The 119,764-nt window shown below is 42.1% G+C and overlaps 20 non-coding genes and 8 pseudogenes across 20 annotated transcripts; 17 read left to right on the top strand and 11 right to left on the bottom strand.

Moving 5' to 3' along the window:
• Positions 1-8,023: 8,023 nt before the first annotated feature.
• LOC136721290 (small nucleolar RNA SNORD66) lies at positions 8,024-8,100 on the bottom strand. The gene has a single exon (XR_010805880.1). It is a non-coding gene; the product is annotated as a small nucleolar RNA SNORD66 (small nucleolar RNA).
• Positions 8,101-45,131: 37,031 nt separating this feature from the next.
• On the top strand, positions 45,132-45,220 carry trnay-gua (transfer RNA tyrosine (anticodon GUA)). Its single transcript is given in 2 exon segments — positions 45,132-45,168; positions 45,185-45,220. It is a non-coding gene; the product is annotated as a tRNA-Tyr (tRNA).
• Positions 45,221-45,455: 235 nt separating this feature from the next.
• Positions 45,456-45,528, top strand: trnak-uuu (transfer RNA lysine (anticodon UUU)). Its single transcript has one exon. It is a non-coding gene; the product is annotated as a tRNA-Lys (tRNA).
• A 3,258-nt stretch (positions 45,529-48,786) lies between these two features.
• Positions 48,787-48,875, top strand: trnay-gua (transfer RNA tyrosine (anticodon GUA)). Its single transcript is given in 2 exon segments — positions 48,787-48,823; positions 48,840-48,875. It is a non-coding gene; the product is annotated as a tRNA-Tyr (tRNA).
• Positions 48,876-49,110: 235 nt separating this feature from the next.
• Positions 49,111-49,183, top strand: trnak-uuu (transfer RNA lysine (anticodon UUU)). Its single transcript has one exon. It is a non-coding gene; the product is annotated as a tRNA-Lys (tRNA).
• A 5,983-nt stretch (positions 49,184-55,166) lies between these two features.
• On the top strand, positions 55,167-55,255 carry trnay-gua (transfer RNA tyrosine (anticodon GUA)). The gene is given in 2 exon segments: positions 55,167-55,203; positions 55,220-55,255. It is a non-coding gene; the product is annotated as a tRNA-Tyr (tRNA).
• Positions 55,256-55,490: 235 nt separating this feature from the next.
• On the top strand, positions 55,491-55,563 carry trnak-uuu (transfer RNA lysine (anticodon UUU)). Its single transcript has one exon. It is a non-coding gene; the product is annotated as a tRNA-Lys (tRNA).
• A 6,267-nt stretch (positions 55,564-61,830) lies between these two features.
• On the top strand, positions 61,831-61,919 carry trnay-gua (transfer RNA tyrosine (anticodon GUA)). The gene is given in 2 exon segments: positions 61,831-61,867; positions 61,884-61,919. It is a non-coding gene; the product is annotated as a tRNA-Tyr (tRNA).
• Positions 61,920-62,154: 235 nt separating this feature from the next.
• On the top strand, positions 62,155-62,227 carry trnak-uuu (transfer RNA lysine (anticodon UUU)). Its single transcript has one exon. It is a non-coding gene; the product is annotated as a tRNA-Lys (tRNA).
• A 3,241-nt stretch (positions 62,228-65,468) lies between these two features.
• trnay-gua (transfer RNA tyrosine (anticodon GUA)) lies at positions 65,469-65,557 on the top strand. The gene is given in 2 exon segments: positions 65,469-65,505; positions 65,522-65,557. It is a non-coding gene; the product is annotated as a tRNA-Tyr (tRNA).
• Positions 65,558-65,783: 226 nt separating this feature from the next.
• On the top strand, positions 65,784-65,856 carry trnak-uuu (transfer RNA lysine (anticodon UUU)). Its single transcript has one exon. It is a non-coding gene; the product is annotated as a tRNA-Lys (tRNA).
• A 5,969-nt stretch (positions 65,857-71,825) lies between these two features.
• On the top strand, positions 71,826-71,914 carry trnay-gua (transfer RNA tyrosine (anticodon GUA)). The gene is given in 2 exon segments: positions 71,826-71,862; positions 71,879-71,914. It is a non-coding gene; the product is annotated as a tRNA-Tyr (tRNA).
• Positions 71,915-72,149: 235 nt separating this feature from the next.
• trnak-uuu (transfer RNA lysine (anticodon UUU)) lies at positions 72,150-72,222 on the top strand. The gene has a single exon. It is a non-coding gene; the product is annotated as a tRNA-Lys (tRNA).
• Positions 72,223-78,489: 6,267 nt separating this feature from the next.
• On the top strand, positions 78,490-78,578 carry trnay-gua (transfer RNA tyrosine (anticodon GUA)). The gene is given in 2 exon segments: positions 78,490-78,526; positions 78,543-78,578. It is a non-coding gene; the product is annotated as a tRNA-Tyr (tRNA).
• Positions 78,579-78,813: 235 nt separating this feature from the next.
• Positions 78,814-78,886, top strand: trnak-uuu (transfer RNA lysine (anticodon UUU)). The gene has a single exon. It is a non-coding gene; the product is annotated as a tRNA-Lys (tRNA).
• A 5,983-nt stretch (positions 78,887-84,869) lies between these two features.
• Positions 84,870-84,958, top strand: trnas-gga (transfer RNA serine (anticodon GGA)). Its single transcript is given in 2 exon segments — positions 84,870-84,906; positions 84,923-84,958. It is a non-coding gene; the product is annotated as a tRNA-Ser (tRNA).
• Positions 84,959-88,510: 3,552 nt separating this feature from the next.
• trnay-gua (transfer RNA tyrosine (anticodon GUA)) lies at positions 88,511-88,599 on the top strand. The gene is given in 2 exon segments: positions 88,511-88,547; positions 88,564-88,599. It is a non-coding gene; the product is annotated as a tRNA-Tyr (tRNA).
• Positions 88,600-88,818: 219 nt separating this feature from the next.
• Positions 88,819-88,891, top strand: trnak-uuu (transfer RNA lysine (anticodon UUU)). Its single transcript has one exon. It is a non-coding gene; the product is annotated as a tRNA-Lys (tRNA).
• Positions 88,892-90,313: 1,422 nt separating this feature from the next.
• LOC136721287 (U6 spliceosomal RNA) lies at positions 90,314-90,420 on the bottom strand. The gene has a single exon (XR_010805877.1). It is a non-coding gene; the product is annotated as a U6 spliceosomal RNA (small nuclear RNA).
• Positions 90,421-91,399: 979 nt separating this feature from the next.
• On the bottom strand, positions 91,400-91,518 carry LOC136721278 (uncharacterized; annotated as a pseudogene).
• Positions 91,519-91,727: 209 nt separating this feature from the next.
• Positions 91,728-91,846, bottom strand: LOC136721292 (uncharacterized; annotated as a pseudogene).
• A 218-nt stretch (positions 91,847-92,064) lies between these two features.
• Positions 92,065-92,183, bottom strand: LOC136721272 (uncharacterized; annotated as a pseudogene).
• A 215-nt stretch (positions 92,184-92,398) lies between these two features.
• LOC136721280 (uncharacterized) lies at positions 92,399-92,517 on the bottom strand (annotated as a pseudogene).
• A 217-nt stretch (positions 92,518-92,734) lies between these two features.
• LOC136721274 (uncharacterized) lies at positions 92,735-92,853 on the bottom strand (annotated as a pseudogene).
• Positions 92,854-93,061: 208 nt separating this feature from the next.
• LOC136721295 (uncharacterized) lies at positions 93,062-93,180 on the bottom strand (annotated as a pseudogene).
• Positions 93,181-93,389: 209 nt separating this feature from the next.
• Positions 93,390-93,508, bottom strand: LOC136721283 (uncharacterized; annotated as a pseudogene).
• Positions 93,509-93,724: 216 nt separating this feature from the next.
• On the bottom strand, positions 93,725-93,843 carry LOC136721276 (uncharacterized; annotated as a pseudogene).
• A 7,546-nt stretch (positions 93,844-101,389) lies between these two features.
• On the bottom strand, positions 101,390-101,504 carry LOC136721286 (U5 spliceosomal RNA). Its single transcript, XR_010805876.1, has one exon. It is a non-coding gene; the product is annotated as a U5 spliceosomal RNA (small nuclear RNA).
• Positions 101,505-119,764: the final 18,260 nt, after the last annotated feature.

Below are 119,764 nucleotides of genomic sequence, written 5' to 3'. Positions count from 1 at the left end.
AGATCCTCCCAAAAATGGTACAAACTGATTCACGTTCCCCTCCACGGAAAACTTTAGCCCAAAATAAGGGACACATTCTGTAACAACATAATGGATGCCCACCCAACCTGTGACAAAACTGAGAAAAAAGAAAAACGCTCAGTCCTCCTGGGGGAGGGACACACAGCCACCCTGGCTGCCCAATATGTCAGCGCCTACCACAGCCTGAGGGACACAGTGACACATGAGCACCGGCTGTAATTATAATGTAAATACTCGTTTGTAATGCATGTCATTGTATTTCAAAAAAGGAATCTGGAAATAGTAAACCTATTTTCTTTATTTGTATGTATTAAAGATCACCTTTTATTACATTTTCTTTTTCTGTACTTCATTACATCTTATTGTGATTCATAATTCTATTATTTATTTTCTGTATGTATGTATGTTTGTATGTATGTATGTATGTATGTATGTATGTATGTATATATGGAAGGAAAGTTAGAAATTCTTTTCTCACACCTGTTTTTCTCTCTTGCATACTCCAGAAAGATAAGGTCAAGCTAGAAGGTCAGGAGGCCATAAGGTAGTTTGATTTCACTTTGTTATTTTAACGATGAGAACCTTGGAGACAATGTCAAACGGTATGACCTACGTGCCTGTTCCCTAAAACCATGTGTAGACCTATGAACTCTGTTCTATAATGATATATGTTCTGCTTAGTTAGCCTTTAAGATAACATAGTAATGACTTTCTAGCATGTATGAATGTATGTATGTATATATAAATATATATATATATACGTATATATATATATATATATATATATATATATATATATATATATATATATGTATATATACATATATACGTATATATATATGTATATATATATATATATATATATATATATATATATATATATATATACCCAAAACAATAAAGGAAAAATATTTGCCTGTTTTGTAGACTTTAGAAAGGCATTTGACTCAATCTGGCACAAAGGACTATTTTATAAACTTCTACAGAGTGGTGTAGGGGGTCAAGTTTATGACATCATTAAATCAATGTTTTCTGAAAACAAATGCAGAGTTCAAATTGGCAACTCAAGAACAGAGTTCTTCACTCAGGGGCGGGGAGTGAGACAGGGCTGCAACATCTACATCAATGAGTTGGCCACAGTGTTGGAGCAGTCTGACGCCCACGGCCTAACTCTCCATGACACAGAGATCAAGTTCCTGCTCTACGCAGACGACCTGGTGCTGCTGTCGCCCACAGAGCAGGGGCTTTAGCAGAACCTGGCGCTACTAGAGCAGTACTGTCAGAAATGGGCCCTGGCAGTCAATCTGGACAAGACCAGAGTTATGGTTTTCCAGAAAAAAGCCCGATCTGTTATATATATATGTATGTGTAGAACCGTATGGGAAATAAGTGGAGAAGTCGTGGAGATAAAGCAAATAGAACTTTAATCGAGCCGCTCGGAAGCTCCACGTCAGAAATAATTCCTTCAGTGAGACTTAATGTTTACAAACATGAGTACAACTTTATAGGAAAATGACGTAACATCTTATGGCCGTTCATCCAATCAGAAGATACATGTCCGGGTCCGTTTTATGATCTGTTCTCCCCTGAAGAGGTGATGGATCCAAAGCAGATGTCCGTCTTTGATGTGCACTAGGAAGATGCGATCCCACGGTCGTCATTTACCTAATGTCAATCGCTCGTTAACAGAAACAATTCCTGCCTATCTGGAGAAACGATTAAGTCATAAACAAATTCTCAGCAGACAGCTGTAGGCTATTTCGGCACTGTGTGATCTTTCATTACTGACAGGAGTTTCTAACAAATCGACCTTGTTGACCCTTTACTTGTCCTGCTAAATCGAATCTGCTCAGTCTGTATACAAAACTACTTCTAATGCTAGTATTAATATAAAACATTATATAATAATCACAACACACTTTCTTCAACTTCCTATACAGAGTCTTCAGTCGCTCAGAGATCTCTCTACCTCCTGCAGTCGGCTGCCATACGAATCGACGGTGCCCTGAAGAGTAGCAATAGACTCTCGCGTCTCAGATTGAAACGATTTAATGGAGCTCTGTATTTTGCTCACCGCTGCGACAAGAAAGGCCAGGTCTCCGCCACTCTCTGGTGAGGGATTGCCACCCCCTGTCAGGCCTGAATCTAACTCGGGTTGAGTTGCCTCTGTCGCTGGCCCCTTCTTGCTCTTTTGTTTAGACATGTTTTTAAAACAATAATACACTTATAATATACTGCAGCTTATTGCTTAAAATAAATAAAAGAAAATAACCTGTTTGCTGGAAAAAAAAATCTAAATATCGCAGGAGCTCTCTTCACACGTCTACACCGAAACCATGCTCAACAGCGCCCCATCTAGTCTAGTAATTTAAACGTCAGGAATGAGAAGTCCCATCTGTCCCATCATTTCTGGCAATGACATTCAGTGCTTCTATGTTTTTATATTTTGCAGGATTGGAACATCACCAAACAAAAATTCCAGCAAAGAGGTTTGGTGATTTGCGGAGGGCAGGTCCGTATCTTGATTCCAGACAGCTGCGATGTGTAAGACTGCTCTCTGTGCTTAAGGCAGATGTGCACAACAGAGCATGTTGGCCACTCTGGGCCTCTGGACGTCTGTGTGAGGTCCTGACTGTCCTGATTCTCTCCTCCTCATCTGCAGGAGCCAGGATCCCTTACTCTGGACATCCTAGTGGGGGACAAGCCAGCCTGAACACCTCCTTAGACATGGGTCAATTCTGTCCTAAAATTACACTCTTCAAGTTGAGTGATACCAGGAAATCCATCCCAGGTGACCTTCGAAGTTACAGTGCTTTTCCTGTGAGGGAAAGCAAAAACTCAGGATGAGTCTCTTTTTTTTAACATGTGTCATGCTGACAGATTCAGAGGAAACAGCTGTCACACAATCCTGGTCCTGGGAGGCTGTCTTGGGTTTCATCCAGTCATTCTCAATCCCCTGGTAAGGGGCAGTGTTGTTTAGTTATGGGTTTTCGGATAGTTACACTAATAGTTAACGATTTTTGATCCTAGTTGTATTTAGTTATAGTTATTGGATTTAAGTTAGTTATCTCGTTCTTTCTTGGTTTCTTAATAATTTTTCCGTCTTCTCGTTTCTGACCACTTTTTTAAACGCGTCTCCTCCTTCAGTTTTTCAAACATCACGATAAACACTTTTTGTACAATATCTGAGAATGTATGCTATTGCTCCAGGTCCAGATCCTCTTGAGGCCCCCAAGGACCCTAACATTTTTTACATCTAATAACTGCTGATAGCTTACTTTTAGCACCATACTTACAATTTAACACTAATAGTAAACCATAGATTATCTTTCTGAATATATATCTATCCTTTGACCCACTGAGAGCCAAGTACTGCATGCTGTTTATGTTAGAACTTGTTTTCAGATGTTGAACATCTCATTTCTCCTTCCAGCATGCATTTAAGAGTAATATGAATGGAACATAGATAGAAAAGTGTGTATGAAGCTTCCAAAAATGCTATCTAGCTTGCTATCGGAGCTAAGGATCATGGGATACTGTAAAAAAAAATTTTTTGACATTTGACAGCCTATAACGCTTTACGGGTGGCAGATATAATGTTTGTCACTATAGAACACATATATGTAACCAGATGGGCTCTTTCCAAGCATGACCTTTGAAGAACCCAGTCTGGATGCATAGATGGTACATTTATTTATTTAACATGCCAGGCCTGAAAGGGGCCCAGCATGGAAGCACTCTACCTCAGCAGAGACTTATTGAACAGCACAAGTGGTCAGCCTTATATACATTGCAGGACATGTGGGTCTGTGGCCGGAGTCTGTCACTGGGGGTTTGCCAGAGTGTTATCTTGAGGTCAGATTTCTGACCCTTGTAATGTTCATGGTAGTCTTCCTTGGTAGAGGTGTGGGATTCAAAGAACAGATGTCTTCCTTTGATATACTAGGAAAGGTCCGATCCCACGGATCTTATTTAACAACTGTCAATCGTTCATTAACAAAAACAGTTCCTGCCTATCTGGAGAAAAGATTAAGTCCACAGACTTTTAACAAACATCTGTGGGCCCTCTCTCTCTGCAGTTTGATCTTTTCTATTATTGACAGGAATGTCTAGAGGGTATGCCCTGAACAACTTACAAAATGGTTGTTGCTACCATAATACATTTACTTTGCTTGTCTGCATATTATTATTAATATAAAACATAATACAGTTTATATAAAATATTAATAACGGCTCTTCAACCTTCAACTTCACCTCCGACCTTTCCTTTCAGGTCAAAGGTGATTTTTTGATTTTTGGCTTACAGCTTTCAAAAGTCATCACAGTCATCATACATGTCATAAAGTGCCAAATATGTTCTTCTGAATAAATGCTTGAACTTTGACCCTTCCTTTAGGCTGATGATTGCTACAGAACTCAGATAGTAACTCATATGAGGTCTGTTCACAAATGTCCTCCACTGTGACCATTGACCTCTACTTAAGATCAAAGTGAGAACTAACTCATAACTCCTTTCATAGTGCACTTAGGCTCATACTTACAATGGAGCACATATAGGAACCCATGTATGTACCTGAAAATGCCCTTTCTGATGACCTTTGACCTTCCTGTCAGCTCAAATTCAAAGTCCTCTCATAAATCCTTCCAGAAAAAAGCTATAAAGCTGCTTTGAAGCTACAATTATTTAAAAGGCATTTAACATGCTGAACTGCTTACATTCATTAGATACTATTTGAATTGGTCTTAAAACATCCTTTTTCTAATTTGTAGCAGTTCCTGTCCCCCTGTACATCTATTGAGCTTCTGCTCACAATTTCTTACCGGTGGCTTCACAAACACAGTTTAGTACTTGTCTCTGACTATCAGATTTTATATGAGGTAGAGAACTCCGAGACTAGTGCTAACCGAGGTCGGTGAAACTGAGTTTACATCTCTGGCCAGTGATCATCACACTATTTCTGCAAGTCCTGTAGTCTGAACTACATATGTAGCCTGCTTGTATCTGAAACGTTGTTGTACTTGAAATAACTCCACATTATAACACATATTTCACTCCCCACGTACTTCTTTGTACCGAGATTATTTTAAACAGGATTGACCCACCAGCAGCTGGTGCTGTGAAGACAGTCCTCCCTCCACACTCTGATCTACAGTGCACCACCATTCAATATAGTATAGATATAGATATCCATTTTCATTTTATTTTGTAGATTAGACAGAGAAGGGAAAGAAATGTAATGATTGTATGTTGATGCTTTCATCTTCGCCAGAGAAGGACTGGTGCTTCTATTTCTAGTGCTTTCACAAAAGGCCCTCTCTTCCTGGCCTGCTCTGCTCAGGCCTGACCGACGCGTGACAGGACACTTTCGCTGGAGTTCACTTCACGTCGGTTGTACATCTTGATCATGAGCTTCTGCTGCACCTTGATCTGCTCACGGTGCACCTCCTGCTCTGCATCCTTGTGGACCTGGTCGATTGTCTTAGGACCCTGGTCACCCCTCCTGGGCACCCAGTTATCCTGAAGAAGAGGAGAAAGAGTCAGTGACCATGGTAGAGAGAGAGAACGAGAGGCAGACAGGGATTGGGGGGCTGGGAAGCTGAAAGCAAGGAAGGTTTCTATTCTCCCAACACTCATGACTTACTCTTCTCAGGTCCAAGACGTCCTGCAGCATGAAGCGGATTCAAGAGGAGGTCTTCCTTTCTTTGATGATCTGCTCCATCTGGCTGAAGTACTGGTCCACTGGTGAAAAGGTCGATTAGAAAACTGAGCAGACAGCAGGTACAAAAGTAACTTTATACCACCAAGTGAAGCAGCATTCCTTCAAGAAGGCGTCTGCAGATGCTCAGAAACACTTATTCAGACCACTGTCAATAGGCCTCATCACGTTGCTGGATGTTTAGCCAGGGCTCAGTCTGGCACGACGGCCGGAACTGCCTTACCTTGGCGGTTTCCAAGTCCAGGTCTTTGCCGATAGTGGAGAGGAGTAGGCACAGGCACTCCAGGGACTCTTCGTGGTTCTTCAACAGCTTGACGATGCAATTGTGCATGGTGGTCTTTATCAGCATCTTCACCTTGAACAGCTCCCCAATGAACCTGATGTTGCCTAGTGAGCGCTGCTGGGCCTTGCACTTGGCCTCCTGCAGCTCGTCACGTAGACGCTGCCACTCCTCACCCTGCGCACACACGGCACTTAATTACATACTATCATAACAGAGGCATGATTCTACAAGCATTTTCAAGCACTGGAAATCAGTTTTTTTTTTTCAGACTTTTTCCAGACATCCAGACTAGCGTACAAACCCTGTTTATATTTAAAATAAATACTTGGGTTGTCAGTCGATTCAAATTACAATAAGTGTTACAGTCTTTAAGTGGTTGTGCCACACAGTTATACTTTAATAAATACTAGTCATTGATAATACAGTAGAACAATGCTGAATGGGAAAGGAGAAAAATATATAAATGAATATTAAATAAAAAACACTAAATCATTATAATTAACACTATACAAGCGCAGGGCTGCTCAGTTTGACTGATTTAATGTTAATTACTCTGGGTTCCTGAATACTCTGTGCAGACCCGTTCTTTACTTTTACTAAATATATGTATCAAATATGCCTAAGAAGCGTTTTAGCTGTCACGATCTCTACCTCACCTACAGTCTACAGTCTTTCATGTGCTTGAAAAACACACGCATTGTATAGCATTACAGGTGTAGTCAGATTGAGTGATTAAACACTTGTTTCTTTAGTTTTGATTGTGCTGTGGACGCCTTCAGAAAACAAAGTGCTTTGATCTTATTTATACCAATCATTTGAATGTTTTATGTTCATATTTAAATGTAAATACTACTTATGCTAGTTTTATTTGATTGTTTGCCTTTCATTATACCACAGCATTTAAAGAGCTATCGGCTGTTGTAGGTGGTTCAAAAACTCTGTGATTCTACTGTTAACCGTATATCACTATTATGACATTTTTGTTTTTTAAATCAGCTCGATTAAATAGAAAAAATGTTGATCGTCAATTCAATTAGTTGATTCATAGACCCGATTAATTGATTAATCGAGGCAGCCCTAAAAATACGTTCAAATGTTCCTACCACCAAGGATGCATCCAGCAACTTCTGCTTCTTCTCCAAGACCTCGTCTCCATCCTCCTCCGTCTCAAACTCCTTCTGGCAGCGGTTCAAAAGCAGAGAGCGGAAAGGCACCGTCTCTCCCGGCTTGTCAACGGCTGGGACTTTGAGCTACAGAAAGGGGAGCAGGAACAACATAAACCCTAAGCAAGATGGTGTGCTAGGCTGGCTTCCAGCTTTAATAGGTATCGGAGTGAAAACTCTTGATATGCGCATCACAAGACAGGCATCTGCTAGTCCATTCAAAACTGAACTCCCACAAATTACAATTCCAGAGCTAAACAAATCTGATCCATGTATTATTATTATTATTATTATTATTATTATTATTATTATTATTATTATTATTATTATTATTATTATTATTTATTTCCTAGCAGATGTCCTTGTCCAATATAAGAGCAATACAAAGTGCAATAATACAGAGCAGTTCAAGTCGTAATACATTTTACAAGTTCAAATTTACACAAATAGCATCTTCACAATCCTCTACCATTCCCTCCCTCCCTCTTTCACTTCACTCTCCCCGTCACCCTCCTTCTCTCACCCTCAGAAGGCACTGGCACATATTGGCGTATGAGGCGGAGAAGTTGGGTTCGGAGACGGCCTTCTCGAAGATGAGCTCCATGACACCCTGGAGTCGCTGCTCCGTGTCGATGGTCAGCTCGTTCACTTGACGCATCCACGGCTGGAACATCTGTGGGGTCAGCTTGTTCAGAATACCACTCACCCTGCGGAAGAGCTCCTGTTGAAGGGGAAAGGGGGGAGGAGGGAAGGAAGGAAAAAGAGTTAGTTCTGCAAACCTCGGCCAAGTCCGTGTTTTTATTTGTTCTGGAGAGGTGGGTGCATGTGAGCGTACTCAGCCCCTCAGTTCATCTTCTCCATCAGTAGAGGTCAGTGGCCCAGACACCAATGCACTACAAATAGATCATCAGTGGGGCTCCAATTTTACCCACAATCCCCTTTACTAGACTAGCAAATTATTATTCCCACCCCCCCAAACATGAACCGTGTCCTCTGCTCCTACATACCTGGGTCTTAATGACCTCGGGGTCATCACCCACTGTGGGAGCCTTCTTAATTGTAGGCAGGTAACACACATACAGTCATCTAAATAACAATCGCAATTAGACAGCAGTTGACAAAAAGTACAAATGAGACAAATGTCCAAGATCAGCATTAAACAGATCCATCAGAACAATGCAGGTAACCATCTCAATCAGAAGGATTTATATATAAAAACATGAAAATAAAACTCTAGGGTCTCCTAGACAAGCAGGGGGCTGCATACCTTAGCCAGGACCACATCGCTAATGCGGAGTTTCTGCAGCCTGTCACAGATGAACTCTAAGTCCAGCAGGAACTGACGCTCATTTTTCTCCTTCTCATCAGGGACATAATTACACCTGCAACATAATTTGAAAGCAACAACATTTCCACAGGAGTCTTGGTTGTGCCGAGGATTACGAAATAATGAAAGCAATACATTTTAGACGTCGGCTCAAAATCCCTACCATTCGGCGTTGAAATGACCCAGGTTTATTTTGTATTTATACCATATCCAGTTCACCATATTCACATCCTCTCATACAGTAATCAATAAACGAGAATAATGGTTCAATTTGTAGCTACACACCTATGCTTAGGAGCAATTCACACGATCTTGTACTGGTGAAGAACATTATTATTCACAATATGTCATTTAAAAAAATGTAGGCTATACATACCCTGCTGCAATGAAAAGAAAAAGATAGATTAATGAAACGGCCTACCTGAATCTTGCGGAGTCTTCAAGACAAAACTTGAAGTTTGCAATCGCTGCCATGCTTTTGAATTCAATACAACCAAAAGGCTCTCGGGAACACTGAAATTACTCAGAGGTAAAATCAATCAACCGTACGACTCCGTCTCCAAACACACTATCAGCTCTAATTAGGCAATATCCACAGAGCAAACAGAATCGAATTCCAGCAACTGTTACGTATGCAACTGACAACAACTGACGTCATACCCAACACATATCAGAACAACATAATACAGTTCAGAAACGAGAGGCCACTCGACCCATCAGCTCGTTTGGTGTCCATTAATAACTAAATGATCCAAGGATCACATCCAGTCTATTTCTGAATGTTCCCAAATTGTGGCTTCAACCACATCGCTGGGGAGTCTGTTCCAGATTGTAATAACTCTCTGTGTGAACAAGTGTCTCCTGTTTTCTGTCTTGAATGGCTTGAAGCCCAATTTCCATTTGTGTCCAAACACACTGAATCGAGTCACTCAATCGGTTCGCATCGCCCCACAAAAGAATCAGTCCCTCAGCCAGGCTCACACTGCGCACTTTTACAACCCGACCCGAGTCTGAGAGGCGGGCAGCGTGGCTTTCCCTGGATGCTGTCTTTTGCTGGTGAAGAGTCGCACTACTGATCATTAAGGATCAACATTTGATCTGCATGGCTTATCACATCAGCGCCAACACAACAAGCAACGAGCAGCACAAGTGTCCCTCAGTCCAAGTCCACAACACACACGAGTGGCCTGTAACTCCCGATCAACAGCAGAGCTAGTAGGCTGGCACCCCCTCCTGTAAAATGAGCGGAACAACCCTATTCATCAATACAAGGCTGTAAGTCTAGAGAGAGGGCCTACCTTACATGTGTTTTCCTCTGGATTTTCAGGAAGCCAAGTCTTTGATGATGTCACCAAAACCCAGGTGGTGCTTTAAGGGCTTCAGAGTGAGCGCTCAGTCTGTCAGCCCCACTGTAGAGGCGCCCTGTTCTGCACAGGCCGGGTTACACACAGAGCGACCTGCACAGCCACGCAACTGGGAAAGTGACATATATGCGCAATGCAATGTCCACCTTCGGGCCACAGATTGCAGCTTCTTTCACGCAGTGACTGAAGCAAGGCGCTTGCAGTTTTGATATATCCCTTGAAATGAGACATTGCGTCTGTGAAATCCTCTTAGATCAGCGCAGTGTTTCCTCTGAAGCAACAGCACAGGATCGGGGTTCTTGAGATGAGAGCTGATGTCCGTCCTGTTTCCAAACTTCGCTATTACTTTCCCCCGCTTTGTCTTTACAGTAATTGAACCCGTGAAAGGCTCTCTGGATTGTCAGTCTGCTTAGTCCCACCTTCAAGCAGAGAAACCAACTCTGATAGGACAGAACTGCGCCGGTAATCCCATGCATTAAATAGGGCCTGATTGTAGCGCCGTCTCCTGGTCAAGGGTGGACAGTGGTCAGCAGGCACCAACACCAGCCTAGGCACCCACACCGGGCCGCAGACCTCTGCAGGGCCCCAGGGTCCAAAGCAGGGGCCCACACTTCCCCACATCACCCCCTCCACACTCTGTGATCTGGTATATCTACCGCACAGTGCACAATTCATTGAATTGCTGGTAAATTAAATACATTGTGAGCATAAGCGACATATATGTGAACCTTTTCTTGTCCCAAGAGTAGCACTGTTATCATTTCCGTTGCACAGAGCACAAGCATTTCCAAATCTTTTTCAAATATTTAACATAACAACATAAGAAAGTTTACAAACGAGAGGAGGTCATTTGCCACATCGTGCTCGTTTGGTGTCCATTAATAACTAAGTGATCCAAGGATCCTATCCAGTCTGATTTTAATTGTTCCCAAATTTTCAGCTTCAACCACATCACTGGGGAGTAGTGTTTCCAGCCCGGGGACCCGTGGTACCGAAAACCCGGGCAACCCGGACGATTTGTCAATCTCACAAGCCCGGGTTTGGCATGGGTATAAAACCGGGGCTGAGAAACAAACCAACAAAAATCATACTTGCGTGCACAGAGCCTCAGTGAGCTCTTGTGTTTTTTCATTCGGTGAGAAGATTGATGTTCATTCCGTAACCTACAATATAATTGAGCACTGTTGCAAAATACGAGGAGTTCAAAAAAAATGTTCTGATCCAAGCTCGGTTTGGTTCTACTTCCTACAAATGCAAAAAGTATGCAAACAACGTATTGCAAACAGCTGGGGGCTCTACAAGGTCACTTCAGTTCATACAAATGATCAATACATAATAACTCTGTGAATGAACTGAGTTCGTGTTTAATTTTAGCTTCACATAAAATACAGACACAAAAATGACATGTATTATTTTACTTATTTAGAATAACATTGATGATATGGCCAGGTTGTAGTTTAATGATTAAAATAAGGGGGAAAACTAAGATCCGAGGAGTTCAAGCATACGTTTGATGTGTCTAACAGTGTGTTTTTTATTTATTTAATTTTGTTTCCATTTTGATTATTTATTCAATTTATATGCCTATGAGATAATCTGGCTTCAATCACAGATGCCCCGGGGACCCAGGGTTTATGAAATTTAAACTCCAAAAACCCTGGCCTGGAATTTTCCCCCGATTTTGGAAACCCTACTGGGGAGTTTGTTCCAGATTGTGACAACTCTATGTGTGAAGAAGTGTCTCCTGTTTTCCGTCTTGAATGCTTTGAAGCCCAATTTCTTTTTGTGTCTCTGCTGATCTGGAAAAGCTCCTCTGGTTTGATGTGGTCGATGCCTTTCATGATTTTGAAGACTTGAATCAAGTCCCCATGTAGTCTCCTCTGTTCCAGGGTGAAAAGGTTCAGTTCCTCAGTCTCTCAGTAGGACATCTCAGTAGGACATCAGCTCTAACTAGTGCATCGTACAGTCTGAACATCACTGCCCTTGATTTAAAAGCAATGGCCCTAACACTGATCCCTGTGGATCTCCACTAACAACCTCACTCCAGATAGAAGCAACTCCTCTAATCGACACCCTCTGTTTCCTCTACATCAACCAGTTCATAATCTACTACTTACATTACCCTGAATGCCTACAGCTTCCAATTTGAGGATCAGTCTTTGGTGTGGAACCTTATCAGAAGCTTTTTGAAAATGTACGTATATCATATCATGTGTTTTCACATGATCTACAGCTGCAGTTGCATGTTCAAAAAACTCTAATACATTTGTAAGACATGATCTGCCTCGTCTAAACCCATGTTGACTATCTCCAAGAATATGGTTTTCATTAAAATGCTCCTCTATTTCTGTCTAATCATTTTTTCCAACATTTTACAAGTAATGCAGGTGAGACTGATTGGTCTGTAATTTCCTGGCTCAGTTTTGTCCCCTTTCTTGTGGATTGGTATGACATTTGCTATCTTCCAGTCAGTTGGCACATCCCCTGTTCTAAGTGTCTTTTGGAATATTTGAGTTAGCGGCCTGTAAATAATTTCCCACATTTCTTTAAGTACTGTTGGAAATATACCATCTGGCCTAGGTGATTTGTTTGTTTTTAATTCTGCTAGTCCCTGTAGTACCTCCACCTCATTTTTCCTGATCTCTCTTAGGGTTTGACTGGACTGGTTATTATCCTGTGGCATGTTATCTGTTTTTTCTTTTGTAAAAACCTCTAAAATACTCATTTAGAACATTTACCATATCTTGTTCATTTTCCAAAATACTTCAATTTTTGCCCTCTATCTGTTTCACTTCATCCTTTATTGACCTCTTGCTGTTGTAGTATTGAAAAAAGCTCTTTGCATTAGTTATAGAGCTATGTTTCTTTCTATTTCCCTCTTTGCTTTCCTGATCCCTTTCTTAAGATCTATTTGCAGTTCAACATATTCTTTGTATTTTGTTTAGTCTCTATCCCTTTTGTATGCGCTATACCACATTTTCTCTCTCTTCAAATTTTTTTGCATACTTCCATTAAACCATTTTGGCCAATGTTTTTTGGTCCTCAATTTGCTAAGTTTTGGTATAAATTTCTCCTGAGCCTCAAGTAGTATATTCTTAAATATACCCATCCATTTTCAACTGAATCTGATCCAGTGTGCTCCAGTCTACCTCTTCCAAGTGTCGCCTCATACCTTCAAGGTAGACCAAAATTGTAGACCATTGCTTTAGACTTGGGCCTTGTTTCTAGAAAGAATGCCTCAAAGATGACCATATTGTGATCACAGTTTGCTATTGATTCTATAACTAATGTCCCACTGACTCTATCAAACATCTCGGTTATTTGAAGGGAAATCTGTCAAGGTCACTGTTAAGGTACAACGCTTCAGTTGAAGCAGCCCTTCGGATCCCAGTGAATCGGGCAGTCAGGTCAGTCAGCATTTCAGCTACAGGGGAGACTTTTCAGCAGGAGACGAGCGCTCGGGAAGAAAAATGCACAGACACAGAAGTAGTCTGTTCGTTTATCTTCAGTTTATTGAAAGTTTCACACAGCCTTTATACAGTCTAACAAACATCTTCAGTGATAGTTACGGGGCAGTCCCGATATGTAGTTACACACCATAATAGTACTGATTTTGCAGTGTTCCCACAAGCAGGTGCACATGTCATGCCTCGTGGGAATGTTATTGTCCGAGGATGTGTGTAACCCATAATATATTTGTGTTTCGGGAAGGGGAAAATGTAGCACATACTGTACGAACAACATGTTTTGTGTCTGCCACAGCTGCTTGGATTACAAGCAGTTCTGCAAGCTATTTCAGCAGTGTGCATAAGACATAGATAATAAGTAAAGTTATGAATAACTCACAGTTCCTAACTAGTAACTTACTGGAAAGTTTCCTATATTTTCTAACAGTTATACAGTGGGTATATACAATACATAGGAGGCAATTTTACCCCAACAGTCACCGTTGACAATTGGAAACAGCTCCTCAGTGGAATATGCCAGTAATGAGGACATAAGTGTACAAACATAAAGAAAGTCCTGCTATTACAAACTGCCAGCAAATGCATGTAATGCATTACTCATCTATTCAAAATACCTAGTTTACTGCATTACTATGATTATTATTATCCAATATAGAAATATATTAACACATTAGTCTCAGTAACGTGCATTTTTCACCTTTAATTTTGTGTAATTTCCAGGAAAATAGTGTTGATACATTTTGAATAGTCAGTGAAACATATCAATTTTCAAAGACTTCATGTCCCTCTTAACAGCCCTAGCAAACAATGCATTTACAGCATATTAATAAATAAAGAATACTTTAAGGGGGATGGTGTAAAACATCCATAGGAACAGCAGAGAAACTGTAAGTTAAACATGAACCTGAGATATTTCCACAATGTTTCTGGGTTCAAAAATAGGATCACCAAATAAATAAGCAAGTAAATCTTAAAGTACAGCTATAGATAATTCATTTTTGTAAGGATATTATACATTATTGACAATGTTTTCTGTATCAGTTGTTAAAACCCCTAAAAAGAGCACATTATAAATGGTCAATGTGATTTATTTCCAGCACACAATCCCCAAAGAAATGACAGGAATTAAGGACTGTGTTGTGGAAATACCATTTTAACTTGTATAAAAGGAAAGCTTTAAAGTTAATCTCTACTTTCTTTGGGTCTCAAATATTTAATTCTTAATTCCCCTAACTGGTCTTGGTTTGTATCGTTGAAATGCAATTTGATCACAGAATTTATCTATTTAACATGTCAAACAGTAGGTGGCAGAGTTTACATTACATTATTTGTCATTTAGCAGACGCTCTTATCCAGGGCGACTTACATTTGTACCCATTTATTATTATTATTATTATTATTAATATTTTTATTTCTTGGCAGACGCCCTTATCCAGGGCGACTTACAACATAACTGCAAAAATACAGTGAAGTACAATCAATCAATCAATCAATCAATCAATTTTTATTTGTATAGCGCCCTTCGCAGGGTAGCCACAGAGTGCTTTACAGACTGGTAAACATACAACAAACGTACAGCAAAATAAAAAACATAAATACAATAAAATCAAATATAGACCTGTAAACATTTTACATGATCTAGAATAAAGTGAGTGAACATTTAAGTAAATAAAGCATTTAGGAACGGAGGAGAGAAAAACAAGAAAACTCCTAAGAATGGCATGTAGGAGAAAATGAATCTCTGGGGGTCCACGGCCTAGGGCCTAGGCCTAATGGTTGCCTCCCCTCCAGGCAGTATACTTATTACAGCAGCAAGGAGATCAGAAAGTTCTTTATCGGTGCTGCTGGCTGTGGTCTTCCCTGTGGAGGAGGCCTCTCGCTGGCCATCGGGGGTGGAGGGTTTGGACCATCAACAGGCTTTGGGTTGCGATGGCTCATCAAACCTTGGGTGTGGATGCCCCGTTGACCCTCCATTGTGAGGTGCTTCTGGGATGGGTTGTGCCTCATCAGACAGGTAGGGAGGTGCCAGTCCCTTTAGTGCTTTACATGTTAATAAGAGCACTTTAAAGTCTATCCTGTAGTGCACGGGCAGCCAGTGAAGAGAAGCCAATACTGGAGTGATGTGTTCATGTTTTTATGTTTTTGTTAGGATTCTTGCAGCAGCATTTTGGACTGAAGTGCACAAATAGCTCTGTTTGTGCTGCCTGACAGAATGGCATTACAGTAGTCCAATCTAGATGTAACAAATGCGTGTATCAATTTCTCAGTGTCCTGTAACGAGAGGAATTGTCTTAGTCTAGCAATGTTTCTAAGCTGGAGGAAGGAAGATCTCGACACATTCTGAATGTGTGATTCAAAAGATAGATTATGATCACAGATGACACCCAGGTTTCATGCCATCCCCTTAGGGGAGAAATTAAAGTTATCATTACTCAGTTTTGTTAGTGAATGATGAACAGTTCGATTTTTGTCTCCTAAAATTATGACTTCTGTTTTGTCAGAATTAAGCATAAGAATTTTTTTTGTCATCCATGTTTTAATCTCAGACAGACAGCAGATTCATTTTTCTAGGTCTATGGTGTTGTTAGGATTTACTGACAGATATAATTGTGTGTCGTCTGCGTAACTGTGAAAGTTAATATTATGTCGTCGAATGATATCACCTAAAGGGAGCATGTACAATGAAAAAAGTACAGGTCCGAGGACTGAGCCCTGTGGGACTCCGTACTTAACCTCAGTTAAATTTGAGTGGTTCTCGTTAATCTGTGCATATTGGAGTCTGTTTGACAGATATGATTTAAACCATGAAAGCACATTGCGAGATAGGCCAATACGGTTTTCTAAGCGGTGTATCAAGATTTTGTGGTCGATTGTGTCAAAAGCCGCACTTAAGTCTAATAAAATAATAACACTGGTGTGCCCTACATTGGAGGACTGAAACACGTCATTCAATACTTTTAACAGGGCCGTTTCTGTACTCAGGCCGGAACGGAAGCCTGATTGAAATTCTTCATAAAGGTGATTATCGGTTAAAAAAGCTTGCAGTTGGTTTGCAACTACTTTCTCTAGAACCTTAGAAAGGAAGGGAAGGTTTGAGATAGGTCGATAGTGTTTAAGTTGGTTAGGGTCGACACTGGGTTTCTTAAGAAGTGGTTTAATTACAGCTATTTTAAATGATTCAGGAACAGATCCTGAGAATAAAGAGACATTGATAATATTGTGTATTCTGTGAATAATTCATGGCAGAGATTGTTTTAGCAGTTTAGTGCGTATAGGGTCTAGTGCGCAGGTTGTTGTTTTCATTTTAGTAATTAAGGAGACCAATTCCTGGTGATTTACTACGTTAAACGAGTCCAAGGTAGGCAGGGGCTGTGAAGGACTGCATGTGTCAGCTATAAAATCTGTGTATGTTTCCTGTTCTATCTGTTTTCTAATGCTGTTAACTTTGCTATTGAAATGATCCACGAAGTCACTACAGGTGAAATTGGGGGGGATGACCTCTGAAGGCTTTACCTTCTGGTTAGTAAGTGTCGCTATTGTATTAAAAAGAAAACGCGGGTTGTTCGTCGAACCACGGTGAGTGTTTTGTTGGTTTTTATTTGTCGTGTCCTTAATGGGGCTACTAAAGCAGTGCTTAGTGTATTGTTGAAATTATTTAATAATTCATCTGCAGATCCTTCTTTTGATAAAGCTAGCATTTGGCAAGAGGATAGTGATTTTATAAATAGCAGTGGGATTTAGGCAGCGAGTTTCTATGTTCCTTTCCGTGTGTCTAATTCTACTCCTCCTACAAGGCAATCAATCATTACAAATTAAATTTAGCTAAAACAGCAATTCAAAATAATACATTTTACAAATTTCAATTTACAATTTACACAAGTACAGTAAGTGACTTCCTACATCCTTGACAGTGAAAGCTAAGTGCTGTCAAGATGTAGGGTCACAGTCAAGGGCTACGGGAAAGGGAGCAAGGAGTAAAACAATCAAGAACGCGAGAAGCATAATAAAACTGTGAAGTGCTATCTAGCAGGGATAGAGGACTAATATTACAAGTGCTGTCGGAAGAGATGCGTCTTGAGTAAGTGCCGGAATGAGGTCAAGGACTCTGCTGTTTTGACTTCGGTGGGCAGGTCGTTCCACCATTTAGGTGCCAGGGATGAGAAGGAGCGGTTCTGGAGGAGGCAGAGTTGGTCTATACAACTGGGTATTTTACTGGAGCAATCTAAGTGAAGTACCTTGCTCAAGGGTACAACAGCACTGCCCCACCTGGGATCTGAACCCAAAACCCACAATATGAGTCCAGAGCCCTAAGCACTACTCCACAGTGTTGCATTAATCACAGACTGTACCAAGGCTCCATGTGATTCTTTATTGCACTTATACTGTTATTATTGTTTATTTGATTTAATTTTAATTATTCACTGATTGAGTCATGTTCTCAAATTGTTTGTTTTCATTGATTGTATTCACTGATTGATTGACTTTTATTGATATTCACTATTATTGAACAGGCAGAAGCTTTGATCCCCGATGCGGCGCACCTGTATCACTGAGCAGCGGCCGCCTTCCCTCACGGCCACTACACCTGTGGACACTCAGCTGGAGATAAAGGCTGCCCTGCCAGAACAAAGGGGCACGGCGGAGCACCAGCAGGGACAGTGACTGCGGGACGGGTTACAGAGGAGAGGATATCGGCTGTGAGGGTGCCAGCCGGTAGGCACTAACTCCTCGCAGGGTCGGAGCGGGTCCCTGCAGATCGGGAGCTGCCTGGAGAAACATTAGCCGCTGGACGCAGTGACTCGACAGCGACAAGAGGATCTAAGGAACTATTACTGGCCAGAGACATTGACTTGGCTTCTACAAGACTGTATTCCTGGACTTGCCTTCTTGGTTCTGCGGTTTCCAGCTTCTCGGCGATAGACGGCACTTTGGGGCTCCGGACCAGCAGCCGGAGGGAGAAGCACATAGCGGACGGGTGAGAGGGACGCACTCAATATCCCTGTGAGCTTGTGATCGCAGCACTTGCCAGTGAGCGAGCGTGTCCTCCTCCTGAGACTGCTCTTTGTCCTGGATTGGGGCTGCTTGTGCGGACGAGCTGCTCGTTTGTGAGGATCTCTAGCCTGGGACGGAACCGGAGGCCGAGCCGGGTTGGGACTGTGTAATTGAGACCATTCTCTCGCCATTCTCCATCGTTTCATACATACGTTTTTTGATTGTGAATATAGGGGGTATTGTCTGGGCTTAGTTTTATTTGGGAATTTAGTATAGTTTATTATATTTTCAGCTTTTGTATAGGTTTCTGTATTTTTATTTTTGCCCAGGTGATTAAAGGCAATTTTAATTGTAAAAAAAACATCGAGGGAACGGTGCCCTGCTAGTTGCCCCTGTTGTATTGTACATGGTGAATTTTATTTAATGGACTAGAATAAGACCTTTCTTATTTACTGGTGGCGTCTGTCCTGGGACCTTACCTGCAGGGGGAAATAAGTGAGTGTAACTCAGTTGGGATGGCATAGCGAGACTTCATGCGACCCAGTCAGAGGTGATTCTAGGGTATGTGGGGGCCCCAGGCAAAATAAATCCTGATGGTGAAGCCAGGGAGAGCATGGTGGGGTTTCCCATTTGCGACACCCCTGGACCCACTGTTCACTGCCACTCGTGACAATTTTCAGGTTTTTCTGAATGCTTAAACACTAACAGTGATTCTTGAAGTACTATCTCTGAAATAATTAACACTTTTAGGCAATGTATTTAACAAGTGAGCAATGGGTTCAATCAAATATGAGCTGTTATACTGTTGCAGGTATAATTGGGATATTTTGAGATGGAAACCGGTAAGTGCTGTAGTCTTACTGGTACAGTAATATGTACTGTACTTTCATAATGAGAAGGATCTCTCACTACAGTTTCTCAGTCGTTTATACACTGTGACCGAAAGCATGCACAGAGTGATCCGAGGTTCAAGCTAACATCCCAGAACCACTTCTGCAGGACTATGCACACCTTCACCTTGCTTCAACTCAATTGGTGAGTCCAGTTCACTCATGTTGCAAAACATTACTCGCAACTCTCAATGTGTTGGCACAATTGTCATTGAGAAAACACCTGTACCTTTTGTGCAATACATGAGTCATCAGACAAAACTCAAAGTGCTAATGTACTACAACACACTTCACGTCTGCAAACCCATCCATCCATTTTCAAAACACACAATTCCTGTGAGGGTCGCGGGGCAGCCAGAGCCGATCCCGGCAGTGATAGGGCACAAGGCAGGAATACAACCAGGACAGGATGCCAGGCCATCGCTGGGCAACATATACACAGCAATTTAACATAACCTAAACTGCATGTCTTTGGACAGTGGGAGGAAACTGCAGAGCCTGGAGAAAACCCACACGGACACGGGGAGAACATGTAAACTCCAAACAGACTAGATCCCATGACCCATGGAGTTGTGAGGTAGCAGCACTAACCACCGCACCACCCTGTGCAAACCCAATTAACCAAATTGTTCACTCAGTTGTCCTCGTTCTCTCAAGTATATAAAAAGGTCACACGAGGACTCATGATTGTACAAGAAAAATGGAGCCACAAAGAGCAGAAAGGGGAAGAGGGAGGGGAAGACACAGAGGACGATGAAGGCGACGGAATATATTGAATGAAATAAGAGCCACACTGGTTGATAGTGTAATCAACCATGGGATGAGTATGCGAAAAGCTGGGCAGTGAGTGCAGCCCAATTTGAGCCTCTTTACTGTGGCTGGAATCATCAGGACATTCAGGACTACGAACCGGTGAGTGGGTATAAATTTACCATGCACAATATTTGGATTTCATATATCAACAAGAGTACTGCAAGTCTGTACATCACATTGTATTGTTTGCATACAGGGCTGAGAAGACCAGCTGCTGGTGGGAGAAACGAGGCTGAAATAGTCAACATGGTGTTGGCAAAAAATGCGATTAGACTCAGAGAAATCCAAACGTGTATAATAGAGGACAATGGGATGTTTCAGAACATAGACCATGTTTCAATATCCACTATTGATCGTTTGCTGAGAAGGCACAGGATGAGCATGAAGCAAATATATCGTGTACCATTTGAGAGGAACTCTGATCGTGTGAAAGAGATGTGCTACTTTTACATGCAAGTGAGTATGAAACTGTTTCCAGTACTATTGTGCACTTGGAAGAGACAGAGGTCCAGGAAGTGCAGTAATGCACCATGTTCTAATCACTGTTCCTACATGGTCAGAGAATACTCAAGCTTGATGCCAGCGATGACCACATTGAGTTCATCTATGTGGACGAGGTAGGATTCAAGAGGCAGTGCTGGGGAAGGAACATCATTGGCCAGCGAGCAGGTCCCTGGCCAAAGGGGTGGAAACATAACCATGTGGGCTGCTATCAGTCATTGCATTTTTATGCTTGTTATATATAAATACATTGATAATTTTTGGGTAGGCAGGATCATCCATGCATCCATCCATTTTCAAAACCACTTAGGGTCGCAGGGAAGCTGGAGCTGATCCTAGCACACATAGGGTGCAAGGCAGGAACACACCCAGGGCAGGATGCCAGGCCAGCACTGGGCAACACACACATACAGGGCAATTTAGTATGGCCAATTAAGCTAACCCACATGTCGTTGGACGGTGGGAGGAAACCCACATGTACCCGGGGAAAACATGCAAACTCCATACAGACAGGCAACCCAAGCTGGGTCTTGAACCTGGGACCCCTAGAGCTGTAAGGCAACACACCACTGTGCCACGCCTGGCCAGGATCAAACATTGTATAATATAAAGTTCTTTACTGTCTGTGTTGATGGATTCTTTTTGTTTTCCTACATGAATCTTCCATTTTGAGGAGAGAGTTTTATTTTTCTAAACACAGTGTATTCTTAATGCTCAGTGTGAGAAACAGATATGATGTATGTGTGTGTGATTCTGACCCAATTCTTTGATTTTGAGGGCTGTGTATATAGTTTTTAGGCCAGAATTTTCCCCTCTGTGTGTTTAGCAGATGTGACTTTTTATTATGGGCATTGTGTTAACAGTTTAGGAGTATTGTGGTATAATAGTGTGTATGCAATTGGGAAAAACTATAAAACCATTCAAATGTTTTTAGAGGACTGCAAGAAAACCAGTATCTGGTCGACTGTTCACCCCAGAGCAGGAGACGCACATTGTAAATATAAAATAACTGCATCACACTCAGAGAACTGCAGGACCACATAATGGCAGATAACACACATTCCACAACATCAACAGAGTGAGTCTCTCTGCACTCTCTCGTCTACTGAAACTTAATAGAATTGGGATGAAGCAGCTATACAGAGTTCCTTTTGAACAAAACTCAGACCGTGTAAAACAACTGAGATATGAATATCTGCACGTAAGATATACTATCCTATCATTGGTACTGGATCTGGAAGTGCATGGTGCTACATCATATTGACTGATCCCTGTCTTTTCATACTGTGCTACATTGTTTTGTCATGGAGCTAGAAGCAGATTCAGTGCATCGTGAGCTAATATATGTGGACGAGGCAGGTTTCAACCTTGCAAAAACAAGCGGCCACGGCAGAAATATCATCGGACACCGTGCAATCATCAACATCCCAGGACAATGTGGTGGCAACGTAACAATGTGTGCGGTCCTTCACCATCATGCAATCCTTGGCCCATACAACACTGCACACATCATCACATTTCTGGACACCCTCCACAAACAGACTAATCCCTAATGACTGGGTGCCAGAACAGCCCAGGTACGTTATCATCTGGGACAATGTTAGTTTCCACCGGGCTGCTGTGGTCCGCAATTGGTTCACAGGTCACCCACTTTTCATCACACTCAATCGCCCCCATAATCTGCGTTCTTGAATCCTATTGAAGAATTCTTCTCTGTATGACGTTGGAAGGTGTATGATCGCCAGCCCCACCAACGCATACCCCTTCTACAGGCAATGGAGGAGGCTTGTGGAGACCTCGATCAGGGGTCATGCCAGGCCTGGATATGGCACTCCAAGTGATACTTTCCATGCTGCCTGGCTCAAGACAACATCGCATGTGATGTGGATGAAGTCTTATGGCCAGACCCACAAAGAAGGTGAGATGTAGACTAATTTTTTCTGTTCTTTTTCCTAGCACAAATGTCTTTTCTTCTACTGCATTTTTGTTGTTTGAGGAGTGTTAGAACATTGAGAGAAAGAAAAAAAAACATTCCCCTTATTTGTATTGATAATGGGTTACAGTGAGGGAAAAAAGTATTTGATTCCCTGCTGATTTTGTACGTTTAAGAGAGTGCTCCCTTTAAGAGAGTGCTCCTAACCTCAGCTCATTACCTGTATTAAAGACACCTGGGAGCCAGAAATCTTGCTGATTGATAGGGGATCAAATACTTATTTCCCTCATTAACATGCAAATCAATTTATAACTTTTTGAAATGCGTTTTTCTGGATTTTTTTGTTGTTATTCTGTCTCTCACTGTTAAAATACACCTACCATTAAAATTATAGACTGATCATTTTTTTGTCAGTGGGCAAACGTACAAAATCAGCAGGGGATCAAATACTTTTTTCCCCTCACTGTATGTTCGGAATACACATTATTAGTATTATTTTTTTTTCTTGGCAGACGCCCTTATCCAGGGCGACTTACAAAATAGAAGCGCAATACAAAGTGCAAGAATACAATTCAGTACAAGGCATCAACCATTACAAATTAAAATTTACATTATACAAGGCAATTCAAAACATAATACATTTTACAACTTCCAATTTACACAAGTAAATACAATAAGTAAAGTCATACATCCTGGAAAGTGAAAGCTAAGTGCTGTCAAGATGTTAGGTCCCAGTCAAGGGCTACGGGAAAGGGAGCAAGGGGGAAATCAATAATACAAGTATTAGTAATACAAGGCAAGAAGCATGGTAAAATGTTGTGAAGTGCTACCTTACAGGAGAGTAAAGGGACTAATATTACAACTAATATATCCTTCCGGCGCTAACTCAAGACATCTTTTCAGACAGTACTTGTAATATTAGTCCCTTTAATCCCCGTTAGATAGCACTTCATAGCATTTTGTCATGCTTCTTGGATTATTGATTGATTTTCCTCCTTGCTCCCTTTCCCGTAACCCTTGACTGTACCTTACATCTTGACAGCACTTAGCTTTACTTTCCAGGATGTATGTCCGCACTTACTGCACTTAACTGTATAAATTGGAAGTTGTAAAATGTATTATATCTTGAATTGCTTTGTTTAATGTAAATTTGAATCTGTAATGTTTGATGCCTTGTATTTAACTGTATTCTTGCACTTTGTATTGCACTTATTTTGTAAGTCGCCCTGGATAAGGGCGTCTGCCAAGAAATAAAAAAAATAATAATAATATTGTGTCGGTATCGGGAGCCAGTGGCGGGAGCGGAGCAGTGGAGTAGTGTGTGCGAGGGAAAGAGATTACCAGGTGAGCCGCAGAGTTCTGGATGAGCTGGAGCAGCGGGTAGTAGTTGCAGGCAGGCCGGCCAGGAGGGAGTTGCAGTAGTCCAGGCGGGAGAGGACCAGTGACTGGACGAGCAGCTGAGTCAAGAAGTTGGTGCGGAAGGGACGGATTCGGCGTATGTTGCTCAGGAAGAATCTGCAGGTGCCTGTCAGTGTGGTGATGTGCTGGGTGTAGGAGAGCGCAGGATCAAGGATGACTCCTAGATTTTTAGCGGAAGAAGCAGGAGAAAGTGTGGTGGATTCCAAGGGGATTGAGATGGGGAGATCAGCAGAAGGTGAGGAAGAGTGGGGGAAAAAGAGGAGATCCGATTTAGAGAGGTTGAGCTTGAGGTGGTGTGACTGCATCCAGGCGGAGATAGCAGACAAACAGGAAGAGATGCGAGAAGGGATGAGAGGGTAAGAAGAGGGAAAAGACAGGAAGATCTGGGCATCATCTGCATAGAAGTGGTAGGAGAAACCATGGGATGCGATGAGGGGGCCCAGGGAGCGAGTGTAGAGAGAGAACAGGAGCGGGCCCAGGATGGAGCCTTGGGGTACGTCTATGAGGAGAGGTTGGGGGGTGGATGAGGAACCTTGCCATGTCACTTGGTAGGTCCAGTCGTTGAGGTAGGAGGAGATCCAGGTGAGAGCAGTTCCAGAGATACCGAGGTCAGCAAGGTAGGAGAGGAGGATGGAGTGATCGACAGTGTCAAATGCTGCAGAGAGATCAAGGAGGATGAGGACTGAGGAGAGGGAGGCCGCCCGAGCACACCGGGGGGAGTCAGTGACTGCCAGGAGAGCCGTCTCGGTGGTGATTCTGAGTCTGAGATGTCCAGGGGTGTCACGAAGAGTTGCGAAGGGGAACAGCCTCTAGACAAGATGAGGTCTAACTGGCAACCTGCACTGTGAGTGGGTGGAGACGAAGAGAGAAGTTAAAGGAGTAAAAGAGAGGAAGAAATCCGGCAGAGTGGGAGGGTTTGGAGAGGATGGTAGGTGAGGACAGCGAGGGGAGGGAGGAGAGAAGAAAGTCGAGTTCATCCAGGAAGGTGGTGAGTGGACCAGGAGGACAGTAGAGAACTAGAAGAAAGAGGTGAGAGGGAATTCAAAGCTGTTGGAGGCGATAGAGGAGAGAGAAGGGGGTGGCACAGAGAAGAGCAGAGAAGGGGAGATCAGGAGCCCTATTCCCCCCCCACCCAGTAAGACAGGGGGAGTGGGACAGGACAAACACAGAGGATAAGGCAGCAGGGGTGGATGAGTTCTCCGGGGAAATCCATGTCTCAGTGAGAGCAAGGAAATCCAGAGAGTGGTGGGAGGCGAAGGCGGAGATGAAGTCGGCCTTGTTGGAAGCATACTTTACACATTTGGATGCCTGTGTGTATGTGTGTTTACTACATGTATGAATAAACTTTATTGCAAACTGCTATGCCCTGTACATGAAAAAGCAAAAGCCACAAGTGTTTTTCATTTATACTATCATTCATGCTTAGTTGGCGCTTTGTGTGCCTATTCAAATAATGGTTTGTGTGTACTGTATTGCATACGCAACCTATCGTTATCTTTCAAGTCGGAAGCACTGCCCAAGGGGGAGGGGTTGCTGTATAACAAAGCTGTCGCAGGGGCAGAGGCAGCGAGCTGATAAGGGAGCCTGCCACGAGGTGCACCGCAAGTGTGCCTAGGCAACACAACTCCAGACAGTTACCTCAGGGATCCCGTAGGGCCGCACCTGAGCCGTCCAGGAGCGAGGACCATAGTCACGCTCTACCGGGAGCTGTCTGCTATCAGCATATACAAAGCGGGGCTACAGAGGTTAACTCTTATGCCCTCCACTTACAAGAACAAGGCCGGCTGCTCTACTAGTGCAGCTAGGAGCGAGGCCGTAATCTACTTGCACAATGTCTGGTGTAGGCAATCAAGCACTTGTGCGGCCTCCGTGCAATATCATGGCAGTGGACCCCTGATCCAATAGGAGCGGGTCACAGACCCAATGAGAAAAATACAATATAATACATAGCTGGCTAATCAGCAGAGTAGCCGAGCTGAACAATATACAATATAAACATATCGCATGACAGGAAGACCTTCATGGATTTTACTGCCGCTGCTAGCACTCCTGCTGTGGAGGAAAAAGCCCTGTGGACAAACAACCAACACAGCAAGCAGTCGGAATATATATAGAACTATATAAATACGACTATTATTTTTTAAAGGGTCTTCTTGTGAACGAAACTGAAACCGAAAGGGGCAGAATTGGGATTAGCTATCAATAATAACTAAACACACACCAGACAGAGACTATGTGTAGTGAAAAACGGTGGTGAACAACACTATGAAGTGAGCCAGCTAGCCAGATGAAATACGCAGTTTGAATGTTTATTACAAACACAGAGAGCTTACATTCCTGAGTCCAGCGAAGAGGCAAAAGAGGATGAACCTCCGCTGACGTCACATTTTATAGAACAGGAAGTGGGAAGGGACCTGTTCTGAGTGACGCGCGCAGGTGCCAATGCCAGCTTTGATAGAGTGATGTTTCGATCGGGTTCCTACGGAAGTGCGCAGAAACCCCTCCCCCTTGGGCAGTGCTTCCGACTTGAAAGATAACATAATGATATGATTATCTGTAACCCACTTTACTCTTATATCTGACAATTGAGATTCACACAGAAATGTTTTTACTTTGATTAACTTTAGTCAATCTCTCAATGAAGCTAAATAAAATGTATTGTGTTTGTTGAACGAAAGTTGTTGATTGATTTTGAAGTCGTGAAAAATGTTTTATAGTCTGTAATTAGTAAGCAAACTTCGGAGGTTTCAGGAGAAGCATGCAATCTGCCTTAATGTTTCTAAATAGCCCTATTGTAAATATAAACCAAAGATATTAAATGTTGTAATTTCCAAAACAGGGCAGTTGCCATAATATCAGGTACTGTCAAATGTTCTCTAGCCGAAAACTGTTTTTTTCAGTTTGTTACGCCATGGCGTCCAACTCGTAACACCTTTTTTCACTATGTCACCATAGAGACATTTCAAGCCAGGCAGTTTATTAGGTTTACAAATAATAATAAATAATCTAGCTGCTGTTTGACGTCTCCCATGTCAGCTTCTCCTTGTACTGCTTCGAGACAGGACAGAAGATTGCTTTAGTTTCTATGTCGCCACAGTTTCAATGAAGGCACTGTTCCTCGGAAGATGTCACAGAAAATATACAGTATCCTCTTGGACTGGGGCTGGTATTGCGAGACCATGACCGTGCAGGCCCCACACCCCCATCTCCACAGCCATACTTCGTCCCAGTCAGCCTCACTGCGGAGAATAAAGGAGTCAAGGAAAAACATCCTTGGCAAGAATTCATGAGCTCGGCAGGATGACACAAAGAAGGAAATACTACAGAGTAACGAAACAATCACCAATCTAGATGTACACGTAATGTCACTTAAGGAAATATTGAAAGTTTAAAGTTTTTAAATACTGATTATCCCCCAGTCCATTATACTGTGGGTGCAAATATTATATTTCCTCATAGTTTACATTTGCTTACTATAGTATGTTTTTCCAAGGTTTTGCATGTAAACAATACATTAGCTGTTCTTCTCTTATAATATTATTATTGTTATACTGTTTAAAGTTATTGGATCCTATAGGGTATGAAGTTAAAAGTCACACATGAAAGAAGACAACAACATGCCAAAAAATGCAACGAAGTATCCCATAACCACAATATGTAATCTTTACATGCAAAAGTTAATAGAAACAAGAATATCGAAGTTGCCATGGTAAGAATACATAATGTCTCCGTATAGAATAGTATTCAAAGTTATACAGTATATCTAACCTTTAATTAGTTATTTTAAATCAAACTTATGTGTAATGATTGTAGGCTATTCATATTGCAGATATTAAACCACTAAAAACATGATCCTAAGTCAAACTCACTAACAAGCCATTCAGCGGTGGTTCTAGCCCCTTTCATCTCGGGGGGCATGGCTGGGGCCAGTTGTAATCGTAGCGGGGCCATCATCGGGGGGGTGTATTGTCCATGATGTTAGTGGTGGGGGGGGTGCTGACAGTGTTTTGTCCACGGTGCCAGTTAGGGGGGCCACAGGGGGTATGTGCCAAATTTGAGGTATGTGCCTATCCTGCGTTTTCTTTTTTTTCTTATTTCTTTTTTTTTTTACATACCAAAGTAAAGCTGTGACCTTATTTGGCAAAGTAGGGTTCAGGATTTAAATTCACAGTGGCTACCTGCACTAACAGTAATGGGGCACACAACAAGTAAACAGAGAAAATAACTACACTATTCCTACCCTCCCAAATCTTACAGGACAGGACAGGTGAGATGCCCCTACTCCAAGATACTTATACAATAGAAAAACTATGGTAATAATAATATAGCCCAAGACAAAAAATATTAATCTTTCTAGACTGTATTAAAGTTCAGCACTTCGGAAAAATAGAATTATTTTGTATTTCAATAAAACAAAAATTATTACTGGTATCCACACACCCAACCAATATAAATGTCACGGACGGTGTTAATTAGCTCCTTAATCACCATTACTTATTATATTTATATTTCACTTCACTTTATGCAATATGGCTTGTGTATTTTGTTTGGTTCTATATTGCCATTATTTTGTGTGTTGATTATCTTTCACTTTATTGTTTAATTTGTTATTCACTTAGTATTATTTTGATTGTTTGCACGCGTGCCTTATTATTTGTGTTTCTTTGAGCCAATCACCACCGCACAACTCACCTGGGTCCACCTGCACTCTTCACACGCGTCCCCACTTAATCACCCTGCCCTGGGAGAGGAGAGGAGGGAGCGTCTGATACGAGCCGCAGAGACCTCCCACATTGGAAAGTGGACTACAGCAGACAGGAGGGGAGGTGGCAGACCTGGGAGCAGGACCCAGATCAACACGGCGCACAGGGACAGAATAGTGATGTCGTTCGCGAATGTGCCGGGTCCCGTCTGAGAAAGGATGTCTGTTCTTATGTTTTTATTTCTTATAAATGAATACAAGACAGAAAAAAAGTATGAATGTTGTGTTGATGTGCTGCGTATGATGACATTGTCCCGGTGCTCCCGTTTGGTGCAGCACACACACCTCAACACAAGATTCAGTCAGTGCGAGTGGTGCGGCCGAGCAGTGTGGCGAAAAAAAAATACGATCTTCCAACAGCAATTTCAACTAAAAAAGGAACACAATACAAACTCTTCAATGTAAAGCCAAAATTCACAACAAGCCAAAAAAAAATAAAAAACGGGTTAATTGTTGTTTTAGATCAATTGATTGGAATATAGCTAATAGGATCAGCACAATCCAATCAATCAATCACTCACTCACTTGGCCCTGTTACACAGACTGATTAATAGCAGTATGTTTAAGTCTAACCATAAATTCATAAATTAAAGCAAAGAAACTATTACTATGGGCAAGGACTTGTATAAAATCAAGTTTAAACAATGAAAACATGTAATCAAATACACATAATCCCACAAACAAATACATATAGATTTAAAATAGAGTCAGAGAGCTCCCGTCAACTGAACAGCTCCCCAGCATTTGGCGCACACTGCACACTGCACACTGCACATGTAAAAACAAGCAGCCCCCTATTATCTGCACACAAACCAACACAAGCAATGCTAGCCATAGAAAGAGTCTCTCTTGTGTCTTCTGAGCACTGCTTATATCCCCATCTGCTCCCGGTATGACATCCCGTGATTGGTCGCAATGCTCAGTCCAATTAGGGTTAATAAGAGCCAATTCAATCAGTGACAGAGCCGACTGGCTCATCACAGTACTACTATATTTACAGCATGACATAACAGCGTGGCGCTGGAGCGGGAAAGTGCGCTTCTTTTTGCACATCGTCTACATGCGCGAAAAGCCTGGACACTTGGGCTAAAAAAAAGACAAAAATAGAAAGTGTGAAATATGAACGTTAACATTGTAGCGCAAACATTGGGCTTCGAGCCACGTGTAACAGACAGTGCGATTCAGAACAAAGTCAAAAATAGCTTCTGCACAACAATACAACTCTTAGCTAGTAAATTCATGTGGAAAATGGACGCCCCGTCTACAGGGCTGCGGCAAGTCGTGGCCTATTTGTTGGGGAAGGATGTTGAGCTCGGTTTTCCAAACGAGCCGCTGCATATTGACCTATGTCTATTGTCTAAATGTCTATTTATTTATTGATGTATTCATTTATTTATTTCAACATGTATTGATTCATTGATGATTTTCTCTGTGTATTCATTTTTAATTCTGGCATGGATTATCCTGCATACAAAAGCAAAGGCCCGGGACAGTGCGAGCATGACTTATACAGCGCAGTGCAATCATGGTCGCTGCTTGACATCGTCCTGCAAATAAAAAAACATTGGCTGGATGTCAAGTCACACATTGCCGGGCCAGACCTCGAACCCGGATCCTCCGGATCGTCACCCTGCTGCTCTCCAGCTGAGCTACTCCGGCAACGGAACATCAGCGCGGAAGGGCGCTATTAACTGTGCGCTGTTTCTGCCGTCACTCATCTCCTGCAATGCCGTGTTTATGTGAGAGCTGTGATGCGCTGTAGCAGCAACTACATGTTTACTACATCTCATCTCCTCTGGGGTTTCAGTGTTTGTGAGACGGTGACACTAAACGCTGAAGTATAATGTCGGCCAATAAGCGCACTGGACACCGCCCATTGGCTGTGATTGACACAGCGGGTTTGTATGACGTCATTCACTGCTACAATGATCGAGTCCAGAAATACACCGTGGTCGTGCAAAAATGCTTTTTCTACTCTTGCGGTTTTTATTTTACACTACAGGAATAAATAACTAAACGAATATTAAATACATAGATACATGTCCCTGCCGATTCCAATGTTGGCGATTCATTGAACATGTAGCACTATTTGCACATGCATGTATTTATTGTCTCACATTAGAGATGAGATGTAGAAAACATGTAGTTGCTGCTACAGCGCGTCACAGCTCTCACATAAACACGGCATTGCACATGCCTGTAGCCAAAGTCCGTTTTTTTGTCTTCATTAAAATGATCCTTTACAGGAGTATTACATGCGAAGCCAAGGCCGGCCCTATCGGAATAGGCAAATGCTAGGGGCGCCCGAAAGAGTGAACATTTGTACGGAGGTTTGTTGCACTCAGTGCTTGTTATTGTGTGGAACCAAGTCACAGCAATTCCTGGTTATTAGCCAATAGGATGTGAGTGTTAATATGGGATGTCCTGTATAGAGCTGCTGTTAGGGAGTCAGTCAGTGAGTTGCACTGGGCAACAGCGGCACTTTGTACTGTCAAAAACAACACAAAAACAGCTATTGGGTTTTGCTGATTTCTATACATAAGCAGCTAAAATTGGACATTGTCAACCTCGCCTCTAAAATATAAAAGTGCGCACACGACCGGGGGTCACGGTGCCATAGCTTGTGTTCACCTAGAAACTCGTCCGGCAGCGGCGGACACAGCGGATTTCAGTGCAGACGCGTTTCAGCAGCGACACGTTTCCATCACACCCACCGGCACCGCGTCCAGTTTGCATATATAATGTTGCTTGATATGGGATTTTCCGCTGCTGATGTGTGGTTGTGAAGCAAAGATATGTTTGAGTCCAAATCTGCCTGATTTCATGGAGATTTTGAGCTGTTTTTTGACTTGTCTCCAGTTGTTAAAATCTTCCCCAGAACCCGCACCCTGAATTACTCAATCGTCTTCGCCCTCATTTTTCAACACTAATTTTGTGCAGTGCACAGTGGGACAAAGGGAAATGGTACAGACTTTAATCTAATAAGACACAAAATGCTTGAAAGTTTCTATTATGTTTATCTATATGACTACAATAATCTTTAACAAATTAAAATGTAAGTGGTCTGAAACAGTTTTAATACAAATATATACATTTATTTAACCAGTTGATTTTTGTACTTTGTGAAATGAATGTACTAAATATAAGCAACGGGGTAAATGACTAATTCACAGATTTAGTCCATGTCTGGACCTTGACTATACCTTGACCAAGAAATGTGGACCCTGACACAACATAATTGACTACCCCTGCTGTAGAACATTGCTACATTATGCATATTGCACTAAGGTGTCTGTAATATCGTTTTTTCGTGCAATACTTTTTTAATACTGTATTTATAATTCATTTTATGTCACTTGTTTCTTTAAATTATGTTTTTATACTGTTTGTGTGGGGGTTTTGTTTCTAAAATAAAGAAGATCTCAAAGACATAAAGCTATGCAGTCTGTGAGTGTATGAACACAATGACCCTGCGATGCAGGGGGCACCACTTAAAATCTTGCCTAGGGCACCAAATTGGCCCTGTGCGCAGCAACTGACGTTATGCAAACGACATCCAGCTGGATAGTGAGTATGGGGTGAAAAGAGCAGGAGAGACGGGAGAGAAAGCAGGCAGCAGCGTCATTGTCGCAGAATATTGAACATATGTTCAAAAACACTGCCAAACAGGGTAAGGTTGTTATATGTACTACCTAATCTAACAGTTGAGATAGATAACGCTAACTACGTGCTAGCAAACAGTCGTCAACTCCACGCAGAAGGTAGCTAATGTTTTTACTCGTGTGTGTCTGTGTCTGTCAGGATTACACAAAAACTACAAGACCGATTTTCACAAAACTCAGTGGAGGGGTGTAGCATGGGTCAAGGAAGAACACAGTAAATTCTGACCATTATCCATCCAGTGGGACTAGCTAGCTACAGTGACCGATTCAGAAGATTTTTACCCTGAATATGTGTGATGTGTCGGTGCTCCATTCACGTGTGTGTGTGTGTGTGTGTGTGTGCATGTGTCTGTGTGTCTGTGTGCGTGCATGCGTGTGTTTGGACTGAAAAAGGTGGTACATGATCTTGGTAAGCAATTTGACAGCATTGTAGTAAATATTTTCGGTGCATCAAAAAGCGTCCTCGTTAAGATACCAGCAGACAAGCTAATCAGCACAAATTAGTGCATAAAAAGTAACCAAAATGAAGTATTTAAACCTCATAATTGAATACAAAATGAGGGGAAAAACTGCAAAAAGGTCCACTTTTTGAAAAAAAGAACCCCCCTTCCACTAGGCTGGCTACGGGCCTGTTGCAGGAGATGAGTGACAGCAGAAACAGCGCACACTTAATAGCGCTCTTCCGGGTCTTTCCGGAGTTGCCCGAGTAGCTCAGTCGGGAGCGCGTCAGACTGAAGGTATGAAGCCCCAGGTCCGATCCCTGGCTCTGGCAATGAGCTACACTGTTTCCACTTCCACACTTTTACTCTGTACAACAATCTGACGCAGAGCAACCATGATTTTACAGCGAAGTGAAATCATGGTCACTCTGCTTCAGATTGTTCTGCAAAGTAAAAGCTTTCATTACATGTCGTGTAAAAAAAGTGCAAAAGTCCAAAAGTGTCTTGACAAGTGTTGAAATTAAAGCTAGACCCACGCTAACGCGATTCTTTAAATCCCAGACGATATTTAAAATGGTGGGCTGCTCACATTTAATGACAGGCAGGATTTCACGGAATTTAGGTCTTTTGCATCATGATGCCCCAAAACAACTATTGTTATTTGAGGTATTTGAATCAATACTTATGAAAATCAAAATCAAAAACTCAAAATAATGTAACTTGTTTTCGTGGATGTGCTCGACTCTCATTGGCTGCTGCCGGTCTCGGACCCGAGTCGCATCTTTAATATGAATTGTGTTGAATCTACTCGCCTGCCTGGCGAGCTGCAGGTTTGAGCAGAGGGCAGCGGCTCATCGGTTAGGCCCCGACCTGCTGCTTTCTGTTCAACCGGACACTTAATGACTCCATTGAATGAACAACCGGCTTAGATTGTACTTTTCAAATTGTGTAAAAAAGAGTTGGTTCTTTAATATGTTATTCATACAATTCTATGCTTAACTTAAACCCTCTACAGTTAAAAATAATGAAAATGCTCTGATTAAGGTTCAATTAAGCAATCGAGAGCTCTGTTGGAACAGATACCACAGGCAGTGCCCATCTTGCCCATCTTGCCAAAGACTATCAACATCAATATTATTAGCATTAGTAATGTAACTATTCTCAATTTCCCAGCTGAGCTCACAGACACTTTCACTGACCCCCCCCTCCTTCCTGGGGGGTGAATCCCTTCCTAATTGATAGGGTATTTCTGTTAGTGAAAGGACTATTTCCATACAATTTCATGACTTTAGACTTTAAACTATATCTCATTCAATGATTTATTTATTTTACATTAAGTTATACCTTCAGTAGCTTCCTTATTTTCCCTCATATTCCATTCAACCACCATCACAACTCTCATGCTGAAAGTGGCAGCACATGTCTTTCACACATATCAAACTCCCTTTTTCCAGCTTCCCAAGCCTTATTAACTCTTAAACCCCTCGTCAACTTCCTCAAACCTTCCTCAACATCGCTCAGACCCACTAAATTGCTCTGTATCCTAACAGCTGTTCTTTCTCCTTTTCCTAATTTCTTACAAGAAAATTCAAGTTATATTTATTGACATGTATTATTACTATTTATACACACATTTCACTCCATTATTTTAACTAAAATATTTACTTAACAAAATATCTTTTAGAAAATAAGCCTTTTAATTGATTTCAATAATGATTCCCAGGTACCTCAGGAAAACAAAGTTTCAAAAAATGTGTCCAGTCAATGATTTCCCCAATGAAGAGTTTGCGTGAGCACTAAGACTGTCCACCTGCGCGGCTCATATGTCCTTATTGTGTCAACTTCCTCCTATTGAAGTCCAATCTACACCGGTACATGTTCAGAAGAACTGTTCCCGAAACCAGATTGAACTGATCAATAGTTAATTTCTTACCTACACACTGTATTTAGGGATCTTATATCTGGGAATTTCAAAAACTCTTCATTGTGGAACTCACAGCTACCAAATGACCCTTTAATTTCCTGGAGTATCTGGTTATCTATTGAAGACTCTGTATAGGAAGTTGAAGAAAGTGTTTTGTGATAATTATATAATGTTTTATATTAATACTAGCATTAGAAGTAGTTTTGTATACAGACTGAGCAGATTCGATTTAGCAGGACAAGTAAAGGGTCAACAAGGTTGATTTGTTAGAAACTCCTGTCAGAAATGAAAGATCACCCAGTGCCGAAATAGCCTACAGATGTCTGCTGAGAATTTGTTTATGACTTAATCATTTCTCCAGATAGGCAGGAATTGTTTCTGTTAACGAGCGATTGACACTAGGTAAATGACGACCGTGGGATCGCATCTTCCTAGTGCACATCAAAGACGGACATCTGCTTTGGATCCATCACCTCTTCACGGGAGGACAGATCATAAAACGGACCCGGACCTGTATCTTCTGATTGGATGAACGGCCATAAGATGTTACGTCATTTTCCTATAAAGCTGCACTCATGTTGGTAAACATTAAGTTCTCACTGAAGGAATTATGCCTGACGTGGGGCTTCCGAGCGGCTTGATTAAAGTTCTATTTGCTTTATCTCCACGATTTCTCCACTTATTTCCGAGACGGTTCTACATCTATGTATTCATATCTTCACCATATTTTACTGTTTCCTCAGATTCCCATTTCAGAAATTAGCTCAAATTCAATTTTCAACATTTTATTTTGTAGTTCTGGTTTGTAAAATAGTATTTTATTTTTATTTTCTCCTTTAAATGGTTCAATGTTAATTTAGCTCACTTATTCAATGCTTGTCATTTTATATTTCTATAGTATCCTTCAAATTCGTACCCTTTGACTATTTCACTCATCTTAAATCCAAGGTCTAATTTTAACATTTATTTCAGGTATTTTATGCTGGCCCCAAACATTTTCTGAAAATAAGACTATAATATATAACTATTCTGTTTACATTCTCCTGCCTGGATTTTACATCAGGCTGTCAGGGCTGCACCAGAGTGCTGCTCCTGTGGATTTCAGCCTTTCATTTCCCTTTAATTTGACTTTATAGAATTTGTCCATAATATGATTTTTAACAAACAAATCCTTGTCCTTCTGGAACTTAGACGACACCATTACTATTTATTTACTTTATTATTACTTTATTTTTATTATTTAGTGTATATTGTGTATTACTTTAACATTATTCTCATAATAGAATATATAATTTATTTATAATTTGTGATGCCTTATGCACTCTATATGCACTCTATATACAGTTAAATGTTTAGATCCAGCCTGGAGCTGAACCTCTGGAGCCACTGGGGAGCTGTTCAGTTGACGGGAGCTCTCTGACTCTATTTTAAATCTATATGTGTTTGTTTGTGGGATTATGTGTATTTGATTACATGTTTTCATTGTTTAAACTTGGTTTTATACAAGTCCTTGCCCATAGTAACAGTTTCTTTGCTTTAATTTATGAATTTATGGTTAGACTTAAACATACTGCTATTAATCAGTCTGTGTAACAGGGCCAAGTGAGTGATTGATTGATTGGATTTTGCTGATCCTATTAGCTATATTCCAATCAATTGATCTAAAACAGCAATTAACCCGTTTTTTTTTTGTTTTTTTTTGGCTTGTTGTGAATTTTGGCTTTACATTGAAGAGTTTGTATTGTGTTTTTTTTTTAGTTGAAATTGCTGTTGGAAGATCGTATTTTTTTTTCGCCACACTGCTCGGCCGCACCACTCGCACTGACTGAATGTTGTGTTGAGGTGTGTGTGCTGCACCAAACGGGAGCACCGGGACAATGTCATCATACGCAGCACATAAACACAACATTCATACTTTTATTCTGTCTTTTTTTTTTTTTGGATTGTTGTGAATTTTGGCTTTACATTGAAGAGTTTGTATTGTGTTCTTTTTTAGTTGAAATTGCTGTTGTAATTGTGGTAACTTATATTGGTGTGTTTATTGTATGGTTTATCTGATGTTTATATTGTGGTTTCTTTTCACTTACATTGGTGTTTATTGTATGTTTTTTTTTAGTATTTCTTTAATGAAGGTCAATTGCGGTTTTATTATAATAATTGGTCGTATGTATTTGAGGGAGAAATTAACTTAACTGTTTAATGGATATTGACTTTTTATGGATTGTTTAGTGATACTGTGATTGTTATTCTATTTGCCTAAATTGCACATTGTGTACCCAGCGTATTAAATTGGTTATTAAAAAGACTTGGTTATATACTTCCTCTTGGCTTTTCACTCTCCCTTTACATCACTAATTTTAGCTTCCAGGGTTATTCGACCGGACCGTCCGGTAAACCAAAGGTGGTGGCAGCTACACGCTCCTCTGTCAAATCCAGTTAGGACACGACCTTACTAGGACAGGTTTCGTTACAGTACATATTGATGATCCTGTACTGTTATCCTTACCAACAAAGGCAGATGTGACAAATGAATGCATAACAATAATATTAGTAAATTGGGTTTGATGTATAAGGTGTTGTAGATTATGCAATAGATCTCAACGTCATTTACTGATAGACATCACTCTTTATCACTTTCACTTTTGAAGGAACTGCTTTGTATTCTGTGTATTGTTTTATTGTAGTGCTGCTTCCTTTCTTGGCCAGGTTTTACTTGCAAAAGTGATTTTATTCTCAATGTAAGCTCAAAGTCAAATAGTTTAAATAAGAAAACAATGTATTGAAATGAGAACATCATGAACCTGTGTAATTATGCTGAAGGACAAGCACTGAAAGCAGAGAGAATTTTGTGTTTGGCATTGAATAGCCTTAAAGAAAACTATGCCGTTTTTGGAAACTTTCATATTTAAGTTGAATGTAGGTAAAAACATTCCAGTCACTCTGAAGAGAGAATACAGTTTACTGTGCGAATAAGTAGCCCCTGAATTGAAGATAAAAATCAAAAGTGCTGTTCGTAATTAGTTTACACTTTTACATCAGATGTCTTGTTTTTGCTTTCCAAATTGAGGAGTTGTGGCATATAATGTAAATGAAGTTACTTCACTAGTAGTGTGATTTCTACGTTGTGTATGTGTGTTTGTATATATGAACTCATACATTTTTTAAAGATTGTATTTGGAAAACAAATTCAGGTATAGCACGTGTCCCCCTTTTGAATGGGTTCTATATATAACATTTTAAAACGAATGATTCTGTATAGAACGCTATGTTTGGGGGTTCTTCATGTAACCCCTTTGAAGGGGTTCTACATAGAGCCATAAAGGGATCCACCAGAGCGATTACTCGAGGAACCCTTTATGGTTCTGTGCAGAACAATTTCTTCTAAGAGTGTGGAGTGTCGCCACACAATTTCTCTCAGAGGGCTTTTGACCAATGGCAATCCAATCCTGAATGACGTCACCACTATCCTGTTGTACTTTATGGGAGAGATGTATTAAGTAGTTTATAATGAGAAGAATAACAATAATCACCTGTTTTTCATAGTTGCCTATAGGTTTTGTAGTTTTGTATCCATTGTCTCCTTCATATTAGGAAAGGAAGTTGATCCATAGCCTACTCAGAGACAACTGAGAGTTGGTCTCTGAGCAGCAGCACAAAGGGGTCGAGTCTCTCAATGTCCGTGTGTTGGAGATATTCCACCATATTGGTCCCAGCCTTTAAAACAATGTTAATGAAAGGTACTCACAGTCATTTTAAATATTACATCCTGTAGTGTTTCCTTTCAAAATATGATCTTATTATGACTTGAACTAAATAAATCCTTTGACCCACTAATACCAAATTACAGTTAGGGGGGCCACAGGTGTGATTTGAAAAAACGATCTTCCATGTCTTTCTGTTGTGTTTTGACCTGGGGATCTGTAATTGTCCAAGTGGCTACTGCACATGTACTTATTTTATATTAAATGTGTTATTTAATTAGGCTTGGTTCTGGTGAGCATGTACAAGACGTCAGCTTTTTAAATAACTGTGTGTATTGGATCATACACATTTTAGAAATACTCTCTCAAACTTCCCGCATTGGTACCTCACCAGGGAGGTAGAAAACAGCAATAGCATTGAAAAAGTGTGATTGTAGTTCTGCTCTTCTGCAATATATTTCTACAAGATCAAGAACGGGCTCTGAAAACACTGAGGGTACAGGACGAGGACAGCGAAGCAATGAGCAACACTTGATACAGGATAAGAGCAACGGATACTTAGAATTTATAGGTGTAGGCCCCGTAGTAAAATATTCCCATCCGTTTTCATGGTACAATACTTTGATAATGACCCCCAATAGTCTTTCAAATGCCAGAATATCTGATAAACATTTTTTTTTCTGAATTGAAAACCCTAGCTGGCTATGCATTCGTTTGGCACCATCTAACATTTCGGAATCTGTGCATTCTTTACCCTTCCACAGGCGGTACACACTGGCAGCAAAACATAAATTGTTACCTTGGTTTATGTCTATTATTTTACTAAATAAAATACCTTTTAAGCGCCTCCGCGCACCACCACCACCTTGCATATTTCTAATCACAGTGACCGTTATTCGCAAACTCCCATGTGTTAGAATTTCGGTGTGACTTTGTAGTAAATTAGCTATGCTCTCTAAGAAATCTGCAGCGTCCAGCTCCCCCACATTTCGCCTCCTCGATTAGAAAGGATTATTTAATGACCCCGAGCTCGGTCTCAGCTGTACAAAATCATTAGGACCCACATTGTGTGATATTTCATTTAGCAATCCTTGCACAGCTCCATGCACAATACGGACAGCATTCATATAAGATTGTACCAGATCCAGGTTCACAAACCTGAATTCTTCATAAAACTCCATATCCCGAAACCTATTAATTTCTCGGTCATAGCGACGAATAATCTCCAAAAACCCCCGAGGAGGGTCCCCGCCAACGCCACCCTCAGCCATTTGTTCATCATTTTCATTATTCATCTCTAACATTGCAGCATCACCACCCCCAATCTGATTATCATTGTTATTAGCTACCGATGCTAGTTCCTTAGATACATCCTGATCTATATATTCCTGAATTTCCAAGTTTACCGGATGGCCTCCCGTCTGGAGAGTGTGCAACAGTGTCTGTGACCGTGCTAATTGTGACACATTTGTTCTAAATTTAAGCCTACGCAGCATTCTTTTCGCAGCATTAATTTTATTTCTCATTACCCCCCTAATTACACAAGCAGACTGACAGTTTTTGTGCTTCTCCTTTTTCATTGTTTGTCAATTGTTGTTTTCAGAATTGGTTGTTTTTTGTAACAACCCTTCTCGATCGTGCAGAGACTGATTGATTCACAGTGTTAATTACAGATTCATCAAACTCTCATCAGAAACGGGGCAATTCCCTATTTGTTTTAACAAATTTGTCAAAACATGTATTTTGCACTGAGCGGTGTTTAACGCCTCCACAAGCTGACTTGCTTGCTTGCTAAACACCAGGGCCCTACAATCACCAGGGGTCTGTATGTCAACACAGGGTGATTGATCACATTTCATCTCAGTATCCCCACTAGTGGTGGCTTTAACCGTGCTTTTACCCCGTTTACCTCTTTTTACAGTAGCGGAGCTCGGTCGGTTCACTTTCACACATTGCACCCCCACATCGGTGGTGTCGTGTGCCACCCGGTTTGTCTTACTCAAGGCTTTTCTGGGCGCTGTGTTTCCCCTTTGTGTGACTGGTGGCTGTCTCCCCCGCTGTAGAACGGACCTCCCTTTATCAGCACGATCGGATCTCTTCAGCTGTTTTCCACTTGACACGCCTCTCAAGCAGGGCAATGCAGGCTGTGCCGCATTTTTAGCTATAATAAAACAAACATGTCAATTACACTTTATACAGTGACTTTTCACTACATTTCGAACAAATACAAAATATAATAATATTATTATTATTATTATTATTAATAACATTGGTAAAAACGGTGAATGTTACACACCTCCATTCAAAGTTTGCTCTGTGACTTGGGGTGGGTGGGGGAGTGCTTAGTTATGTGGGTTAAACAACTGTCAATTCAAAAAACAAACATTGGTCCCATAAATGTACACAATATAATGTTTTAGAAGATGTAATTAATTTATAATATATAACAACTTGTTCTATGGCATACCATGGAATCTGAATAAAACTGGCCATTAAACGGACCCCATCATCATCAAATGGACCCCAGTCAGATGCCATTATGAAGAGTGTGTCCCTTCATATATTATATTGGATGTGTAAAATTAACTGCTTGGAGCGGCTTATTTATGGGGGGGCAAAATGGTATTTCATAATTTTTCTAAGAATCACACAAAATTGTATTCCACATAACATACCAGGAAACCGCCAAAAATGTTGTTCTCATTACAGAATTCAGTTGGGGCGGAATGTTGGGGTGTCTATTTCACTCCGATAAAGTTGATCTCCAACAGACATCTGTATCTATGCGTGCTATGGTCATGGTCTCACGTTCAAAACAACGTGTACACACTGGGTGAGGTGACCATTTGGAGAGATAAATTGTTATCACATATTTGTTATGGACACGAGCCTAATGGGTACAAATGACTGTACCCACGTGGCACCCATACACGCACCCAACTCCGTCCACACTCCTCCTCCTCTGTATAGCCACTGCCCCCCATTTACCCACGTGTCCCCACACACGCCCCCAACCCCGCCCACACCCCGCCTCCTCTGTAGAGCCGCCGGCCACCATTTACAGTATAAAGAGCATGCTGGTAAACACAGAAAACATGTCACCCGTTCCGGACAGAACAGGTCTGCGGTAACTGGTGGAAACCCCCATAGCGCACTATGGCTACACCAGCTAAGAAGACACCCCCTAGCGACCACGCTGCTGATGAAGATGCGGGGGCACCTAACACAAAATTAAGATGGTCGGAAGACAGGGACCCAAAAGAGGTAACACTTTATTTTACTTTAAAAACGTGTTTAGAATATTATTATTAATTTTAAACGTATGCCGGTGTTTACATGCTGTTAGGCCGTATGTGTGTATATATGAATTTCAATGCAAAGTGAATTTAAATGCATGTTTTCTTCTTTGTATGTTTATCAAAAGAATAGTGTCAGCGCTCCTCCTCTGAGCCCCAGGGATGCTCTCCCAATGTCTGATGAAGACGAAGGTGTCAACACTGGTGATGAGTCTGAAGATGATGACAAGGACCATGAACATGGCAGGGAGGATAAAACCTCAGACACTGATGATGGAGTTGGACCATCAATGGAAAGAGAGGTAAATATAGAGGTCCTACAACTGTGTTTAGTTGTGTACTTCTTTACTGACCGACACACATTACAGTTTTAAGTGTTATTTTCTTTTCTCTTCATTAGAATAGTGGAGTACCAGACACCAGTGATATTGATTCCTCTGTCAACTCTTTAAGACCCCGAACAAGATTGAACATTGCATGCTTCTGTTCTTGCCTTGCTAGAACCCACAAGAGTTTTGATTCAGACAGGGAAGTTCCGAGATATAATTGTAAAAACTATGATGATCATGTAACACTAGTGATGACACACACCATAAAGGGCATTATTGCGCTAGTGTTACAACATTGTATTGGCCGTGAATTAGTTGATAAGTGTGAGGCCTGTCTGATAGGTGACCCCAGCCAAGCACAGCATCTCTGTCTAACTTTAGATCACGAGCAAGGGAGTGTCTGGAGTAGTGTCGCTCTTATATGTAACAAAATAAGTGTCACCCGCTTTCTAAATGTTGTGTTATGTGTTGCACGTGCCCTATGTGGGCTATGCATCACCAGACAGACTGAGAAACAAGTGAAATCTCTTTTGCATAGCTTAGAAACATGCACAAAGGAATTAATGTTTAGTTCCCCCCCCCGCTGTACCGAACCCATAACGAACCGAGACTTCAAAACCGAGGTACGTACCGAACTGTCAGTTTTGTGTACCGTAACGTTACACCCCTAACAAATGCTGTTAAACGGCATATTTGAAACAATACATTTTTGGGAAACAGTCGCGGCTATCTAAGTTTATTTATTCAACGTTGCAGAACCTGAAGGGGAGGGAGTCATATCTCAAAGGAGATCTGATAACACTTTATTTTAAGGGGCCAGAAGTATGCATTAGTTAAGCACAAACACACTCGTAATTAATTTTTAACTTTACATATTAGTCATTATTTATTAAACATTTGAAGGATCCACATTCATGCAATAAATAAACATAAACCTAGTAATTAATGATTAACCGAATGCACAGTAAATGCATTTTAGCCATTATTTACAACTTAGCAAACCATATATTATTGTAGTGTTATGTTGGGTGTATTTTGATAAGAGCATTTTAGCTCTGAGCTGAAGCACTGATCTAAAGAAGACCTCTCCCCCCACCAAAAGTTATCAGATTTCCTTAACTCATCAGCTTGGAACTGGTTTACATCAAAGTGACAGTTTTGGGGAGGATGGCACCGAGAATAGGCCAAATAGTTTGGAATCCTGCTATGAGATAGGAGAAAGGGGCCTGTAGGTAATAAAAACTCTTTGAAGTGGACGAGAGCCGAAATCCCGACATAGAGCTACGAACCCGGGCCAACCGGCATTTCCAAAAGATGGCATGGATTGACATCAGTCATAAATCAAGCCCCCCTCCAATAGGACACTGGGGGCTGAAACCGAAATCCAATCTAAAAAAATCAAGAACCAATCACCTATTGATCTGACAGACTATAAAGAACAGCGCACGGTCTCTCTCTCTTACTCTCTCTCTCACCTGAACCAGAAACTCGCAACCTGTAGCTCTGTTGCCAGAACCGGAACCAGAAACCAACCAAGTCTTTGCCGGCAACAGAAGAATTAAACTGGGAGAAGGAGATTGAGCCGTACGAAGAATTCTTTTAAAGGACTTTATTAAATAAAGAACTTTACAGACCCACCTGATCAGTGGAGTTTTACAGCTGGACAATTGACTAAGTCGACTGAATACGAAAGTGCCAGTCATTTAAATAGCTATTTGAGTCTTAAGAAACTTGACCCTTGGAACAAACAGGGCCCTGCTTTCCTCAAAGACTTTGTCTTCAAGTAACTACGGTGGAACCCTGCTTACAAAGAAGATTTTGTGCACAACCTTGGAGCCTTCAAACCAATGGAAAATCTGTTTGGAAAAGACTCTACATTCGCGAAACCCCAACTTCCAGGTGCATCGACTGAGTGGAAGTTCTTGGACAAAGCTGAACCGGACTGCCTTTGTTCCAACCACACGGACCTCGTGCCGTGTGCTGTTATCTGAGCCCGAAGCCAGAGAGGCCTCTCTGCGACGAAGTTCAGATAAGTTTAACAGTTTGGAGTTTGTGATTCATGACATTTAAGAAATCAATTAGAAATGTTAATCTGTGATTCATAACTCTAGAATGTGTAATATCATTTAGTTTTCTTAAATATAAATGTGTGTTGCATTCAACTGTTTTGTTGATAATTTTAGAAATAAAATCTGTCAACGCCGAGAAATATCTTCTCATTCCTGTTTAACTGTTTAGTCTGAAATTGACACAAGTCAATAGACGTTAGATTATTGGTGGCCCTGCCTATCCTTGATCATTGAATAATAATCAGTTAAGGGAAATTGTGGTAACAAGTAATGATAGGATCTTTCTCGGCACCTAAACGTAAATGAGACTGATATATATATAACGAGAAGTTACCTGACATAAATACTAACCTGCGTAGTTATTTAATGTCTGACTAACAATACTAACGAGAGACTCACCTTCGTCTTACTAACCGGTATTGTAGTTAATGTGTTTATAACCTTTTTTGTTTAACGATTTGTGTGTTATCATATGCGATCCCATGGTCTTTGATTTGGTCACGGAAGTGATTTGTCTTTGATTTGTTGATCTAGAGTTGAATTTTGATTAGCTTTTCCCTTTTGTATAATTAGTGTAGTGCTACATTTAGTCTTTGTTTTTGAATAAATTTAACAATTTATATCTTTGGAATTGGTGTCTGTGTCCAATTATTACAGAAATTGAGTTCTACAAGATTCCAGGATTCGTGATAAGGTGATACTATAAATTCACTTCTTAAATTGAAATTTATAAGTGTACCTTACGATACAACTGATAGCACTGCAACTCAGTGTAGGTGTGCGTTCAGTCCGGCAAACACAACATTTCAGTTATGAAACGCTTTCTACAGGTGATGTATAAATGTAATATTTTCACACATTTGAATAAGTTTGATTTGATACAAGATTTATGAAGTTGACCAAACAAAATGACATAATATTTTTCAGGGGATAAAAATCTCACGACACAATTGGGTAGTCCTCACGGCACACGGGTTGAAAACCACTGAGCCAAGCCACGGTGCTTCTTGGCTTTGCACGGCCACTGAGACTGCCAGGGGAAGACGGTGAGAAGCTTCCCTTCGATAGCTCAGTTGGTAGAGCGGAGGACTGTAGGTTTCAGGCAGCGGGCATCCTTAGGTCGCTGGTTCAATTCCGGCTCGAAGGAAGGCGTGATTATGGTTTGACATCGGTTTTGGACGAGCTCCCAAATGTCAAGCCATTGGAATTGCATGAGGACAAGGAGAAAACACCGGAAATTCGGATTTGCTGTGGAGAACTCGCATTGCCCAAACATCTCATATGCATGTGACCCTTTTCACCCTGAGCCCAGTTTTCTAAACCGGCCAGAAAGCGGTCTGGAACAATCATGAAGCCAACACATTGTGAAGCACTTCACTGAAGCCCGGGTAGCTCAGCCGGTAGAGCATCAGACTTTTAATCTGAGGGTCCAGGGTTCGAGTCCCTGTTCGGGCGCCTTGTTGACCGAGGGCCATGATGGTGAAAAGCCTGGATGGCCTTCCAGGTGACAATGAAATATGCAGTTGCGTCTAGGCAAGGTGTCTAGTCCTCTTTGCTTCTTTCGGCAAATATCCAGCCTGGGCAAGTGTTGTCTTCCAGAGGCAAGTCAAGCCAGGAACTCTGAGAGATGTTTTTGCCGTTGACGACGTGTCACTTTAGAACAGCACAACATGCATCTCTACTTGACTTGGCACAATCTGTGAGGGTTGGGCCAACACAACGTGTCCACACATTTGCAGGCATCTTGAAATACTTGGAATGACCTGTGGCCCCATGCCATGCAGAAGTCCACAGCTATGCGTGTCAGCATGCTCTGCTCCTCATCCCCAATGTGCCACTTGTAAGAACTTTGTAAAAAGCGACAGAGAACATGATCAGCAAAGAAACACAATTCTCCTGAGAACGACAATCATCGTGCCGATCGTAATCTCAGTGCATACCTGGATGCCCAACAAGCCAAGCCAGTGGTTCCCAAGCGTTGTAATGCCACGGCACACTTTGCTGAGACCAAAAACCTTCGCGGCGCACCAACATGAAAAAAAAAAAAAAGGATTTACTAGGTATTGTCTCACCTGAATGGCAACAGGCTGCTAAAGCTATTATCACACGCACATTGCATGTTAAAGTATGTCAGTAAGGGAGTAATTAAAAGGGCAAATGTGTGAAGTGCAAGGAGTGGCCCTTAGTGGTTAAGTAAAAAAGTACACAGACAAACTAAATAATCCCTTGATACATATCATTTATTTAGTGCAGACAGACCAAGACCAGCCACAATAAACTATTCGCAGTAAATATAAATTCACAGCAAAATAGGTTCAGTTCACAATATCCTATAACAAGCTGCACAAAGGCAGCGCTAGCAGTGGAAAGAACGAAGAACTGCAGGAGAAACGCCGGGGCTATTTAGAGCCCGATTATTCAACACAGAGGGGGAAAACCAAGGCCAAATGAGACTTAGAGGAACAGGAGACATCCAACAACAGTATAAAGATAAAAAGGAATTCACCACATGTCCCTTTAATCAATTGCCTTGCAGTTCCACTGTGTAGCGTTATGTTGGGTGTATTTTGATAAGAGCATTTGGGCTCTGAGCTGAAGCACTGATCTAAAGAAGACCTCTCCACCCCCAAAGTTATCAGATTTCCTTTGCTCATCAGCTTGGAACTGGTTTGCATCAAAGTGACAGTTTTGGGGAGGATGGCACCGAGAAGAGGCCAAATAGGTTGAATCCTGCTATGAGATGTCTGGAGAAAGGGGCCTGTAGGTGATAAAAACTCTTTGAAGTGGACGAGAGCCGAAATCCCGACATAGTGCTACGAACCCGGGCCAACCGGCATTTCCAAAAGATGGCATGGATTGACATCAGTCATAAATCAAGCCCCCCTCCATTAGGACACTGGGGGCTGAAACCGAAATCCAATCTCAAGAACTCAAGAACCAATCACCTATTGATCTGACAGACTATAAGGAACAGTGCACAGTCTCTCTCTCTCTCTCTCTCTTTCTCTCTCTCTCTCTTTCTCTCTCACCTGAACCAGTAACTCGCTGCCACAGCTCAACCTGTAGCTCTGTTGCCCGAACCGGAACCAGAAACCAACCAAGTCTTTGCCGGCAACAGAAGAGTTAAACTGGGAGAAGGAGATTGAGCCGTACGAAGAATTCTTTTAAAGGACTTTATTAAATAAAGAACTTTACAGACTGCGCATGCCCGCCTGTGCCCACCTGATCAGTGGAGTTTTACAGCTGGACAATTGAGTAAGTCGAATGTATATGAAAGTGTTCAGTCATTTAAATAGCTATTTGAGTCTTAAGAAACTTGACCCTTGGAACGAACAGGGCCCTGCTTTCCTCAAAGACTTTGTCTTCAAGTAACTACGGTGGAACCCTGCTTACAAAGAAGATTTTGTGCACAACCTTGGAGCCTTCAAACCAGTGGAAAATCTGTTTGGAAAAGACTCTAATTTCGCGAAACCCCAACTTCCAGGTGCATCGACTGAGTGGAAGTTCTTGGACAAAGCCGAACCGCACTGCCTTTGTTCCAAACCACACGGACCATGTGCCGTGTGCTGTGATCTGAGCCCGAAGACAGAGAGGCCTCTCTGCGACGAAGTTCAGATAAGTTTAACAGTTTGGAGTTCATGATTCATGACATTTGAGAAATCAATTAGAAATGTTATTCTGTGATTCATAACTCTAGAATGTGTAATATCATTTAGTTTTCTTAAATATAAATGTGTGTTGCATTAAACTGTTTTGTTGATAATTTTAGAAATAAAATCTGTCAACCCCGAGAAATATCTTCTCATTACTGTTTAACTGTTTAGTCTGAAATTGACACAAGTCAATAGACGTTAGATTATTGGTGGCCCTGCCTATCCTTGATCATTGAATAATAATCAGTTAAGGGAAATTGTGGTAACAAGTAACGATAGGATCTTTCTCGGCACCTAAACGTAAATGAGACTGATATATATATAACGAGAAGTTACCTGACATAAATACTAACCTGCGTAGTTATTTAATGTCTGACTAACAATACTAACGAGAGACTCACCTTCGTCTTACTAACCGGTATTGTAGTTAATGTGTTTATAACCTTTTTTGTTTAACGATTTGTGTGTTATCATATGCGATCCCATGGTCTTTGATTTGGTCACGGAAGTGATTTGTCTTTGATTTGTTGATCTAGAGTTGAATTTTGATTAGCTTTTCCCTTTTGTATAATTAGTGTAGTGCTACATTTAGTCTTTGTTTTTGAATAAATTTAACAATTTATATCTTTGGAATTGGTGTCTGTGTCCAATTATTACAGAAATTGAGTTCTACAAGATTCCAGGATTCGTGATAAGGTGATACTATAAATTCACTTCTTAAATTGAAATTTATAAGTGTACCTTACGATACAACTGATAGCACTGCAACTCAGTGTAGGTGTGCGTTCAGTCCGGCAAACACAACATTTCAGTTATGAAACGCTTTCTACAGGTGATGTATAAATGTAATATTTTCACACATTTGAATAAGTTTGATTTGATACAAGATTTATGAAGTTGACCAAACAAAATGACATAATATTTTTCAGGGGATAAAAATCTCACGACACAATTGGGTAGTCCTCACGGCACACGGGTTGAAAACCACTGAGCCAAGCCACGGTGCTTCTTGGCTTTGCACGGCCACTGAGACTGCCAGGGGAAGACGGTGAGAAGCTTCCCTTCGATAGCTCAATTGGTAGAGCGGAGGACTGTAGGTTTCAGGCAGCGGGCATCCTTAGGTCGCTGGTTCAATTCCGGCTCGAAGGAAGGCGTGATTATGGTTTGACATCGGTTTTGGACGAGCTCCCAAATGTCAAGCCATTGGAATTGCATGAGGACAAGGAGAAAACACCGGAAATTCAGATTTGCTGTGGAGAACTCGCATTGCCCAAACATCTCATATGCATGTGACCCTTTTCACCCTGAGCCCAGTTTTCTAAACCGGCCAGAAAGCGGTCTGGAACAATCATGAAGCCAACACATTATGAAGCACTTCACTGAAGCCCGGGTAGCTCAGCCGGTAGAGCATCAGACTTTTAATCTGAGGGTCCAGGGTTCGAGTCCCTGTTCGAGTCCCTGTTCGGGTGCCTTGTTGACCAAGGGCCCTGATGGTGAAAAGCCTGGATGGCCTTCCAGTTGACAATGAAATATGCAGTTGCGTCTAGGCAAGCTGTCTAGTCCTCTTTGCTTCTTTCGGCAAATATCCAGCCTGGGCAAGTGTTGTCTTCCAGAGGCAAGTCAAGCCAGGAACTCTGACGACGTGTCACTTTAGAACAGCACAACATGCATCTCTACTTGACTTGGCACAATCTGTGAGGGTTGGGCCAACACAACGTGTCCACACATTTGCAGGCGTCTTGAAATACTTGGAATGACCTGTGGCCCCATGCCATGCAGAAGTCCACAGCTATGCGTGTCAGCATGCTCTGCTCCTCATCCCCAATGTGCCACTTGTAAGAACTTTGTAAAAAGCGACAGAGAACATGATCAGCAAAGAAACACAATTCTCCTGAGAACGACAATCATCGTGCCGATCGTAATCTCAGTGCATACCTGGATGCCCAACAAGCCAAGCCAGTGGTTCCCAAGCGTTGTAATGCCACGGCACACTTTGCTGAGACCAAAAACCTTCGCGGCGCACCAACATGAAAAAAAAAAAAAAGGATTTACTAGGTATTGTCTCACCTGAATGGCAACAGGCTGCTAAAACTATTATCACACGCACATTGCATGTTAAAGTATGTCAGTAAGGGAGTAATTAAAAGGGCAAATGTGTGAAGTGCAAGGAGTGGCCCTTAGTGGTTAGGTAAAAAAGTACACAGACAAACTAAATAATCCCTTGATACAAATCATTTATTTAGTGCAGACAGACCAAGACCAGCCACAATAAACTATTCGCAGTAAATATAAATTCACAGCAAAATAGGTTCAGTTCACAATATCCTATAACAAGCTGCACAAAGGCAGCGCTAGCAGTGGAAAGAACGAAGAACTGCAGGAGAAACGCCGGGGCTATTTAGAGCCCGATTATTCAACACAGAGGGGGAAAACCAAGGCCAAATGAGACTTAGAGGAACAGGAGACATCCAACAACAGTATAAAGATGAAAAGGAATTCACCACATGTCCCTTTAATCAATTGCCTTGCAGTTCCACTGTGTAGCGTTATGTTGGGTGTATTTTGATAAGAGCATTTGGGCTCTGAGCTGAAGCACTGATCTAAAGAAGACCTCTCCACCCCCAAAGTTATCAGATTTCCTTTGCTCATCAGCTTGGAACTGGTTTGCATCAAAGTGACAGTTTTGGGGAGGATGGCACCGAGAAGAGGCCAAATAGGTTGAATCCTGCTATGAGATGTCTGGAGAAAGGGGCCTGTAGGTGATAAAAACTCTTTGAAGTGGACGAGAGCCGAAATCCCGACATAGAGCTACGAACCCGGGCCAACCGGCATTTCCAAAAGATGGCATGGATTGACATCAGTCATAAATCAAGCCCCCCTCCATTAGGACACTGGGGGCTGAAACCGAAATCCAATCTCAAGAACTCAAGAACCAATCACCTATTGATCTGACAGACTATAAGGAACAGTGCACAGTCTCTCTCTCTCTCTCTCTCTCTCTCTATCTCTCTCTCTCTCTTTCTCTCTCACCTGAACCAGTAACTCGCTGCCACAGCTCAACCTGTAGCTCTGTTGCCCGAACCGGAACCAGAAACCAACCAAGTCTTTGCCGGCAACAGAAGAGTTAAACTGGGAGAAGGAGATTGAGCCGTACGAAGAATTCTTTTAAAGGACTTTATTAAATAAAGAACTTTACAGACTGCGCATGCCCGCCTGTGCCCACCTGATCAGTGGAGTTTTACAGCTGGACAATTGAGTAAGTCGAATGTATATGAAAGTGTTCAGTCATTTAAATAGCTATTTGAGTCTTAAGAAACTTGACCCTTGGAACGAACAGGGCCCTGCTTTCCTCAAAGACTTTGTCTTCAAGTAACTACGGTGGAACCCTGCTTACAAAGAAGATTTTGTGCACAACCTTGGAGCCTTCAAACCAGTGGAAAATCTGTTTGGAAAAGACTCTAATTTCGCGAAACCCCAACTTCCATCTGCATCGACTGAGTGGAAGTTCTTGGACAAAGCCGAACCGCACTGCCTTTGTTCCAAACCACACGGACCATGTGCCGTGTGCTGTGATCTGAGCCCGAAGACAGAGAGGCCTCTCTGCGACGAAGTTCAGATAAGTTTAACAGTTTGGAGTTCATGATTCATGACATTTGAGAAATCAATTAGAAATGTTATTCTGTGATTCATAACTCTAGAATGTGTAATATCATTTAGTTTTCTTAAATATAAATGTGTGTTGCATTAAACTGTTTTGTTGATAATTTTAGAAATAAAATCTGTCAACCCCGAGAAATATCTTCTCATTCCTGTTTAACTGTTTAGTCTGAAATTGACACAAGTCAATAGACGTTAGATTATTGGTGGCCCTGCCTATCCTTGATCATTGAATAATAATCAGTTAAGGGAAATTGTGGTAACAAGTAACGATAGGATCTTTCTCGGCACCTAAACGTAAATGAGACTGATATATATATAACGAGAAGTTACCTGACATAAATACTAACCTGCGTAGTTATTTAATGTCTGACTAACAATACTAACGAGAGACTCACCTTCGTCTTACTAACCGGTATTGTAGTTAATGTGTTTAAAACCTTTTTTGTTTAACGATTTGTGTGTTAGAGCATCAGACTTTTAATCTGAGGGTCCAGGGTTCGAGTCCCTGTTCGGGCGCCTTGTTGACCGAGGGCCATGATGGTGAAAAGCCTGGATGGCCTTCCAGGTGACAATGAAATATGCAGTTGCGTCTAGGCAAGGTGTCTAGTCCTCTTTGCTTCTTTCGGCAAATATCCAGCCTGGGCAAGTGTTGTCTTCCAGAGGCAAGTCAAGCCAGGAACTCTGAGAGATGTTTTTGCCGTTGACGACGTGTCACTTTAGAACAGCACAACATGCATCTCTACTTGACTTGGCACAATCTGTGAGGGTTGGGCCAACACAACGTGTCCACACATTTGCAGGCGTCTTGAAATACTTGGAATGACCTGTGGCCCCATGCCATGCAGAAGTCCACAGCTATGCGTGTCAGCATGCTCTGCTCTTCATCCCCAATGTGCCACTTGTAAGAACTGTGTAAAAAGCGACAGAGAACGTGATCAGCAAAGAAACACAATTCTCCTGAGAACGACAATCATCGTGCCGATCGTAATCTCAGTGCATACCTGGATGCCCAACAAGCCAAGCCAGTGGTTCCCAAGCGTTGTAATGCCACGGCACACTTTGCTGAGACCAAAAACCTTCGCGGCGCACCAACATGAAAAAAAAAAAAAAGGATTTACTAGGTATTGTCTCACCTGAATGGCAACAGGCTGCTAAAACTATTATCACACGCACATTGCATGTTAAAGTATGTCAGTAAGGGAGTAATTAAAAGGGCAAATGTGTGAAGTGCAAGGAGTGGCCCTTAGTGGTTAGGTAAAAAAGTACACAGACAAACTAAATAATCCCTTGATACAAATCATTTATTTAGTGCAGACAGACCAAGACCAGCCACAATAAACTATTCGCAGTACATATAAATTCACAGCAAAATAGGTTCAGTTCACAATATCCTATAACAAGCTGCACAAAGGCAGCGCTAGCAGTGGAAAGAACGAAGAACTGCAGGAGAAACGCCGGGGCTATTTAGAGCCCGATTATTCAACACAGAGGGGGAAAACCAAGGCCAAATGAGACTTAGAGGAACAGGAGACATCCAACAACAGTATAAAGATAAAAAGGAATTCACCACATGTCCCTTTAATCAATTGCCTTGCAGTTCCACTGTGTAGCGTTATGTTGGGTGTATTTTGATAAGAGCATTTGGGCTCTGAGCTGAAGCACTGATCTAAAGAAGACCTCTCCACCCCCAAAGTTATCAGATTTCCTTTGCTCATCAGCTTGGAACTGGTTTGCATCAAAGTGACAGTTTTGGGGAGGATGGCACCGAGAAGAGGCCAAATAGGTTGAATCCTGCTATGAGATGTCTGGAGAAAGGGGCCTGTAGGTGATAAAAACTCTTTGAAGTGGACGAGAGCCGAAATCCCGACATAGAGCTACGAACCCGGGCCAACCGGCATTTCCAAAAGATGGCATGGATTGACATCAGTCATAAATCAAGCCCCCCTCCATTAGGACACTGGGGGCTGAAACCGAAATCCAATCTCAAGAACTCAAGAACCAATCACCTATTGATCTGACAGACTATAAGGAACAGTGCACAGTCTCTCTCTCTCTCTCTCTCTCTCTCTTTCTCTCTCTCTCTCTTTCTCTCTCACCTGAACCAGTAACTCGCTGCCACAGCTCAACCTGTAGCTCTGTTGCCCGAACCGGAACCAGAAACCAACCAAGTCTTTGCCGGCAACAGAAGAGTTAAACTGGGAGAAGGAGATTGAGCCGTACGAAGAATTCTTTTAAAGGACTTTATTAAATAAAGAACTTTACAGACTGCGCATGCCCGCCTGTGCCCACCTGATCAGTGGAGTTTTACAGCTGGACAATTGAGTAAGTCGAATGTATATGAAAGTGTTCAGTCATTTAAATAGCTATTTGAGTCTTAAGAAACTTGACCCTTGGAACGAACAGGGCCCTGCTTTCCTCAAAGACTTTGTCTTCAAGTAACTACGGTGGAACCCTGCTTATAAAGAAGATTTTGTGCACAACCTTGGAGCCTTCAAACCAGTGGAAAATCTGTTTGGAAAAGACTCTAATTTCGCGAAACCCCAACTTCCAGCTGCATCGACTGAGTGGAAGTTCTTGGACAAAGCCGAACCGCACTGCCTTTGTTCCAAACCACACGGACCATGTGCCGTGTGCTGTGATCTGAGCCCGAAGACAGAGAGGCCTCTCTGCGACGAAGTTCAGATAAGTTTAACAGTTTGGAGTTCATGATTCATGACATTTGAGAAATCAATTAGAAATGTTATTCTGTGATTCATAACTCTAGAATGTGTAATATCATTTAGTTTTCTTAAATATAAATGTGTGTTGCATTAAACTGTTTTGTTGATAATTTTAGAAATAAAATCTGTCAACCCCGAGAAATATGTTCTCATTCCTGTTTAACTGTTTAGTATGAAATTGACACAAGTCAATAGACGTTAGATTATTGGTGGCCCTGCCTATCCTTGATCATTGAATAATAATCAGTTAAGGGAAATTGTGGTAACAAGTAACGATAGGATCTTTCTCGGCACCTAAACGTAAATGAGACTGATATATATATAACGAGAAGTTACCTGACATAAATACTAACCTGCGTAGTTATTTAATGTCTGACTAACAATACTAACGAGAGACTCACCTTCGTCTTACTAACCGGTATTGTAGTTAATGTGTTTATAACCTTTTTTGTTTAACGATTTGTGTGTTATCATATGCGATCCCATGGTCTTTGATTTGGTCACGGAAGTGATTTGTCTTTGATTTGTTGATCTAGAGTTGAATTTTAATTAGCTTTTCCCTTTTGTATAATTAGTGTAGTGCTACATTTAGTCTTTGTTTTTGAATAAATTTAACAATTTATATCTTTGGAATTGGTGTCTGTGTCCAATTATTACAGAAATTGAGTTCTACAAGATTCCAGGATTCGTGATAAGGTGATACTATAAATTCACTTCTTAAATTGAAATTTATAAGTGTACCTTACGATACAACTGATAGCACTGCAACTCAGTGTAGGTGTGCGTTCAGTCCGGCAAACACAACATTTCAGTTATGAAACGCTTTCTACAGGTGATGTATAAATGTAATATTTTCACACATTTGAATAAGTTTGATTTGATACAAGATTTATGAAGTTGACCAAACAAAATGACATAATATTTTTCAGGGGATAAAAATCTCACGACACAATTGGGTAGTCCTCACGGCACACGGGTTGAAAACCACTGAGCCAAGCCACGGTGCTTCTTGGCTTTGCACGGCCACTGAGACTGCCAGGGGAAGACGGTGAGAATCTTCGCTTCGATAGCTCAGTTGGTAGAGCGGAGGACTGTAGGTTTCAGACAGCGGGCATCCTTAGGTCGCTGGTTCAATTCCGGCTCGAAGGAAGGCGTGATTATGGTTTGACATCGGTTTTGGACGAGCTCCCAAATGTCAAGCCATTGGAATTGCATGAGGACAAGGAGAAAACACCGGAAATTCGGATTTGCTGTGGAGAACTCGCATTGCCCAAACATCTCATATGCATGTGGCCCTTTTCACCCTGAGCCCAGTTTTCTAAACCGGCCAGAAAGCGGTCTGGAACAATCATGAAGCCAACACATTGTGAAGCACTTCACTGAAGCCCGGGTAGCTCAGCCGGTAGAGCATCAGACTTTTAATCTGAGGGTCCAGGGTTCGAGTCCCTGTTCGGGTGCCTTGTTGACCGAGGGCCATGATGGTGAAAAGCCTGGATGGCCTTCCAGGTGACAATGAAATATGCAGTTGCGTCTAGGCAAGGTGTCTAGTCCTCTTTGCTTCTTTCGGCAAATATCCAGCCTGGGCAAGTGTTGTCTTCCAGAGGCAAGTCAAGTCAGGAACTCTGAGAGATGTTTTTGCCGTTGATGACGTGTCACTTTAGAACAGCACAACATGCATCTCTACTTGACTTGGCACAATCTGTGAGGGTTGGGCCAACACAACGTGTCCACACATTTGCAGGCGTCTTGAAATACTTGGAATGACCTGTGGCCCCATGCCATGCAGAAGTCCACAGCTATGCGTGTCAGCATGCTCTGCTCCTCGTCCCCAATGTGCCACTTGTAAGAACTTTGTAAAAAGCGACAGAGAACATGATCAGCAAAGAAACACAATTCTCCTGAGAACGACAATCATCGTGCCGATCGTAATCTCAGTGCATACCTGGATGCCCAACAAGCCAAGCCAGTGGTTCCCAAGCGTTGTAATGCCACGGCACACTTTGCTGAGACCAAAAACCTTCGCGGCGCACCAACATGAAAAAAAAAAAAAAGGATTTACTAGGTATTGTCTCACCTGAATGGCAACAGGCTGCTAAAACTATTATCACACGCACATTGCATGTTAAAGTATGTCAGTAAGGGAGTAATTAAAAGGGCAAATGTGTGAAGTGCAAGGAGTGGCCCTTAGTGGTTAGGTAAAAAAGTACACAGACAAACTAAATAATCCCTTGATACAAATCATTTATTTAGTGCAGACAGACCAAGACCAGCCACAATAAACTATTCGCAGTAAATATAAATTCACAGCAAAATAGGTTCAGTTCACAATATCCTATAACAAGCTGTATTTAACGAAGTAGTTAAACGTTACAAAGGGCATTACAATTGTTGAAAAACAATAGCACACGGATCAAACATGCTATCCCCGCCATTTTATTCGATTTGATTAGACGTTTCGCGACCGAAATGTTTTGTGTGCAGACTGAACGCACACCTGAGCCGAGCACGATCACAATACATATCCACAGTTAATCTAAGCAGTATCATATTGTAACCATTTCGGTCTGTTATCAACCCTTCCGGATCCAAAACCAGGAGTCAGACACCCTTTTCGGTGGACATGCTGTTGACTTCTCACAAGCACCATCTGCCTTCACAAAGGCAGCGCTAGCAGTGGAAAGAACGAAGAACTGCAGAAGAAACGCCGGGGCTATTTAGAGCCCGATTATTCAACACAGAGGGGGGAAACCAAAGCCAAATGAGACTTAGAGGAACAGGAGACATCCAACAACAGTATAAAGATGAAAAGGAATTCACCACATGTCCCTTTAATCAATTGCCTTGCAGTTCCACTGTGTAGCGTTATGTTGGGTGTATTTTGATAAGAGCATTTGGGCTCTGAGCTGAAGCACTGATCTAAAGAAGACCTCTCCACCCCCAAAGTTATCAGATTTCCTTTGCTCATCAGCTTGGAACTGGTTTGCATCAAAGTGACAGTTTTGGGGAGGATGGCACCGAGAAGAGGCCAAATAGGTTGAATCCTGCTATGAGATGTCTGGAGAAAGGGGCCTGTAGGTGATAAAAACTCTTTGAAGTGGACGAGAGCCGAAATCCCGACATAGAGCTACGAACCCGGGCCAACCGGCATTTCCAAAAGATGGCATGGATTGACATCAGTCATAAATCAAGCCCCCCTCCATTAGGACACTGGGGGCTGAAACCGAAATCCAATCTCAAGAACTCAAGAACCAATCACCTATTGATCTGACAGACTATAAGGAACAGTGCACAGTCTCTCTCTCTCTCTCTCTCTTTCTCTCTCACCTGAACCAGTAACTCGCTGCCACAGCTCAACCTGTAGCTCTGTTGCCCGAACCGGAACCAGAAACCAACCAAGTCTTTGCCGGCAACAGAAGAGTTAAACTGGGAGAAGTAGATTGAGCCGTACGAAGAATTCTATTAAAGGACTATATTAAAGAAAGAACTTTACAGACTGCGCATGCCCGCCTGTGCCCACCTGATCAGTGGAGTTTTACAGCTGGACAATTGAGTAAGTCGAATGTATATGAAAGTGTTCAGTCATTTAAATAGCTATTTGAGTCTTAAGAAACTTGACCCTTGGAACGAACAGGGCCCTGCTTTCCTCAAAGACTTTGTCTTCAAGTAACTACGGTGGAACCCTGCTTACAAAGAAGATTTTGTGCACAACCTTGGAGCCTTCAAACCAGTGGAAAATCTGTTTGGAAAAGACTCTAATTTCGCGAAACCCCAATTTCCAGGTGCATCGACTGAGTGGAAGTTCTTGGACAAAGCCGAACCGCACTGCCTTTGTTCCAAACCACACGGACCATATGCCGTGTGCTGTGATCTGAGCCCGAAGACAGAGAGGCCTCTCTGTGACGAAGTTCAGATAAGTTTAACAGTTTGGAGTTCATGATTCATGACATTTGAGAAATCAATTAGAAATGTTATTCTGTGATTCAAAACTCTAGAATGTGTAATATCATTTCGTTTTCTTAAATATAAATGTGTGTTGCATTAAACTGTTTTGTTGATAATTTTAGAAATAAAATCTGTCAACCCCGAGAAATATGTTCTCATTCCTGTTTAACTGTTTAGTCTGAAATTGACACAAGTCAATAGACGTTAGATTATTGGTGGCCCTGCCTATCCTTGATCATTGAATAATAATCAGTTAAGGGAAATTGTGGTAACAAGTAATGATAGGATCTTTCTCGGCACCTAAACGTAAATGAGACTGATATATATATAACGAGAAGTTACCTGACATAAATACTAACCTGCGTAGTTATTTAATGTCTGACTAACAATACTAACGAGAGACTCACCTTCGTCTTACTAACCGGTATTGTAGTTAATGTGTTTATAACCTTTTTTGTTTAACGATTTGTGTGTTAGAGCATCAGACTTTTAATCTGAGGGTCCAGGGTTCGAGTCCCTGTTCGGGCGCCTTGTTGACCGAGGGCCATGATGGTGAAAAGCCTGGATGGCCTTCCAGGTGACAATGAAATATGCAGTTGCGTCTAGGCAAGGTGTCTAGTCCTCTTTGCTTCTTTCGTCAAATATCCAGCCTGGGCAAGTGTTGTCTTCCAGAGGCAAGTCAAGCCAGGAACTCTGAGAGATGTTTTTGCCGTTGACGACGTGTCACTTTAGAACAGCACAACATGCATCTCTACTTGACTTGGCACAATCTGTGAGGGTTGGGCCAACACAACGTGTCCACACATTTGCAGGCGTCTTGAAATACTTGGAATGACCTGTGGCCCCATGCCATGCAGAAGTCCACAGCTATGCGTGTCAGCATGCTCTGCTCTTCATCCCCAATGTGCCACTTGTAAGAACTGTGTAAAAAGCGACAGAGAACGTGATCAGCAAAGAAACACAATTCTCCTGAGAACGACAATCATCGTGCCGATCGTAATCTCAGTGCATACCTGGATGCCCAACAAGCCAAGCCAGTGGTTCCCAAGCGTTGTAATGCCACGGCACACTTTGCTGAGACCAAAAACCTTTGCGGCGCACCAACATGAAAGAAAAAAAAAAGGATTTACTAGGTATTGTCTCACCTGAATGGCAACAGGCTGCTAAAACTATTATCACACGCACATTGCATGTTAAAGTATGTCAGTAAGGGAGTAATTAAAAGGGCAAATGTGTGAAGTGCAAGGAGTGGCCCTTAGTGGTTAGGTAAAAAAGTACACAGACAAACTAAATAATCCCTTGATACAAATCATTTATTTAGTGCAGACAGACCAAGACCAGCCACAATAAACTATTCGCAGTAAATATAAATTCACAGCAAAATAGGTTCAGTTCACAATATCCTATAACAAGCTGCACAAAGGCAGCGCTAGCAGTGGAAAGAACGAAGAACTGCAGGAGAAACGCCGGGGCTATTTAGAGCCCGATTATTCAACACAGAGGGGGAAAACCAGGGCCAAATGAGACTTAGAGGAACAGGAGACATCCAACAACAGTATAAAGATAAAAAGGAATTCACCACATGTCCCTTTAATCAATTGCCTTGCAGTTCCACTGTGTAGCGTTATGTTGGGTGTATTTTGATAAGAGCATTTGGGCTCTGAGCTGAAGCACTGATCTAAAGAAGACCTCTCCACCCCCAAAGTTATCAGATTTCCTTTGCTCATCAGCTTGGAACTGGTTTGCATCAAAGTGACAGTTTTGGGGTGGATGGCACCGAGAAGAGGCCAAATAGGTTGAATCCTGCTATGAGATGTCTGGAGAAAGGGGCCTGTAGGTCATAAAAACTCTTTGAAGTGGACGAGAGCCGAAATCCCGACATAGAGCTACGAACCCGGGCCAACCGGCACTTCCAAAAGATGGCATGGATTGACATCAGTCATAAATCAAGCCCCCCTCCATTAAGACACTGGGGGCTGAAACCGAAATCCAATCTCAAGAACTCAAGAACCAATCACCTATTGATCTGACAGACTATAAGGAACAGTGCACAGTCTCTCTCTCTCTCTCTCTCTCTCTCTCTCTCTTTCTCTCTCACCTGAACCAGTAACTCGCTGCCACAGCTCAACCTGTAGCTCTGTTGCCCGAACCGGAACCAGAAACCAACCAAGTCTTTGCCGGCAACAGAAGAGTTAAACTGGGAGAAGGAGATTGAGCCGTACGAAGAATTCTATTAAAGGACTTTATTAAATAAAGAACTTTACAGACTGCGCATGCCCGCCTGTGCCCACCTGATCAGTGGAGTTTTACAGCTGGACAATTGAGTAAGTCGAATGTATATGAAAGTGTTCAGTCATTTAAATAGCTATTTGAGTCTTAAGAAACTTGACCCTTGGAACGAACAGGGCCCTGCTTTCCTCAAAGACTTTGTCTTCAAGTAACTACGGTGGAACCCTGCTTACAAAGAAGATTTTGTGCACAACCTTGGAGCCTTCAAACCAGTGGAAAATCTGTTTGGAAAAGACTCTAATTTCGCGAAACCCCAATTTCCAGGTGCATCGACTGAGTGGAAGTTCTTGGACAAAGCCGAACCGCACTGCCTTTGTTCCAAACCACACGGACCATGTGCCGTGTGCTGTGATCTGAGCCCGAAGACAGAGAGGCCTCTCTGCGACGAAGTTCAGATAAGTTTAACAGTTTGGAGTTCATGATTCATGACATTTGAGAAATCAATTAGAAATGTTATTCTGTGATTCAAAACTCTAGAATGTGTAATATCATTTAGTTTTCTTAAATATAAATGTGTGTTGCATTAAACTGTTTTGTTGATAATTTTAGAAATAAAATCTGTCAACCCCGAGAAATATCTTCTCATTCCTGTTTAACTGTTTAGTCTGAAATTGACACAAGTCAATAGACGTTAGATTATTGGTGGCCCTGCCTATCCTTGATCATTGAATAATAATCAGTTAAGGGAAATTGTGGTAACAAGTAACGATAGGATCTTTCTCGGCACCTAAACGTAAATGAGACTGATATATATATAACGAGAAGTTACCTGACATAAATACTAACCTGCGTAGTTATTTAATGTCTGACTAACAATACTAACGAGAGACTCACCTTCGTCTTACTAACCGGTATTGTAGTTAATGTGTTTATAACCTTTTTTGTTTAACGATTTGTGTGTTATCATATGCGATCCCATGGTCTTTGATTTGGTCACGGAAGTGATTTGTCTTTGATTTGTTGATCTAGAGTTGAATTTTAATTAGCTTTTCCCTTTTGTATAATTAGTGTAGTGCTACATTTAGTCTTTGTTTTTGAATAAATTTAACAATTTATATCTTTGGAATTGGTGTCTGTGTCCAATTATTACAGAAATTGAGTTCTACAAGATTCCAGGATTCGTGATAAGGTGATACTATAAATTCACTTCTTAAATTGAAATTTATAAGTGTACCTTACGATACAACTGATAGCACTGCAACTCAGTGTAGGTGTGCGTTCAGTCCGGCAAACACAACATTTCAGTTATGAAACGCTTTCTACAGGTGATGTATAAATGTAATATTTTCACACATTTGAATAAGTTTGATTTGATACAAGATTTATGAAGTTGACCAAACAAAATGACATAATATTTTTCAGGGGATAAAAATCTCACGACACAATTGGGTAGTCCTCACGGCACACGGGTTGAAAACCACTGAGCCAAGCCACGGTGCTTCTTGGCTTTGCACGGCCACTGAGACTGCCAGGGGAAGACGGTGAGAAGCTTCCCTTCGATAGCTCAGTTGGTAGAGCGGAGGACTGTAGGTTTCAGACAGCGGGCATCCTTAGGTCGCTGGTTCAATTCCGGCTCGAAGGAAGGCGTGATTATGGCTTGACATCGGTTTTGGACGAGCTCCCAAATGTCAAGCCATTGGAATTGCATGAGGACAAGGAGAAAACACCGGAAATTCGGATTTGCTGTGTAGAACTCGCATTGCCCAAACATCTCATATGCATGTGACCCTTTTCACCCTGAGCCCAGTTTTCTAAACCGGCCAGAAAGCGGTCTGGAACAATCATGAAGCCAACACATTGTGAAGCACTTCACTGAAGCCCGGGTAGCTCAGCCGGTAGAGCATCAGACTTTTAATCTGAGGGTCCAGGGTTCGAGTCCCTGTTCGGGCGCCTTGTTGACCGAGGGCCATGATGGTGAAAAGCCTGGATGGCCTTACAGGTGACAATGAAATATGCAGTTGCGTCTAGGCAAGGTGTCTAGTCCTCTTTGCTTCTTTCGGCAAATATCCAGCCTGGGCAAGTCAAGCCAGGAACTCTGAGAGATGTTTTTGCCGTTGACGACGTGTCACTTTAGAACAGCACAACATGCATCTCTACTTGATTTGGCACAATCTGTGAGGGTTGGGCCAACACAACGTGTCCACACATTTGCAGGCGTCTTGAAATACTTGGAATGACCTGTGGCCCCATGCCATGCAGAAGTCCACAGCTATGCGTGTCAGCATGCTCTGCTCCTCATCCCCAATGTGCTACTTGTAAGAACTGTATAAAAAGCGACAGAGAACGTGATCAGCAAAGAAACACAATTCTCCTGAGAACGACAATCATCGTGCCGATCGTAATCTCAGTGCATACCTGGATGCCCAACAAGCCAAGCCAGTGGTTCCCAAGCGTTGTAATGCCACGGCACACTTTGCTGAGACCAAAAACCTTCGCGGCGCACCAACATGAAAAAAAAAAAAAGGATTTACTAGGTATTGTCTCACCTGAATGGCAACAGGCTGCTAAAGCTATTATCACACGCACATTGCATGTTAAAGTATGTCAGTAAGGGAGTAATTAAAAGGGCAAATGTGTGAAGTGCAAGGAGTGGCCCTTAGTGGTTAAGTAAAAAAGTACACAGACAAACTAAATAATCCCTTGATACATATCATTTATTTAGTGCAGACAGACCAAGACCAGCCACAATAAACTATTCGCAGTAAATATAAATTCACAGCAAAATAGGTTCAGTTCACAATATCCTATAACAAGCTGCACAAAGGCAGCGCTAGCAGTGGAAAGAACGAAGAACTGCAGGAGAAACGCCGGGGCTATTTAGAGCCCGATTATTCAACACAGAGGGGGAAAACCAAGGCCAAATGAGACTTAGAGGAACAGGAGACATCCAACAACAGTATAAAGATAAAAAGGAATTCACCACATGTCCCTTTAATCAATTGCCTTGCAGTTCCACTGTGTAGCATTATGTTGGGTGTATTTTGATAAGAGCATTTGGGCTCTGAGCTGAAGCACTGATCTAAAGAAGACCTCTCCACCCCCAAAGTTATCAGATTTCCTTTGCTCATCAGCTTGGAACTGGTTTGCATCAAAGTGACAGTTTTGGGGAGGATGGCACCGAGAAGAGGCCAAATAGGTTGAATCCTGCTATGAGATGTCTGGAGAAAGGGGCCTGTAGGTGATAAAAACTCTTTGAAGTGGACGAGAGCCGAAATCCCGACATAGAGCTACGAACCCGGGCCAACCGGCATTTCCAAAAGATGGCATGGATTGACATCAGTCATAAATCAAGCCCCCCTCCATTAGGACACTGGGGGCTGAAACCGAAATCCAATCTCAAGAACTCAAGAACCAATCACCTATTGATCTGACAGACTATAAGGAACAGTGCACAGTCTCTCTCTCTCTCTCTCTCTCTCTTTCTCTCTCTCTCTCTTTCTCTCTCACCTGAACCAGTAACTCGCTGCCACAGTTCAACCAGTAGCTCTGTTGCCCGAACCGGAACCAGAAACCAACCAAGTCTTTGCCGGCAACAGAAGAGTTAAACTGGGAGAAGGAGATTGAGCCGTACGAAGAATTCTTTTAAAGGACTTTATTAAATAAAGAACTTTACAGACTGCGCATGCCCGCCTGTGCCCACCTGATCAGTGGAGTTTTACAGCTGGACAATTGAGTAAGTCGAATGTATATGAAAGTGTTCAGTCATTTAAATAGCTATTTGAGTCTTAAGAAACTTGACCCTTGGAACGAACAGGGCCCTGCTTTCCTCAAAGACTTTGTCTTCAAGTAACTACGGTGGAACCCTGCTTACAAAGAAGATTTTGTGCACAACCTTGGAGCCTTCAAACCAGTGGAAAATCTGTTAGGAAAAGACTCTAATTTCGCGAAACCCCAACTTCCAGGTGCTTCGACTGAGTGGAAGTTCTTGGACAAAGCCGAACCGCACTGCCTTTGTTCCAAACCACACGGACCATGTGCCGTGTGCTGTGATCTGAGCCCGAAGACAGAGAGGCCTCTCTGCGACGAAGTTCAGATAAGTTTAACAGTTTGGAGTTCATGATTCATGACATTTGAGAAATCAATTAGAAATGTTATTCTGTGATTCAAAACTCTAGAATGTGTAATATCATTTAGTTTTCTTAAATATAAATGTGTGTTGCATTAAACTGTTTTGTTGATAATTTTAGAAATAAAATCTGTCAACCCCGAGAAATATCTTCTCATTCCTGTTTAACTGTTTAGTCTGAAATTGACACAAGTCAATAGACGTTAGATTATTGGTGGCCCTGCCTATCCTTGATCATTGAATAATAATCAGTTAAGGGAAATTGTGGTAACAAGTAACGATAGGATCTTTCTCGGCACCTAAACGTAAATGAGACTGATATATATATAACGAGAAGTTACCTGACATAAATACTAACCTGCGTAGTTATTTAATGTCTGACTAACAATACTAACGAGAGACTCACCTTCGTCTTACTAACCGGTATTGTAGTTAATGTGTTTATAACCTTTTTTGTTAAACGATTTGTGTGCTATCATATGCGATCCCATGGTCTTTGATTTGGTCACGGAAGTGATTTGTCTTTGATTTGTTGATCTAGAGTTGAATTTTAATTAGCTTTTCCCTTTTGTATAATTAGTGTAGTGCTACATTTAGTCTTTGTTTTTGAATAAATTTAACAATTTATATCTTTGGAATTGGTGTCTGTGTCCAATTATTACAGAAATTGAGTTCTACAAGATTCCAGGATTCGTGATAAGGTGATACTATAAATTCACTTCTTAAATTGAAATTTATAAGTGTACCTTACGATACAACTGATAGCACTGCAACTCAGTGTAGGTGTGCGTTCAGTCCGGCAAACACAACAATTCAGTTATGAAACGCTTTCTACAGGTGATGTATAAATGTAATATTTTCACACATTTGAATAAGTTTGATTTGATACAAGATTTATGAAGTTGACCAAACAAAATGACATAATATTTTTCAGGGGATAAAAATCTCACGACACAATTGGGTAGTCCTCACGGCACACGGGTTGAAAACCACTGAGCCAAGCCACGGTGCTTCTTGGCTTTGCACGGCCACTGAGACTGCCAGGGGAAGACGGTGAGAAGCTTCCCTTCGATAGCTCAGTTGGTAGAGCGGAGGACTGTAGGTTTCAGGCAGCGGGCATCCTTAGGTCGCTGGTTCAATTCCGGCTCGAAGGAAGGCGTGATTATGGTTTGACATCGGTTTTGGACGAGCTCCCAAATGTCAAGCCATTGGAATTGCATGAGGACAAGGAGAAAACACCGGAAATTCGGATTTGCTGTGGAGAACTCGCATTGCCCAAACATCTCATATGCATGTGACCCTGAGCCCAGTTTTCTAAACCGGCCAGAAAGCGGTCTGGAACAATCATGAAGCCAACACATTGTGAAGCACTTCACTGAAGCCCGGGTAGCTCAGCCGGTAGAGCATCAGACTTTTAATCTGAGGGTGCAGGGTTCGAGTCCCTGTTCGGGCGCCTTGTTGACCGAGAGCCATGATGGTGAAAAGCCTGGATGGCCTTCCAGGTGACAATGAAATATGCAGTTGCGTCTAGGCAAGGTGTCTAGTCCTCTTTGCTTCTTTCGGCAAATATCCAGCCTGGGCAAGTGTTGTCTTCCAGAGGCAAGTCAAGCCAGGAACTCTGAGAGATGTTTTTGCCGTTGACGACGTGTCACTTTAGAACAGCACAACATGCATCTCTACTTGACTTGGCACAATCTGTGAGGGTTGGGCCAACACAACGTGTCCACACATTTGCAGGCGTCTTGAAATACTTGGAATGACCTGTGGCCCCATGCCATGCAGAAGTCCACAGCTATGCCTCATCCCCAATGTGCCACTTGTAAGAACTTTGTAAAAAGCGACAGAGAACATGATCAGCAAAGAAACACAATTCTCCTGAGAACGACAATCATCGTGCCGATCGTAATCTCAGTGCATACCTGGATGCCCAACAAGCCAAGCCAGTGGTTCCCAAGCGTTGTAATGCCACGGCACACTTTGCTGAGACCAAAAACCTTCGCGGCGCACCAACATGAAAAAAAAAAAAAAGGATTTACTAGGTATTGTCTCACCTGAATGGCAACAGGCTGCTAAAACTATTATCACACGCACATTGCATGTTAAAGTATGTCAGTAAGGGAGTAATTAAAAGGGCAAATGTGTGAAGTGCAAGGAGTGGCCCTTAGTGGTTAGGTAAAAAAGTACACAGACAAACTAAATAATCCCTTGATACAAATCATTTATTTAGTGCAGACAGACCAAGACCAGCCACAATAAACTATTCGCAGTAAATATAAATTCACAGCAAAATAGGTTCAGTTCACAATATCCTATAACAAGCTGCACAAAGGCATCGCTAGCAGTGGAAAGAACGAAGAACTGCAGGAGAAACGCCGGGGCTATTTAGAGCCCGATTATTCAACACAGAGGGGGAAAACCAAGGCCAAATGAGACTTAGAGGAAGAGGAGACATCCAACAACAGTATAGAGATAAAAAGGAATTCACCACATGTCCCTTTAATCAATTGCCTTGCAGTTCCACTGTGTAGCGTTATGTTGGGTGTATTTTGATAAGAGCATTTGGGCTCTGAGCTGAAGCACTGATCTAAAGAAGACCTCTCCACCCCCAAAGTTATCAGATTTCCTTTGCTCATCAGCTTGGAACTGGTTTGCATCAAAGTGACAGTTTTGGGGAGGATGGCACCGAGAAGAGGCCAAATAGGTTGAATCCTGCTATGAGATGTCTGGAGAAAGGGGCCTGTAGGTGATAAAAACACTTTGAAGTGGACGAGAGCCGAAATCCCGACATAGAGCTACGAACCCGGGCCAACCGGCATTTCCAAAAGATGGCATGGATTGACATCAGTCATAAATCAAGCCCCCCCCCATTAGGACACTGGGGGCTGAAACCGAAATCCAATCTCAAGAACTCAAGAACCAATCACCTAATGATCTGACAGACTATAAGGAACAGTGCACAGTCTCTCTCTCTCTCTCTCTCTCTCTTTCTCTCTCTCTCTCTTTCTCTCTCACCTGAACCAGTAACTCGCTGCCACAGCTCAACCTGTAGCTCTGTTGCCCGAACCGGAACCAGAAACCAACCAAGTCTTTGCCGGCAACAGAAGAGTTAAACTGGGAGAAGGAGATTGAGCCGTACGAAGAATTCTTTTAAAGGACTTTATTAAATAAAGAACTTTACAGACTGCGCATGCCCGCCTGTGCCCACCTGATCAGTGGAGTTTTACAGCTGGACAATTGAGTAAGTCGAATGTATATGAAAGTGTTCAGTCATTTAAATAGCTATTTGAGTCTTAAGAAACTTGACCCTTGGAACGAACAGGGCCCTGCTTTCCTCAAAGACTTTGTCTTCAAGTAACTACGGTGGAACCCTGCTTACAAAGAAGATTTTGTGCACAACCTTGGAGCCTTCAAACCAGTGGAAAATCTGTTTGGAAAAGACTCTAATTTCGCGAAACCCCAACTTCCATCTGCATCGACTGAGTGGAAGTTCTTGGACAAAGCCGAACCGCACTGCCTTTGTTCCAAACCACACGGACCATGTGCCGTGTGCTGTGATCTGAGCCCGAAGACAGAGAGGCCTCTCTGCGACGAAGTTCAGATAAGTTTAACAGTTTGGAGTTCATGATTCATGACATTTGAGAAATCAATTAGAAATGTTATTCTGTGATTCATAACTCTAGAATGTGTAATATCATTTAGTTTTCTTAAATATAAATGTGTGTTGCATTAAACTGTTTTGTTGATAATTTTAGAAATAAAATCTGTCAACCCCGAGAAATATCTTCTCATTCCTGTTTAACTGTTTAGTCTGAAATTGACACAAGTCAATAGACGTTAGATTATTGGTGGCCCTGCCTATCCTTGATCATTGAATAATAATCAGTTAAGGGAAATTGTGGTAACAAGTAACGATAGGATCTTTCTCGGCACCTAAACGTAAATGAGACTGATATATATATAACGAGAAGTTACCTGACATAAATACTAACCTGCGTAGTTATTTAATGTCTGACTAACAATACTAACGAGAGACTCACCTTCGTCTTACTAACCGGTATTGTAGTTAATGTGTTTAAAACCTTTTTTGTTTAACGATTTGTGTGTTAGAGCATCAGACTTTTAATCTGAGGGTCCAGGGTTCGAGTCCCTGTTCGGGCGCCTTGTTGACCGAGGGCCATGATGGTGAAAAGCCTGGATGGCCTTCCAGGTGACAATGAAATATGCAGTTGCGTCTAGGCAAGGTGTCTAGTCCTCTTTGCTTCTTTCGGCAAATATCCAGCCTGGGCAAGTGTTGTCTTCCAGAGGCAAGTCAAGCCAGGAACTCTGAGAGATGTTTTTGCCGTTGACGACGTGTCACTTTAGAACAGCACAACATGCATCTCTACTTGACTTGGCACAATCTGTGAGGGTTGGGCCAACACAACGTGTCCACACATTTGCAGGCGTCTTGAAATACTTGGAATGACCTGTGGCCCCATGCCATGCAGAAGTCCACAGCTATGCGTGTCAGCATGCTCTGCTCTTCATCCCCAATGTGCCACTTGTAAGAACTGTGTAAAAAGCGACAGAGAACGTGATCAGCAAAGAAACACAATTCTCCTGAGAACGACAATCATCGTGCCGATCGTAATCTCAGTGCATACCTGGATGCCCAACAAGCCAAGCCAGTGGTTCCCAAGCGTTGTAATGCCACGGCACACTTTGCTGAGACCAAAAACCTTCGCGGCGCACCAACATGAAAAAAAAAAAAAAGGATTTACTAGGTATTGTCTCACCTGAATGGCAACAGGCTGCTAAAACTATTATCACACGCACATTGCATGTTAAAGTATGTCAGTAAGGGAGTAATTAAAAGGGCAAATGTGTGAAGTGCAAGGAGTGGCCCTTAGTGGTTAGGTAAAAAAGTACACAGACAAACTAAATAATCCCTTGATACAAATCATTTATTTAGTGCAGACAGACCAAGACCAGCCACAATAAACTATTCGCAGTACATATAAATTCACAGCAAAATAGGTTCAGTTCACAATATCCTATAACAAGCTGCACAAAGGCAGCGCTAGCAGTGGAAAGAACGAAGAACTGCAGGAGAAACGCCGGGGCTATTTAGAGCCCGATTATTCAACACAGAGGGGGAAAACCAAGGCCAAATGAGACTTAGAGGAACAGGAGACATCCAACAACAGTATAAAGATAAAAAGGAATTCACCACATGTCCCTTTAATCAATTGCCTTGCAGTTCCACTGTGTAGCGTTATGTTGGGTGTATTTTGATAAGAGCATTTGGGCTCTGAGCTGAAGCACTGATCTAAAGAAGACCTCTCCACCCCCAAAGTTATCAGATTTCCTTTGCTCATCAGCTTGGAACTGGTTTGCATCAAAGTGACAGTTTTGGGGAGGATGGCACCGAGAAGAGGCCAAATAGGTTGAATCCTGCTATGAGATGTCTGGAGAAAGGGGCCTGTAGGTGATAAAAACTCTTTGAAGTGGACGAGAGCCGAAATCCCGACATAGAGCTACGAACCCGGGCCAACCGGCATTTCCAAAAGATGGCATGGATTGACATCAGTCATAAATCAAGCCCCCCTCCATTAGGACACTGGGGGCTGAAACCGAAATCCAATCTCAAGAACTCAAGAACCAATCACCTATTGATCTGACAGACTATAAGGAACAGTGCACAGTCTCTCTCTCTCTCTCTCTCTCTCTCTTTCTCTCTCTCTCTCTTTCTCTCTCACCTGAACCAGTAACTCGCTGCCACAGCTCAACCTGTAGCTCTGTTGCCCGAACCGGAACCAGAAACCAACCAAGTCTTTGCCGGCAACAGAAGAGTTAAACTGGGAGAAGGAGATTGAGCCGTACGAAGAATTCTTTTAAAGGACTTTATTAAATAAAGAACTTTACAGACTGCGCATGCCCGCCTGTGCCCACCTGATCAGTGGAGTTTTACAGCTGGACAATTGAGTAAGTCGAATGTATATGAAAGTGTTCAGTCATTTAAATAGCTATTTGAGTCTTAAGAAACTTGACCCTTGGAACGAACAGGGCCCTGCTTTCCTCAAAGACTTTGTCTTCAAGTAACTACGGTGGAACCCTGCTTATAAAGAAGATTTTGTGCACAACCTTGGAGCCTTCAAACCAGTGGAAAATCTGTTTGGAAAAGACTCTAATTTCGCGAAACCCCAACTTCCAGCTGCATCGACTGAGTGGAAGTTCTTGGACAAAGCCGAACCGCACTGCCTTTGTTCCAAACCACACGGACCATGTGCCGTGTGCTGTGATCTGAGCCCGAAGACAGAGAGGCCTCTCTGCGACGAAGTTCAGATAAGTTTAACAGTTTGGAGTTCATGATTCATGACATTTGAGAAATCAATTAGAAATGTTATTCTGTGATTCATAACTCTAGAATGTGTAATATCATTTAGTTTTCTTAAATATAAATGTGTGTTGCATTAAACTGTTTTGTTGATAATTTTAGAAATAAAATCTGTCAACCCCGAGAAATATGTTCTCATTCCTGTTTAACTGTTTAGTATGAAATTGACACAAGTCAATAGACGTTAGATTATTGGTGGCCCTGCCTATCCTTGATCATTGAATAATAATCAGTTAAGGGAAATTGTGGTAACAAGTAACGATAGGATCTTTCTCGGCACCTAAACGTAAATGAGACTGATATATATATAACGAGAAGTTACCTGACATAAATACTAACCTGCGTAGTTATTTAATGTCTGACTAACAATACTAACGAGAGACTCACCTTCGTCTTACTAACCGGTATTGTAGTTAATGTGTTTATAACCTTTTTTGTTTAACGATTTGTGTGTTATCATATGCGATCCCATGGTCTTTGATTTGGTCACGGAAGTGATTTGTCTTTGATTTGTTGATCTAGAGTTGAATTTTAATTAGCTTTTCCCTTTTGTATAATTAGTGTAGTGCTACATTTAGTCTTTGTTTTTGAATAAATTTAACAATTTATATCTTTGGAATTGGTGTCTGTGTCCAATTATTACAGAAATTGAGTTCTACAAGATTCCAGGATTCGTGATAAGGTGATACTATAAATTCACTTCTTAAATTGAAATTTATAAGTGTACCTTACGATACAACTGATAGCACTGCAACTCAGTGTAGGTGTGCGTTCAGTCCGGCAAACACAACATTTCAGTTATGAAACGCTTTCTACAGGTGATGTATAAATGTAATATTTTCACACATTTGAATAAGTTTGATTTGATACAAGATTTATGAAGTTGACCAAACAAAATGACATAATATTTTTCAGGGGATAAAAATCTCACGACACAATTGGGTAGTCCTCACGGCACACGGGTTGAAAACCACTGAGCCAAGCCACGGTGCTTCTTGGCTTTGCACGGCCACTGAGACTGCCAGGGGAAGACGGTGAGAATCTTCGCTTCGATAGCTCAGTTGGTAGAGCGGAGGACTGTAGGTTTCAGACAGCGGGCATCCTTAGGTCGCTGGTTCAATTCCGGCTCGAAGGAAGGCGTGATTATGGTTTGACATCGGTTTTGGACGAGCTCCCAAATGTCAAGCCATTGGAATTGCATGAGGACAAGGAGAAAACACCGGAAATTCGGATTTGCTGTGGAGAACTCGCATTGCCCAAACATCTCATATGCATGTGGCCCTTTTCACCCTGAGCCCAGTTTTCTAAACCGGCCAGAAAGCGGTCTGGAACAATCATGAAGCCAACACATTGTGAAGCACTTCACTGAAGCCCGGGTAGCTCAGCCGGTAGAGCATCAGACTTTTAATCTGAGGGTCCAGGGTTCGAGTCCCTGTTCGGGTGCCTTGTTGACCGAGGGCCATGATGGTGAAAAGCCTGGATGGCCTTCCAGGTGACAATGAAATATGCAGTTGCGTCTAGGCAAGGTGTCTAGTCCTCTTTGCTTCTTTCGGCAAATATCCAGCCTGGGCAAGTGTTGTCTTCCAGAGGCAAGTCAAGTCAGGAACTCTGAGAGATGTTTTTGCCGTTGATGACGTGTCACTTTAGAACAGCACAACATGCATCTCTACTTGACTTGGCACAATCTGTGAGGGTTGGGCCAACACAACGTGTCCACACATTTGCAGGCGTCTTGAAATACTTGGAATGACCTGTGGCCCCATGCCATGCAGAAGTCCACAGCTATGCGTGTCAGCATGCTCTGCTCCTCATCCCCAATGTGCCACTTGTAAGAACTTTGTAAAAAGCGACAGAGAACATGATCAGCAAAGAAACACAATTCTCCTGAGAACGACAATCATCGTGCCGATCGTAATCTCAGTGCATACCTGGATGCCCAACAAGCCAAGCCAGTGGTTCCCAAGCGTTGTAATGCCACGGCACACTTTGCTGAGACCAAAAACCTTCGCGGCGCACCAACATGAAAAAAAAAAAAAAGGATTTACTAGGTATTGTCTCACCTGAATGGCAACAGGCTGCTAAAACTATTATCACACGCACATTGCATGTTAAAGTATGTCAGTAAGGGAGTAATTAAAAGGGCAAATGTGTGAAGTGCAAGGAGTGGCCCTTAGTGGTTAGGTAAAAAAGTACACAGACAAACTAAATAATCCCTTGATACAAATCATTTATTTAGTGCAGACAGACCAAGACCAGCCACAATAAACTATTCGCAGTAAATATAAATTCACAGCAAAATAGGTTCAGTTCACAATATCCTATAACAAGCTGTATTTAACGAAGTAGTTAAACGTTACAAAGGGCATTACAATTGTTGAAAAACAATAGCACACGGATCAAACATGCTATCCCCGCCATTTTATTCGATTTGATTAGACGTTTCGCGACCGAAATGTTTTGTGTGCAGACTGAACGCACACCTGAGCCGAGCACGATCACAATACATATCCACAGTTAATCTAAGCAGTATCATATTGTAACCATTTCGGTCTGTTATCAACCCTTCCGGATCCAAAACCAGGAGTCAGACACCCTTTTCGGTGGACATGCTGTTGACTTCTCACAAGCACCATCTGCCTTCACAAAGGCAGCGCTAGCAGTGGAAAGAACGAAGAACTGCAGAAGAAACGCCGGGGCTATTTAGAGCCCGATTATTCAACACAGAGGGGGGAAACCAAAGCCAAATGAGACTTAGAGGAACAGGAGACATCCAACAACAGTATAAAGATGAAAAGGAATTCACCACATGTCCCTTTAATCAATTGCCTTGCAGTTCCACTGTGTAGCGTTATGTTGGGTGTATTTTGATAAGAGCATTTGGGCTCTGAGCTGAAGCACTGATCTAAAGAAGACCTCTCCACCCCCAAAGTTATCAGATTTCCTTTGCTCATCAGCTTGGAACTGGTTTGCATCAAAGTGACAGTTTTGGGGAGGATGGCACCGAGAAGAGGCCAAATAGGTTGAATCCTGCTATGAGATGTCTGGAGAAAGGGGCCTGTAGGTGATAAAAACTCTTTGAAGTGGACGAGAGCCGAAATCCCGACATAGAGCTACGAACCCGGGCCAACCGGCATTTCCAAAAGATGGCATGGATTGACATCAGTCATAAATCAAGCCCCCCTCCATTAGGACACTGGGGGCTGAAACCGAAATCCAATCTCAAGAACTCAAGAACCAATCACCTATTGATCTGACAGACTATAAGGAACAGTGCACAGTCTCTCTCTCTCTCTCTCTCTTTCTCTCTCACCTGAACCAGTAACTCGCTGCCACAGCTCAACCTGTAGCTCTGTTGCCCGAACCGGAACCAGAAACCAACCAAGTCTTTGCCGGCAACAGAAGAGTTAAACTGGGAGAAGTAGATTGAGCCGTACGAAGAATTCTATTAAAGGACTATATTAAAGAAAGAACTTTACAGACTGCGCATGCCCGCCTGTGCCCACCTGATCAGTGGAGTTTTACAGCTGGACAATTGAGTAAGTCGAATGTATATGAAAGTGTTCAGTCATTTAAATAGCTATTTGAGTCTTAAGAAACTTGACCCTTGGAACGAACAGGGCCCTGCTTTCCTCAAAGACTTTGTCTTCAAGTAACTACGGTGGAACCCTGCTTACAAAGAAGATTTTGTGCACAACCTTGGAGCCTTCAAACCAGTGGAAAATCTGTTTGGAAAAGACTCTAATTTCGCGAAACCCCAATTTCCAGGTGCATCGACTGAGTGGAAGTTCTTGGACAAAGCCGAACCGCACTGCCTTTGTTCCAAACCACACGGACCATATGCCGTGTGCTGTGATCTGAGCCCGAAGACAGAGAGGCCTCTCTGTGACGAAGTTCAGATAAGTTTAACAGTTTGGAGTTCATGATTCATGACATTTGAGAAATCAATTAGAAATGTTATTCTGTGATTCAAAACTCTAGAATGTGTAATATCATTTCGTTTTCTTAAATATAAATGTGTGTTGCATTAAACTGTTTTGTTGATAATTTTAGAAATAAAATCTGTCAACCCCGAGAAATATGTTCTCATTCCTGTTTAACTGTTTAGTCTGAAATTGACACAAGTCAATAGACGTTAGATTATTGGTGGCCCTGCCTATCCTTGATCATTGAATAATAATCAGTTAAGGGAAATTGTGGTAACAAGTAATGATAGGATCTTTCTCGGCACCTAAACGTAAATGAGACTGATATATATATAACGAGAAGTTACCTGACATAAATACTAACCTGCGTAGTTATTTAATGTCTGACTAACAATACTAACGAGAGACTCACCTTCGTCTTACTAACCGGTATTGTAGTTAATGTGTTTATAACCTTTTTTGTTTAACGATTTGTGTGTTAGAGCATCAGACTTTTAATCTGAGGGTCCAGGGTTCGAGTCCCTGTTCGGGCGCCTTGTTGACCGAGGGCCATGATGGTGAAAAGCCTGGATGGCCTTCCAGGTGACAATGAAATATGCAGTTGCGTCTAGGCAAGGTGTCTAGTCCTCTTTGCTTCTTTCGTCAAATATCCAGCCTGGGCAAGTGTTGTCTTCCAGAGGCAAGTCAAGCCAGGAACTCTGAGAGATGTTTTTGCCGTTGACGACGTGTCACTTTAGAACAGCACAACATGCATCTCTACTTGACTTGGCACAATCTGTGAGGGTTGGGCCAACACAACGTGTCCACACATTTGCAGGCGTCTTGAAATACTTGGAATGACCTGTGGCCCCATGCCATGCAGAAGTCCACAGCTATGCGTGTCAGCATGCTCTGCTCTTCATCCCCAATGTGCCACTTGTAAGAACTGTGTAAAAAGCGACAGAGAACGTGATCAGCAAAGAAACACAATTCTCCTGAGAACGACAATCATCGTGCCGATCGTAATCTCAGTGCATACCTGGATGCCCAACAAGCCAAGCCAGTGGTTCCCAAGCGTTGTAATGCCACGGCACACTTTGCTGAGACCAAAAACCTTTGCGGCGCACCAACATGAAAAAAAAAAAAAAGGATTTACTAGGTATTGTCTCACCTGAATGGCAACAGGCTGCTAAAACTATTATCACACGCACATTGCATGTTAAAGTATGTCAGTAAGGGAGTAATTAAAAGGGCAAATGTGTGAAGTGCAAGGAGTGGCCCTTAGTGGTTAAGTAAAAAAGTACACAGACAAACTAAATAATCCCTTGATACATATCATTTATTTAGTGCAGACAGACCAAGACCAGCCACAATAAACTATTCGCAGTAAATATAAATTCACAGCAAAATAGGTTCAGTTCACAATATCCTATAACAAGCTGCACAAAGGCAGCGCTAGCAGTGGAAAGAACGAAGAACTGCAGGAGAAACGCCGGGGCTATTTAGAGCCCGATTATTCAACACAGAGGGGGAAAACCAGGGCCAAATGAGACTTAGAGGAACAGGAGACATCCAACAACAGTATAAAGATAAAAAGGAATTCACCACATGTCCCTTTAATCAATTGCCTTGCAGTTCCACTGTGTAGCGTTATGTTGGGTGTATTTTGATAAGAGCATTTGGGCTCTGAGCTGAAGCACTGATCTAAAGAAGACCTCTCCACCCCCAAAGTTATCAGATTTCCTTTGCTCATCAGCTTGGAACTGGTTTGCATCAAAGTGACAGTTTTGGGGTGGATGGCACCGAGAAGAGGCCAAATAGGTTGAATCCTGCTATGAGATGTCTGGAGAAAGGGGCCTGTAGGTCATAAAAACTCTTTGAAGTGGACGAGAGCCGAAATCCCGACATAGAGCTACGAACCCGGGCCAACCGGCACTTCCAAAAGATGGCATGGATTGACATCAGTCATAAATCAAGCCCCCCTCCATTAAGACACTGGGGGCTGAAACCGAAATCCAATCTCAAGAACTCAAGAACCAATCACCTATTGATCTGACAGACTATAAGGAACAGTGCACAGTCTCTCTCTCTCTCTCTCTCTCTCTCTCTCTCTTTCTCTCTCACCTGAACCAGTAACTCGCTGCCACAGCTCAACCTGTAGCTCTGTTGCCCGAACCGGAACCAGAAACCAACCAAGTCTTTGCCGGCAACAGAAGAGTTAAACTGGGAGAAGGAGATTGAGCCGTACGAAGAATTCTATTAAAGGACTTTATTAAATAAAGAACTTTACAGACTGCGCATGCCCGCCTGTGCCCACCTGATCAGTGGAGTTTTACAGCTGGACAATTGAGTAAGTCGAATGTATATGAAAGTGTTCAGTCATTTAAATAGCTATTTGAGTCTTAAGAAACTTGACCCTTGGAACGAACAGGGCCCTGCTTTCCTCAAAGACTTTGTCTTCAAGTAACTACGGTGGAACCCTGCTTACAAAGAAGATTTTGTGCACAACCTTGGAGCCTTCAAACCAGTGGAAAATCTGTTTGGAAAAGACTCTAATTTCGCGAAACCCCAATTTCCAGGTGCATCGACTGAGTGGAAGTTCTTGGACAAAGCCGAACCGCACTGCCTTTGTTCCAAACCACACGGACCATGTGCCGTGTGCTGTGATCTGAGCCCGAAGACAGAGAGGCCTCTCTGCGACGAAGTTCAGATAAGTTTAACAGTTTGGAGTTCATGATTCATGACATTTGAGAAATCAATTAGAAATGTTATTCTGTGATTCAAAACTCTAGAATGTGTAATATCATTTAGTTTTCTTAAATATAAATGTGTGTTGCATTAAACTGTTTTGTTGATAATTTTAGAAATAAAATCTGTCAACCCCGAGAAATATCTTCTCATTCCTGTTTAACTGTTTAGTCTGAAATTGACACAAGTCAATAGACGTTAGATTATTGGTGGCCCTGCCTATCCTTGATCATTGAATAATAATCAGTTAAGGGAAATTGTGGTAACAAGTAACGATAGGATCTTTCTCGGCACCTAAACGTAAATGAGACTGATATATATATAACGAGAAGTTACCTGACATAAATACTAACCTGCGTAGTTATTTAATGTCTGACTAACAATACTAACGAGAGACTCACCTTCGTCTTACTAACCGGTATTGTAGTTAATGTGTTTATAACCTTTTTTGTTTAACGATTTGTGTGTTATCATATGCGATCCCATGGTCTTTGATTTGGTCACGGAAGTGATTTGTCTTTGATTTGTTGATCTAGAGTTGAATTTTAATTAGCTTTTCCCTTTTGTATAATTAGTGTAGTGCTACATTTAGTCTTTGTTTTTGAATAAATTTAACAATTTATATCTTTGGAATTGGTGTCTGTGTCCAATTATTACAGAAATTGAGTTCTACAAGATTCCAGGATTCGTGATAAGGTGATACTATAAATTCACTTCTTAAATTGAAATTTATAAGTGTACCTTACGATACAACTGATAGCACTGCAACTCAGTGTAGGTGTGCGTTCAGTCCGGCAAACACAACATTTCAGTTATGAAACGCTTTCTACAGGTGATGTATAAATGTAATATTTTCACACATTTGAATAAGTTTGATTTGATACAAGATTTATGAAGTTGACCAAACAAAATGACATAATATTTTTCAGGGGATAAAAATCTCACGACACAATTGGGTAGTCCTCACGGCACACGGGTTGAAAACCACTGAGCCAAGCCACGGTGCTTCTTGGCTTTGCACGGCCACTGAGACTGCCAGGGGAAGACGGTGAGAATCTTCGCTTCGATAGCTCAGTTGGTAGAGCGGAGGACTGTAGGTTTCAGACAGCGGGCATCCTTAGGTCGCTGGTTCAATTCCGGCTCGAAGGAAGGCGTGATTATGGCTTGACATCGGTTTTGGACGAGCTCCCAAATGTCAAGCCATTGGAATTGCATGAGGACAAGGAGAAAACACCGGAAATTCGGATTTGCTGTGTAGAACTCGCATTGCCCAAACATCTCATATGCATGTGACCCTTTTCACCCTGAGCCCAGTTTTCTAAACCGGCCAGAAAGCGGTCTGGAACAATCATGAAGCCAACACATTGTGAAGCACTTCACTGAAGCCCGGGTAGCTCAGCCGGTAGAGCATCAGACTTTTAATCTGAGGGTCCAGGGTTCGAGTCCCTGTTCGGGCGCCTTGTTGACCGAGGGCCATGATGGTGAAAAGCCTGGATGGCCTTACAGGTGACAATGAAATATGCAGTTGCGTCTAGGCAAGGTGTCTAGTCCTCTTTGCTTCTTTCGGCAAATATCCAGCCTGGGCAAGTCAAGCCAGGAACTCTGAGAGATGTTTTTGCCGTTGACGACGTGTCACTTTAGAACAGCACAACATGCATCTCTACTTGATTTGGCACAATCTGTGAGGGTTGGGCCAACACAACGTGTCCACACATTTGCAGGCGTCTTGAAATACTTGGAATGACCTGTGGCCCCATGCCATGCAGAAGTCCACAGCTATGCGTGTCAGCATGCTCTGCTCCTCATCCCCAATGTGCTACTTGTAAGAACTGTATAAAAAGCGACAGAGAACGTGATCAGCAAAGAAACACAATTCTCCTGAGAACGACAATCATCGTGCCGATCGTAATCTCAGTGCATACCTGGATGCCCAACAAGCCAAGCCAGTGGTTCCCAAGCGTTGTAATGCCACGGCACACTTTGCTGAGACCAAAAACCTTCGCGGCGCACCAACATGAAAAAAAAAAAAAAGGATTTACTAGGTATTGTCTCACCTGAATGGCAACAGGCTGCTAAAGCTATTATCACACGCACATTGCATGTTAAAGTATGTCAGTAAGGGAGTAATTAAAAGGGCAAATGTGTGAAGTGCAAGGAGTGGCCCTTAGTGGTTAAGTAAAAAAGTACACAGACAAACTAAATAATCCCTTGATACATATCATTTATTTAGTGCAGACAGACCAAGACCAGCCACAATAAACTATTCGCAGTAAATATAAATTCACAGCAAAATAGGTTCAGTTCACAATATCCTATAACAAGCTGCACAAAGGCAGCGCTAGCAGTGGAAAGAACGAAGAACTGCAGGAGAAACGCCGGGGCTATTTAGAGCCCGATTATTCAACACAGAGGGGGAAAACCAAGGCCAAATGAGACTTAGAGGAACAGGAGACATCCAACAACAGTATAAAGATAAAAAGGAATTCACCACATGTCCCTTTAATCAATTGCCTTGCAGTTCCACTGTGTAGCATTATGTTGGGTGTATTTTGATAAGAGCATTTGGGCTCTGAGCTGAAGCACTGATCTAAAGAAGACCTCTCCACCCCCAAAGTTATCAGATTTCCTTTGCTCATCAGCTTGGAACTGGTTTGCATCAAAGTGACAGTTTTGGGGAGGATGGCACCGAGAAGAGGCCAAATAGGTTGAATCCTGCTATGAGATGTCTGGAGAAAGGGGCCTGTAGGTGATAAAAACTCTTTGAAGTGGACGAGAGCCGAAATCCCGACATAGAGCTACGAACCCGGGCCAACCGGCATTTCCAAAAGATGGCATGGATTGACATCAGTCATAAATCAAGCCCCCCTCCATTAGGACACTGGGGGCTGAAACCGAAATCCAATCTCAAGAACTCAAGAACCAATCACCTATTGATCTGACAGACTATAAGGAACAGTGCACAGTCTCTCTCTCTCTCTCTCTCTCTCTTTCTCTCTCTCTCTCTTTCTCTCTCACCTGAACCAGTAACTCGCTGCCACAGTTCAACCAGTAGCTCTGTTGCCCGAACCGGAACCAGAAACCAACCAAGTCTTTGCCGGCAACAGAAGAGTTAAACTGGGAGAAGGAGATTGAGCCGTACGAAGAATTCTTTTAAAGGACTTTATTAAATAAAGAACTTTACAGACTGCGCATGCCCGCCTGTGCCCACCTGATCAGTGGAGTTTTACAGCTGGACAATTGAGTAAGTCGAATGTATATGAAAGTGTTCAGTCATTTAAATAGCTATTTGAGTCTTAAGAAACTTGACCCTTGGAACGAACAGGGCCCTGCTTTCCTCAAAGACTTTGTCTTCAAGTAACTACGGTGGAACCCTGCTTACAAAGAAGATTTTGTGCACAACCTTGGAGCCTTCAAACCAGTGGAAAATCTGTTTGGAAAAGACTCTAATTTCGCGAAACCCCAACTTCCAGCTGCATCGACTGAGTGGAAGTTCTTGGACAAAGCCGAACCGCACTGCCTTGTTCCAAACCACACGGACCATGTGCCGTGTGCTGTGATCTGAGCCCGAAGACAGAGAGGCCTCTCTGCGACGAAGTTCAGATAAGTTTAACAGTTTGGAGTTCATGATTCATGACATTTGAGAAATCAATTAGAAATGTTATTCTGTGATTCATAACTCTAGAATGTGTAATATCATTTAGTTTTCTTAAATATAAATGTGTGTTGCATTAAACTGTTTTGTTGATAATTTTAGAAATAAAATCTGTCAACCCCGAGAAATATCTTCTCATTCCTGTTTAACTGTTTAGTCTGAAATTGACACAAGTCAATAGACGTTAGATAATTGGTGTCCCTGCCTATCCATGATCATTGAATAATAATCAGTTAAGGGAAATTGTGGTAACAAGTAACGATAGGATCTTTCTCGGCACCTAAACGTAAATGAGACTGATATATATATAACGAGAAGTTACCTGACATAAATACTAACCTGCGTAGTTATTTAATGTCTGACTAACAATACTAACGAGAGACTCACCTTCGTCTTACTAACCGGTATTGTAGTTAATGTGTTTATAACCTTTTTTGTTTAACGATTTGTGTGTTAGAGCATCAGACTTTTAATCTGAGGGTCCAGGGTTCGAGTCCCTGTTCGGGCGCCTTGTTGACCGAGGGCCATGATGGTGAAAAGCCTGGATGGCCTTCCAGGTGACAATGAAATATGCAGTTGCGTCTAGGCAAGGTGTCTAGTCCTCTTTGCTTCTTTCGGCAAATATCCAGCCTGGGCAAGTGTTGTCTTCCAGAGGCAAGTCAAGCCAGGAACTCTGAGAGATGTTTTTGCTGTTGACGACGTGTCACTTTAGAACAGCACAACATGCATCTCTACTTGACTTGGCACAATCTGTGAGGGTTGGGCCAACACAACGTGTCCACACATTTGCAGGCGTCTTGAAATACTTGGAATGACCTGTGGCCCCATGCCATGCAGAAGTCCACAGCTATGCGTGTCAGCATGCTCTGCTCTTCATCCCCAATGTGCCACTTGTAAGAACTGTGTAAAAAGCGACAGAGAACGTGATCAGCAAAGAAACACAATTCTCCTGAGAACGACAATCATCGTGCCGATCGTAATCTCAGTGCATACCTGGATGCCCAACAAGCCAAGCCAGTGGTTCCCAAGCGTTGTAATGCCACGGCACACTTTGCTGAGACCAAAAACCTTCGCGGCGCACCAACATGAAAAAAAAAAAAGGATTTACTAGGTATTGTCTCACCTGAATGGCAACAGGCTGCTAAAACTATTATCACACGCACATTGCATGTTAAAGTATGTCAGTAAGGGAGTAATTAAAAGGGCAAATGTGTGAAGTGCAAGGAGTGGACCTTAGTGGTTAGGTAAAAAAGTACACAGACAAACTAAATAATCCCTTGATACAAATCATTTATTTAGTGCAGACAGACCAAGACCAGCCACAATAAACTATTCGCAGTAAATATAAATTCACAGCAAAATAGGTTCAGTTCACAATATCCTATAACAAGCTGCACAAAGGCAGCGCTAGCAGTGGAAAGAACGAAGAACTGCAGGAGAAACGCCGGGGCTATTTAGAGCCCGATTATTCAACACAGAGGGGGAAAACCAAGGCCAAATGAGACTTAGAGGAACAGGAGACATCCAACAACAGTATAAAGATAAAAAGGAATTCACCACATGTCCCTTTAATCAATTGCCTTGCAGTTCCACTGTGTAGCGTTATGTTGGGTTTATTTTGATAAGAGCATTCGGGCTCTGAGCTGAAGCACTGATCTAAAGAAGACCTCTCCACCCCCAAAGTTATCAGATTTCCTTTGCTCATCAGCTTGGAACTGGTTTGCATCAAAGTGACAGTTTTGGGGAGGATGGCACCGAGAAGAGGCCAAATAGGTTGAATCCTGCTATGAGATGTCTGGAGAAAGGGGCCTGTAGGTGATAAAAACTCTTTGAAGTGGACGAGAGCCGAAAACCCGACATAGAGCTACGAACCCGGGCCAACCGGCATTTCCAAAAGATGGCATGGATTGACATCAGTCATAAATCAAGCCCCCCTCCATTAGGACACTGGGGGCTGAAACCGAAATCCAATCTCAAGAACTCAAGAACCAATCACCTATTGATCTGACAGACTATAAGGAACAGTGCACAGTCTCTCTCTCTCTCTCTCTCTCTCTCTCTCTCTCTCTCTCTCTCTCTCTCTCTCGCTCTATTTCTCTCTCACCTGAACCAGTAACTCGCTGCCACAGCTCAACCTGTAGCTCTGTTGCCCGAACCGGAACCAGAAACCAACCAAGTCTTTGCCGGCAACAGAAGAGTTAAACTGGGAGAAGGAGATTGAGCCGTACGAAGAATTCTATTAAAGGACTTTATTAAATAAAGAACTTTACAGACTGCGCATGCCCGCCTGTGCCCACCTGATCAGTGGAGTTTTACAGCTGGACAATTGAGTAAGTCGAATGTATATGAAAGTGTTCAGTCATTTAAATAGCTATTTGAGTCTTAAGAAACTTGACCCTTGGAACGAACAGGGCTCTGCTTTCCTCAAAGACTTTGTCTTCAAGTAACTACGGTGGAACCCTGCTTACAAAGAAGATTTTGTGCACAACCTTGGAGCCTTCAAACCAGTGGAAAATCTGTTTGGAAAAGACTCTAATTTCGCGAAACCCCAATTTCCAGGTGCATCGACTGAGTGGAAGTTCTTGGACAAAGCCGAACCGCACTGCCTTTGTTCCAAACCACACGGACCATGTGCCGTGTGCTGTGATCTGAGCCCGAAGACAGAGAGGCCTCTCTGCGACGAAGTTCAGATAAGTTTAACAGTTTGGAGTTCATGATTCATGACATTTGAGAAATCAATTAGAAATGTTATTCTGTGATTCAAAACTCTAGAATGTGTAATATCATTTCGTTTTCTTAAATATAAATGTGTGTTGCATTAAACTGTTTTGTTGATAATTTTAGAAATAAAATCTGTCAACCCCGAGAAATATCTTCTCATTCCTGTTTAACTGTTTAGTCTGAAATTGACACAAGTCAATAGACGTTAGATTATTGGTGGCCCTGCCTATCCTTGATCATTGAATAATAATCAGTTAAGGGAAATTGTGGTAACAAGTAACGATAGGATCTTTCTCGGCACCTAAACGTAAATGAGACAGATATATATATAACGAGAAGTTACCTGACATAAATACTAACCTGCGTAGTTATTTAATGTCTGACTAACAATACTAACGAGAGACTCACCTTCGTCTTACTAACCGGTATTGTAGTTAATGTGTTTATAACCTTTTTTGTTTAACGATTTGTGTGTAATCATATGCGATCCCATGGTCTTTGATTTGGTCACGGAAGTGATTTGTCTTTGATTTGTTGATCTAGAGTTGAATTTTGATTAGCTTTTCCCTTTTGTATAATTAGTGTAGTGCTACATTTAGTCTTTGTTTTTGAATAAATTTAACAATTTATATCTTTGGAATTGGTGTCTGTGTCCAATTATTACAGAAATTGAGTTCTACAAGATTCCAGGATTCGTGATAAGGTGATACTATAAATTCACTTCTTAAATTGAAATTTTTAAGTGTACCTTACGATACAACTGATAGCACTGCAACTCAGTGTAGGTGTGCGTTCAGTCCGGCAAACACAACATTTCAGTTATGAAACGCTTTCTACAGGTGATGTATAAATGTAATATTTTCACACATTTGAATAAGTTTGATTTGATACAAGATTTATGAAGTTGACCAAACAAAATGACATAATATTTTTCAGGGGATAAAAATCTCACGACACAATTGGGTAGTCCTCACGGCACACGGGTTGAAAACCACTGAGCCAAGCCACGGTGCTTCTTGGCTTTGCACGGCCACTGAGACTGCCAGGGGAAGACGGTGAGAAGCTTCCCTTTGATAGCTCAGCTGGTGGAGCGGAGGACTGGAGGTTTCAGGCTGCGGGCATCCTTAGGTCGCTGGTTCAATTCCGGCTCGAAGGAAGGCGTGATTATGGTTTGACATCGGTTTTGGACGAGCTCCCAAATGTCAAGCCATTGGAATTGCATGAGCACAAGGAGAAAACACCGGAAATTTGGATTTGCTGTGGAGAACTCGCATTGCCCAAACATCTCATATGCATGTGACCCTTTTCACCCTGAGCCCAGTTTTCTAAACCGGCCAGAAAGCGGTCTGGAACAATCATGAAGCCAACACATTGTGAAGCACTTCACTGAACCTCGGGTAGCTCAGCCAGGAGGGCATCAGACTTTCAATCTGAGGGTCCAGGGTTTGAGTCCCTGTTCGGGCGCCTTGTTGACTGAGGGCCATGATGGTGAAAAGCCTGGATGGCCTTCCAGGTGACAATGAAATATGCAGTTGCGTCTAGGCGAGGTGTCTAGTCCTCTTTGCTTCTTTCGGCAAATATCCAGCCTGGGCAAGTGTTGTCTTCCAGAGGCAAGTCAAGCCAGGAACTCTGAGAGATGTTTTTGCCGTTGACGACGTGTCACTTTAGAACAGCACAACATGCATCTCTACTTGACTTGGCACAATCTGTGAGGGTTGGGCCAACACAACGTGTCCACACATTTGCAGGCGTCTTGAAATACTTGGAATGACCTGTGGCCCCATGCCATGCAGAAGTCCACAGCTATGCGTGTCAGCATGCTCTGCTCCTCATCCCCAATGTGCCACTTGTAAGAACTGTGTAAAAAGCGACAGAGAACGTGATCAGCAAAGAAACACAATTCTCCTGAGAACGACAATCATCGTGCCGATCGTAATCTCAGTGCATACCTGGATGCCCAACAAGCCAAGCCAGTGGTTCCCAAGCGTTGTAATGCCACGGCACACTTTGCTGAGACCAAAAACCTTCGCGGCGCACCAACATGAAAAAAAAAAAAAAGGATTTACTAGGTATTGTCTCACCTGAATGGCAACAGGCTGCTAAAACTATTATCACACGCACATTGCATGTTAAAGTATGTCAGTAAGGGAGTAATTAAAAGGGCAAATGTGTGAAGTGCAAGGAGTGGCCCTTAGTGGTTAAGTAAAAAAGTACACAGACAAACTAAATAATCCCTTGATACAAATCATTTATTTAGTGCAGACAGACCAAGACCAGCCACAATAAACTATTCGCAGTAAATATAAATTCACAGCAAAATAGGTTCAGTTCACAATATCCTATAACAAGCTGCACAAAGGCAGCGCTAGCAGTGGAAAGAACGAAGAACTGCAGGAGAAACGCCGGGGCTATTTAGAGCCCGATTATTCAACACAGAGGGGGAAAACCAAGGCCAAATGAGACTTAGAGGAACAGGAGACATCCAACAACAGTATAAAGATAAAAAGGAATTCACCACATGTCCCTTTAATCAATTGCCTTGCAGTTCCACTGTGTAGCGTTATGTTGGGTGTATTTTGATAAGAGCATTCGGGCTCTGAGCTGAAGCACTGATCTAAAGAAGACCTCTCCACCCCCAAAGTTATCAGATTTCCTTTGCTCATCAGCTTGGAACTGGTTTGCATCAAAGTGACAGTTTTGGGGAGGATGGCACCGAGAAGAGGCCAAATAGGTTGAATCCTGCTATGAGATGTCTGGAGAAAGGGGCCTGTAGGTGATAAAAACTCTTTGAAGTGGACGAGAGCCGAAATCCCGACATAGAGCTACGAACCCGGGCCAACCGGCATGTCCAAAAGATGGCATGGATTGACATCAGTCATAAATCAAGCCCCCCTCCATTAGGACACTGGGGGCTGAAACCGAAATCCAATCTCAAGAACTCAAGAACCAATCACCTATTGATCTGACAGACTATAAGGAACAGTGCACAGTCTCTCTCTCTCTCTCTCTCTCTTTCTCTCTCACCTGAACCAGTAACTCATTGCCACAGCTCAACCTGTAGCTCTGTTGCCCGAACCGGAACCAGAAACCAACCAAGTCTTTGCCGGCAACAGAAGAGTTAAACTGGGAGAAGGAGATTGAGCCGTACGAAGAATTCTATTAAAGGACTTTATTAAATAAAGAACTTTACAGACTGCGCATGCCCGCCTGTGCCCACCTGATCAGTGGAGTTTTACAGCTGGACAATTGAGTAAGTCGAATGTATATGAAAGTGTTCAGTCATTTAAATAGCTATTTGAGTCTTAAGAAACTTGACCCTTGGAACGAACAGGGCCCTGCTTTCCTCAAAGACTTTGTCTTCAAGTAACTACGGTGGAACCCTGCTTACAAAGAAGATTTTGTGCACAACCTTGGAGCCTTCAAACCAGTGGAAAATCTGTTTGGAAAAGACTCTAATTTCACGAAACCCCAATTTCCAGGTGCATCGACTGAGTGGAAGTTCTCGGACAAAGCCGAACCGCACTGCCTTTGTTCCAAACCACACGGACCATGTGCCGTGTGCTGTGATCTGAGCCCGAAGACAGAGAGGCCTCTCTGCGACGAAGTTCAGATAAGTTTAACAGTTTGGAGTTCATGATTCATGACATTTGAGAAATCAATTAGAAATGTTATTCTGTGATTCAAAACTCTAGAATGTGTAATATCATTTAGTTTTCTTAAATATAAATGTGTGTTGCATTAAACTGTTTTGTTGATAATTTTAGAAATAAAATCTGTCAACCCCGAGAAATATCTTCTCATTACTGTTTAACTGTTTAGTCTGAAATTGACACAAGTCAATAGACGTTAGATTATTGGTGGCCCTGCCTATCCTTGATCATTGAATAATAATCAGTTAAGGGAAATTGTGGTAACAAGTAATGATAGGATCTTTCTCGGCACCTAAACGTAAATGAGACTGATATATATATAACGAGAAGTTACCTGACATAAATACTAACCTGCGTAGTTATTTAATGTCTGACTAACAATACTAACGAGAGACTCACCTTCGTCTTACTAACCGGTATTGTAGTTAATGTGTTTATAACCTTTTTTGTTTAACGATTTGTGTGTTATCATATGCGATCCCATGGTCTTTGATTTGGTCACGGAAGTGATTTGTCTTTGATTTGTTGATCTAGAGTTGAATTTTAATTAGCTTTTCCCTTTTGTATAATTAGTGTAGTGCTACATTTAGTCTTTGGTTTTGAATAAATTTAACAATTTATATCTTTGGAATTGGTGTCTGTGTCCAATTATTACAGAAATTGAGTTCTACAAGATTCCAGGATTCGTGATAAGGTGATACTATAAATTCACTTCTTAAATTGAAATTTATAAGTGTACCTTACGATACAACTGATAGCACTGCAACTCAGTGTAGGTGTGCGTTCAGTCCGGCAAACACAACATTTCAGTTATGAAACGCTTTCTACAGGTGATGTATAAATGTAATATTTTCACACATTTGAATAAGTTTGATTTGATACAAGATTTATGAAGTTGACCAAACAAAATGACATAATATTTTTCAGGGGATAAAAATCTCACGACACAATTGGGTAGTCCTCACGGCACACGGGTTGAAAACCACTGAGCCAAGCCACGGTGCTTCTTGGCTTTGCACGGCCACTGAGACTGCCAGGGGAAGACGGTGAGAAGCTTCCCTTCGATAGCTCAGTTGGTATAGCGGAGGACTGTAGGTTTCAGGCAGCGGGCATCCTTAGGTCGCTGGTTCAATTCCGGCTCGAAGGAAGGCGTGATTATGGTTTGACATCGGTTTTGGACGAGCTCCCAAATGTCAAGCCATTGGAATTGCATGAGGACAAGGAGAAAACACCGGAAATTTGGATTTGCTGTGGAGAACTCGCATTGCCCAAACATCTCATATGCATGTGACCCTTTTCACCCTGAGCCCAGTTTTCTAAACCGGCCAGAAAGCGGTCTGGAACAATCATGAAGCACTTCACTGAAGCCCGGGTAGCTCAGCCGGTAGAGCATCAGACTTTTAATCTGAGGGTCCAGGGTTCGAGTCTCTGTTCGGGCGCCTTGTTGACCGAGGGCCATGATGGTGAAAAGCCTGGATGGCCTTACAGGTGACAATGAAATATGCAGTTGCGTCTAGGCAAGGTGTCTAGTCCTCTTTGCTTCTTTCGGCAAATATCCAGCCTGGGCAAGTGTTGTCTTCCAGAGGCAAGTCAAGCCAGGAACTCTGAGAGGTGTTTTTGCCGTTGACGACGTGTCACTTTAGAACAGCACAACATGCATCTCTACTTGACTTGGCACAATCTGTGAGGGTTGGGCCAACACAACGTGTCCACACATTTGCAGTCGTCTTGAAATACTTGGAATGACCTGTGGCCCCATGCCATGCAGAAGTCCACAGCTATGCGTGTCAGCATGCTCTGCTCCTCATCCCCAATGTGCCACTTGTAAGAACTGTGTAAAAAGCGACAGAGAACGTGATCAGCAAAGAAACACAATTCTCCTGAGAACGACAATCATCGTGCCGATCGTAATCTCAGTGCATACCTGGATGCCCAACAAGCCAAGCCAGTGGTTCCCAAGCGTTGTAATGCCACGGCACACTTTGCTGAGACCAAAAACCTTCGCGGCGCACCAACATGAAAAAATAAATAAAAGGATTTACTAGTTATTGTCTCACCTGAATGGCAACAGGCTGCTAAAACTATTATCACACGCACATTGCATGTTAATGTATGTCAGTAAGGGAGTAATTAAAAGGGCAAATGTGTGAAGTGCAAGGAGTGGCCTTTAGTGGTTAGGTAAAAAAGTACACAGACAAACTAAATAATCCCTTGATACAAATCATTTATTTAGTGCAGACAGACCAAGACCAGCCACAATAAACTATTCGCAGTAAATATAAATTCACAGCAAAATAGGTTCAGTTCAAAATATCCTATAACAAGCTGTATGTAACGAAGTGGTTAAACGTTACAAAGGGCATTACAATTGTTGAAAAACAATAGCACATGGATCAAACATGCTATCCCCGCCATTTTATTCGATTTGATTAGACGTTTCGCGACCGAAATGTTTTGTGTGCGGACTGAACGCACACCTGAGCCGAGCACGATCACAATACATATTCACAATTAATCTAAGCAGTATCATATTGTAACCGTTTCGGTCTGTTATCAACCCTTCCGGATCCAAAACCAGGAGTCAGACACCCTTTTCGGTGGACACGCTGTTGACTTCTCACAAGCACCATCCGCCTTCACAGAGGCAGCGCTAGCAGTGGAAAGAACAAAAACGGAGGGAAAATTCGCTTGCGCCGAACGGGGTCGAGAGATCCGCTGTGACGCAGGAGTGCGAGAGGACTCGACACCACCGAGCACGGGCGCGAGAGGGAGAGATACCCACGGTGTGAGAAACCGCCCGCGACGCAAGCACCAGATGCCCGCAAGGACAATGGGAACCGGCGCGCTACCGAGAAACTGACCAAGATATGGAACGCTTCACGAATTTGCGTGTCATCCTTGCACAGGGGCCATGCAAATCTTCTCTGTATCGTTCCAGTTTTATTATACGTATTGCCGTCGCGAACACAAGGGCTGGGTTAGAGAGCACCCGCCTTTGTACCCAGGTGGGCCGGGGGAGCGAGGCGACTCGCTGTTTGGGGCCGGGAAGCCTGTCCCACTCCCTGCTCGTTGGCGGTGAGGCCGGGGGCCTTCCCTGGAGAGACTCTAGCGCCTCTCTTTCACCAAACGTCCGTACCACCATGGCAGACAGGGACACTTCACCCCATCCCCATGCCGGGCAGAGGCATGCTGGGGGAATGTGCAAATCCGGAGAGGTAATCAATCAACCGTAATCCCAAGTGTCATTGGAAAACGGAGCAGAAATCCACTACAATCCCCGATACGCCGAAGTAGTGGGCAGAGATGCTTCCCCCCTGCCAGCCGCCAGGCGGAGCGGCCGGGGCTGCGCTGGTGAGGTGAGGTGTATCGTATCGTATCGTATCGTATCTTGATGTTCCCTTACAGCCCCCCTCCCCTGAGCCATTAACGATGACTCCATACCTGGTCTGCAATGATTAGCTCACAATGTGGGCTGCAGGACGTGCGTGACCTGTAGATTTCTCCACTGCACCTGTGTAACGTCTTGAACACGTCATTGGTACTAAGCCTTGGTGGGTAATTTGATTCTGAATTGCACCATTATAAAAATCTCTTGTGCCTTGGCAAGTCGCACAGGAAGAGGGCGTCTGCTAAGAAAGAAGTAGTGAGAAATGACAATCGGTCGCCTGCCCCGTTTAGCTTCCGAGATCTGACGAGATCGGGCGCGTTCAGGATGGTGTGGCCAAAAGCAGAGAGGCCTGGCTGCATGATGTCGCTTAAAGGCTGGTGGGTATTGACGGAACTTCCAGCAAAAAAAAAAAAAAAAAAAAAAAAAATGGAGGGAACAATATCAGTGCAGCAAAGGGTGTTGTAAGTAGCGGGGTACGTGTAAAATTCTTCAATTATATCTCCTCCAGACAGAAAGAGAGTATTAAGAGCTACGATGAAGTTACCCAAGTGACGTAAAAAGCTTGCAGCACCTGGTATTTCCAGGAGGTCTCCCATCCAAGTACTGACCAGGCCCTGACCCGTTTAAGTTCCGAGATCTGACGAGACGGGGTGCGTCCAGGACGGTGTAGCCGCAAGCCGAGAGGCCTGGCTGCATGATGTCTCTTTAAGGCAGACGGGTGTTGACGGAACTTCCAGCAAATAAAAAAAGAAAAATGGAGGGAAAAATATCAGTTCAGCAAAGGGTGTTGAAAGTAGCCGGGTACGTGTACATTTCTTCAATTATATCTCCTCCAGACAGAAAGAGAGAATTAAGAGCTACAATGAAGTTACCCAGGAGACATAAAAAGCTTGCAGCACCTGGTATTTCCAGGAGGTCACCCATCCAAGTACTGACCAGGCCCTGCCCCGTTTAGCTTCCGAGATCTGACAAGATCGGTAGCGTTCAGGACGGTGAGGCCGCAAGCCGAGACGCCTGGCTGCATGATGTCTCTTAAAGGCTGGCGGGTATTGACGGAACTTCCAGCAAAAAAAAAAAAAAAAAAAAGAAAAATGGATGGAAAAATATCAGTGCAGCAAAGGGTGTTGAAAGAAGCCGGGTACGTGTACAATTCTTCAATTATATCTCCTCCAGACAGAAAGAGAGAATTAAGAGCTACAATGAAGTTACCCAGGAGACGTAAAAAGCTTGCAGTACCTGGTATTTCCAGGAGGTCTCCCATGCAAGTACTGATCAGGCCCTGCCCCGTTTAGCTTCCGAGATCTGATGAGATCGGGCGTGTTCAGGACGGTGAGGCCGCAAGCCAAGAGGCCAGGCTGCATGATGTCTCTTAATGGCTGGCGGGTATTGACGTAACTTCCAGCAAAAAAAAAAAAAAAATGAAAAATGGAGGGAAAAATATCAGTGCAGCAAAGGGTGTTGACAGTAGCCGGGTACGTGTACAATTCTTCAATTATATCTCCTCCTGACAGAAAGAGAGAATTAAGAACTACGATGAAGTAACCCAGGAGACGTAAAAAGTTTGCAGTACCTGGTATTTCCAGGAGGTCACCCATCCAAATACTGACCAGGCCCTGCCACGATTTGCTTCCAAGATCTCACAAGATTGGGCGCGTTCAGGACAGTGTGGCCGCAAGCAAAGAGGCCTGGCTGCATGATGTCTCTTAAAGGCTGGCGGGTATTGACGGAACTTCCAGCAAAAAAAAATAAAAATAAAGAAAAATGGAGGGAAAAATATCAGTGCAGCAAAGGCTGTTGATAGTAGCCGGGTACGTGTACAATTCCTAAATTATAACACCTCCAGACAGAAAGAGAGTATTAAGAGCTACGATGAAGTTTCCCAGGAGACGTAAAAAGCTGGCAGCACCTGGTATTTCCAGGAGATCACCCATCAAAGTACTGACCAGGCCCTGCCCCGTTTAGCTTCCGAGATCTGTCGAGATCGGGCGCGTTCAGGACGGTGTGGACGCAAGCCAAGAGGGCTGGCTGCATGATATCTCTTAAAGGCTGGCGGGTATTGACGGAACTTCCAGCAAAAAAAAAAAGAAAAATAGAGGGAAAAATACCAGTGCAGCAAAGGGTGTTGAAAGTAGCCGGGTACGTGTACAATTCTTCAATTATATCTTCTCCAGACAGAAAGAGAGTATTAAGAGCTACGATGAAGTTTCCCAGGAGACGTAAAAGCTTGCAGCACCAGGTATTTCCAGGAGGTCTCACATTCAAGTACTGACCAGGTCCTGCCCCGTTTAGCTTCCGAGATCTGACGAGATCGGTCGCGTTCAGGATGGTGTGGCCGCAAGCCAAGATGCCTGGCTGCATGATGTCTCTTAAAGGCTGGCGGGTATTGACGGAACTTCCAGCAAAAAAAAAAAGAAAAATAGAGGGAAAAATACCAGTGCAGCAAAGGGTGTTGAAAGTAGCCGGGTACGTGTACAATTCTTCAATTATATCTTCTCCAGACAGAAAGAGAGTATTAAGAGCTACGATGAAGTTCCCCAGGAGACGTAAAAAGCTGGCAGCACCTGGTATTTCCTGGAGATCTCCCATCCAAGTACTGACCAGGTCCTGCCCCGTTTAGTTTCCGAGATCTGACGAGATCGGGCGCGTTCAGGACTGTGTGTCCGCAAGCCGAGAGGCCTGGTTGCATGATGTCTCTTAAAGGCTGGCGGATATTGACGGAACTTCCAGAAAAAAGAAAAAAGAAAAAGAATAATGGAGGAAAAAATATCAGTGCAGCAAAGGGTGTTGAAAGTAGCCGGGTACGTGTACATTTCATCAATTATATCTCCTCCAGACAGAAAGAGAGTATTAAGATCTACGATGAAGTTACCCAGGAGACGTAAAAAGCTTGCAGTACCTGGTATTTCCAGGAGGTCTCCCATCCAAGTACTGATCAGGCGCTGCTCCATTTAGCTTCCGAGATCTGATGAAATCGGGCGCGTTCAGAACGGTGTGGCCGCAAGCCAAGAGGCCTGGCTGCATGATGTCTCTTAAAGGCTGGAGGGTATTGACAGAACTTCCAGCAAAAAAAAAAAAAAAAAAGAAAAATACACATACCACGTGGGCAATTCTAGAGCGTCCCCTAGAGTACAAACAGTGTATCGTGCCTACAAAAGTTTTCTTGTTACTAACCTTTGGAATCTGGATTTCTGGACAAAGCTCTCCAATAACTATTACAGAACTTAGTTCTTTTCAGTCTAAGATTCCTCTCACGGGGCACCAATTATGTAGCGTAAGGTACACTTATAAATTTCAATTATAGAAGTGTATTTATAGTATCACCTTATCACGAATCCTGGAATCTTGTAGAACTCAATTTCTGTAATAATTTGACGCAGACACCATTTCCAAAGATATAAATTGTCAAATTTATTCAAAACAAAGACTAAATGTAGCACTACACTAATTATACAAAAGGGAAAAACTAATTAAAATTCAACTCTAGATCAACAAATCAAAGACAAATCACTTCCGTGACCAAATCAAAGACCATGGGATCGCATATGATAACACACAAATCGTTAAACAAAAAAGGTTATAAACACATTGACTACAATACCGGTTAGTAAGACGAAGGTGAGTCTCTCGTTAGTATTATTAGTCACACATTAAATAACTACGCAGGTTAGTATTTATGTCAGGTAACTTCTCATTATATATATATATATATATATATATATATATATATATATATATATATATATATATCAGTCTCATTTACGTTTAGGTGCCAAGAAAGATCCTATCATTACTTGTTACCACAATTTCCCTTAACTGATTATTATTCAATGATTAAGGATAGGCAGGGCCACCACTAATCTAATGTCTATTAACTTGTGTCAATTTCAGAATAAACAGTAAAACAGGAATGAGAAGATATTTCTCGGCGTTGACAGATTTTATTTCTAAAATTATCAACAAAACAGTTTAATGCAACACACATTTATATTTAAGAAAACTAAATGATATTACACATTCTAGAGTTATGAATCACAGATTAACATTTCTAATTGATTTCTCAAATGTCATGTATCATGAACTCCAAACTGTTAAACTTATGTGAACTTCGTCGCAGATAGGCCTCTCTGGCTTCCGGCTCAGATAACAGCACACGGCACGAGTTCCGTGTGGTTGGAACAAAGGCAGTCCGGTTCGGCTTTGTCCAAGAACTTCCACTCAGTCGATGCACCTGGAAGTTGGGGTTTCGCGAAAGTAGAGTCGTTTCCAAACAGATTTTCCACTGGTTTGAAGGCTCCAAGGTTGTGCACAAAATCTTCTTTGTAAGCTGGGGTTCCACCGTAGTTACTTGAAGATGAAGTCTTTGAGGAAAGCAGGGCCCTGTTTGTTCCAAGGGTCAAGTTTCTTAAGACTCAAATAGCTATTTAAATGACTGACACTTTCGTATTCAGTCGACTTAGTCAATTGTCCAGCTGTAAAACTCCACTGATCAGGTGGGCACAGGCGGGCAGTGCAGTCTGTAAAGTTCTTTATTTAATAAAGTCCTTTAAAAGAATTCTTCGTACGGCTCAATCTCCTTCTCCCAGTTTAACTCTTCTGTTGCCGGCAAAGACTTGGTTGGTTTCTGGTTCCGGTTCTGGCAACAGAGCTACAGGTTATGCTGTGGCAGCGAGTTACTGGTTCAGGTGAGAGAGAGAGAGAAAGAAAGGCCGTGTTTGTCCTTTATAGTCTGTCAGATCAATAGGTGATTGGTTCCTGAGTTCTTGAGATTGGATTTCGGTTTCAGCCCCCAGTGTCCTATTGGAGGGGGGCTTGATTTATGACTGATGTCAATCCATGCCATCTTTTGGAAATGCCGGTTGGCCTGGGTTCGTAGCTCTATGTCGGGATTTCAGCTCTCATCCACTTCAAAGAGTTTTTATCACCAACAGGCCCCTTTCTCCAGACATCTCATAGCAGAATAACAAACTATTTGGCCTCTTCTCGGTGCCATCCTCCCCAAAACTGTCACTTTGATGCAAACCAGTTCCAAGCTGATGAGCTAAGGAAATCTGATAACTTTGGGGGGGAGAGGTCTTCTTTAGATCCGTGCTTCAGCTCAGAGCCCAAATACTCTTATCCAAATACACCCAACATAACGCTACACACCACATCCCAAAGATGCTCTATTGGGTTGAGATCTGGTGACTGTGGTTGCCAGTTTAGTACAGTGAACTCATTGTCATGTTCAAGAAACCAATTTGAAATGATTCGACCTTTGTGACATGGTGCATTATCCTGCTGGAAGTAGCCATCAGAGGACGGGTACATGGTGGTCATAAAGGGATGGACATGGTCAGAAACAATGGGCCGTGGCATTTAAACGATGCCCGATTGGCACTAAGGGGCCTAAAGTGTGCCAAGAAAACATCCCCCACACCATTACACCACCACCACCAGCCTGCACAGTGGTAACAAGGCATGATGGATCCATGTTCTCATTCTGTATACACCAAATTCTGACTCTGAAATCGAGACTCATCAGACGTATGTATGTATGTATGCATGTCCAATTGCTTTGACAATACAAATGCACTGAATTGAGAGAGAGAGAGAGAGAGAGGTAGTCCAGACCGCTGCAAAATTCCTGCTGAAGTGATCTGGATCACCACACAATGGCCCAAGGACCACTGCAAACTTGGATTTCAATGTATTTGTGTAATGTGTGTTGCAATAGCACCTACCATGTTCCTTTGTGGTGATCTGGTTAATTCTGATCTGGGAAAACCACAATCCTGCAGGTTTAATAAGTCTCTCTACACATCAGTCCCTGAGTACCTTCAACCAATGGTCATTTTGACCAATTAAGCCCAAGATTTGAGTCAATTAAGTTGTCAAGGACTACCCAGTGAAGACGTGAACTCACGACTAGGTCACACTGTGAGCTCACCAGAGCAGACATTACACTGAGCTCACTGTGAGCTCACTTAGTGCTTTTCCAGCGACATGGTGATGGTGCTGGAGCCGGAGCCGCTGCCCTTACTCGGTGGCTAACCCACCTCTATGTTACAAATGTTCCCTAAACACTTATTTTGCAAGATCAATAAAAATCCTTTAGGAAATTTAAACTTTTACTGACACACATAGTTAATAGCAATGTATTATAACTTTACCAAAAATAATAATCTGTATATCTTTAATTGTTTAGACATTATTAAGATATAATGCATCTTTCACATAGGGAACATTTGTAACATGTTAGGAAAAACAAACAAATTATTTGAAAATATTCATAATTACAGCATACAATTTGTCAGGCTTCATAAGAATGGTATTTATAACATACTCTGTAAAAATCAAGCAAATAGCATTTGTGGTTCACAAGAAAATATATATATATATATATATAATCAAAGCTATCAGACTATAGCAGCCGTTGTATGAAGACACATACGATTATACAGCATTATTTGGCAGCTTCGCAAGACCTAATTTTAAACGTTGTTGGTAAGTTAGATAATTAGTGGGGACCCTCTATTTGCAGTTCTTCCCCTCCATAATTGCTAAAATAAAGTTTTACTGACATTTTATTGACCCTACCACTGCATAGGGCATATCTGTAACATGAACGCTACTGAATGGCACATACATTGAAAACTACAGAGAACTGAGACAAATCCACTTTACACTTCATAAATAATCTTAAAACGTTTCCAACCAAGGCAACACCCACTTGAAATACATTAATTCTCATTTTTGGTAAACAAAAAGAGAGATTGTTACATATGTTCCCTATGATGCATCTACAGAGAGAGAGAGACAGACAGACACTAACACTCTCTCTCTCTCTCTCTCTCAGCTGGGAGTGTGTGGGAGGGGTCTGCAGTGAGCGGGAGTGCTGCTGAGAGCTCTGTCCTTTGGCTGCGTTTTTTTGTTGCTTTACTTTTTTCAGTTTGTTTATTTTGTCTTCTGTTTTCAGTGCTTTTCTTATTGTGGGGGAACAGGGGAGGGGAGGGGGGAGTTCCGGTAGTTCTTCCCGGGTCGGGGGGTCGGACCCCCTGAATGCGTCTTTGATAAGAAAAACTGACCCGACGCCATGGAGTCAAGATCGCTCCGGTGCAGTTCTGCCCCCTAGAGCAGTGTGTGTTAGCGGTTGGGGAGGTAGCAGGGTGTGAAAATATCAAGTCTGCTGCCATTGTTATCTTCTTAAAAACCACTGATCTGCTCAATCAGCTAGTGGCTAATGGCACAGTGTTAGACGACACTTTCACCCCGGTGTTGCCGCTCGCTGCTCCTGCCCGGAAGGTAACGCTGTCTAACGTCCCTCTGTTCATCCGCACCGGCTCGGGCAGCTGATGTCCGGCATTAAGAGGGTCCCGCTGGGCTGCAAAGCCCCGCAACTGAAACACGTCGTGTCCTTCCGAAGGCAGCTGTATATGATCCTCAATAACATCAATGAGGATCTTAATGTCTCCGAAGTTGGATCTCTCTTTCTGCCACCACCACGAAGATTGCTCTTTAGTAATGTTGGAAAGTCAAAGACAGCAACCGTCAGGGTTCTTGCATATGACGTATTCGTGCTGCACCTCTCTGCAAGGATCCAGGACAGTTTGTCAATGTAAACTCCAGTGCCTGGGAATATTTCCACCTAAAAGACAATGGTAAATAAAAAACAAGTTTATCCCCAAACTATTCTTATATTATGTTAAGTGGAATACTCAGACATTATCAGTGAGGCTGTGATTTTGTTACAGAAATGTGTTATTAAAGACCACAGTATGTCTCAATTCTAAGTTTATTAATTTACAGACATAATAAAGTCAGTGAATCTGTGACACCCATAATTCAATTACATTCTTATTATCAACTATAACTATGAATATACCTGATAATGTAGCATCATTAGATTGTTTACAACCAATATTTGTTTTCAATATATATATTTTTACCTTGTCTTTGTAATATTGTAGACCAAGAGTGTTACACCTGTTTTGGTGATTCTTTGTCAGATTCAGAACAATTTGCTGTGGGGCTGTCAGAACCACTTGATGGTGACACACTTTTGTCTTCATTGCTGATAAATGTGGCTTTTGTTACAATTTTTTTCAGATTGTCCAAAATTGATTGATAATCATTTCTAGTAATATATTTAATACAAAGTGAAAACAAAACCATCAATGCCTGCAATTATACTTGAGAGACTTGCTCTATGTTATTGGCAAACTGACCTTTTTGTGGGTCATTAACATTAGCTACGAAAAAAATAAAAAAGATAAAATACAACAATTACCAGGTCTAATGTAATGCATATAGTCATTAATGTAGGATTATGAAGTTATGTTGAAAAACTTTATTTAATAATCAGTATTATTAAACTATTAGACAGTGCACATTACGAGTCTGTATTGTGGTTCTAGATTACTTCAGTATGATCAACTATAATACATTACTCTGGAATCTAAATTACTTAAGAATAACATTTATCAAGGTAAGGAATTATTTGCTATAAATAAAAAAACTTACCATCAACCATACGGTTTCGAAGACATTGGTTTTCATTTTTAAGTCTTGTGTTTTCCTTATCGAGCTGCTTAACTTTTTGCTGTAGCTCAACTTCACTGGACTCTTTAAATGTCTGTAGAATGTGATGGGATCTAATTCTTGAAGCTCCATCGGTTTTCTTTCTTATTTTGTGCTGTATTCAGAGAGAAAAAGAGTTTAAAATGAATATATATATATATATATATATATATATATATATATATATATATATATATATATATATGAAAATGATTAAAAAAAAACAATCCTGCAATACATTTATTTAATATTTGCAGTAATTATCTCACCGGTAACTGTGGTTCATCAAGGTCACTATCATCTGAAATTTGAAGTTTTTTGTTTGTTTTAGGTACTCTCTTCATTTTAGGAGAGGGCATTTTTGTTAGGTCATTAAGTTTTCTTCTTAGTTCACCTTCTTTTCCTAAAATAAAAATAAAATAAATAAAACCCTGCATTATGTCCACAGATATTTGGGGATTATATTTATTTGTCATAAAAATACTGTGCTTTGACCATACAAATTAAGATGAACAGCCAACACTGAATCAAAACTGAAGTTAAATTATATCTGGTTTAATTTATTTTGTGATTTGGGGGATTTTATTGTAAAGCACAACACACAATAAATCGTTCTTACAAATGCCAGTCAAGTATGACGAGTTTTTAGTGCCCTCACCACCACCTACCATGTTATAAGAGTATGTTAGAAGTACAACACATTAATAACTTAAACATTCATTTCAAATATACTGTGATTGTATATATCAAATAGCATGTAAAGACTTTAATGTTTTTTTTTTTTAAATAAACATTTTTACCAGTCATAATGATCTGCGCTTCATGGACAGGCCATCCACCTTTTGGAGGTTTGTTCATGTCTCTCCACTCTGCTCTGAAGTTTCGAGTCGTCTCTTCGTCATCATCAGCAATGCTGAATAAATCAAAATTGCGAAAGCAAGCAGTGGGAATCACGCTGTAAGAGTCTTTGTCGACCCCGCTTTCCCACTTCACCAACGCGTGCATCACCGCCATACTACCTTCACCTTCTCATCCGTTTTTTCTGCGCGTTTTTCCCCCGACAAGTCACGGCACAAAAAACAGTCCCGCTCTGCATTCTGGTACTTGGCGTTCTTAATAACACCAACAGGGTGTAATCGCATAGACCACTCGAGTATAAAGTACTACATATCCCATCAGTTACAGTTTTTTTTCATCTTCTGAAACTGCAATTTAGCACTTTCAACTGTTTCTTAGTGATTCCTAGAATTACTAACCGGTATTGTAGTCAATGTGTTTATAACCTTTTTTGTTTAACGATTTGTGTGTTATCCTATGTGATCCCATGGTCTTTGATTTGGTCACGGAAGTGATTTGTCTTTGATTTGTTGATTAGAGTTGAATTTTAATTAGTTTTTCCCTTTTGTATAATTAGTGTAGTGCTACATTTAGTCTTTGTTTTTAAATAAATTTGACAATTTATATCTTTGGAATTGGTGTCTGCGTCCAATTATTACAGAAATTGAGTTCTAAAAGACTCCAGGATTCGTGATAAGGTGATACTATGAATTCACTTCTTTAATTGAAATTTATAAGTGTACCTTACGCTACATATATATATATATGTATGTATGTATGTCCAATTGCTTTGACAATACAAATGAATTGAATTGAGAGAGAGACAGACAGACAGACAGACTGACAAACAGAAAAACAGACAGACACAGATACACACACACACACACACACACACAGAGCCAGCCAGCCAGCCAGCTCAGCGATGACATCACGAGCCTCTCTCAGCTGACTGCTATGACATCACAGAGCATGTACATTCCGTTGCTTGCCGTCTGTCAACCACTCAGTCACTGCCAGCCAGACTGGCTGGCTGGCTGGATGGGGGGGCTGCTTGCTGCTGCTGCGTACCTTAGCAAGCTTATTTGCTTGACCGGCCTTCCTCCTCCGCCCACATGCCCACCTATGCCCGATCTGCTGTTCACCTGGATCACAGCTCCGCCCCAACAAGGCAGAGCCTCCCAAAAATGGTACAAACTCACCCACGATCCCCTCCACGGAAAGCTTTAGCAAAAGGCAAAAGCGTTATACGTAATGAAGAGGAACCCGAGTCCAAGACGCATCCGACCAGCCATACATATTTGTGTGTATTAAAGATCACATTTTCTTACATTTAGTTTTTCTGTACTTTATTACATCTTATTGTGATTTATAAATGTATTGTTTCTTTTCCATATGTATGTATGTATGTATGTGTGTGTGTGTGTGTCTGTCTCTGTGTGAAAGTTAGTGTGTGTGTCTGTACGTGTGTGTGCCTGTCTCTGTGTGAAAGTGAGTGTGTGTGTGTGTATGTCTCTCTGTGAAAGTGTGTGTGTGTGGGGGTGTGACAGTGTGTGTGAGTGTCTGTCTGTCTGTCTGTCTTGTTGTCTGTCATATAACTCGCACATCTGTGAGGGCACCATTTTTGCAGAAGAGATGTACACATTTTGGAGCAACATATGCTGCCATCCAGACCTCATCTTTTCCAGTGACGTCCCTGCATTTTCAAAAAGATCACATTTTATTACATTTTGTTTATCTGTACTTTATTACATCTTATTGTGATTTATACTTGTAATGTTTCTTTTCCATATATATGTATGTACAGTGGGGGAAAAAAGTATTTGATCCCCTGCTGATTTTGTACGTTTGCCCACTGACAAAGAAATGATCAGTCTATAATTTTAATGGTAGGTGTATTTTAGCAGTGAGAGACAGAATAACAACAAGAAAATCCAGAAAAATGCATTTCAAAAAAGTTATAAATTGATTTGCATGTTAATGAGGGAAATAAGTATTTGACCCATTTTCAATGCCCTGGCTTAGGGAAGGAGGTTCTCACCCATGATTTGACGGTACATGGCCCCGTCCATCGTCCCTTTGATGCGGTGCAGTTGTCCTGTCCCCTTAGCAGACAAACAGCCCCAAAGCATAATGTTTCCACCTCCATGTTTGATGGTGGGAATGGTGTTCTTGGGGTCATTCCTCCTCCTCCAAACACGGCGAGTTGAGTTGATGGCAAAGAGCTTGATTTTGGTCTCATCTGAGACCACTTTCACCCAGTTCTCCTCTGAATCATTCAGATGTTCATTGGCAAACTTCAGACGGGCCTGTATATGTGCTTTCTTGAGCAGGGGGACCTTGCGGGCGCTGCAGGATTTCAGTCCTTCATGGCATAGTGTGTTACCAATTGTTTTCTTGGTGACTATGGTCCCAGCTACCTTGAGATCATTAACAAGATCCTCCCATGTAGTTCTGGGCTGATTCCTCACCGTTCTCATGATCATTGAAACTCCACGAGGTGAGATCTTGCATGGAGCCCCAGACTGAGGGAGACTGACAGTTATTTTGTGTTTCTTCCATTTGCGAATAATCGCACCAACTGTTGTCACCTTCTCACCAAGCTGCTTGGTGATGGTCTTGTAGCCCATTCCAGCCTTGTGTAGGTCTACAATCTTGTCCCTGACATCCTTGGACAGCTCTTTGGTCTTGGCCATGGTGGAGAGTTTGGAATCTGATTGATTGATTGCTTCTGTGGACAGGTGTCTTTTATACAGGTAACGAGCTGAGATTAGGAGCACTTCAACAGAGTATGAAAGACACCTGGGAGCCAGAAATCTTGCTGATTGATAGGGGATCAAATACTTATTTCCTTCATTAACATGCAAATCAATTTATAACTTTTTTGAAATGCATTTTTCTGGATTTTTTGGCTGTTATTCTGTCTCTCACTGTTAAAATACACCTACCATTAAAATTATAGACTGATCATTTCTTTGTCAGTGGGCAAACGTACAAAATCAGCAGGGGATCAAATACTTTTTTCCCCCACTGTACATACATATATATGGAAAAGAAACATTACAAGTATAAATCACAATAAGATGTAATAAAGTACAGATAAACAAAATGTAATAAAATGTGATCTTTTTGAAAATGCAGGGACGTCACTGGAAAAGATGAGGTCTGGATGGCAGCATATGTTGCTCCAAAATGTGTACATCTCTTCTGCAAAAATGGTGCCCTCACAGATGTGCGAGTTATATGACAGACAAACAGACAGACAGACAGACAGACACTCACACACACTGTCACACCCCCACACACACACACTTTCACAGAGAGACATACACACACACACACTCACTTTCACACAGAGACAGGCACACACACGTACAGACACACACACTAACTTTCACACAGAGACAGACACACACACACACACACATACATACAGGATAACGCCAAACCACATTCTGCCCAGATTTCAAGCGCATGGTTGCATAGGCAGAGAGTGCGGGTGCTAGCATGGCCTGCCTGCAGTCCTGACCTGTCTCCAAATTGAGAATGTGTGGCGCACTAGTGCAAATTAAGACAACGAAGGCCCTGTGCAGTTGCGCAGCTGAGGAAATGCATAATGGATGAATGGGGGAAAATCCCGCTTGCTAAACTTAACCAAGTGGTGTCTTCAGTGCCCAAGTGCTTAATAAGTGTTATTAAAAGAAAAGGTGATGTTACATAGTGGTAAACAGTCGACTGTCCCAACTTTCTTGGTTTCTTTTCACTGCTAATGAGATGCTGTAGAGTGAGTTAGTTATATTGCTTTCAGGAGCTCTAATCGTATTGATGAGTTCATGCAGCATTTTTAATTGAATTTCAAAAAGAAATCCTTGCTGTCTGGCCTGTGTGTATGAGATGTACTCTGTCAATCTTTGGCTAACAACTGAAACATTGGTAGAACAGAAATGGCAACATAAAAAAGAAAAGTACATTTTAAAAGAGCACATTAAATAGGATGAATATACAGTTTTTTACAATCACTTTGTCACTAATTTCAGAACCTTGATGTCATTTTTCAAAACTCTAGACACAAAACTCAAAACGGTCATCACTTGTAACACAGGCTGTCCAATGTTCAAGACATTGCATTGTGCATTCATATCTTTAAAGAAACCTTGCACTTGCAGACTTGTTGGTTCAAATAACTCATTTATCATGAAATACCATAGTAACATAGTAAAACAGAAGATACCGATAGTTTCACTGTGTAGTTGTTCGTACAATCATTAAATATTGTAGTACAAAATATGTGATACATGTTTCATTATGGTACTACACATAAATACATCACTGTAAAAGGACTAGTAGAGAGAATACTACAGACACAGTGGAATCATTGAACAAAATCTGAAATACAATACAATACAATACAATCAAATCACACCATAGGTTTCTTTGAATCCATGCAACAATAATTAGCTACAAAAAAGAACAAAACTACAGTAAAATGTCAACTGCAGTGTTCCTCACCTGGCTTAGTGTAAAAAGCAAAACAAAGGATTGATTACCGTACTTCTAAATTTCCATCAGCCCTGTGTTCAGGTTCAGGTTCTCACAACCATTTTTCACAAGAGGCATCTTGAAACTGAACATACCTGAACATATTCAGTCATCAGCTGCTTCACTCTGTCTGCATTTCTTTCAAAAGGCACACTATACTCTGTGCTACACATTGGTATGCAGTATACAGTCATTTGACAATTGAGAGTAGCCTAATGTTTTGTGCATGCTGAAGACTTGCCGCTTCTCAGTACGGAAATTTCTGATGATTGAGGCCACAGTTGATCCTGAGTTGATTCTGAGGTTTGATTGAATCATTGTAGCTGCCTCAGTCATGGTCATGCCATGATTTACAACATGCTCTACAACTATTTCTCGGATTTCACTGGACACTATTTGCTGTTGCTGCCGCTGTCTGGTCCGTGGCCTTGTCCTCTACCACGTTCCCCCAACACCTCTCAAATGAGGCCCATGGCTGCCTCTCTGGTGAGCCCTAAGCCCTCCTCTATGACGAGGCCCATGACCACCTCTCAGAAGGGGTGCATGTCCCCTTCCATTCCTTTGACCACCACGTCTTCCTCCTCCCACTGCTTTACCTCTATTGTGACCTGGATGACCTGCCGGCTCCATGTTATCACTGTGTTGCTGGGGTGGATAGCACTCATTTCACTCGATACTCGTACCACAATGTGAAATCAATCATCAATAACCAGTTGGCAGTATTGGAAAAGCAATTACAAGGGCCTGCATACATACAGTAATGTCAAATCTGATGTGGAAGAACAATCATCTTCAACCAGGTTGGAGCGTTAGTTGCAATGCCTTTAATACACGCAGCGTGGAGAGGAACAGTGACTCAAGAAGATCCCAAAGTCACTCTGCCTTCATTTTAACAGTCAGAGCTTTTATACACAAAAATCAAAGAGCTGGTTATAATCAGAAAGTCATTACTATGTTATCTTAAAAGTTAGCTAAGCAGAATTTATATCATTATAGGACAGAGTTCATAGATCAACACATGGATTAGGGAGCAGGCACTTCAATCATACTGTTTGACATTGTCTCCAAGATTCTCATCGTAAATAAAAAACAGAAATCAAACTACCTTCTGGCCTGACCTTCTAGCTTGACCTTATCTTTCTTAAGTATACAAGAAAGAAAAACAGGTATTAGAGAAAGAATTTCCAACTTTCCTTCCACACTGAAAACATGGTGTGGAAAAGTGCTACATGATGATGAATGATGATGAAATATTACATCCATAGATAATGTAGTCCAACTGGTTCATGCTCCTCGGTTATTGGTGTCAATGGATCTCATTATCCTGAAACTTTCATTATCGAAACATGGAATACTCTTCGTCAGTTTCCATAAAACTATGAATTAAGAGTAATGCAACAGTCACTTATCATTTTGAGCAGCTGTATCAATTGATAGTTAGATCTTTGTAATGAAATGAATAGACAGTGATCTCAGATGTAATGTGTGAATTGCATTTTGAAATGGTAATTCTTTGATGTTAAGTTGTGTCATTTTAGTTCAATGAACAAATGATCTGAGGTTGATGTGTATTGTATCCAAGCAATTGAAAAATGTGCATTTTGATCATTGGGTGTGAGTTTAGTGTCTAGAGTTTTGAAAAATGACATCAAGGTTCTGAAATGAGTGCCAAAGTGATTGTAAAAAAGTGTTAGAGTTTTGAAAAATGTGCATTTTGATCATCGGGTGTGAGTTTAGTGTCTAGAGTTTTGAAAAATGACATCAAGGTTCTGAAATGAGTGCCAAAGTGATTGTAAAAAAGTGTAATATCAGGGGACAGTGGCTATTAGTGATCTGGCCTTCCGTGGCCTCTGTATTAATGTAACAGGTCACATTGTATGTGTACACTGATACTTGATAGTATAATATAGTACAAGTAAAAAACATACATAGGTATCATAGAAGTATTTTGCAGAAATGATTAAGGATACTTATCAAAATGGAGAGGAAATGCTAAATCCAGTCTCCCCAGGCTGAGCTTCTATTGCTACACCTGCTAAGTGGCTGCTGGCCCCACTATATGGATAGAGCCACACCAAGTACAAGAGTCTCCCCGTTGCTATTTATATCTCCCTATCCAGTCTTCTATACGTGTCAGGGTGGGGTGCCTATTCCCCTGTGTGTGTGTGAAAGTGTGTCTGTGTGTGTGTCTGTAAGTGTGTGTGTCTGTCTGTGATAGTGTGTGTGTGTGTCTGTCTGTCTGTCTGTCTGTCTGTCTGTGAAAGTGTGTGTGTGTGTGTGTGTGTGTGAAAGTGTGTGTGAGTGTTTGTCTGTCTGTCTGTCATGTAACTTGCACATCTGTTAGGGCACCATTAATGCAGAGATGTACACATATTGTTTATTTTCCATATATATGTATGTATGTATGTATGCATGTCCAATTGCTTTGACAATACAAATGCACTGAATTGAGACAGAGAGAGAGAGAGAGAGAGAGAGAGAGAGAGAGAGAGACAGAGAGAGAGAGGTGCTAAGGCACATTTGTAACATAAATTAGGGAACATTTGAAACATGCTTAGGGAACATTCATAAGAACATAAGAACATAAGAACATAAGAAAGTTTACAAACGAGAGGAGGCCATTCGACCCATCATGCTCGTTTGGTGTCCATTAATATCTAAGTGATCCATGGATCCTATCCAGTCTATTTTTAAATGTTCCCAAACTTTCAGCTTCTACCACTTTCCATCTTGAATGCCTTGAAGCCCAATTTCCATTTGTGTCCCCTGGTGTGTGTGTCCCTGCTGATCTGGAAAAGCTCCTCTGGTTTGAGGAACCTTTCATGATTTTGAAGACTTGGATCAAGTCCCCACGTAATCTCCTCTGTTCCAGGGTGAAAAGGTTCAGTTCCCTCAGTCTCTCCGAGTAGGACTTTCCCTTCAGACCTGGAATAAGTCTGGTTGCTCTCCTCTGAACTGCCTCTAAAGCAGCAATATCCTTCTTGAAGTGTGGTGCCCAGAACTGTACACAGTATTCCAGATGAGGTTTAACTAGCGCATTGTACAGTCTTAACATTACTTCCCTTGTTTTAAATTCTACACTTTTGACGATATACCCTAGCATTCTGTATGCCTTTTGTATTGCTTCCCCACATTGTTTGGATGGAGAAAGTGAATCCACATAGATTCCTAGGTCTTTCTCATGCATTACTTCATCTAGATCTGTACCTCCCATAGTGTAATTATAGTGGACATTTTTGTTTCCTGCATGTATTACCTTGCACTTGTCCACATTGAATTTCATTTGCGAGGTGTCAGCCCACAACTGAATTTATCTAAGTTCCTCTGAATAGCATGTGCTGCCAAGATTGTATCTGCTGAGCCACCTATTTTAGTATCATCTGCAAATTTGACAAGGTTGCTAAGTATCCCAGAGTCCAGATCATTAATATAGATTAGAAAAAGCAAAGGCCCTAGTACTGATCCCTGTGGAACTCCACTAACAACCTCACTCCAGTTAGAAGTGACTCCTCTAATCTGTTTCCTATACATCAACCAGTTCATAATCCATCTACTTACATTACCCTGAATGCCGACAGCTTCCAATTTGAGGATCAGTCTTTGGTGTGGAACCTTATCAAAAGCTTTTTGGAAATCTAAGTATATCATATCATATGCTTTCACGTGATCTACAGCTGCAGTTGCATGTTCAAAAAAATTTATTAAGTAAGTAAGACATGATCTGCCTCGTCTAAACCCAAGTTGACTATCTCCAAGAATATGGTTTTCATTGAGATGCTCCTCTTATTTTCTGTCTAATCATTTTTTCCAACATTTTACAGGTGATGCAGGTGAGACTGATTGGTCTGTAATTTCCTGGCTCAGTTTTGTCCCCTTTCTTGTGGATTGGTATGAAATTTGCTGTCTTCCAGTCAGTGGGAACATCCCCTGTTCTAAGTGTCATTTGGAATAATCGAGTTAGCAGCCTATACATAATTTCCCTCATTTCTTTAAGTACTGTTGGAAATATCCCATCTGGCCCAGGTGATTTGTTTGATTTTAATTCTGCTAGTCCCTTTAGTACCTCCTCCTCATTTATCCTGATCTCTCTTAGGGTTTGACTGGATTGATTGTCAACCTGTGGCATGTCATCTGTTTCTTCTTTTCTAAAAACCTCTGTGAAATACTCATTTAGAATATTTGACACATCTTGTTCGTTTTCCAAGATACCTCCATTTTTGCTCTTTATCTGTTTCACCTCCTCCTTAATTGACCGCTTGCTGTTGTAATTTTGAAAAAAGCTCATTGCATTGGTTGTAGCTCCAAGAGCTATGTTTCTTTCTATTTCCCTCTTTGCTTTCCTGATCCCTTTCTTAAGATCTCTTTGCAGCTCAACATATTCTATGTATTTTGTTTCATCACCATCCCTTTTGTATGTGCTATACAACATTTTCTTCCTCTTTATATTTTTTTGCATGCCTCTGGTTTGTATGTATGTATGTATGTATGTATGTATGTATGTATGTGTGGAAGGAAAGTTAGAATTTCTTTTCTCACAACTGTTTTTCTTTCTTGTATACTTAAGAAAGATAAGGTCAAGCTAGAAGGTCAGGAGGCCATAAGGTAGTTTGATTTCTCTTTGTTATTTACAATGAGAACCTTGGAGACAATGTCAAACAGAATGACCTACGTGCCTGTTCCCTAATACCATGTGTAGACCTATGAACTCTGTTCTATAATGATATATGTTCTGCTTAGTTAGCCTTTAAGATAACATAGTAATGACTTTCTAGCATGTATGTATGTATGTATATATATATATATATATATATATATATATATGTATGAATGTATGTATGTCCAATTGCTTTGACAATACAAATGAATAGAATTGAGAGGGAGAGAGAGAGAGAGACAAACAGACAGACTGACAAACAGAAAAACAGACAGACACAGACACACACACACACACACACACAGAGCCAGCCAGCCAGCCAGCTCAGCGATGACATCACGAGCCTCTCTCAGCTGACTTCTATGACATCACAGAGCACGTACATTCCATTGCTTGCCGTCTGTCAACCACCCAGTCACTGCCAGCCAGACTGGCTGGCTGGCTGGATGGGGGGGCTGCTTGCTGCTTCTGCGTACCTTAGCAAGCTTATTTGCTTGACCGGCCTTCCTACTCCTCTGCCCACATGCCCACCTATGCCCGATCTGCTGTTCACCTGGATCACAGCTCCGCCCCAACAAGGCAGATCCTCCCAAAAATGGTACAAACTGATTCACGTTCCCCTCCACGGAAAACTTTAGCCCAAAATAAGGGACACATTCTGTAACAACATAATGGATGCCCACCCAACCTGTGACAAAACTGAGAAAAAAGAAAAACGCTCAGTCCTCCTGGGGTAGGGACACACAGCCACCCTGGCTGCCCAATATGTCAGCGCCTACCACAGCCTGAGGGACACAGTGACACACGAGCACCGACTGTAAATATAATGTAAATACTCGTTTGTAATGCATGTCGTTGTATTTCAAAAAAGGAATCTGGAAATAGTAAACCTATTTTCTTTATTTGTATGTATTAAAGATCACATTTTATTACATTTTCTTTTTCTGTACTTGATTACGTGATTCATAATTCTATTATTCATTTTCCGTGTATATGTATATATGTATGTATGTATGTGTGTATATATATATATATATATATATATATATATATATATATATATATATATATATATGTATATGTATGTATGTCCAATTGCTTTGACAATACAAATGAATTGAATTGAGAGGGAGAGAGAGAAAGAGAGAGAGAGAGAGAGAGAGAGAGGAATATGAGCTCCTAAAAAACATTTGTTTTTATACATAAGCAGATTTAATTTGTCATTTACAAATGAATATATAGCACTATAAACATACACAGAAGACATGGAATAGAAATTCAGAAGAAAAAGTATTCAAAAAATAATAATTTTAATAAAAACACAAAAAGTAGAAAGCAGAGAGACAGTTCAGGAAGAAAAGTCAGAAAAGAAAAGCTGAAGACAAGAATTGGAGGTAAGACCTTTCACCTATAGACACAAATTATTAAACAAAACAATATATATAAATAAAATAAATAAGCATTCTCAGTAGTTGACTCAGCTAATGAAAATGCAGAGCTCACTTTGAATAGAGTGACAGTAGGAGAGAGCCCAACTGCCACTGAGACTGATACAAATCTATCGAACAGCAGTCTGACTGCAGAGCTGCCTTTTGAAATCCGATACCCTGAAGACATTCGCTCTACACAGGCTAAGAAGGACTACAAACAAGCTGTGATGAGAGCATCTCCTGAGACCCTCATCCTAGACTACACCGGTAAAGGAGAAAACAGGGTCAAGAACAATCTACTGTTCTACACCGCCTTTCACAAAACCCTGTGCCAGACATACCCCAATAACAACAAGAGGGGCATTAGCAGAGGCAGGCAGATCTCAGTGCTGGTAGAGAAAGACACAGACAGTGTGATGCTCACTTTTAATGTATACCACAATGGGACCATCATGGTGCAGGGCAGCGAGAGCAGCCTGGACCAATTATCTCTCGGCTTCCACACCTCAAAGCAGCAGACTGAGGTAGAGAAACAAGTGCCAGAGCCGGCCACCCTGCAGTCTGCCCCCAGCCACACGGAGCCAGACAGTGCCCAATCTCCCACAGACTGCCCTCCTGTCTACCCAAAACTCTCCAGCAACATTAAAACACTAAAGGAATGCCTATCAGTGCTGGAGCTGGAGTTTGCGCAGCTCCGGGATGAGATGCACAGACTAAAGATGCAGCACAAGGCTGAGATCCATGAGCTGAGAGCAGCAGTGAGAGACCTGGAGGAGCAGAGTCAAACCCTGAGGACTGAGCTGTGCAGAGCGAGGGAGGAGCTGACCAGGACACCCCAGCACAGCCAGCTAAGGAGCCTGCAGAGCCAGCTGGAGGAGCTAAGAGAGGAGCTACACATCACTGGAGCACAGAGACTACACTGCACTGACCCCACAACACCTCCAACCCCTGACACCTCCAACACTGACACACCCACTGATCCACCCACACTCCCCACCACTCCTGACACCCCCACTATCACCAGACCTGCCACTAATACACAAACCCCTGAAACGCCACTCCCCCAAAACACACCCGCTGCCCCCACCACTTCCGACGCAATCCCGGAGTGGCAGGTCAACACAGAGGTGGTCATTCTGAGCGACTCCAATGGGAAGTTCCTGGATGAGAGGTGCCTCTTCCCTGGGTGAAAAGTGAAAAAGCTTTGGTGCCCGACAGCACAGAGAGCCCTGGAGCTGCTCTCCAAGAGGAGGCTGTGCCAGGTCAAACACATCCTCATCCACACCGGCACTAACGACCTGAGTGCCCGCATGGGCGATGTGGCCTCAGCCCTGAGACAGGTGGCAACGAAAGCCACAGAGGAATTCCCAACTGCCAAAATCACCATCTCCACACTGCTGCCCCGCACAGACATGCCCCTGCACATCATCCAGGCCATCAACGCAGATGTGTCCCGAAGATGTGCCCTCCTCCCCAATGTACACCTGGCACACCACTGAGACATCCAGCCACATCACCTGTATGACCACGACCACCTCAACAAGACGGGTGTGAGGATCTTCGCAAAGGTCCTCAAGGACACAACCCTGTGCCGAAACCCCACACACCCCCACCTCGAGACCAGGAGCAAACCCCCCAGCCCCCGGCCACATCCCCAGCCACCGGCCCCACTCCAGCCCCAGCCCCTGAGACCCCGCGGCCCCACCCCCCATCCCCAGAGGGCCCGTCCAGCACAGCAGAGCGGACAGCCGGGGACCAGCACAGCCACACAGCCACGCAGCAGCGGCTTCCAGAGCCTGGAGGCCCAATGCCGCCCAGCTGGCCCAGATAAGGCAACTCCTCAGTGTCATCTGTACCACACTGCTGAGTTAACTGAGCCTCAACACACATATATATGGTTGTGGAGATGGAGAGTAAGAAAAAATGTAATTTAATTATTCTGATATTTTGATGCAAAGATTAAATCTGTGAGTGATAACGCTACCAATAATAATAATAGAATTCTATACATTATGTATATCCATATATAATTATTAATAGTAATATAATATCAGTTGTAGACCACAAATTAAACTTTCTTATGTAGAAGAGACAAGTATAATAAAATATATTAACATGTCCTTTAAAATAAGCAGTTGGAATATCCAGGGTTTACGCTCCTCAACTTTTGGAATGAAGAGCACAGACCCTGAACTGATCAACACTGTAAATAGTTCAGATGTTTTCATTCTTGTAGAGACTTGGTGCTGTGCAGATATGTCTACATCCTGTCCCAATGTATACAGGGAGCTGATTGTGCCCTCCTATAAAAAACCCAAAGTCAGGTGTGGCAGGGCCTCGGGGGGGATTATCGTGTGGTACAGGGAGGAGCTCCGAGCAGCCCTATGCCCAGTACAGAGAGGAGACACACACCTGCGGTTGAAAATCAGAAAAGACACCCTACAAAATAACACAGATATATTCCTATGTGCAATTTATATGCCACCCGCAGACTCCCCCTACTATAATGAGGAAGGCTTTCAAGAGATTCAAAAAGAAATCTGCCACTTCCAGACCCTGGGCTCTGTACTGCTGTGTGGCGATCTCAATGCCAGGACTGGCAGAGAGATGGACTACATCAATGCAGAGGGGAACACACACCTGTTCTGAGACTCCCCGCTGTGCCACACACACACCTCCACACTGAGACACAGCCAGGACAGCGTGGTAAACAAGAGCGGGAAGCAGGTAGTGCGCCTATGTAAAAGCCTGGGTCTATATATCATCAATGGCAGGACCAGGGGGGACTCTCTGGGGAGATTCACATACTGCTCGGCTCTGGGCAGAAGTGTGGTGGACTACGCCATAAGTGACCTGGACCCACAAGCCATCAATGCGTTTATAGTCAGACAACAATCTCCACTATCAGACCACAGCCAAATAACACTTTACCTAAAAAGATCAGCGCAGCCACAAATCAGAGCCAAACTTCCCACAAAACTGGTCTCCCTGCCCCCCAGTTACAGATGGTCAGAGCCCAGCACAGAGAACTACACAAGAGCCCTGAATAGTGATGAGATTGAAAACATGTTAGACAGATATCAATCCTCACACTATCAAATAAACCAAAACGGAATAAACTCAGCCACCAAAACATTGAATGAAATATTTGAAAGACTGGCTTTAAAATGAAACATTAAAACAATTAAAAACCAAAATATAAAATCGTCTAAAAGAAAAAAAGAACAGTGGTGTGACCAGGAGTGTGAAACTTCTAGGAAACACCTGAGACATCTCTCCAACACTAAACACAGAGAGCCCGACAACCAGGCCAGCTACTGCCAGGCCCTGCGGCACTACAAGCAACTCTTCAGGAAGAAAAAAGACCACTATATGGGCAGAATAAATACCCCAAAAACAAAAAATGAAATACCAATTCAAAATGGAGAAATCTGGAAAACACACTTTGAAAAACTTTACCAAAATGTTGAAAACAATCCAAACCCAGAACAGGTTAAAATATTAAAAAACCTAAATAAATTGGAAGAAATCATTAAGAATAATCAAAATCCCTTAGATAACCCAATTACAAAATACAGGACCTAAAACATCAACTCAAAATCCTCAAACCCAGGAAAGCCAGCGGCCCCGACAGCATCAGCCCTGAGATGCTGAAGCACAGCAGCCCGCAGCTGCAGGAGGTTCTGCTCAAACGCTTTAACCTGGTGCTGAGAGCCGGGTGTTTCCCTGAGGTCTGGAATCAAGGATTGATCACCCCGATTTTTAAAAGTGGAGACAAATTAGACCCCAATAACTACCGGGGCATCTGTGTGAGCAGTAACCTGGGGAAGGTGTTCTGCAGTATCATCAACGCCCGGATACTGGCCTTCCTTACCGAGCACAGTGTCCTGAATAAGAGTCAGATTGGCTTCCTACCAATACACCGCACAACCGATCATATTTACACTCTACACTCCCTCATAAATAAATATACCCAAAACAATAAAGGAAAAATATTTGCCTGTTTTGTAGACTTTAGAAAGGCATTTGACTCAATCTGGCACAAAGGACTATTTTATAAACTTCTACAGAGTGGTGTAGGGGGTATAGTTTATGACATCATTAAATCAATGTATTCTGAAAACAAATGCGGAGTTCAAATTGGCAACTCAAGAACAGAGTTCTTCACTCAGAGGCGGGGAGTGAGACAGGGCTGCAGTCTGAGTCCAACACTGTTCAACATCTACATCATCGAGTTGGCCACAGTGTTGGAGCAGTCTGACGCCCCCGGCCTCACTCTCCACGACACAGAGATCAAGTTCCTGCTCTACGCAGACGACCTGGTGCTGCTGTCGCCCACAGAGCAGGGGCTTCAGCAGAACCTGGCTCTGCTAGAGCAGTACTGTCAGAAATGGGCCCTGGCAGTCAATCTGGACAAGACCAGAGTTATGGTTTTCCAGAAAAAAGCCCGATCTCAGGGAAACAGGTACTGCTTCACTCTGGGCAGCACTGTATTTGAGCACTGCACCAGATACAACTACCTTGGCCTGACCATCAGTGTGTCAGGGAGCTTCAGCCTGGATATAAACGCATTAAAAGACAAGGCACGACGGGCATTTTATGCCATAAAGACACGATTTGGGAAAACAACAATACCAATAACTATTTGGATTAAAATATTCAACTCCATCATCTAACCAATCCTGCTATATGGGAGCGAAGTGTGGGGTCCCCTCATGAACCTCAATAACAAAAATTGGGACAAAAGCCCCACGGAAATATTCCACCTAGAATTTATTAAAAACATCTTACACGTACACAGAAACGCCCCCAACATCGCCTGCAGAGCCGAATTAGGACTCTTCACTCTGCACAAGAAAGAGCAGCCAAGTTCTGGCTGCACCTAAACACAGCAGAGACCCAGTCCTAACAATACAAGGCTCCACTGAGCAACCACCTCTCCCCAGACAAGGACCCCCTTGGCCGGCTGGCTCTGAGGCTCACAGAGCCCGAACACACAATGACCAAAACAACAACAATTGGGAAAATTGACATGTACCTGAAAAGCAAATACACAAAAGAATGGAGACACGAATTAGAATTACAAAACAAATTAGAATGCTACCGGGCCCAGAATAGAAACATTACATTGGCTGAATACTTAAAAATCCAAAATATAAAAGAGAGACAAAATCTAACTAAATACAGGCTCACTGACCACAGCCTCGCCATTGAAAAAGGCCGCAACAGAAAATTCTGGGTTGCCAGAGAAGAGCGGCTGTGCAGCCAGTGTGACCTAGGGGAGGTCGAAACAGAGGCGCATTTCCTGCTGTCCTGCCCTAAATACACAAAAATCAGGGAGACATACTTTAAAATATTCAAAATGCAAATCCCTGAGTTCAACATGATCCCCGATTGCTGCAAACTCCCCGTCCTGCTGGGAGAGGAGGAGCGCACTGCCATCTTAGCAGCACAATATGTATCCACCTGCCACAGCCTGCGAGATAGTGTGTAGACACCAGCCTGTGGGACTCCATTTGCAAAACAAAATAAAAACAGTGATTTTTCTGATGTCATGACACAAATTTTGATACAAACAACAAATATGGTTTATATTCTACGTAATTTTATTTCAATGTGTATGATATTTGTTCCACTGAATCTTGTATTGCAATGTTTTGTCTTGTTTGATAGAACATTTGTATCTGCTTTGGCAATATTGTGATAGATCATGCCATTAAAGCACCTTTGAATTGAATTGAAATGAATTGACAGACAGACAGACAGACACACACACACACACACACACACACACACAAACACAGAGCCAGCCAGCCCGCCAGCCAGCCAGCTCAGCGATGACATCACGAGCCTCTCTCAGCTGACTGCTATGACATCACAGAGCACGTACATTCCGTTGCTTGCCGTCTGTCAACCACTCAGTCACTGCCAGCCAGAGTGGCTGGCTGGCTGGATGGGGGGGCTGTTTGCTGCTTCTGCGTACCTTAGCAAGCTTATTTGGTTGACCGGCCTTCCTACTCCTCTGCCCACATGCCCACCTATGCCCGATCTGCTGTTCACCTGGATCACAGCTCCGCCCCAACAAGGCAGATCCTCCCAAAAATGGTACAAACTGATTCACGTTCCCCTCCACGGAAAACTTTAGCCCAAAATAAGGGACACATTCTGTAACAACATAATGGATGCCCACCCAACCTGTGACAAAACTGAGAAAAAAGAAAAACGCTCAGTCCTCCTGGGGGAGGGACACACAGCCACCCTGGCTGCCCAATATGTCAGCGCCTACCACAGCCTGAGGGACACAGTGACACATGAGCACCGGCTGTAATTATAATGTAAATACTCGTTTGTAATGCATGTCATTGTATTTCAAAAAAGGAATCTGGAAATAGTAAACCTATTTTCTTTATTTGTATGTATTAAAGATCACCTTTTATTACATTTTCTTTTTCTGTACTTCATTACATCTTATTGTGATTCATAATTCTATTATTTATTTTCTGTATGTATGTATGTTTGTATGTATGTATGTATGTATGTATGTATGTATGTATGTATGTATATATGGAAGGAAAGTTAGAAATTCTTTTCTCACACCTGTTTTTCTCTCTTGCATACTCCAGAAAGATAAGGTCAAGCTAGAAGGTCAGGAGGCCATAAGGTAGTTTGATTTCACTTTGTTATTTTAACGATGAGAACCTTGGAGACAATGTCAAACGGTATGACCTACGTGCCTGTTCCCTAAAACCATGTGTAGACCTATGAACTCTGTTCTATAATGATATATGTTCTGCTTAGTTAGCCTTTAAGATAACATAGTAATGACTTTCTAGCATGTATGAATGTATGTATGTATATATAAATATATATATATACGTATATATATATATATATATATATATATATATATACGTATATATATATGTATATATACATATATACGTATATATATATGTATATATATATATATACGTATATATATATATACCCAAAACAATAAAGGAAAAATATTTGCCTGTTTTGTAGACTTTAGAAAGGCATTTGACTCAATCTGGCACAAAGGACTATTTTATAAACTTCTACAGAGTGGTGTAGGGGGTCAAGTTTATGACATCATTAAATCAATGTTTTCTGAAAACAAATGCAGAGTTCAAATTGGCAACTCAAGAACAGAGTTCTTCACTCAGGGGCGGGGAGTGAGACAGGGCTGCAACATCTACATCAATGAGTTGGCCACAGTGTTGGAGCAGTCTGACGCCCACGGCCTAACTCTCCATGACACAGAGATCAAGTTCCTGCTCTACGCAGACGACCTGGTGCTGCTGTCGCCCACAGAGCAGGGGCTTTAGCAGAACCTGGCGCTACTAGAGCAGTACTGTCAGAAATGGGCCCTGGCAGTCAATCTGGACAAGACCAGAGTTATGGTTTTCCAGAAAAAAGCCCGATCTGTTATATATATATGTATGTGTAGAACCGTATGGGAAATAAGTGGAGAAGTCGTGGAGATAAAGCAAATAGAACTTTAATCGAGCCGCTCGGAAGCTCCACGTCAGAAATAATTCCTTCAGTGAGACTTAATGTTTACAAACATGAGTACAACTTTATAGGAAAATGACGTAACATCTTATGGCCGTTCATCCAATCAGAAGATACATGTCCGGGTCCGTTTTATGATCTGTTCTCCCCTGAAGAGGTGATGGATCCAAAGCAGATGTCCGTCTTTGATGTGCACTAGGAAGATGCGATCCCACGGTCGTCATTTACCTAATGTCAATCGCTCGTTAACAGAAACAATTCCTGCCTATCTGGAGAAACGATTAAGTCATAAACAAATTCTCAGCAGACAGCTGTAGGCTATTTCGGCACTGTGTGATCTTTCATTACTGACAGGAGTTTCTAACAAATCGACCTTGTTGACCCTTTACTTGTCCTGCTAAATCGAATCTGCTCAGTCTGTATACAAAACTACTTCTAATGCTAGTATTAATATAAAACATTATATAATAATCACAACACACTTTCTTCAACTTCCTATACAGAGTCTTCAGTCGCTCAGAGATCTCTCTACCTCCTGCAGTCGGCTGCCATACGAATCGACGGTGCCCTGAAGAGTAGCAATAGACTCTCGCGTCTCAGATTGAAACGATTTAATGGAGCTCTGTATTTTGCTCACCGCTGCGACAAGAAAGGCCAGGTCTCCGCCACTCTCTGGTGAGGGATTGCCACCCCCTGTCAGGCCTGAATCTAACTCGGGTTGAGTTGCCTCTGTCGCTGGCCCCTTCTTGCTCTTTTGTTTAGACATGTTTTTAAAACAATAATACACTTATAATATACTGCAGCTTATTGCTTAAAATAAATAAAAGAAAATAACCTGTTTGCTGGAAAAAAAAATCTAAATATCGCAGGAGCTCTCTTCACACGTCTACACCGAAACCATGCTCAACAGCGCCCCATCTAGTCTAGTAATTTAAACGTCAGGAATGAGAAGTCCCATCTGTCCCATCATTTCTGGCAATGACATTCAGTGCTTCTATGTTTTTATATTTTGCAGGATTGGAACATCACCAAACAAAAATTCCAGCAAAGAGGTTTGGTGATTTGCGGAGGGCAGGTCCGTATCTTGATTCCAGACAGCTGCGATGTGTAAGACTGCTCTCTGTGCTTAAGGCAGATGTGCACAACAGAGCATGTTGGCCACTCTGGGCCTCTGGACGTCTGTGTGAGGTCCTGACTGTCCTGATTCTCTCCTCCTCATCTGCAGGAGCCAGGATCCCTTACTCTGGACATCCTAGTGGGGGACAAGCCAGCCTGAACACCTCCTTAGACATGGGTCAATTCTGTCCTAAAATTACACTCTTCAAGTTGAGTGATACCAGGAAATCCATCCCAGGTGACCTTCGAAGTTACAGTG

This window comes from Amia ocellicauda, unplaced genomic scaffold (assembly GCF_036373705.1).
Source record: "Amia ocellicauda isolate fAmiCal2 unplaced genomic scaffold, fAmiCal2.hap1 HAP1_SCAFFOLD_113, whole genome shotgun sequence".
Classification (NCBI taxonomy): Eukaryota; Metazoa; Chordata; class Actinopteri; order Amiiformes; family Amiidae; genus Amia; species Amia ocellicauda.
The sequence above is the reverse complement of the archived record's forward strand: the minus strand, read 5'-3'. Positions and strand labels throughout refer to the sequence as shown.